Below are 144,179 nucleotides of genomic sequence, written 5' to 3'. Positions count from 1 at the left end.
AGAAACGTGCTTCCTCTTAAGAGAAAACAGTTCGACAGAGATTAGAGAGAGTGTGGAGAACCAAGTCTTATAGTGTTCACTCCCAGTCCCATCAGTGACCTGCTGTGCAATCTTTGCTAACACTTGGGGAAAATTCAGAAATAATACAAATTGCATGTCTGTAACTGGTGTGAGTCAGCTTATTTGCAGCTGGACAAACCTCAGATAATCCCATCAGTTATATGGTACAAATAGGAATTTATGATGATTTAACTGGAGAAGGGTACAGCAGAGGGCCAAGATCTAGCCCCAGTGAAGCTATTAGGAAAAGATTTCAATCTTGAATATTGTGAAAGAGGAATAGATTCTATACTGGTAGAGTAGAGGGGAGAGTATGCTTAAAAAAAAAAAACACCATTAAAAAACAAACAAACAAAAAAAAAACCCTCAACAACCAAACCAAGAACGAATATTGATCATTAAATTAATCTTTGTTTATTAGTGGACTTCTCAGATACTTACGTGTTATGGGCTGCATAGCTTCTTTCATTATGTATAAGGCACCTGTCATTTTTACCTAGTGCTCGCAATTCAACAGTCTGCCTTATTTTTAAGACAGAAATACTGATAAATACAAATGGTCGATTTCCTCTTGGAATAAGTACTGAAAAGCTCGTGTAAAGGAAGACATTGCTTTCTGAAAATTCTCAAAATATTTATCAGAATATAAATCTTCTTAATATGAATGGTTTCAACTCTGTTTTCAGTCATTCAACCATTTCCAGCAGCAAAAACTACCACACTTCACATCAAATTCAGTACTTTGGCTCCCTGGCTGCATAAGAAGTGCCGCTCTCTGAGCATACTAAAAGCCAGAAAAACCTAAATTGTCTGAAATTCATAAAAAACCCAAAAAATAGTTGTTATTTCACTGTTTATTGGGTGGGTTTTTTCCTCTCAAAGTTGAAGAGGGATTCAGAAAGTATTCTGGGCATCACAAGGGAGCGTTATGAGAGTAGAAAGAGTACACTGAAGCAGAAGTGATGCTGTTCCGATAGCTATGGTCCCTCTGTCCCTAGAATATTTTCTCCCACCTTTTCTCACCACCACCCCTCTGCATCTCTTCCAGCCTTCTTGGAAAACGTGTGGCAGGTGAAAGCTCATTGAGTGGGAAGCCGTGTGGGTATGAACTAGCAGGAGGGGAATGGGCACAAAGCACCAGTAGGTTCAGCTGACTGAAGTACAGCAAAGCATGAGGAACCAAGAAGCAGACTGCATCTGTGCACACAGGTGGGCAGGTGATGGCCTGTCTTTCTCCAGGGAAGCTGGCAAAATAAAGGAAATGAACCTGGATGAGCCATGAGCCTCAGTGGCTACAAAGATAATGAGGTTTGAGGAGGTGAAGGCATGAAAGCTTCAAAGTGATAAAGGTTTATTTTTGCCTTCCCTTTTAACTGCTCTGTTCCTGTATACAACTTTGTTGCTCATCCTTCTCCCTTCTGTTGAAGCATAAAATAGGAGACATATCTTTTCTGAGACATAGTGTGGCTACTCAGATTCCAAACCAAATCCATAAGGCAGATGAAGCTCGAATCTTTTTTTTTTCCTTCAACATAGATATCTTTTAACCTACTCTGGTAGTATTTTATTTTTAAAAGTGTAGAAGACTATACGAGGCATCAAAGGATGCTATGCTTTAAATTCACCCCTCAGGTTATTTCACTGCATGGAAAAATATGACCTAGGAAGGAAATGGATTGACCTGTTTGCAAATAGTTGGAATTTAAATGCAGAATTAAGAAGATAAGTGCTAATATTTACAACTAGCCAAAGCACACGAGGTAAACCAATCTGCAATACGTTCCATATCTTCTCTTTTGGCTTTCAGCTTTGCCACCAACTCAAGGTCATGGCTCTTTACAGCCAGACAAGTTTGATGTCTCTGTTTTTGCTAAGATTTTTACTAAGATGTTAAATTTCCATGCAAGGTTAGTGACAATTAAGTGCAAATTTTCAACAAGGTCTACTTCAGGCATTGGTGCCATATCAATTCAGATGTCTGCATGTCCAAAAGGCCCTTTAGAACACCATTGGCTACAAACATATTCCTACAACTCGACAGTGCTAACTAGAACAGTTCTGCAGAATGTTTTTGACACATTCCTACCATAATAGGTATTATAAATATGGCATTTATGCTTCCTGGCATTGTCTTCAAAAATATATCACAATTAGTCCAGAGTTTCTACATTACAAACACCAGAACACTGAATTTTCTTAGCTGCCAAGAACGGAGACTGAGATGGACAACAGCAAAATAGAGAGGAAAAAGATAAAAACTTTGCCCAGGGGTAAAGTAAACCTTTTGTGCAACAGATACCTGTTTTACATGAAATAAAAATTAGCCCTTAGACAAGATTAGAGTGGCCTGGATGTACAAAATTGACACATTGGTCCTTCTAGGGGGAGATTTTAGGAAACAAGTATCTCGAGCACACTGTCCTCTAGTCACTATGCATGTAGGTACCAACTATAAATGTGTCAATAACGAACTAAGAAATTAACTGAGAAACTCCCTCATCTGTTGTTTCTTTCTTTTTCACTGTTGTTTTCTTATATGTTGCAAGATTATAAAGTTGCAAGTCTTTTGCTGTGATGAATTTCATTAAACTGCTAGTTTGAAATAATTTAGCTGTACTATCATCATCTTGCAATTATTCTGTTTAGTCCTTACCATGTTAACTAACCACAGCTGTTGCACTTGGCTCATCAGCGATTCCTTCTGAACTTATGTTCCTCTTTGGAGGAGCTGAACCCTTCCTGGAAGGCAGCGCAGAATTTTCATTTATCATGTTTCTCTCCAAAAAACTGGAGCTGTTGATAAGTATCAGAGAACTTGACTGCTTTCAAACACCACATGTTCTTGCTCTCTGCTCTGAAATTATGTGTTTTTCTGAACCAAAACTTTGTTTCATCAAGGGTAACTTCAATTCAAAAACATGATCTAAGCTGACAAAGATTGCACTGCACAGATAAGTATTCTACACCTTCTCATAACATCTTTCACATCAGCTGAAACACATAAGCTTACTTAAACATTCACCTTCAGTGAGGGAAACAACATAGAATCATAGAATCATAGAATGGTTAGGGTTGGAAGGGACCTTCAAAGGTCATCTAGCCCAACCCCCCTGCAAGGACCAGGGACATCCCTGACTAGATCAGGTTGCTCAGAGCCTCATCCAGCCTGGCCTTGAATGTTTCCAGGGATGGGGCATCCACCACCTCTCTGGGCAACCTGTTCCAGTGTTCTATAACTCGCATCGTAAAAAATTTTTTCCTAATTTCTAATCTAAATCTACCTCCCTCTATTTTAAAACCATTACTCCTTGTCCTATCACAACAGGCCCTACTAAACAGCCTTTCCCCATCTTTCTTGTAGGCCCCCTTGAGGTACTGGAAGACCGCTATCAGGTCTCCCCGGAGCCTCCTCTTCTCCAGGCTGAACAGCCCCAACTCTCTCAGCCCGTCCTCATAAGAGAGATGCTCCAGCCCTTTTATCATCTTCGTGGCCCTCCTCTGGACCTTCTCCAACTGGGCCATGTCCTTCTTGTGTTGGGGGCTCCAGAACTGGACACAGTACTCCAGGTGGGGTCTCAGCTGGGCAGAGTAGAGGGGGAGAATCACCTCCCTCGACCTGCTGGCCACGCTCCTCTTGATGCAGCCCAGGATGCGGTTGGCCTTCTGGGCCGCAAGGGCGCATTGCCTGCTCATGTTGAGCTTCTCATCCACCAGCACTCCCAAGTCCTTCTCCTCAGGGCTGCTCTCAATCCATTCTCCGCCCAGCCTCTATTTGTGCCTGGGATTGCCACGACCCAGGTGCGGGACCTTGCACTTGGCCTGGTTGAACTTCATGAGGTTGGCACGGGCCCACCTCTCCAGCCTGTCAAGGTCCCTCTGGATGGCATCCCTCCCTTCCAGCATGTCGACGGCACCACACAACTTGGTGTCATCAGCGAACTTGCTGAGGGTGCACTGTATCCCACTGTCCATGTCGCCGACAAAGATGTTGAACAGGGCCGGGCCCAACACAGACCCCTGAGGGACGCCACTCGTGACCGGTCTCCACATGGAACTTGAGCCGTTGACCACCACTCTCTGAGTTTGGCCATCCAGCCAACTCCTTATCCACCGAGTGGTCCGTCCATCAAACCCATGTCTCTCTAGTTTAGAGAGAAGGATGTCATGCGGGACAGTGTCAAAAGCTTTGCACAAGTCCAGGGAGATTATGTCAGTTGCTCATCCCTTGTCCACCGATGCCATCACCCTGTCATAGAAGGCCACCAAATTGGTCAGGCACGATCTGCCCTTGCTGAAGCCATGTTGACTGTCACCAACCACCTCCTTGCTCTCCATGTGCCTTAGCATGGTTTCCAGGAGAATCTGCTCCATGACCTTGCCAGGCACAGAGGTGAGGCTGACTGGCCTGTAGTTGCCCAGGTCTTCCTTGTTCCCCTTTTTAAAAACCGGGGTTATGTTCCCTTTCTTCCAGTCATTGGGGACCTCACCAGACCGCCACGACTTCTCAAATACGATAGCCAGTGGCTTGGCAACTTCATCCGCCAGTTCCCTCAGGACCCACGGATGGATCTCATCAGGTCCCATGGACTTGTGCACCTTGAGGTTCCTCAGATTATCCCGAACCTGCTCTTCGAGTACAACGGGCAGTTCTTCATTCTCGCAGTCCCTGCTTGCACCTTCTACAGCTTGGGTGGTGGGACAGGAACTCTTGTTGGTGAAGACTGAGGCAAAAAAGTCATTGAGAACCTCAGCCTTCTCCATGTCCTGGGTAACCAGGACACCAGTTCCCTTCTGGAGAGGGCCTACATTTTCTCTGGACTTTCTTTTGTCCCCTACGTACCTATAAAAGCTCTTCTTGTTGCAACATCTCAAAGCTGAAGAAGTGAAGATAGATAGAAAACATTTGCTGTCCATGGAATACCTGCAGCCTAAAAGGGAGATCAGTGAGACTGTGATAATTCTGAAAAAAAAAATCTGGTATTGAAAGTGTGTTTCTAAACTTTTAGTATTTAGCAAGACTATTTCATTCCCAAGATGACCCTTCCTTTGGATCACACACACTAGTTTCAGCTCAGAAACAGTCGATGCCAAGCTCAAGAAAAGGAATTCTGAAAAAGAATCCTTGAAAGATATGCATCACTTGCACTCTCACTTGTTTGCCTCATTCTTTGGTTGGTCAGATGTAGAAAAGGTGTTCTTCAGACTGAAAAGGAAGAAATAGATTAAAGAACTATTTGCAGTCACCTATATCAGTAGCACACTGGCTTTTTCCTACGCCACCTTAGACTCTTGATATGCTTATAAATTCACATACCCCCACACAAAAGGTAAAGGAAGTACAAGAGAAGTAATTTTTTAATTCAACAGCATGAGCTGAGAGTTAATGAGCCTTACCCTCGCCTGCAGTTAAGTCTATCATTAGCTATCTCCAAGGAAATAGAAGTACTTAGTTTGTTGCCGGTTGCTGGTGTTACTTGCTATCAAGTGGACTGAAGGGAATCAAGTGCTGATGAACTCATCCTAGAATGGCAAAAGAACAAGAATTACATCTTTCTTTCCCTTTAAATAAGATATAAGTCAATGAGAAAAAGAAAACAAAATAACCACATCATCCATTTGAGCAAGGGAGAAGAGCATGAAGTATAAGCTAGTGTTATTCTCACATGTCATGGCAGAAATAATTACTAAAGCATTCTAATATTTTTTTTTCTAATGCCAGAATACAGTGAGAGCACAAGCCTCAGCAATTTACAGTAGGGCATATATTCTTAGATTTCTACTGAATATCCAACTGTCATTCTATTCATAAGGACTAGCAGAAAATGAGATAAAGGTAACACATGCTCATGAAATAGTGTTATGTCACACTAGCATAGTTTCCAAAGGATGGAGGAAATTGCACTTAATAAAGTGTATCTTGGCTTTTATAAGTTATCTGTTAGTTATAATGTTAACATTCAGCCATGGGGAAATACAATTCAGTGAAATTATTATAGGTTACACTGACTCATTCAAGCTGCCATGGGAAAACAGAATATAGATGGGTTTGTTTATAAGGGCTAAAGGTATCACCCACAAAATAAAGAAAGAACCATTTCATTGTGTTCAACACAGGGCTTGATTGCTTCAGCTGGCAGCTGCAGGTGGCATTAGAGAGTTTAGGAACTGAGGTAAACATATGATTCTTCAGCGTGGATTTTTATTAGACTGTAACTAGTGTAAAGGGATGTCAGAGCTTTACTGAAGTTGCAACTGCTATCTGAACACCTGATTAATAAGCCTGTTAAATGATTCTACAGTTTGAAAAAAGCTCTTGGAAAATCCTGTCTCTGATGAAAGATTAAGATAAGGTGATGCCTTGACACCTTCTCAAAATGGTTCTCAAAGCCTCTGACTTTTGAGGATTTCTCAGCAGGTATTTCTTTATGTACCAGATCTCAGGTGTTTACTGCTCCTGGAAAGGGAATTTGCAGTTCTGTGATAAGTAGTCCCAAATTACATTGTTTTATATATCAATTAATTTTAATCAGTAGGTCTCACTTGATACAAAATCTGCAGCTCTGTCTTTTGGCTGTGTACCTGGATAGTGCCTGGAGACCCTCAGGACAGAAACATTTGTTTGAAATTGTTTTCAGTATTGGAAGTGGCTGTAAATAAATGCTGAAACATATTTTTCACTGCTTTTTCCCTTGTGCAAGTGTGAAGGACATCCAGATATAGGCAGTAAGTGAAAGATTCAAAACAAACAGAAAGAGACAGTTTTTACACATAATGTGTACGTTATGAAACTCCTTGACACAGGATAGTGACTGCTAAAAGTGTATACAGGTTTAAGAAGACTCTGACAAGTACATTGAAAAGAAATACACAGGCGGGCGGTGGAGGGTATGGTATTAAACATACAGAAACCATTCCTACCTCAGGAAGTCCCCGTGACACAAACATCAGTTGGGACTTTTCTCAGAGCAGCTGCCATGATGTGATTTCTCTAACCTTATCTTCTTTCCTAGGTATTTGCTTTAGGCCATTGCTCAAGACAAGAGAGTGACCTAATACAGCCTCTCTTCTGCTTTGCTCATGGGTTTGTTTTGTATGCAAGGTATAAAATGGGCTTTAAAACAACAAATACTCTAACAGATGCTTATGTCATGGCCTTGTTCTTCCCCCTCTCCAAGACTTATCAGTTCTGTAGATCAAGCGAGATACCCTTTAAGCGCAACTGCTTTTCTTTCCTTAGAAGGAGCGAAGTGGGAGGTCAAGCCCTGGTTCTGCCTTGGTTGTGTAACTGTCTTTAAATGTTTACCAAGATATGGCTTATCTCTGACTACTCTTCTTGTTTGCTTTTCTTACAGCCCAGTGTTTAAGTAAACAAATAGCCCAACAGTCATCCCAACGGTCATGTCAACATAATGTATTCATTAACTATTTTAGCAGCTCCTCATCCATCACTGTGGATACTAGAGCTTGACTTGGACATAGAAGCCATTGTCTTTAAGAACAAGCATCTGTTTGGTTTAATGTTCATTCAACTGAGTTAGCCTGAAGTAATGATAAGCACAGCTGGGCTTATTTAAATGTGGAATAATATAATCTAAAACACACTACAAATACATAGGTTCAGGTCTTCATTTTTAACAAGTGCAATTAACTACTGAAACAAGCTAAGAAAGGAAGGAAGGGATTGTCTGTTTCCTGCAAACTTTATGACCAGGTAGACAGGTATGGTTTACTCAAACGTTATTCGGTGAGATCCAAGTGTGACTTGTAGGAAAGGGATGAAGGGGGTAAGAAAACCAAAGCTCTGTGTTATACTACAGGTGACATTAGAATGATCCTTTCCAGCCTATGAAAGTCACCCTGCTTTCAAAGCCATTTTCTAGTGGAGCATTCATCCCTTTAGTGAGTCCACATTAAACATGACAATTCAGATCATTCATGAAACTTGTTAAATCTCCCATCAGGTTACATAAGCTGGTAAAACCAAACATGAAATGAGGGAGAAGATATGATTGTATTCCTCTAAATTTCCATTTTGCTTTTACTTATCTCCTTTACAGTTCTTTTTATCTCCTGTTAAATAACTGATCTGATAATAAATTAATCATTTACAAAGTAGTGTCTAGTCTGGCTTTTACATATGACTCCAAAGATTTTTATTTTTCAGCTGCCATAACGCTGTTTTAAAATATTTTCCAGTGACATGACATTTACTTGTCCTGCAGTTCTTAATTCAAACACTTCAGCGTGTTCATGCATTTTCAAGCACCAGCTGTAACTATACTTGATCTCAGAAACAATACATCTTATTATAGATGTATTTTTTATGACAAAATCCCCCTTCATTACCTGCCAAGTTTAATAAAATAACCACAATGCTGGACATAATTCCTCAGGTAATGACAGGAGGTGTCCAACATTTTATATTTTCCTTGCATTGTGGAGTTGTCTGTAGTTGCTGTTGTCAATGCAGTTTTGAAATACTTACAATTAAAAGCCACATTTTCTTATTTTTACTGTAAGTGATTCTGTAGCTGTATCACTGTTCAATACTTGCCTTTAAATTTTTGCGTGAGGAGGCAGATCGTTCTGCCTTGGCAAATACAGATTGCAGATACAACAGAACTGGAACTAACACTGCACTGGACTTGGGGGGCTCAGAGACGCAGCTCCATATCCCAGGGGCTGGTCTCATCCAGGAAACCAGAAGTCAGGGGAAGAGGCAAGTCATGGCAACAAGCAGAAAAAAAAAAATTGAAGAGTAAGAGTTAAAAATCACAGGGGATAAAAGCCCTTTTATCTCTAGATCCTACAGGGAAGTACTATGTCTTTTCTTACCCTCTTTGCTTACCTTTTCCATCCCATGCATGTTTCAAATCCAGCTTACATCCATAAGGTGCATGGAAGATCATACAACTCTTGGCATGATCTTTCTCTTGGAAGATCATGGCAACTCTTTGGCTGGTGGATGAATTAATCTCAAAGGATTGCCTATATACCAGTTTGCAGAATTAATAGTTCAGCTGCAGGAAAAGAGGAGCACTGTGTTTTACCGTTTAGAATAGCAGGAAGCTTGTTACTAAACAGAGAATAAAATATTTTTCTACTCCTACTGTGAACTGCTACTGTCATGGCAGAACCTTTTATAAACTCTGAATTCACCTTCAAATACAGGTGACTACTTCTGGTTGGGTTTTCTTAACTGGATTTTTTTAAGCAAAAACTAAACAAATAACCACCTCCATGCCTCTGTTTCCTGCCTCATAGTAAAGCATTATGTACAGACTGCAAATATTCTCAGATAACTTTCATCTTTAAGTTAGAATGTATATACCATACCTCAAAATTTATAACCTTCTCAAGAAGAAGTAATAGATAACAAAAAATATTTTGTATCCACCAGAATTTCAGAAGTCAAATCTTTGCTGGGTATAGTACATAACTAGAAAAAAAGGTGCTGGAGCATATGCTCCAGATTTACAATAGATGAGATTTACCACATAGCTACTATAGGAGGTCTCTGAACCTAGAGAACTGAGACAGAATTCATTTGGGTTGTTTCACGTTCAGACTTTTTCTACTGTTTAAATGTCAGACAGCAAAACTAGAAAGATCTAGAGTTTTCCTAGTCAATGATAAAGCTTTTTCACTTATCAAAGCCAAGTATCCAAAGGAATCCCAACTGAAAGACTATTTTCTTACATATGTACACCTCATATATTTTTCTAAAACAATGAAAATACAAATATTCCACAGTCTCCATAGCTGAAAATACTTAATTAGAATAGGCTTTGGAGTGTAATCTAATTCAATGGCAGACATTCCAAAATGTTCATATATTTAAAAAGATATTTATATCTACTCTGCAATGTTGTACAGCTAATTAATGTGATTTATTTCTGTATTTTATTTAATCTTAAACATTTTATTTAATATCTTATATATAAATTAATTCATAGCATTGTTATTTATCTTATATATTATACATATCTGTTATTATATATTTAATATATAACATATTTATACTTTATTACATTCATTATTATCAATATACTTAAATTCATATTGTGTATGAAACAAAAGGAATGAAAAATTATTAAGGATAAAAAATACAACAGAATAAATTGCCACGACACATCAGGAAGGAAATAATGTGAAAATTTTTATCAAGCAGTGTGCAGTGTGAGTGGACAAAGGAATCCAGTCTGATGGAGGGTGAGTACACACCTGAGGCCAGACGGTCAGCTGGGGTAAACTAGCAAAGCTACACTGAAGGAATGGACCCACCACAGATTGCACTGCCTCACAGGTCGTGCAAGGTGGACATTAAATTCAATCGGGCCAGCTTAGTGTCAAGCAAATTAAATAAATTACCACAAAGATTCATGAAGGATGAGCAAGAGAAGAGTAAAGGTGAAGAAAGAAATGGAGGTTGGGGGGGAGAAAGAGAGAAAATCACCTAGAAATACAAAGAAGGGTAGAGTAGCATATAACTAAAAAAAAAAAAGAAAAAAGTCATGGAAAGCACAAGGACAGACAGAGGGGAGCAAAACAGAGAGAGTCATACTCTGTGACATGGGGAATGACATCCAGCATCCACTGAACTCAGATGAATTTGGAGCCTGTTCAGCATGTAGCAGGAATATTTAGCATTTTCAAGTGTGATATAAATGTCATGTAATGACTAACTAGAGATAAACCTGGAGAGACTGGGTCAAAGTAATTGAATAATAAAGAAGCAAGTAAAGTATAGTGGGCAACAAGGGAGAAAGAGACAACAGGTTGAAGAGAGAGAAAGAAAATTATAGCTAGAAAAATTATAACTAGAAAACACCAAGGCAGGGTGAGGAGTGTGCATATCATAGAATGGTTAGGGTTGGAAGGGACCTTCAAAGGTCATCTAGCCCAACCCCCCTGCAAGGAGCAGGGACATCCCTGACTAGATCAGGTTGCTCAGAGCCTCATCCAGCCTGGCCTTGAACGTTTCCAGGGATGGGGCATCCACCACCTCTCTGGGCAACCTGTTTCAGTGTTCTACAACCCTCATTGTAAAAATTTTTTTCCTAATATCTAATCTAAATCTACCTCCCTCTATTTTAAAACCATTACTCCTTGTCCTATCACAACAGACCCTACTGAACAGCCTTTCCCCATCTTTCTTGTAGGCCCCCTTGAGGTACTGGAAGACCGCTATCAGGTCTCCCCGGAGCCTCCTCTTCTCCAGGCTGAACAGCCCCAACTCTCTCAGCCTGTCCTCATAAGAGAGGTGCTCCAGCCCTTTTATCATCTTCATGGCCCTCCTCTGGACCTTCTCCAACTGGGCCATGTCCTTCTTGTGTTGGGGGCTCCAGAACTGGACACAGTACTCCAGGTGGGGTCTCAGCAGGGCAGAGTAGAGGGGGTGAATCACCTCCCTCGCCCTGCTGGCCACGCTCCTCTTGATGCAGCCCAGGATGCGGTTGGCCTTCTGGGCCACAAGAGCACATTGCTGCCTCATGTTGAGCTTCTCATCCACCAGCACTCCCAAGTCCTTCTCCTCAGGGCTGGTCTCGATCCATTCTCTGCCCAGCCTCTATTTGTGCCTGGGATTGCCACGACCCAGGTGCGGGACCTTGCACTTGGCCTGGTTGAACTTCATGAGGTTGGCACGGGCCCACCTCTCCAGCCTGTCAAGGTCCCTCTGGATGGCATCCCTCCCTTCCAGCGTGTCGACGGCACCACACAACTTGGTACCATCAGTGAACTTGCTGAGGGTGCACTGTATCCCAGTGTCCATGTCGCCGACAAAGATGTTGAACAGGGCTGGGCCCAACACAGACCCCTGAGGGACGCCACTTGTGACTGGTCTCCACTTGGACATTGAGCCGTTGACCACCACTCTCTGAGTGCGGCCATCCAGCCAACTCCTTATCTACCGAGTGGTCCGTCCATCAAACCCATGCCTCTCTAGTTTAGAGAGAAGGATGTCGTATGGGACAGTGTCAAAAGCTTTGCACACGTCCAGGTAGATGACATCCGTTGCTCGTCTCTTGTCCACCGATGCCGTCACCCCATCATAGAAGGCCACCAAATTGGTCAGGCACGATCTGCCCTTGCTGAAGCCATGTTGGCTGTCACCAACCACCTCCTTGCTCTCCATGTGCCTTAGCATGGTTTCCAGGAGAATCTGCTCCGTGACCTTGCCAGGCACAGAGGTGAGGCTGACTGGCCTGTAGTTGCCCAGGTCTTCCTTGTTCCCCTTTTTAAAAATACGGGTTATGTTCCCTCTCTTCCTGTCATCGGGGACCTCACCAGATCGCCACGACTTCTCAAATACAATGGCCAGTGGCTTGGCAATTTCATCTGCCAGTTCCCTCAGGACCCGCGGATGGATCTCATCAGGTCCCATGGACTTGTGCACCTTCAGGTTGCTCAGATGTTCCCGAACCTGCTCTTTGAGTACAGTGGGCGGTTCTTCATCCTCACAGTCCCTGCTTGTGCCATTGAACCATATAATGATTTGGATTGGAAGAGACCTTAAAGAAAATTTATTTCAAACACTCCTGCCATGGGCAGGGATGCCTTTCACAGCAGGTTGCTCCAAGCCTCATCTAGCCTGGCCTTGAATGTTTCCAGGGATGGGGCATCTACCACCTCTATGGGCAACCTGTTCCAGTGTTTCACCACCCTCACTGGAAAAACTGTCTTCCTTATATCTAGTCTAAATCTACCCTCTTTTACTTTAAAACCATTATGCTTTGTCCTATCACTAGCTGCCCTTGTCAAAAGTACCTCTCCAGCTTTCTTGTAGGCCCCCTTTAGGTACTGGAAGGCCACCGCTATAAGGTCTCCCTGGAGCCTTCTCTTCTCCGGGCTGAACAGCCCCAACTCTCTCAGCCTGTCCTCATAGGAGAGGCGCTCCAGCCCTCTGATCATCTTCATGGCCCTCCTCTGGACTTGCTCCAACAAATCCACATCCTTCTTCCACTGGGGGCTCCAGAGCTGAACACAATGCTCCAGGTGGGGTCTCATGAGAGCAGAGCAGAGGGGCAGAATCACCTCCCTCAACTGCCTGGCCATGCTTCTTTCGATGCAGCCCAGGATGCGGTTGGCTCTCTGGGCTGCAAGGACACATTGCCGGCTCATGTTGAGCTTCTCATCAACCAACACCCCTAAGTCCTTATCACCAGGGCTGCTCTCCATCCATTCTCTGTCCAGCCTGTATTTCTGCTTAGGATTGCGCTGACCCATGTGCAGGACCTTGCACTTGGCCTTGTTGAACCTCATGAGGTTAGCATGGGCCAACCTCTGCAGCCTGTCAGGGTCCCTCTGGGTGGCATCCCTTCTCTCCAGTGTGTCAACCACACCACACAGCTTGGTGTTGTCAGCGAACTTGCTGAGGGTTCACTCTATCTCACTGTCCATGACACTAACAAAGATGTTAAACAGGGCCAGAAACAATACCAACCCCTGAGGAACACCACTTGTTACTGGTCTCCAACTGGACATTGAGCCTTAGACCACAATCCTTTGAGTGCGACCATCCAGCTAATTCCTTATCCACCAAGTGGTCCATCTGTCAAATCCATGTCTCTCCGGTTTAGAGACAAGGATGTTGTGCGGAACAGTTCAAACGCTTTGCACAAGTCCAGGTAGATTACGTCAGTTGCTCTTCCCTTACCCACCAACGCTGTAATGCCATCATAGAAGGCCACGAAATTTGTCAGGTGTTATTTGCCCTTAGTGAAGCCATGCTGGGTGTCTCAAATCATGTCCTTATTTTCCATGTGCTTTAGCATATTTTCTAGGAGGATCTGCTCCATGATCTTGCTGGACACAGAGATGAGACTGACTGGCCTGTAGTTTCTCAAGTCTTCCTTGTTTCCCTCTTTAAAAATGGGTTATGTTTCCCCTTTTCCAGCCAGTGGGAACCTCATTAGACTGCCACAACTTCTATATGAGGGATGATGGTTTAGCAATATCATCCGCCATTTTCCTCAGGACCTGTGGATGCATCTTGTCAGATCCCAAGACTTGTGGAACTTCAGATTCCTTAGATGGTCTTGAATTTTATCTTCTTCTACAATGGACAGTTCTTCATTCTCCCAGTCCCTGCCTTCACCTTCTGCGACGTGGGCCATGTGGCTAAAGCCTTTGCCAGTGAAGACTGAGGCAAAAAAAAAGTCATTGAATGCCTCAGCCTTCTCCATGTCCTGGGTAACTAGGTCTCTCATTTCCTTCTGGAGAAGGCTCACATTCTCCCTAGTCTTCCTTTTATCCCTGATGTACCTAAAGAAGTTTTTCTTGTTGCTTTTGACATCCCTAGCCAGATTTAATTCTACCAGGACTTTAGCTTTCCTAACTTGATCCCTGGCTGCTTGGACAGTTTCTCTATATTCCTCCCAGGCTACCTGTCCTTGCTTCCACCCTCTGTAGGCTTCCTTTTGCTTTTTTAATTGATCCAGTAGCTGCTTGGGTAGCTGCAGGCTGCCTGACATTTTTGCCTGACTTCCTTTTCGTTGGGATGCATCGCTTCTGAGCTTGAAGGAGGTGATCCTTGAATGTTAACCAGCTTTCTTGGGCCTCTCTTCCCTCCAGCGATTTATCCCATGGTACTCTGCCAATCAGATCCCTGAAAGGCCAAAGTGTGCTTTCCTGAAATCCAGGGTAGTGAGTTTGCTGTGCACCCTCCTTGCTGCCCCAAGGACCTTGAACTCCACCGTCTCATGGTCACTGCAGCCAAGGCTGTCCTTGAGCTCCACATTCCCCACCAGCCCCTCGTTGTTGGTGAGAACAAGGTCCAGCATAGCACCTCTCCTCATTGGTTCCTCTATCAGTCGGAGAAGGAGATTAGCATCCATGCATTCCAGGAATCTCCTGAATTGCTTATGTCCTGCTGTGTTGTCCTTCCAACAGATGTTGAAGTGGTTGAAGTCCCCTATGAGGACCAGGTCTTGTGAACATGAGGCTGCTCCTATCTGCTAGTAGAGGGCCTTATCCACTCGGTCTTCCTGGTAGGGTAGCCTGTAGCAGACCCTCACTATAATGTCGCCTGTCCCTGCCCTCCCCTTATTCCTGACTCATAAGCTCTTGGTCAGCTTCTCATCCATCCCCAGACTGCTGGTGGGGAAAAAAAGGACATGTATAAAGATGGGTGGAGGCCTGGAGGAAAGCCCAGTTGTCAGAGCTGCAAAAGTAGAAAACAAGAATGGAAATTTAAAGAAGACTAAGCACAATAAAGTAAAATTAGAGACAGAAGAATGGGATAGATCAGTGAAAATATTTATTTACTTCAGAGATGAAGCTGTGCTGTATAGGTTTGTCGCTCTGAAAATATTTTTTAGGGAAAAGCATTTTTCTGCTGCAGATCCAAGAGGGGAACAGCTTGCCACAGCAAAAGCAGTGGAGCAGCACTGCCTAATTTTCTATTCATCCATATACTTAACAGTGACAACGGCTTTCTGACCACCAGCTCCTTGTCAATCATCTCTCTTCTTGTGAGTCTGACCTACATTTTTTAACCCACTGCAATAAATTCAATCCTGACCAAAGCTCATAGGCATGTGCATCAATATATTGTGGTTAGATTTGTTTGCTCGAAAGGCAGCGTTTCTAATCAGTTGGCCTAAACAGTGCTCTCCATCAAAATGAGCAACTCAACCTTTTGCACCATGACTAGTACCCCTGTCAGCACACGCAACACTGGACCAGTGGAAACTGGGACGAGGCGATCCTCGATTCGTCACAGTTTTCTTCATGGTCAAGAATGCCTTTTTTGAATGATCACACTGTTGGGATAATTAAAACAATATAAAATAAGTGGGATGAATAAATATGTGTTTCTAACAAAAACTGGCACTGAACAAGGAGTATTCTTTTGTGACTGGGTTTCTGCATACAGCAAGGGTGTTTATAGCAGTACGGATGGCATGTGATTCGACCCTGATTTAAGTTTCTGGCTGGATTGTACTCTGTATCAATGGGAAATATAATTTTAATACCAGTCCTGTATTTAATTCCAAAATTGTTGGAGCTGTGTATTTGTTTACAAATTTTGCTCCAAGATAGAATCTCAGTGACAGTAAATAAACAGTGTCATGAAATCACTATTTATTTATCAGTACTAACAAAATTCACTTGGACTGAATTGATTTTCCAAAAGGGTTTTGAAGGTTTTTGTGGGTTGGTTTTATTTTGTTTTCTGTTGGGTTTGGTTTTTTGTTTTTGTTTTTTTGTTTTTTTTCTACAAGCATTTAAACTTTATTACTGTGTTGCTGAAAATGCTGGCTTTGCACTGAATAGTGCTCTCACTTGTAGAATCCTTCCATGTAACAGGCTTTTAGTTAGTAAACACACTTTGAAAGTAAGGGTTCCAAGTACTGATATTTGCTTATAATCTTAGCTTTTGGGGAAATATTTATGGGGTAGGGCATCCCGTGGAAATTTTCTTTACTCCTTCTGAATAATACACCAGTTTAGTAGTTTTACTCTACTATTTTGTTCTGCTATTTTTATAGAGTGATTATTGCACACAGATCCATTATGGGGATATAGAGCAGGAAGAAAGAAAACCTGCTTAAGCTGTGATTACATTACTGGTACAAGAACAACTGGGTATGACTGAGCTGTGAGAGCTGGAAATAAGCTTAAATTAGCAATTTTAACCATCAGAGAACTGAGGTTCTGCTGTAGCTTTGCAACAGATGATAGGGGGCAAAAAGCCAAACTTATTTTAAGGCACAAACTGTCAGAAAAGTTTGACAAACAGAAGAGGTGTTTTGTAGGAGGAGGAGGCATGATTTTACGTGATGAATGAAACAGGGTTTTTTTCCATGCTAGTAGTTTACAATTTAAAGCACAACATGTGAAAAGGGCCAGGACTGTTCTGAGTATGAACTAGGAGGCTCTGTCTTCAAGCCCTTTGATCTTTGATCTCCCCACTCAGATAAGGACTTGGGAATGACCTCAAAATGGGCATTTTAAAAGTACTGGTTCAAAGACTCCTGAAAAGGGGTGGGAAATAGAGAAGTTTCAGGGCAGATGTGAAATATAAGTTAAAAAGCTGGAAAAGCAGCAAAAAGGACTTTATAAAATGGTGCCTTGTTAGTGATAAACCTGCTGTTAATTGTGTCTACTTTGCACTTTGTCTTAGGTGAGGAAGGGAAACAGACTTGTTGAAATTCTTGTAGTAATGAGAAGCAGGGGAAACAATGCTCTGAAGCTGAAGGTCTCTTTCTACATCTCCAAACCCAGAAGATCCAAAAGACTAGGCTTTCTGCAAATTAACTGTGGCACAACACTGAGAGGAGGCTTCTCAGACAAGTTCTGTATTTTTTATTCCAGAAAGAGAAGTAAGCAAATAATAGGATGCTCTCCTACACTTTGATGTAACCAGTCATTAAATGGTGAGCATGAATTTGCAATTTCAGTAAGGCTAAACAATAGCAATGAAAGTTCATGTTTCTTAGGAAAAGAGGAAAGGGAAACACAAAGATGGGAATTTAAGAAAGCACATTTCGGTACCTTGATAGTGCATGTTACATTTTCCCTGGAAATTAACGTAGGAAAAAGAGAAGTTCAAAAGAGCCAACAGTTTCTTAAGCAGTCTGTGCTAAGGATATCAAATATTGCAATGAGGAAGAAGAAAGAAAATGTATCCAGATCTCGCTAGGTAAATTAAAAGCTCTCTAGTATCCTCAAAACACAAGGAAGCATCCAAATAAGGCCAAATTACTACCAGTATTAATTAATACCTTAAGGATATAGGCCCAATTCACAGAATAAAATGTCTCTTGCTCTTGTTTGTTATGTTGAAGGTTATCAGAAGATAGTGTTAGCTGAAACGTGAAGCAGAGACTATTCATTCATCATTCTCTGTTGTGCTGCTTCTGTTATAGGTCTGGAGAAGAGTTTTTCAGAAATCATACCTCCTCATCCTCCTTACATACACCATATCAGATAGACTGCAGAGACTAAAGGAAAAATAATTTATCACATACAAAAACTCCCTGTTTTAAGCAAGGCCATCAAGGTTCATATTCAAATAGAAGTACTACCATTTGGAAAACTGTCTAGTGTTTTCTTAAAGCTACTTGAGCAGACAGTGTGGAGTCACTGCCACTTGAGAAAATTATGCAAATATCTTACCCAAACACTGCTGACCATAAACCATGTACTTGTACAGAGCTCCCTTCGATGAAGCACAGTGGCTACACTTCATCAACAAAAATTCAAGTGTAGGCATATAAACCCCATAAACATTTGGCATGGCTGGGCTAGAAAGGAAAATTCCACCATTTGCATTCATCTGAAATCCAGCTGTCTCCCATGCAGCACAGAGAAGAAGAAGACAGTTGCTAAAATAATACAGACCTACTGGCCTTTTCTGCAGTGCAAGGAATAAGGCAATTCATGTTTCCAAACAGCTAACTAGCTCTTCTCTTTAAATCTATCCTGTGTTCAATATTTCTTTGCAAGCACAGAAATGAAAAGTCTTAATGTACAAACTACAGAAATAAGCACTTGCACTTCTGTTGATCTTTTCACCTGGTGATATTCCAGAACAGCAGCAGCCAGATTGAAAAATTATTACTAAGTATCTAATTGGGCCACTTTCATGAGTAACCTCAGTGAATAAGAGATTTACAATTGGTACCTAGTGAATTATCTGTCAAAGGTTCAACCTAATTTTTAGATTGTCTGAATATAACTCTCAAAAGATAAAACAGAGAAAATATTAGTGCAACTATAAAAGAAAGAAACGTTTTCACAAACTTTTGTAAAGTTAAATTTAGGCTTTTGCATAAATTGCCAATCCATCAGATTGATCACTGTCACACCATCCTCTCTCAGAAATGCCCATTATATGCAATCAATTTAAGGAATTTTACATGTGAAAAGGACCTGTTTCTCAACCTTACCTGTGTATGTTTCTCTCACATGAACATTATATTTAATAATACAGACATCAACTGTGGGCCTGATTTCAGAGGTCCTAACTGCCCACAGTCTTACTGAGTTAGGCAGGAGCTGTAAGTTCTCAGTAGCTTTGAGAATCAGAAGAATAGATACATTCTCATAGGCAGTCACAAAAATATGATTGCGTTACAGATGGAGTATTCACAGAATTAAATGGATCTCTGTCATTCAAGGTCTGGAAAATGGGCATTCTCCTTTGCAGATTACTGCAAGAAACTTTCAGTTATAAGTGATGGAATTGGAGCACAGAGTGTTGAAGAAAAGTACAGTTAGAAATAGGCATGTATTTTCCTCATGGAAAGCTAGGAAATACCAAAAGTATCTGTCATATCAATTATGGCTAATGTCCAAGCGCTATTATTACCAAGAACCTTGCTTCAGAGCATATAAAGCTTGATAAATTCCTTGCTTTCTTAAGCTCAGCAAGGAATTCATTTAAATTAAACCATTTTGGCAGCCAGAGTCATTATGTGCAACACCAAATGTCCTCACACAAAGCACTGTAAATACAATTTGTGGCAGCACTGATACAATAGGCAACATTGAAATAGAAAACTATTTCATGAAAAAATAGAAGTCTGCGTAAGGTTTTGCCCCTCATTGTTTTCTTAGAGGGACACTAATGTCCTCCCAGTTTCCCTGTTCCCATAGCTAAAGCTGGGAATCCATCAGTTCTGGTAAAATTGTTAAAATAAGAAAGCATTCTGTGTATGTTTCTGCCCTTTGTGACACTAGCTATTAACGTAATGCTATTGTAATGTTACAGTATTACTGTGTTAGTGAATATATCTCATTTACATTTGTAAAGCACCTTCCAATCACCAAATACCCAGCACTACAGAAGGCAACATATAGTCCTGACACAGTAACATTAGACAATGTCAGTCTCCTGCTCCAAAATCCAGTTCTATGGTTGAATGTCAACAAGATGCAACATTGCACAAAGTGCCCACAGCCAGCAGGAGCCCGGGGAACTGCAGGTTATAGGGCAAACAGCCCAGATTAGAACCAGTCCTGTACAAACAAACACAAGATGAAGGACTGCAGTGTAGCAGAACAAAACTACTTTTGAGGCAAGGTCCTGTGGTGAGATTAATTATAATACACGCAAAAATATAAAATTTGTTAATACCTAATAAATCGTTAATGGCAGTAAGCAGGGAAATAAATTACTGCTATCTTGAATTAGTGTTTTAAGCTGTGGCTGGAATACAGAGCATCTCATTAAACAGAATCATTATTGAATGAGTCAATGAACCATGTAATTATAATGCTTGTTTCCTTGCATGTTGAACCCCTAACAAAGAGGTGTTCGGATAAGCCCTCAGACACAGTAAGCAAAGTCTCTACCTGTTCGTCAACAGACTACGTCCTGTGGTTGCATCTTCCTCACGACAGTATCGCATACATGGCAGTGTAGCACTCTATCAGGTGTGGATTTATTCTTTATTAAAAAACACAAAAAAAACCCACAAAAAAAACCCCAAGAAAACCAAATAAAACTAAACAAAGCATAAACCCTAAGGTTACCAACCTGCTAATGTAACCTACCATTTCAGGTCCTCGTTCTGAGTCTCCATTGAGATCTTCCCCATCCTTTCTCTCTCGCATAACGCAATGGTGCTGAAGCATGTCAGTAAGAAGTGTTAAGCTAAAGGTGGCAATTCAGAACTAATTCTTGCTAAGGTAAGAGTTTTGCCTCTCTTTTACAGCTCTTCCTCCAGAGAAAGTTATCTTGGTGTTTCTTTTATGCAAGATAATCTTCTGTATGAACCAAAAGACCTTTTACCATTTGGAAAACCAAGGAAAGGTTTCCAGCATTTCCTCAAGACAGTCTGAGAAGAAGAGAGATCTCCAGTCTTTAAATAATAATACCTCCTTCTTTGAAGATGCATGAAAGAAACTTCATGGTTGATCTGATGGGCATCTTTTCTCTATTGCCTCTGCTTTGCAGAGGCTGTCCTTGGGCTGCCTTGAGAATTTCAAATATAAACTTACAACACTGACTCTAAAATCATGATACTCCTTTTTTCTTCCCATGTCTTTAAAAGCAAGATATGAATATGCTATTCTTCATAAATACATATTCAAGTCATCCTCTACACAAATATAAGCACAAGATGTAAATTCTTTCCTGATTCCAGTTCTCCATATGTAGGCCTTCATCAAAGCTTCCCTGGACCCACGACTGATACAGCTGTTGGCAACCCAGCCTATGTAAACACCCAGCTGTCCTCTCATTCCAAATTATACAGAGATGTTAGGGACTCATTAAGCACCTATCTGTGCAACCAGCTTGAGGGATTTCTGACTTTAAGCACTGCCGCTTCTTGTGTTGAGTTTGAAGCTTGGTTTGCTTCTCCTCCCACGTGTCACACAAGGCTGGTGAATTGCACTGAACTTCTTTCAGTTGCTGCTGGACTTCCACCTCCACGTGCTGCTACAGATGCATAATAACTGTCTCCAATGATGCTGCTGGTGTTGCTGTTCTGACAGCACATTTTGGGAATATTTGCACCTTTCCCTTTGCACAAAAGGATCCTGAGAATTTCTTATAACACTCAAGAGTGGGCAGAACTCTTATCCAGCATGATATTCCTATTCCTAAGAATATTAACTAAGCACAGTTAGTGCTTAAATATATTTTTTTTTTAAATATATATACACATAAAAGAGAAATCTGTTACCTTTTTATTTGCTGGAGCTTTCTTGTATCGTGGTCACAATTTGCAACAGAAAAATGAAGTCAGCTATAGCTTTTTGGTTCTCTTTCAAATCCAAAGAATAAAAAAAATTTATGATGCTGTTCTGGAATCAGTCCTGAACATACATTCTTGGACTTGTTTTAAAAGAATTCTTTATTCCAAAAATAACTCCATATTCCAAAATTTTTGATTCAGTATGTGCTGCCTATATTAAAAGCTTAAACAGATTTTAAAAGCTTAAGCTCTGCATATATGCTTTGTTTCAGAAAGGTATTGAGCAGCTTTCATTGTCTCCGTAACAAATAGATTGATTAAAACAAAACTTTTCAAGGCAAAGTCTTAAAATGTGATTCACGGCATAATGACTTTAAAATCAAATTCAGATCCGATGTAAGTAGATGCACCACTACATTTTTTGTAACAATGACTCATACCAGATCTGAATCTGGCTCTTTTGTTAGAAAGTGAAATCTTGATACCTCCATTAATGCAACATTGGCCGATTTTGTTTCCTCTGTAACTTCTAGCAGCTTCTGACTCTGTGTTTTAGAGCTGTAAAATTCAGCGCAATGGAAGGGTGCACAACTTCTTAAGGCACTAGATTTGAACACAGGTCATCTGGCTTCGTCTGGTACAGACTTCCTGTGAGATCTTTGTCTCTGGAGCTATTTCTATTAAAAGTTCTGAAAATCTAAGCAGCGCGTCCTTCTACTTTTACTGACTCTTGCTCTGGGGTGCAATCCAGACTTCTAGTTGGTGTCTAGGCTCATGGCAAGGTGGCTGGGGAGAGCTGCACAGTCCAAAGCATATGCTTTCACAGTACCGTTCTGAACAGCACTCCAACTTAAATATCGGCACGAGGAAGCTGGTTTCACTATGCACTCAAAAAAGATAGAAGTTCCTTCACAGGGTTTACCTCCACTAATTTAAGCTAAATAGTTCAAGTGAGACAGAACAAATAGGTCCTGTGAAGTGGCAATCCAAAAGCCTCTCTCCACCTGCAGAACCACCCAGAGCTGGACCAGAAGAAACGGTCAGTGATGGAGCTTCTCTGGACACTTTCTTCTCTGGTTCACTTGAGCTTCAGAGCCTGGAATTCCTGTCCCTTCACCAAACCTGTGTTATGCACCTAAATAGATTCTTGGCCTGGCCCCATGAATGCTCTACTTTCTGTTGCCTAGGGAAACACAGGCACTACCTGCTTAAACACTTGAAGTTAGGTAACCTTTTTGAAACGAGTCCTAAAGGAGTAATTTTCAGGATAGCAATTGTTTCTCAGCAGCTAAAGCTTTTTTTCCAGTCTAAATGCAGTAGCATTCAGCTTCTGATCTGGATGATCAGCTAACAAGAAGCAACAGATACATTAACATATATTCTCAAGTCCCTACATTCATGATCTTACCAATGTTATCAAATGCATACATACGTGAGGCATGCGTAAAACGTCTCCTTTACTCCCTTCCAGGCTGCTGGTGCAGACCATACCTGCCTTCACAGCAGGATTAAGACAAGGTCTGCAGTCCTACAAAGGATCTAAAAAATTGCACATAATAAAGCACTGAGTTTGAACCATAAAGAATTATTCTCATTGTGTTAATTTGAAATAAATCAACCAAGTTTTCATTATTTTAGCTTTAGAGATGGATTTTATATATATAAATAATATAGTAATATGTGTAATTGTCAACTAGCCATTTTTTGCAGAAGAAATATGGAAGAGATAAATAGGGATATTACATAGAATATATATATGAGATTAATAGATATTTATATATTAAAAGTATATTAATAATTTATTTATGCTACTATGTATTAGTTTACACAATACACTTTTATACAATTATTTATGAATATTTTAAATTGTAGTAAAAATTAATGCTGATGTAAAGCTAAGATGGAAATAGCTAGGACTACAACTCTGCAAATTCCAACAGATTCTTCCCACAACACTAAGCTTATCCACAGCTTAACTATTTAATGGTGCAACATTTTTAACTTCACATTAACTAAAGCACCATGATTGTAACTTAGAAATGAAAACAGAAATAAAAATGCTACTGAAGTACTGTATGAGTGAGTTAACAGTACTGTAAGAACTCTGGCTTCTGGAATTTCCTGAGTTTTGAGTGCCTGACTTTTTGACTTGGTGCTGCACCAAAAATAAAAATTTCTTTTTAAAGACGGGAAAAAAAACCTGTATTTTGTTTGGGATCTTTCTACGTGTTTTTTACTTCCTTAGCACATTTTATAAATTGCCTAAGCACAACCTTACATCTCATTGTCTAACATCAGCTAAACAGAGAGATAAACTTAATGAGGCCTCAGTAAAGAGTCATCTGTCCTACACCTTACTGCAGAGCACAGCGTGCTCCAGTGAACTAGATCCACTACTTTTCACTTACTTTCTGTCTACTGCTCTCTCTAATCCTCGCAAATTAGAGCATGACAATCTGCTCTCTAAACCTTAGTAGCTCCTTGTTCTCATAAAATTAAGACTTAACTTTAGCATGCCTTTAAAAATGTGATATACAAAAGCTGATGCATGGCTATGTGACTCTGGACAAGGTATTTACACTTGCTGTACTTCCCTTTCCATTCACTCTTGCTCCTCTTGATCGTTTAGACATAAGCTTTTCACAGCAAGGTCTCTGTATGTACTTCTGATTAATGCTACTGAAGTACACCAAGGCCTCCTCAAAGTTGGTCCATAGACCTTAGGTGCTATAATCTCCTGAAACTCAAGCCTGACTGACAGCCCAGGTGTCTATCTGATCCTAGCATCTCTGCTGACTTTAGATATACTGAGAGGAAACCCATGCAAGCCTCAAGTAGTGTTGTCTCTTCCTCTGCTTAAAAGAAGGTCCCATGCAGACTGCTGTAGTGCAAGACAAAAGAAAAAAAAAAAAAACCAAAAACAAAACAAAACAAACTTAACAGTGGTCAGGGAACACTATTTGGTCTCATCCGTGACACTATCAGTGTGCACACAGCTTATGTGCTCGTCATGCACCTTACAGCTTCGCAGCTCAACAATATAAACCAAGAAACAGGGCCACACTCAGAAGGGAAGATTTTTTTTTTTTTTTTCCCTTTGGGTTCATTGAAAACACAAAAACTGCTTACTCTCCTTCTTTAAACGGATGTTCAACATTATTAAATGTCTTCTGTCAAGGCTCATGCATATACAGCTCAGACAGAAAACGAAAGAAAACAATCATCGTAACTGTTGTTTCCAGATAGATGCAAAACAATCTGCTGAACACCTTCTAAACTGAGATAGCAGCAGCTTCCCTCCTTGAACAGCATCAGACTCCTTACAGCAATACTGTGTGATCCTCAGATGTGCTTTGTTTTACTGACACAGAAGACATAAACCAGTCCAGAAAGTGGTCTTAGAACTGATGTTTATTGTGCAGGTCCCACACACAAAGATATGATATGAAATACACACATGACATGAGAGCAAATAGTAAATGAAAACCAGAACATTTATTGTGTTTCCAAGCTAAATACTGTCCAGAGGTACCAGAGCAAAGAAAATAAATCAGGCTGAAAAGAAACTTTACAAGCACCACACAAAAGCTATCCTGCACAAAAAGCCATATACAGCATATGTGCTTCTAAATCTCATCCTATTTTAGGAATTTAATCATGGATAAGCCTTTTGCTGCCACCTGTACAGAAATCGACGTCGCACAGAGGACTTCAGAGCAGTGAAAATAAGTAGGCTACCAAATAGTTGAACAAATACACATGAATTAAACTAGGGATCCAAACTTTTCCACAGTAAAAGTTTTATCCATGTTCATTCCTGCATATGACAAGCTTAATTGCTGTTCAGTGACATTCATTTTAATGTGAAATATTATTTCCATTTTGCCCTCTTATATATTCAGTGTAGAAACTACACAAAGGCATAAATGACAGGTATCAAGAGAACCAACCTGTAGTAGACCAAAGCAGTTGTCTCAAGAGCTCTTGAGAGACTGCTAGTTTGATAAGGACGCTCACATCCATGAGACAACAAACATTCTTGTTTGTGAAAACTAGTGTTTTCCTGCACATCTCGGAGGCATGCTGAAGTGTAGCCCTGGAGGACCAGTGACATCTGGTGGCCATTTCAGCCCTTCCCAACAGTACCTGCAGCTCCCAGCAGGCAAGGAGCTCTAGCTGAAGTGAGGAGATCCTTAAGGCTTGGGGGGAAGTTAAACTGCTTCATCAATAATCAGCCTGTATCATAGCACGCAAGACTGCTAGTGTGAACTAAACTGGCACGCCTCAGGGAATATAAGTCTTCTTACCTAGAACTAACACACTGAAAAAAACCAGGAAGGAATAAATAAAATAGAAATTAATTCCAAAAAAAAGCTAAGTCATCTATATTCAATTTTACTGTCACTTGATCAGATTACAGATGGCCTATCAGAAATACATGCCAGGGAAGCATTAAGATACAGGCCCTACCCTGCGTTTATTAACTTAGTGGAATTTGATGGTTACAAGTAAATGCAGATGAACTGCAATATACAAACAACAAACTCAGTTAAAGCTGCCAGCACATTAATAGTATTGTTGGATTAAACTTACTCTAGAGATAATAAAGCTTTTCTAAATAGAGTACATTTAATTCAACAAGTTCTTGACAACAACTGGGTCATGAAATAGAATTATATTAAACTGTCTTTTTGACAAATTAAAAAAAAAAAGCATTTTTCCTAGGTAAGGTGATTCTTATTACTGAAAAGGAGCAATGAGAATTAGGTCTTCTTTTGGTAGACAAGTAGCACAATATTAAATTATAAGCAGAAGTATTCAACAATTTTATCCATTTTGATATCTGCTACATGGTGAGACTGCCAAGACAAAAATTGCCTCGGCTCTCTCCACCAAACTTGAGAGCGGATCTTCTTCATGCCCAAAGCAATAGCACAGAGACCACAGCCACCAGCATTGGATTGAAAATGTACTTAGGTCTGATTGCACTGGTTGTTGATAGACAAACATTTAAAGCTATGTTTTGCTTGTTGCAGTTATCTACAGCTTGTAAACAAAATTCTGAGGCTTTGAGACATTCATCAAGAACACAAAAATCTTACCAAACGGTCATAAGAATTTTCAGCCCTTCCGATTGCTTTCTCACTGCAAAATGATTCAAAGTCTACCTTCAGGTGAATGTGTATTTCTCATTGAAACAGGAGCTCAGCTCAAACCTAATAAAACTCTCAGCATCTGCTGAGTAATAGGAAGTAATCAAAGTGTTTTTCTATACCCGTCCTACAAGTGGGTGGCTTTGCAAAAAAGCTGCAGCACAAATCGCCTGCCTCCAAATTGGCCTATATTTTTCACTTTCCACCAACATGACACCTCTCCGTAAGTAAATAGAATGCTAAATTACTGTTTCACCTTCAATACAGGCTACCTAACCAGACTCCAAGATAGTGAAGTATTTTAAATTACTTTTACAAAATGCATTGTGTGCATACATTTTCTCGTTGGCTGCAGCACATTGCGGGCAAACATTTCACAGAGGTACATCCAATTGCTAAGACAGCCAAGTAGTGTGCAAAAAATAGCTAGTGCTCAGACTGGAAACAAGAAAGGGTACATGGGACACTAACATGGAGACAACTGCATCAAGCCACCCCAAGTGCAAAAGACAGAAGGAACTGATAGAATGAAAGGAGGAAATGTGCACTATGTGAGATAGTTTGGCTTGACTCAGACAGGCCTTGCGGCTGACATGGGTACCTGGCTGGGCTAAAAGCTACTCAAAAGGCTTTCAAAAGACAAGTGCCAGGTTTTCCACTCCCATTTGTTTTTCAGCAGAAGTCTAGTATCTGTTGACTGCTGATGCCTCTGGAGAATTTCACTTGTGAGGCCCACAGATCACTGATGTTCAGGTCTCTTCTTGTACTACTGTATGAACATACAGTGACAAAAGTGGCTCCACAAGATGGCTTTTTGACACATTCCTAAAGGTCCAACTGCAAATCAATAGACACTAATCAGTACAGAGACACTCACTCCCACATACAACAGGCACAGAGCCTATGTTCCACTTAAATCCTACTCCACGTATTTAATGTAAGTGCTATTTTCAGTACTTTAACAGTGCTGGTTTCTGCACAGTAATGCCTTTCACCCACAGTGAAGAGCTGTCACACTGCTGCATACCTATTAAAGCATTATAATTAGGTCAGCTACTGGGTAAAGGAGAAAATAATCATTATAACAAAGCACTTACAGGTCCTCGCCTGAAAAGAAAGTCTCTTCTTTCCTTTGTTGTCCCCCTAAAATTTGTTTTCCACAAATATCTCGGCATTGCCAATCCAATTATACAACAGCAGATGATTACTGTGTGACAATGTAATTCACAGACATAACCTTTCTTCTACTTTTATATTTTACTGGGGATATTTTCCACCAGGGACAGACAGGTTTAAAAATAATTTTGCCTGGTTCTAATCGATAACAGCATGTTGGCAAATCTCTTCCGAAGAGCCATGAAAGCAAGATAAGCCATTCCCGCCAGCGTGCTGACCAGCAGGGTGGTGCCAAGAACTCTGGGTGCCCTCTTCTTGGCCACACGGAAGGCTGTTGGCAGAACGGCCGAGATTAATATATTGTTGACGTGTCCTAGAACTTTGTAAAATGCTTTTCTCTTCAGGACACGCTCATAGTAGGCTTCCAAGTTGGGCCGCTTTCCGTTTCCCCAGTTTCTTCTTGCTAATCCCAGAAACTTCAGGCGATGTAGTGTGACAGCGAGTGATACATCTGCCAGACTGAAGAAATCACCACAGAGCCAAGGCTGATTTTCACCTTCTAACCAGAGATAAAACATAAAGAATTAGGAGCTAACAGAATACAAGCACACATAGAAGTCTCCATTTAGGCTAACACTTAGTTCAGTGCTATTTCAAAATGCTGTCTAATAAACACCAAGAACACTTCAGCTAATATATGGCTTCAATCAATGAACATTTTACTAATCCCTGCCCATTCCTCACACAATGCTGTAAAATCTTAGGCTCAGCAGCCTGGTCTACATTTGTTAAGGAAAAAAAGAGACACATTTCAGGTTCATAAATTAAAATCCACAGTAAACACTTATTTTCCTCAACTACATTTCTCAAATCTGGATTTAATTAAACAGAAGTGGGAAGGAGAAAGGCAATGTAGCTTTTACTGCAAAGCTACCACTTGTCTGAAGAATTTATCACCTTGCCTGTGTCGCTCAGCTCTATGGCATTCACTCAGGAACTGCTAATTTGCAAAAACTTTCAAGTAAAAAGAAACAGACCAGATGACTGACCTGCACCAAACACATGAGGTCAGCGAGAAGACAGAGGCTATCTACCTGTTCTTCCTTTGTGCCTCCTAGACCTCAAACCATGAGAAGTTTGAGAAGTGATGGATATTCACACTGCCCACCACTGGTCAGGAGCACAGATAGAGACCCGAGGTCCCCTCTCTAGTTAAGGGAAAGAGGTGAACCTTCCTGGGACAGCTCAAAGCAGGCACTGCCAGGCAGCATCACATCTCTAACCTCACTGACCTGAAGCACCACCACCTGAAAGGGCTGACCTGTACTGACTACACTGAGAGCTTTAGAAACCCAGGATACGAAATCTGGTAGTTAGCATAGCTGCCAGCATCAGTGCTCTTCTGGAACCTAGATCTCAAACAGGACTATGCCATTCCCTTCTCATCTGCTACCTTTTGCAGTTCTTCCCACACAACAGGCATGCAAAACCACTGGCATGAATGTCCAGCAGCACCTCTGCGGAAACAGAAATCCTGCAATGTCCTTTTCAACTCATTTGCCACCAGAGGAAAGCAAGAGTTTGGCACACTGTTGGTACCAGTCCATTGCGACTGGTTATGCAGGTCTGGAAGAAAGGCCTCTGCAGGGAACAAGTATCTGTATCCTGTGCTGCTGAAAGGATACCTGGGGATTCACTCAGTGCATTAAGTAAGATGATGGAAAGGAAGACCAAAGAAGCTAACTTGTGTGAAAGAAAGATGCCTGCAGTGACAGTAACAGTAAGTGAATGAGGAATTTGAGTAGTAGCAAGAGAAGCAGAAGCTCAGATGTTGACAAGGATCTGGAGAAGCATTGTTCACAAATGCCAAAAATGTGAATACCTCAGATAAAATTCCAAGAGGTAGATAATAGCCACATGTTTTAGGAAATCCTGTGATCCTGGCAGTTTTCATAAGCTCACCAATATTGTATCAGTTGAGTCCTTGGAAAGGCTATTTAGCAGCGGAAGCAAAGGGACTGCTAGAAATGGTGACAGACTTAGTTTGCTGAACAAAATCCTACCATCCTTTTTGAGTGAAAACATTTTCTGTGACTCTTTCGCTGTTGAGTCAGTAGAAAATTTAACCTAGATTTTCAATCTCTGATTCAAATCTGCAGTCTTGATAGCAACTAATAATTATTACAACAGCTATTTATAGAGCCAAATGCAAAAAGCTATTGATCTGAGCAGATGCAGTTGATATTGACTGATGCTTCATGCAGCTCGCAGTGAAGTCAGAGGAAGGATGCCTATTAGCACAACAGGGAGTTGGACCAGAATCTGAATAAGCAGAAGACTAATCCCATTTAAACAAAATTCGACTTTCTTTTGGGTGGATGGTAGGTAACCACCACTGCTTTCCAAGAGGGTGGCAGAGAGGGGTTGCTTAATGATTAGAGCACTTATCCAGATTTCTAATTCTGCATATACCACAAATACCAGCACAGTATTTAAACAAGATTGTAACAAACCTGTGTTAAACATTGTCGTGATCATTATAGTGAACTGAGGCCTACAACTACAATATTAAGAATAACATTCTGTAGTTAAGGTTTTTCTTACTTTGTTGATAAAATACTGCAAAACTCTGTACCTAATCATAATCACTATGCTGAAAATGTGATCAAGCACTCTCCTAAGACAGTGAGAACTCACTGAGAGCAGCAGTAAACTAAACTAGTATTTAAAACAGTATTGATCCCTTCTGTGATGTTAGGTCAGTATATGCTAAAAGTATCAAATTGGATACATTCAAACAGGTCCTATAATGGTGCTGTCAACAAGTTTATTTGGTCTTCCCAAACATAAGCATCAATAGGACTTAGCAAGGCTAATTCCTTACCTGGTGTTTCCTCGTTTCGCCGCTGCAATTCAGTCTCAACCTGATCCAAAACTTTTTCCAGTTCATCCAGTATTTTCTTTAGATATTTTATATTATCATGATCCAGCAGTTTAGACTAAATAGATATACAGGTTAGTGTTTTAATCATTGTACAGAGTTTATACCTTTCTTAGAAAAACTTTTACTTAGCTACTACGGCACTTATTCACAAAATGTGATTATTTTCTCCACGTGGTCAGCTGGATAGCATTTGGATACTGGTGGCAATTCAGGTAACAGAAGAAAAACATCAGAGATGCCAGATATTGAGGTTTGCCTCACCCTGAAGGGTGCTCAACAGCCCAAAACCAGCACTGACGTGTACTTACCTCTGAAGTCAGTGGGACCAGTCCAACACGTCAGCACACACTTGAAGTGTGTAGCTGATCTGGGGAACAGGCTGCTTCATGCCTTGTAGGCTTAAATCACTGCATGACATTACTGGTAATGACAGGTGAAACAAATGTTTACATGGTGACAGAAAAAATCTGACACTAACAAGCTCATAATAAAGGAGGAAGAATATAAAGAGTTTTCTTACTTTAAGGCGCTTCTGTTTTGCTATATAGGCATCCTGAAGGTCTGGATTTTCTTCTGCAAGTTTCTTCAACTCTGATTCTGTGTTACTTATTTGGCCTGATACAAAAAAAACCAAAAGAATGACATTAGATATCCAAATATACCCGTAACACAATCCACAGGAACTGATCAATAGCTTGTGGACAAATACGACACCGAAGAAATGGGAAGTGGTACTTCAATGAAGCATCACCACCAAGTTGAGATTCAAAAACATCATGTTTTGGAAAACTTAACTGCTACCCAAATTGACCGCCTTTTCTCTCTTTAAAATGGGGCTTGAAAATGCCATACTTACAGACCTAGAATACCAAAAGATAGTGAATAATAAGTTATCTTCTAAAAATAAATATTTCTGGTAATAAACTGAGAGCAAAAGAATAATTATAGGGCATGAATCACCTCTCACTAGTACTTTATAATTAAGATTAGTTCAAATTAAGTCTTATAAATTAAACTGATAAAAAATTCTTACTAGAGAATAATGAACTCACTTGTTTTATATGTTCTTTGTTTCAACCTGACATGACTGTGAAAGCCATCTTTCACCATAGTATATGAAGAAACTGAAGGGTGTAATCACACAACTAAAATTTTATATATATGCAATTAATTACTTAATTGAATTTGGTATGCATAAACATAATACAAAACTGGCTGGTGGCTTATTATATCCAGCACTCTGAAAAAGATCAGCTTTTCAAAGCTGAAAAGTAAACCATCTGGGAGAAGTTTGAATAAGCAAAGGAATTGCTTAGGAACACCCACGAGCTATTTTAAAAAATGCCTCAAATCAAGAAAGCAGGCTATGCTTTCAGTATACAAAGATAAGAAAACATCTCAATTTAGACAAGTAGTAATTTTAGTTCTACCAATATGAACAAGTGTGTGTAAACTGACAACATTTTATACCAACTAGAAGCTAGAGGGGAAGAATACATACGGTCAGCAGAACACAAGTCAACATTGTGAAGTGAACAGTAATAAAAGCACCGACTATTGTCATGGGAAAACAGGAAAACTATCAATAATGCCTACCACTAAAGTACAATAGTTCCATAAACAGTAAGTATCCATATTTGGGGAAAAAAAAAAAAAAAACCAAAAAAAAACAAACAAAAAAAAACCAGATAGGATACTGATATAAGAGAATAATTCATGTTACTTCAGCAAAAAAAAAAGAATGCTAAATACTCTTGCAGAAATTACCCATTCTAAATCTCTCCAGATACTTTTTATAAAGGATTTATTTTTAAATAACCACTGATCATTGGACCATCAACACTGACTTCTAAATACTTTGCAATGCTCAAGAAGTTTCCAGCAGACAGAAAGAAAACTAAACTCCTGCAGCTGTAAGGAAAACTTACTGCCTGACTTCACTTCTAACAACATAATGGCCTGGCTAATAAGAGAACTGACTTGCCAAAAATTTTAAGGAGGAGGATAACAGAGTTTGCTGGAAAAAGAACTTCAAACTAACACAGTCTCATCTTTTATGATATTACGCATTTGGTAATAGCATAGTTGTATTACATTTCAAAGTATCTGCAGTATTTGACTTTGTTCTACAGAGCATTCTAAAATATCATATAAAAAAACCCAACATTCTATAAATCACTGACATTGACAAAAAAAAAATCAATTATCTCAGAACATAACTGTAAACAGTGAATCGTCATCCAGCCATGTTCTCCAGATTTGATCCTTGTCCTAGAACTATTTAGTGCTTTCATAATACTTAGAAGGAAACATAAAAGCATCAGTTAAAGTTTCCCATGCCACAAAGACTAGAAGGGACACAAATAAAGAAAAAACATGGCACTAATATCCAGTGGTCTGGACTGGTTGATAAACTCAGCCTAAGCAACCAATCAACGTTTCAACACAGTCCAATGTAAAACATAAACTGAAGCAAAAGATACAGGCCATGTTTCTTGTAAGGTTGCAAGCAGTTCTGACAGGCTAGACTGAGGCTGTGACCGGTAACAAGCTGAACAAGGATTCCCAGTGCAGTTCTGTGGCTGAAAGTAACACTGTAGCCCTTGAACATACATACGCTGAAAAAAAACAAGAATAAAGAATTAAATATTTATATCCCTATCCGATACCAAAGTGAACAGAATCTGCTGTTCACTTCAGGATCCAAACCCAGGAAAAAAAGGAAAAAAGAAAAAAAAAAAAAGAAAGAGCTATGAGAACTGAAAAATTCTTTGCCAAGGATTTTTTTCTGAGTATCACTGAATGTTGTTTAAACTAAGTTTTTCTGCAAACTACTGGATTTGAAACAGGAGTTCATTTCAGGAGTTTCTCTGTTATAAAGAGGACTGGACAACACAATCTACAGTTATGTCCTCTGCCCTTAACATATTTTTTTCATGGCAAAAAATACAAAAATCTATCAGGTAAAATACACATCCCAAGGAAGTCAAAGGACATTTTACCATTGATTCTAACAGACCACCGGTTCATCCTTTATCTTAATTCTATGTTGTTGTGCTATTTGCACCCAGGATTTTGGTTTAAATTGTCCTTTAACAATTTCCATTGGTCTGATGAACCCAAGCTACTTACTTCTTCACACTTTTTTTTCCCTCTCTGCTCCTGGCACCAAGTTAACACTAGCACATTTCTCAGACAAAAAAGAGCTTGATGATTCTCTTATAATATTTTAAGATAAACAAACTCGATTAGATTGAAGCTAATCTGCATTTGCACCACTTTGAGAGGAAAGCAATTGCTTTAATAGGTAAACTTATTACAAGTTTACAAAAGAGTTTTGTAAAAAAAGAGTTTCCTTCAGTGTAGTGGTTTGATGGGAGCAGTAACAGAGTTGTTCCCTATAAATTGCTCTATAAGCATAAACAGCAAGATCAGAAGATAAAATATTCCCAGCTATCATAGCTGCCATTCTCTGTTATGCATGAGCAGCACACTTTCCACCATTAGGAAAATTAATTCCACAGACACCTTAAAAATGACTTCCTCTTTCCCATTTTCAAATCACAACAGACTACAAAATCAACAAAAAGTATATGCATAAATTATCAAGGACTGTAACTAAAATTGGAAATCTGTGCTCAATCTATTCTGCTTAAGGTGTACTGAAGACACAAGATGAATGTAATGCAACATCCTATTAACTGATAAGCATTCAGAGCTGTACCAGTACATACTACGAATTCTGCTGGTAGCGTAAGCTGGAATCATGGAGTCCACTGTTAACTCGGGGTGCAGGATGCAGCCATGTGTGTAGGCATCCATAGGCAAGGAGTCTAAAAGTTCTCTATAGTGTTGCACCCTTGGATAATACATGCTGCCTTCTTCTGGCATTAATCTCGGTACTTCCTCTGCAATACAAAATTAAAAATGAAGTTAAGAAAAGAAGAACCATGTGATTGACCAAAAGCAGTATTTCCAAAGTTACTTCAGTTATGTCCAACTACACAGATGACAGAGCCACAGTTAAGAAAGCTTCACTTGCTCCCCTCTGTAACTCAACGGTGTTATCACAGCTGAGAGAGACATATATACACATATTTCATTTTAAAATGTATGAATAATTCCAGTTCCTATGCAGCAACCCACATGAACACATATTTAAGAGGTCTTCAAATCAGACAACCATGTTGAGTATCTATTTTGTACTTCTAGGAATGGGCGACCATGACATACAACTCTTTGGCCTTCTCGCAATAGGGCACAACTGAAGCTCTAGGAAGTTGCTATGGCTGAAACATTACTACATCTGCAATGCTGTAGTAATTCCTATACACGACTGAGTTTTACCCTGCCCTTGATCTACCTGGGCCTCAACTGATGAAAATGTCAGCATTAAACACATATTATGTGTTCACCCAACAGTGAAGTTCTCTTCATGCCTTACAAATCGCCGCACTAAACCTCTGAAACACAATATGCTGCCTCTCCACTTCTAAAAAAATATAACTCTGCATTTCCTTCAAAAATTGAGGCAGTCTGTTTTCTGGCAATAGAGACACAAAGAATTTCAAAAGCTTGCATGTGACTGATCACTTCCAAGTTTTTTCTTCCTACTTTTTTACCTCTTCACTCCATTTTGGTCCCCAAAATAATTTACACATTCTATTTCCTTCTCCCACCCAAGATTACTCTGGAATTAAGCATCTTTCTTTCCCGCAGAGAAGCAGGACCTGCCCAACAACAGCAGCTATGCAGCTCTCTGTTCAACACATTACTAGATGACCTTTGAAAGTCCCTTCCAACCCAAACTGTTCTATGATTCTATGATTATTTTTCACAGTAGCCTCATCACAGGGCTCGCCCAGCGAAGCGCTGCCATTACTGCCTTCTCTGTCCTCCCTGAAGGGGTAAGGAGGACAGTGATGGGTTTTTACTTACAGCTCCTTGTAAAGGTGCGGGAAGGACTTCAGTTCATTTTAAAGGAAAGCGGTTTTATCCCAAACCAGCAACTATTTGGACATCCCATTTACTTGGGAGGCTATACATGTTTTCTGCTCCTGAACAAACCAACACACAACGATACAGAGCTGACCCCAACACCGCTGCACGCACAGGTACGTGGGGAAAGATTTCACACCGAAACGCCTATGGGATTACCATCTACAAACGTTGCTTCAAGGTAATCGATAATCTGCGTGGCCTCACAAATGATGTTTTCCCCATGGATCAGGACAGGTACTTCTCCAGAGGCATTTAAGCGCATGAACCACGGTTCGTTGTGCTCACTCAGAGGCAGGTTTACGTCGTGCTCTTCGCACTTCAGGGCTTTTTCGGCTATGGCCAAGCGCACCTGCAACGGGACACCCGGGGTTACACCAGGAGCGGCATCCCCCGAGCAACCGGCTCTCCTCTGTGGAGCCCAGCCCGGCCCGGCCCGGCCCGGCCCGGCCCTGCCCTGCCGCGGGTGCGGCCCACCAGCGCTGCCCGCCCTCCCTCCCGCCCGGGCCCCGCCGCGGGCACCCAGGGGCCGCCGGCACCGCGCCCGGCGCTGTCACCCGCCGGCCCCCCGGGAAGAGGCGATCCGCGGCCTGCAGGCCGCCGTCCCGCCGCGCCCCCGCCGCCCCCCTCACCTTCTGCGAGGAGAAGGACTGCGTCCAGTGGTACAGCACCAGCGGCGCCATCCCCGGCCCGCCGCGGCCCCACACGGCGCGGCCCAGCCCGCTGCGCCGGGCGTGGCAGGCGGCCTACGCGGGGAGCGCAGCAGCGGCCGTGCCCGCCCCGCGCCGGCCTGCTCTCGGAAATTAAAAGAAAGGGGGATGCCCGGGGGATGAGGGGGACAGCCCCTTTCGCCCGCAGGCTGGCCCCGCGCCGCTCGGAGGAGGGCCCTTCCGACGGGAATCCGCCTGCAAAAGCGTCTACAGCATCCCCCAGGGAAGCGCAGGAAGATGGATGCGCGGGTAAAAAGGTCACACGGCAGCATTTCCCTCCGTTGTTTTTTTTTTTTTTTTCCTTGAACAAGTACTTCCACTATGAAATTTCAGGGACATTGGCATCACGCTGTTGGGGAAAAAAAAAAAAAATTTAATATTACCAGAAGACATCCTGAACTGGACCCTATGGGTATAAACACTCTATCGCAAAATGCCTTTAAGGCACAGCAAGAAGAAATAAAGGTCTAGAATAATACACACTTCTTTTGCTTCCAGATGTGTTCTTTCAATCTCAGGAGACAAGGTTTCTCAATTATTATTTTTTTTCTAGACAAAATTAGAAAAAAAAATACCAATTTTGCACGGTTTTTTTTTCCTGTGTGAAGCAGGGTCCTCAAAAGCATCTGATAAACATCATCAGAAAATGCTTCCTTTCCATCTCGCACTGGAGATGGTTTAGAAGACGCAACTGCTGATAGTACATGCCTAACTCATTAGAGGCTACCTGCTGCATCAGGGAGATGAGCAAACTGAAAACCATGGTGAGATTACAGAGTCCAGAATATTGTTCTCCTCATCCTGACGACTCGATCCACAATAAACGTGAGCAGGATAACCCACTCCCACATGCAGTTTCTACATACAAGATGAATCCCACCATTAGTGTCCTGGGGACCTGAACACAGTATGTCAAGAGCCACATCGCAATAACAAGTACATTTGATTTTAAGGGAAATTTTGACTAATGTTAAACAAGGGAGTGAATTTAAGTCACTGAAAGAGACAAGGTAATGGACAAATCTTATAAATCAAAAGGGAAGAAACAAAGAGCCAGCCTCCAGCCCCGCACTGTTCACGTGAGTGGGCACAAGGGCAGCCCTGTGCCTTCCCAGACTACTCTCAGCTAGAGTCACAAACAGAAAGAATCTCTTCAGAAGGGCAAGCACAAAGAAAGGCTTCTCACAAATGCCAGCTGATAGTAGTCAGTGTGTTACTGATGGTAAATCCTGCATTTTAGGAAATTCAATTTAATTGTAATTCTTTGAAAATTTGGAGAATATGCTTAGAATTGATAATAAGAATGCAGCCAATGGCATGCGAGAAACACATTATGACTGGACTTATTTCTCTCCAAGATATATGTCTACGGTAAGAATGCTGGAATACCCTTTCGTGCACAAGGGCTTTAACCTATGACTCGCGGATACACCGGTATTCTCACAGACTGCTTGCTGTACAGCTAGAACTTACAATATCTCAAGGCAAAGAACAGAGCATTGGATACCTCAAGACATAATTTTTGAGCTGCAGGCAGCTCTTCTCAGGACTGACCACACGAGGCCTCCCTTTTCCAGAAATTCGATGCAAAGTCCCTTCTCCCTCCAGAGCCCTAAAGAAAAATAAAAGGGGCTGATGCCTTTTTCTTCAGGGCAAGCACCTATCCATCCACCTATGTTTGCTCCCAAGCCCCTCTGCCTTCTCATATAGGAAGAAAAGCAAGCAAAAGGGCCAGGTTATGAAAAAGCTCACAGCATCCTGGAAAACCTTGTTCCACGTGCGTTTACACAAAGCTTCACACAACTGAAATGAATGTTAGTCTCCCTAAAGGTACTTTTTAATCTGTAAATGTCATGAATAGAAAAGCAGTGCAAGGAACAAAGCCACACAGCTGCAAATCTGACCAGCATCTTGGCACGTTGCTGTTGCAAGCAAACTGCTAGCACTGTGTGATAAATCACTTTTCTTACCATATTGATATTCTTGCCCTTCTTTCTTCTTTTTTTTTCTCTTGCCTCTTGGCCTCTCTTGGGCCTTTTTTAGTATCCCATACACATTTACAAAAATATACCTACACCTCTCTACAGTTTTTTTTTAATGCACATATTTTTACATCATGGAAAGAAAATAACATTTGCAGGTATTACTAATAGATAAGCAGTACCAAAATCAACTTAATAAGCTGAAGTAGAAATTTGGTCAAAGATCTGGAAATCAGTATTCTGGTGGTTTTCTTCCTTACTTCACCACTCACTCCACGATACTGTCAGGAAACATCTAGGCCAGATGTGTCACAAAAGTTATTGCTGACAGTAAAAAAATTACAATTTCTTTCTTATCAGATCTTTTTTTCCTTTGCATATTGAAAACCAATTACATTACAGGGGGAAAAAATGTTTTGTTTTTTTCTATGCAGCCAGAGCCATTATAACTGAAAATTAGCTGGATTCTGTGTATGCATCATTAACAGAAGCATTGGTTCAGTTTCAAGTGCTGAACTGGCCTAACTGACAGTGGTGCAGGAGTTAATACTGGTTGGGAAAGTAAGACAGGTTCTATTCTGGACCTTCTGTCATCAATAGTTATTGGCTAAATTCCAGTTGCAGACGCTGCATTACTGGCGATGCCATGAGCCAAAAAAATCCCCACAGCATTGAATTCAGGTACAGAGGTGAGGTTTTAGTATTGACACAAGTCCTGCATTTAATATGAAGACTGATGAATTAGATATGCAACTCTTTAGAAACAGTGAGAGCAAATTTATATCTTGACAGTCACAGTTGAGACTATCTGTGCCCTAATTTAACTGTGTATAAAACCGTGGAGGGACGCCAACTAAGTAATTCTAGATTGCTGATGCATATTCTCAATAAATATAATTACTCAGTTACCATTTTACATCCAACAAAATCCACCTATTAATAGAATTTATTTAGTCACTTTCAAAGTTACTTAACATATCATACTGGGTTTTCTTCAGGGATTTTACCACAAAATTCTGCCAATTTTTTCCTAAATACTGTAGTCAAACCTGTTTCATGCAGAATGAGTTTCATATGGCAATACTTCAGAAATACTGCTTAATAATTATTTTTCCTACATAAAATTATACTTAGTAGTTTTATAATAAGCCAATTTCAAAATAGTAGTGATTGCATACATTTCTACTTCTTGAGATATAACAAAAATATTCCTTGTTCTAATGCTATAAAAACTACAACAGTTTTGATGATTGGAATAAATTTTCCTGATATATCAGACTTTTTAATCAAGCACAGAAATACATATAATATATTTATATAAGGTGCAAAAGTGACAATTTCTTAGCTACAAGCCTTAAAATCTAGTTATTATCATTGCAGCTTTATCTAATCTATCACTCCTCAAGCTTTTATACAAACAGCGCCTTCAAATTATAAAGTCTAGCATAACAGCCCAATTCAAAAAAGCTAAAACATGGTGTTATGTACTTGTCTGTGTTTGTTGTCTCTGTGTACATGCGCAATATGCTGGCTAAGGAACTTGATCATTACTGAGCTATTAGGAACAATTCTGTATCATCACTTCACATGCTCATCTTCCCTCACGTTAACTTAGATGTGTAACTCACATGAGTAAAAATTCTATTAAAAAGTTCTCCTGCGCTCTGTACCTCTGTGCACAACATCCAGGTGTTGATTTTTAGACTGTTTTTAATCTAACAGTGATGACATTTTGTCGAGCAGAGACTGCCATCATGTTACGCGTTTGCACAGCACTGTCTAGCACTTTGAGTTCTGGCTGCCCGTTAAAAAAAATTCACATATTACCACAGCACAAAAAATAAATGTAAAAAATAGTATCTTCCAGCTATTGTCTGTGGTCAAAAACAGAGCGTGAAACTTTCAGCTAGTAAAATAGATTATTCAGATGCTGAAACAAAGTCCACCAAAGTAAAGGGGTACTGACTTCAATGGATCATATATCAGGTCTTAGGCCTGTTCAAATGCTACTACAATCACACTGCAAAATACAAAGATCCAGTAACTGAGATGGCAATCAAGCACAGAAAGCCTTAAAGAAATCTAAGGAGTTAAATACAATTTTGTAAAGTGTCCTTTCAAGTCTCATGCAGTATTTTCTTTGACTGGAAAATCATTTTAAAATAACTTTCCTGAAAAATTACAGAAAACAGATTCTTTCCATCCCTTAAACAAGTCCAAAGTTTAACCATTTTCAAAAATTTCTAAAAATCTTGGTTACACTTTCTATTGAAAACGTTCTGAAAACTTCTATAAGTTAGTTTGTAAATGACTTTAAACTAAACATTTGATCCTTTTCAGACAGCTGCTCACAAAAATAGTTTAAAAGTATTCTAAACAGTTATCGTGTACTTCCAAACATTTTCATTAACAAGTAAAAAAATAGCTGCCCTCAGAAAGAGCCACTACTTTTAACAGCATTAATCATTATGACAACACAGAAACGTAGTTCTCATTTAAATAAGGAAATTTTTATTTCTTCAGCCTTAATTCTTGCTGTTTGCTCATTACCTTTGTGCAAACACTAACAGACAAAATATTTCACTTGGTTTTTTTAAATGTTGAAATTAGCCTATTAACATCTCACTTCATGAGACAGTCAGACATCCACGTTAGATGGAAGTACTAAAGGTGCTTTCAGAAGCTCAGGGCACCCTATCTTCCAGAGCACCCTGCACCAGCACAGCGACAAGGATGAAGGCTGTTCTGCCCCACGCCATCCGTGGGCTCCACTCCACCACATGAAAACCATCAGGGCTGGCTGTGTAACCCAGCTCGTGATTGCTCGTGGACGGGCAGGGGCCATGAGCGTGGGTAGAATATTTTCTCTTACTTTTCTCTTATTTTTCTCTTTCTTTTTTCCCAATCTAAATCACATACATTATGCACCAGTATTGCAGTGTCTTTTCAAACTATAGTACCGTAGAAACAAAAAGGAAACTGTAGTGGTCAATTATGATATATCACTTTACTGTATTTACCAAGTTTTGAAAGCGGGAGAAATTTTCATTAAGTTCCACTTCTCACTACACCTGTGTTAGCCAACGGGAATTTTTATTCCTGATATTTCCCAGTGGAGGGCCCTCTGCGTGCATGACTTCCAGCACCAGCTCTCATTCCTGCACTTCACACAGGCAGAGGCAGAGTTCCCCTTACACAGGTTCCATCCTCTCCAGCCAGGCGTCAGGCTACTATTTCATTAGGCCTTCAGACAGATTTAAACTTCTCCTCCTGTTTTTCTTCAAACTAACAAAAGTGCTACTCCATATATGATTGGTTTTTGAGTTTTTCAGCCCCTTGGCATGTGTTGATGAAAAAGCCCAAAATAATTGCACTGTTAGTTGATACCAATTAGTAAACCCCTAATTTGAGTCCTGATGTAAAGAGATTCCACTTTAATTTGAATTAGTCTTTTAGTCTGTAGATGAGTCTTCTTTGTTAAACATAGTTTAAGTGTTTAAGAATCTAGTAATCAATATTTATAGTTTTGGTGTACGGAATAGCCAGAAACGGCCAGCTCCCTTGCTTTGTAGACAAAGCTATTTTGTGGCACCCAGTATTTCCAGTAAAGTTAATTCCAACGTGAGTAGTGCTAATTTAAGAAACTGAGATTCTTTGACTTGATTGTTACAAACTATCTACACCACTTAAAACCTTAAATTTTCAATGCTTGCAATAAAAGAACAGCAGAATGTAAAACAGCTGGACAAATTCATTATCAAATAGCACATGAACACAATATTCACCTAACTCCTCTTGTAAGCAAGACCCTCGTTTGTGAAAGTATAAATAGGACAAGATATGGTTTTGGGCAGCAATAGATCTGGGCACTGAATCACTGTCTATGTTCTTTTGGCAGTAACTGAAACAGCCTGGCATGATTTTTTCTGAACTGCATAACGTCACTCACAAATAGAGAACAAATACCAGAGCTACTGCTCTGAAAACACACTTCCCTCGTCACATTTAGCTCAATGAGATTTTCTAAAGAAAAACAGATGTAGTATATTAATGCCAGCTGAAGGCAATAATACTTGCTATTTAGCATTTAGTGAGTTAGCTGACAAAAAAAAAAAAAAAGAAGTCTATAGAGAGAAAGGGATGAATTTAAATCCTGTGTGTGTAACTGATACAAATAAAAGTATGAAGTTGTCTCCGTGCCCTGTGCAAGTGCAGGGGAGAAGTGAGGGCAGCAGGCGATGGTATGTGTCTGAAATAACAAACCCTTTCCACTAACACCCTAGCTAATGCACCGGGTGGGGAGGCAAAGCCGGAGGAGAGAAGCTGCAGAAGCTGAAGCGAGCTTTGCAAATTTTACAGAGACACATAAACTGGCGGGGGTGGGGAGGTGGAGGAAGACGCAGTGCCTCCATTTAATTCCTGTCCTATCAGGTCCAGTGGCCAGAACACAAAGGCAGAATTTGACTTGCGCGTTACAGTCCTCAGAGCAAAATACAAGCATTTAAAAAATACAGAAGCTATATTAATAGGAGAGTCAATATGAACAGAGCTTAGGGACAAGGAAGTGAGAAGATCCTTTTGGCCCAGCAGGGATAATCTATCTTTTCAAGGTGAAGAAATTAACAGGTTTTTTTCTTGACCTTGAGTAATGAAAATTTTTCCTCTAACAGGCCACTGCCACAGATCTTCAGGGCTACCTTACTTTATTTTGATATATTGCACCAAGTGAGAAATAACTGGAACTGGAAAAACTTTTTAATCTCAGCCTCTCTCTAGCTTCACTTTATAATACATTTTAATTCCAGATTTGACATTGTGTATGACCCAAGACAGTTGAACAAAGAGCTATTTTTCAGTCCACCTTTCCTCCTCTACAAAAGCTTCACGCTTTAGTGGTTCTAAGTCACTGGAAAACATAATCAAGTCAACATGAAAAGGGAGTCTAACAAGAACACAGTTTGTAACTTGGAGCAGAGTTTTAATGCTGTGATTAAATTTGTATTCCCCCTAAATTGCATTTTGTTTGAACTCCTTGGTTTGTGATCCCATTTCCTCCTGTTTTCTTGATGTCAGCCTCTTCACTGCTGGCAGAAGAGCCCTCCGAAATGCAGCTGCATTTGCAAATGTTTCATCAAAGGCCCTGAACGTCTGGTAACCAGCAGACCTGGTGGCTGCTACGAATGTGATCTGGGTCTATCTCAGGGAAGAACAGCATGACCATATTTACCGCCGGTGCTATTCTGAGGGCTGTATGACGTGCTTCTCCCCTCTGGCTGAGCAATGCTTGCCTGTTCATCTTTCAACACTCACTCCAAGCATGACAGGATGAAATAAAAGAATATTTACTGGTAGCAAGCTTACTTGCATATTGAAGACTTCCATTTTAACAACTTCATCATACACACACACACACATATGCTCATTTCAATAAGCGCGTTAAACATTTTGTAGTCTAGATAGATTAGACACTTAGGTTACATTTTTAAAAAACAAAACCATAAGAAGATAAAGCAAAGTATTACTATACAAAATAATTCAAATTAGTATGGAGGCACAAGCCTATTTGTACCCACAAATTAAATCTTAACTCAGCTTGGTGGCAACACAGTAGCTCCAGCTCTGCACAACACCTCCAAATGTGGACAACAGCCGTGTCTCCAAAAACTGTAAAAATAGGGAAGAAAAAATACTGCATTTCTGGAAGCAATCATGCACACAGGATCACCTCTTCCAAATTCAGGCAAGTAGCTTTTAGGTGTACAAACTGAAACTCACTCAGTAGCCAGCAGAATGAGCGAGGCACTTCCAGAGATTGATGAAATCCAACATAGCACAAGATCTGTACTACACTTCATACTAGAGAGGAGGACAAAAAAACCAACAAAATTTCAGATTAAAATGACATGTACACTTTTCACACTTCATATGTTATCTTTTTGCTGATATTAATATATTTAAAGAAAAAAAATCTAGAAACATGCCACTGATGCCATATGACAGAGAGAAGACCATAATTTTCTTCTTCTATTAAGCCCATACAAATAAATTTTAAGGACTAAAACTGGAGAATCACAAAGTTGCATAGTGCTAAATTCATTCACTTTCTGGATACTGAACTTTTGGGTAAGAAAATCCTGATACCATGAATTTTCAAAAATGGCTGACATTTAAAAAATATTTAATTGGGCTCCATTTTCCAAATATGCTGAGTAACCAGCTGTTACAAATCAAATATTATTAAGAGTTTAACTAGTTAGAGAAAAACTGGCATCTCAAACTTACACAAAACCAAAACCTATCCCTATATTAAAATAAACCTGCAACCCCCCACTTATAACTTTAGCATGCCGTATCACAGAGCTGCAATCCTCCAGCTCTATTACATTTTTTGTTTTCATGGCAGAACCTCATATCTGCAAAAATACCACATGGTTAAACGTGGGTGAATTAAAAAAAAAAAAAAAATTGCTATGTTGTCATATGAAACAAGTGAATTTCAAACTTAATTTTAGTTCTCAAATCAGCTGAAATAAATTTTGTATCAAACGTACTCAAATATCATGCAGGTTAATGATATTGCCAAAATTTAAAATTAATAAACTAACACATGAACTAAGGAGATCTCTACTATGGACTTTATAGCACAACTGGTTTTAGACATACCTGCAAGTGAAAGATTTAATGATAAATGCATGCCTAACTCAATACAGTTGAGTATTCTATAAATCAATTACATTTATTATGCATTCAGACATAATAGAACATCATATAATTGTTTTTCAAACACACTATTATTAGAAAGATATCCATTCCGTGATTAGCGCTCGTATCGTCAGAGAAGGGATATTTTTATATCATGTATGAAACTTAGATTAAACTTCACTGTTGCATGCTGAATACACAGTATAGTTTGGTTAAAACTCAAATAATGGCTACCTTTTCATACAGGACCTATTGCGACAAGATCTTAAACTTTTACATAGAAGGATGTTGTTTACTATGACAACTGAGTTACTAAAGGATGATGCTTTGATAAAGAACATTAGGAAACCTGTTTCAGACTCCACACCTAGCACAAACTGTTTTCTACAAAAAAAAAAAAAAAAAAAAAGTTGCTCTTAAACAAAACTAAGGCTCAAACCTCTCCCAATCATACAGTTTGTCTTTAGAAAAAAAAAAATCAATGCAAATACTAATTTGTCCAATGTCCATCTCGTACTTGCCAGAAGCACAGATATACATAATGTATTCACATGCGGAGCTGCAAATACAAATTCATGTGACTTCACCAAAAGAAGAGCATTGTTTTCTTCAGGTGCAGTACAGTTTCTAAGTGACCCATCCAAAATTCTGCTTTGGTGGTTATGACTTCCAAAGAGCAGAATCTAATCTTTAAGCTGAAATTTCAGTGCACAAAAAGAAAACTATATTGCAGTAATGCAATATTACATTCAGTGTATTTGCTAAGAAAGCCAGTTTTTGAGGTGCCAGTGTACTCCAGGTGGTGAACCGGTTTCTTCATCATACAAAAACATCCTTACATTTTAAAAAGCCAGCAGAATAGAAGCAAAACAAGAATAAATGAAATCTATCCGCTGGGAGTTTTAATTCATTAGTTAGGCTGATTATGATGCACTAACCCTTGCTATATTTTTTCATGTAAAATTAAACATCAAAATATTTTGAGATGCATGTTAGCTGTGGTGACAACAATTGTTTTCCCCCAGGACAAATATTCCTGGATAAGCACAAGAAACTTACCAGTAGGATGCATTTATCAACTCAGGCATAACAAGCATCTGTTTGTCTGTCCCTGTTTTATCAAAAATCAGTTAGAGTAAGCTGTATTATCCTCACCCAAGTTTAAGCAGATTGAGGGAGTGGCTTTTTATTAAAGGTCTTTGCAGCCTGCTTACCCCTGTGGTAGTGTCCTCTAAAGCTCAATTCCTTTATTGAGGACTTTGTTAATAGAAACAAATCTCAAAAGGGACTACACTGTGCATATAAACATCCATACTATATTCATCATCAAAGAGCAAAAAGCTCAGCTTTTGCATCTCTGGTAACATTTGCCTTTTTTTCTCCATAATCATCTGAAAAAAAAAAAAAATTCACCAAGGTTGTACCTATAACTCAAATTTAGAATGACAATGATTTTCAATCCATTTCACAAATGGATTCACTCAGAAGAAAAGAACAGATTTTTAGCTGAAGTTAATCAGCTATCCAAGGTATAAGAAGCACCAACACCAGTTCATTGGTGAAATGCATCAGCTGTTTTGTTCTGCTCCAGCACGGCACAATCAGAACGTGCGCTAATAGCTGTGGCCATCAACATGTCTTTTAAAATTAGAAATATCATATCTAGTTGCTATTTTAACATTAACTTCTTACTGTTAAAGAAAAAGAAAAGGCATTTCAATTTTTATAAGAAAAAAAAAACCAAAGAAATTCAGAAGACAGACCTCATGTTAAGACAGAATTAGGTATGAATGCAGACAGACATACAGCCTCATCCCTACGTGTGATAAAATCTGCCAGATAAAATCCAGGCAGATTGTAAGGAACTGCAAGGTCCAAGGAGTGGCTGGAGAACTGCAGCCCCTATGGAAGTTGGGTTGGGTGCCGTTGGGTGCCCGCTTACCGTTGGGGAAGTGACCCGGCATAAGCCGCAGAGCTCTGGTCTCCTCCACCAGCGTTGTGCTGTAGGAGACGGAAACTGCAGAGCTGGGACTGTCTGGCTGATGAAGAAATTCTCTTCACCAAAAGCTCTGTGAAGGTCTGTAATCACTGGCAATGAAATTGCTAACTAATGAAGGAGGATTTTCAATGAACGGGGGGGCCTAAAGCACAGCAAAAGGCGTAGATGTCTGGGAAGACATAAGTGGCACTCAATAGGGGTATTCAGAAAAATGGCAGCATGGTGAGCAGTAAGCAAGTCTGCTGAACGTTTTGTTTTGTTCCTACAGAATTAAAGCAATGTGGCTGAAAACTATTTAACTCATTAGCTAATTTACATGACAATTACCAGAGGAATTAAGATCTCAAGGTATGGCATTCCTACAATTTAAAATAAAGCAAAGCCACAAAACACACATCCAGGCAGGAGAGAAAGATGCTTTGCACATCACTAAGAAAACATGAAACAATCCCAATTCTTATCTGACATGACAGCTAATACAAATGCTCCAAACAACACAAAGAGCTTCAATCATTCTATCAGGCCATGGACCTCCTCGGGCACCTGGAAAATCTGTAGGACACAACGTCGCAGGACTCGCACACTTTGGGTGCTCCTGTTAGTTCTTCAAAGCACAGAAGAGGGTGGAGATGGGGGACTTCAACAACCGAGGGACACACTGGGAAGGTGCTACAGGGCAATTACCGTACCATGTTCCAGGGAAAACTTTTTTTACCCAGCAGATGAGTGACTACGTCACATCTGGAATATCTTTTCCTTTTAACCAACGTGGTAAACTGACTGAGAATGCAAGACTGCGGGTAAGTTGGGTGAAAGATTACTGGAAAATATTATTTGTAATTCCTAGGAAAAAGAGAATGGAATTAAAAACAAAAGAGGTGAACTGTAGAGCTGCCAGCTTTTCTGGATGCTTTCAATTGCATTATGGTAATGTTTGTATAGATGCTCTGCAAACAGGGCAAACGATTCAGCTTTAAGAGCAAAATAAAAATAAATCTTTTTGCTGGATTATTTTTAAGCTGGATTGGTTCCCTGATCCAAATCACAGCTCACTGAAGAAACAGTTGTGCTGGCAGCATGGAAAGCTAGGGGCATGAGAATATCTCAAGCCAGTGTCAACCAAGACTGTCTTGTAAAAACTACGAACTTAGATTTGCTCCCTACTAGGTTTTATTTTATCATAAACTCCAAAAAGAGTTTATAATAAAAATCTGTTTTCTTAAAGAAATAATGTGAAGGGCATAAACACAAACTACCCCAACGTGAAGGGAAAATAAGATGAGTATCACGAGGCAAACTTGACTAAATTGAGAGCTCCTCAATGATCCTGAAACACTAGAAGGAAGTCTACGCAAGTAGAAAGTAGGTCAAATTACTAAAGGTAGAATATTAGGGAAGAGTGCAAGTATGTAGGGGCAAAATCAGAAAGGCCACATTAGAGAAGGAGACCTGGTTGGGAAGGAACAGAAAAAGAAACGAGACAGCCCCGTAGTAGGGGGGTGAAGGGGAGGGTGGTGCCACCGCTCAGCGAGGAGGGAAGGCTTTCAGATGTTTCAGCCTTCGCTAAAAGAGATGTTATGTATTTTGACTTCAGCAAAGTTGCTGCTCTTGGTTAAAGGTGATCTAGGCAAAGCTGTGGTAAAAGTGTACACATTGTTTACAATTACTAAATAATGGTTATTCATTATTAAGTCCCCACACCTGAAGGATGTATCAGCTGCTAAATCTGTACCAAAACCTTTAACATTCAAGATGTTCATTAATAACTCTGATCTTGGAAGAGTTCAGTTATTGCACGTGCAAATGTACAAACTGTTAGAAACCAGGGAGGAACTGCAATACGGGACTAAAATTCAAAATGAACTTAACCCACAAAAGTGATCTTAAGGGGAAAAAAAAAGTGTGCAATACCTGCTGAGTGAAACTCAACTTCACTAATACAAAGTTGGAAGCAACTAGTTAAACAATATTCTGTGGGAAAGGACTGAGACGAGCAAATCACGCATTGAAGATGAGTTATTTTATATATCATCTTGTTGTGGGGGGAAAGGAATCATCACACTGCTGATTCCTGGCACCAGTGTAAAAGAAGAGTGTCATTTGAGAGTCACACAGAATTATGCTACTATAATATGGCAAATATTAGCAAATAATGTGTTTTGTTTTCAAAACCAGACTTTAACAAATACCTAACACAACTGGAGAAAGTCCAGACAAGAGCAACAGTGACAGTAGAGGTCTAGGAGGAAATAATGAAAGATATAGCTTGCTCGGGCTAAAGAAAAGGACTAAAGCAAGAATGACAAGCTATCTTCAAACACTTAGGAATTTGCTGCAAAGAGGAAAGCAATAAACCATTTCTATCTTCCCTGAGGAAGCAAGACTTGAACTGCAGTTGTTGCAGGATTAAGATCATGATTCAGGAAAAACCTCCTAGGGCTAAATCTGATTGTGTATATCTTTTCCACTTATATAATTTGAGTAGTAATTTAGGGTAATCATTACGATGTTACACTTTTCTTCAAGTCAAGCATTATAAAAGTGAACACATTTGGATTTAATTTTTTTTTTAAGTGGATTAAGGCATAGTGATGCACTCATTTTTGTTCTGCAGACTTATTAAAAAAAAAAAAAACAAACCCACAGCAAAAACACTACATGTTGACAAGGCCCAGAAACAGTATTTCGTATTTTTTCCATAATTTCATAGGATGCATGTGCTATCACATGTCATCATTATAAGATAACCTAATATCTTTATGCATTAAAAAAAATCATTCCAATACACTGTATCTTACTTTTATGGAGAGTTCTGTTGCTGTTAGAATAACTTCAGAAACAAAGAAGATCACCATAAACACTACATTTATTTAAAAAAAAAAAAACAACCTGCATTTTTATTTAAAAATCTAATTTAGTTGCTTAGAACAATGCTGAAAATAGAAGTCTGAGTACAGAACATACTCATCTTGTTTTCAAGTTAGAAAAGGATCTGTATTTTTGTTTTTATAAGCTTTATCAGCATTTTTGCAAAGAAAATAATAACTGTATTCACTGAGTAAGCATAATATCTCTGGAATTAAATACACTCTTTTACTAGGCAGGTCCCAGCTTCAAGTGCAAGGTAGAACTGACACATACTGATGGAGCTAGGAGAGTAGTTTCATAACACAATGTTTCTGAAATATTATAGCAAATGTTTTGGAAAAAAAAAAATCCTGTAGAATTATCATTCCAATATGCATTGTAACTTATGTGAATTTACAGTATAGTCAGAAAAAGTGGTAAGTTTCTAGTAAGGTCCTAGAAGTCAGACAACGTAATTTCTGTTAAAGTTATACAGAACTACATTTATGGATGTTAATTTAGACTCTAGACATAAAAATAGGCATAAATGTTGTGGCTGTTCATATCAAACCAGGAAAGACCCAGTTATCTCTGAAATTTCTACACTGCAGCTTTTGTACTACCTTCACTCTTCTATTTCTGCCTCCCACACAGCAGTCCCATGTGTGAACTCATCCATGCGTGCAGCTCATGGAGCTCATCAGTTAAGCATCCTGCCTCTGTTCTGCAAAGCACTTGAGAACATTCTTTGGAGCTTTGCTTTATTTGAGCCCAGATATCTTGCAGATGTTTAATTTAAAGCTCATGTGTAGTCCCACTGAAGTAAATGGGATTACTAAAGTACTTAAAGTAATTCCCTGCTGAATCAGGCTTTTAAGGGTAAGAATAAATGTGCCTAATTTTTATTCATGCATCAGATATCTATAGACTAATAGTTTAAACTCAGCAGTTTTGTATCTAGTTAATATTAAATCTCTGGAGTGTAATATCTTTACCTGCTGCATCTACCATCCCTGCACCAAGGACCTTTTTAAATATAGCCCTGCAAGACAGTTTTTGCATACATCAGGCACTTAGGCTTTGCATACACAGTGTCATCAGACCTAGTGCTGTGATAACTACACAGCAACACAACTACACAGGGTAAACTTTCTCTATTTCGCCAACATACAACAAAAATTGCACTATTTTGTAAATGATAAATAAACTGCACCTGGACCTTGTATTTTCTGAATGTTACTGTGCTGGTTTTGTCTGGGATAGAGTTAATTTTCTTTATAGTAGCTTGTAGGGTGCTATGTTTTGTATTTGTGCTGGAAACAGTATTGATATTGCAGAGATGTTTTAGTTACTGCTGAGCAGTGCTTACACAGAGCAAGTTTCTTAGTTTTCTGCTTCTCACGCCACCCCACCAGCAAGGAGGCTGGGGTTACACAAGAAGTTGTGAGGGCACACAGCTGGGACAGCTGACCCCAAATGACTAAAAGGATATTCCATACCATATGACATCATGCTCAGGAATAAAAGCTAGGTGAAGAGGAAAGAAGGGGGGGATGATCGGAGTGATCGCATTTTGTCTTCCCAAGTAACCATTACATGTGATAGAGCGTGCTTTCCTGGAGATGGCCGAACACCTGACTGCTGATGGGAAGTAGTGAATGAATTCCTTATTTTGTTTTGCTTGCGTGCACAGCTTTTGCTTTACCTATTAAACTGTCTTTATCTCAACCCACAAGTCTTCTCACTTTTACCCTTCTGATTCTCTCCCCTATCCCACAGGGGAGGAGTGAACAAGCAGCTGTGTGGTGCTTAGTTGCCAGCTGGGGTTAAATCACGACAGTTACATGTATCAAAGACTTCAGAAAAGAACTGTTGTAAAGCAGAAAAAAAAATAGTGGAAGCAATTCCCTGTTGTGTACAAAATAAATGTAAACTCATTCATCTACCTGTAACTGCTTACTTCCTGCATAAGATAGAGTTGTGGAACTATTCTCAACTTGATACTGGGTAGAAGTGTCCAAGGAAAGAAAATCTGTGGATCTAAGGTATTTAACATATACATGCTACACATTGCATAAGATCATTACCTCCACCCTGGCCAGAAGCAAACACAAAGTGGCATGAACTGAGGATGAGACTCATTAATGCAACATTTGCCAGGAAAAAAGAAAAAAAAAAAAATCTACAACCTCATCAACAATGAGACACTCATGACTTCTTACATCATCAAGGCCTGGCTGAGTGATGCTAAGAGTTCCCTGCAAATCACTTCTATCCTCACATCTATCTAAATTTATCCCCTGTTGAAAACATAAGAGAAGACTGCCAGTGATTAATTCTTCTTGTCATTAGGCGTCAACTTCATTTAAATTGATTACTTCATTTAAATGAATACACCTGGAAATATAAACCACATGCAAAATTACCATTCATTTTAGCATCATTTGCAGGTCATTAAAAAAAGACTCACAAACAGACTTGTGATAAGAGAAGAAAATGTATGTGATTCCTTCTTAAAATTTTCATCGTTCAACCCCTAGCCCATCAAACCTTGTTTGTTCATCAGAACAAATATTAAACCTACAAAATTTAAATCAAGGGAGTAAAGCAAAGGACTAACAGGCAGATACTTATTTCATTAATGCAATGGTACATCTTCAAGGACTTGAGGCGGCCCCAATTAGTTCTAGGTTTGGGATATGATAACAGACATCAGACTGACAGCTTTAGGGATAAACAATTTATCTCTAAAAAAAACAGTACAGTAACATATATAGATCAGTAGTGCAATTACCCAGGTCATTATAATGGCAAATTCAGTTACTCAATAGTACAATTATTCACGTGGAAATGACAGCAAAACCAGTAATTCACCAATACTGAGCCAAACCTAATACCTGGGCACGCAAGGACTTGCACAACCATGGTTGTCTTCCTTATATCTAGTTTAAATCTACCCTGGATTCAGCCTGGAGAAGAGAAGGCTCTGGAGAGACCTTACAGTGGCCTTTCAGTACCTGAAGGGGGCTTAGAGGAAAAACAGGGAGAAACTCTTTAGCAGGGCCTGTTGTGATAAGACAAGGGGTAATGGATTTAAAACACAAAGAAGCAAACTCAGATTAGATATAAGGAAGAAATTTTTTACAGTGAGGGTGGTGGAACACTGGAACAGGTTGCCCAGAGAGGTGGTGGATGCCTCATCCCTGGAAACATTCAAGGCCAGGCTGGACGGGGCTCTGAGCAACGTGATCTGGTTGGTGATGTCCCTGCTCCTTGCACGGATGTTGGACTAGATGACCTTTAAAAACCCCTTCCAACGCAAACCATTCTGTGATTCTATGATTTGCCCTTATATCTGATTATCAAATATTGGGCAAAGGAGTACTTGGCTGGATTTAGAGCTATTCAGTCACCCAGCGGCCACGGGGCTGAAGACATAATGAGAGCTTCCTTACGAAGCTCCCAGCAGCGCTGTCCTTGGCAGGCCTTGATGCCGTTCACACTCCTCATGCCCTGTGTTTCTCAACGCCTGGTACTGGTGATTTGCCCCTCTGGGACGGTGGGTTCTGTCTGTGGTTCGGAACAGGGGCAAAGCACAACCCACCCGTGCTCTGCAACAACTTCAGCTTACAGCTTGTCTTAGAGCTTAGAGAAGGCAAAAAGTAAAATTAAGACTCGCAGGTACCACTGGAAAGCGCTCTCTCTTTTCGCCTACTTGTTGCAGGTGCTGGCAGGTGCTGCAGCCCGTCCGGGAACCCAAGGGCCGGGCATCGCCGAGGCAGGGCCGCGCAGCCGGAGCACGGAGCCGCCAGCCCCACCGGGCCTGCCCGGCGTCCCCGAGCACGGGTGGGCGCCTTTCCCCGGGAGGGGAGGGCCCCACACCGAGACTTCTCCCCGGAGGACACCCGCCTGCTCCCAGTCGCTCCCGGGGGCCTGGCCCACCCAGCCGCGGGAGCGCACGCAGCCCCCACCCCAGCCCGCGGGGCGCGCACCTGCCCGGCCGTGGCGGCGGCGGCGACCCGGGCCGGGGGCGGTCCCGGGCGGGGGGCGGAGGGGCGGGCAGGGAGGAGCGGGGGGCGGGCGCCGCTTGCTGCCGCCGCCGCGGGGCTGCGGCTAGGCTGGGCGCGGGCGGGCGGCCGGCCGGCGGAGCGCTCGCAGTCGCGGGGAGCGCCGGGGCGGGCGGGAAGGGAAGGGCAGGGCAGGGCAGGCAGGGAAGGAAGGGAAAGGGAAAGGGAAAGCGGGCGGGAGGCGGCGGCGGCGCCGCGCTCGCCCCGCTGCCCTGGATGACGGGCGGCCGGTTCGACTTCGACGATGGCGGCACGTACTGCGGCGGCTGGGAGGACGGGAAAGCCCACGGGCACGGCATCTGCACCGGGCCCAAGGGGCAGGGCGAGTACGCCGGCTCCTGGTCTCACGGCTTCGAGGTGGCGGGCGGCTACACCTGGCCCAGCGGCAACACCTACCTGGGCTACTGGGCGCAGGGCAAGCGCCACGGGCTGGGCGTGGAGACGAAGGGCAGGTGGATGTACCGCGGCGAGTGGTCCCACGGCTTCAAGGGGCGCTACGGGGTACGGCAGAGCCTCAGCACGCCGGCCCGCTACGAGGGCACCTGGAGCAACGGGCTGCAGGACGGATACGGCGTCGAGACCTACGGGGACGGAGGTGGGCGCCGGCGGGGGGCGCCCCACGCGCGGCGGCGCCGGGGTTGGGGGCGGGGGGCGCGCCTGCGTGGGCGCGCGCGGCGGGGACGGGGCCCTTCCCCACCCTCTCCTCGTGCCCGACCGCCGCCCTCACCCCGGTCCCGGGCGCGGGGGGGCCTCGTCGCCTCCATCCCCTGCTCGCCCAGGCCTGCGCCGTGCCCGGCGGCGAGCGCGTTCCTCAGCCTCGCAGGCCCCGCTGGCGGCCGGGGAGCGCCACAGGTGCCGGGCGGCCGCCCCGCCCCGCCCCGTGAGGAGCGTGCCGGCCCCGGCCGAGGCTGAAGCGGGCGCGGCGGGACGTGGGCCGGGCTCGTCGGTTTCTCCCGGCCGACTGGTAGAAATCCGCATTACTGCTGCCCGCGGACAGCTTTCCTTTTTCTCTGCTGAGGCGGCTGCCGGGCTCCCCGCCCGCGATAACGATAACCGGGGCCGGCAGCGCCCACCTCGGAGAGAAAGCCAGGCAGGCGAGCTCACTGGCTCGCTCCCTCCCTTTGCACCGGTTTCCTGGTAAAACAGCAAGAACTTACCCAAGCGAGCCCTTATGCCTCCTTACTTTGGTGTCAGAGGTAGCCTGGTACGCTCAATATGCTCGTCTTGTAAACAGGACGTTAAAGGTAATGTAGTGGGTACACAACCTGCGTAAAATCAATGAAACTTGGGCCCACCCTCGTGTCATAACTCGTATTTTATTGAGATACGGTGTAGTTTTAAACACACGGCTCCAAGTACAAGCTGTGTTGTGAAATTACACAGGCCTGCCTCTCGCACCCTTCACCACGAGAAAGCAAACGTTTTGAGGGCTGAGTTCCCGGTACGCGTGCGGAGAGGATGGGGCGCTCTGCCCTCCCGTTAAAGTTGGGAGCGGTTGGGAAGTCAGGGTTCGGTAAGGTCGCTTGGGATTGGAGCTTACCTGAGCGGTCAGTTAACAGTTATCCTGCCTCTGTCTTTTCATGTACTGGACAAAGAAAAAGTACACCTGGTATTTTTGAATTCACCCTTTGTTGCTGTAATCTCATTGGCATCAGCGGAAGTGCCACCTGCAACTTCGGCAGAGTTGCTCTTCAACTTGATTTGTTCCATTGTAACAAGAAAAACTGGTCTCAGTTTTGAGACGGGAGAGTTCTTGGAGTTTTTTTTGTAGAAATGCTGCTCACTCTAGCTTTGAGCAACGTGCTTAGGTAACGTGCAAGAAGTAGAATTTACCTAAATCAGAGGTAATGCTCACATGATGCAACTGAAGGACTAACCCAGGTATCAGATCTTTGAATTGATGCTGTTTCTGGTTCCTTCCTTCACAGAGTTTTCATAAGAGGTCAGTCTTTTCAGGATCGTGTCAGAGAATAGGTATTTTTGTATTAAGCAGAAGAGGAGACATTTATAGTTAAGGTCCTTTTTTTTTTTTTTCCCAAAAGACAAAATGCAGCAAGTTGGGTAAGATTCATTTCCTTCAGAAAATGAAATATATTGTGGTTTTTATACCTTGAACTATTTTAATCCTCTTTTTATACATACTTGTAGCTGTCTGAAAATTGTTTCCTGGTGTGGAAAGTTCTGATGCTCAAAGTCAGCCAAGATATGTGTTTGGAGATTTAAAAAAATTAAAAAAAAAAACAAACCCAAAAAATGAAGCGGAGCAAGAACAAGATTAGAATTTTAGTTTCACTTTCACTCACCACACAACGGACTTTACAATTTTTATTATATTTGTTTTGGCTAGTAGATTAGAAGCTGAAGAACAGCTGGACTTGCAGTGGCCTTTTTTTTTTTTTCTTTTTTTTTTTTTAATTTTCAGAAAAGTAAATTGCTGTTCCACGTAACTTTCAAGGAGTGATTTTCTCAAACTAAAGTTCCTTTTATCTTCTTCTTTAGGTTTCTTGTGTAATTTTAAAAATCTCAATGTAATATTGATAATTGGAGGTAAATTCTCTAAAATTTTAGACTACTGTCCTGGTTCTGGCCAGGATAGAGTTAATATTTACCTGAGCTGGGTGGAGAACTGAAGCTGGTAGCCCCTATGGCTGGGATAGTTAACTAATTAGCTAACAGCTGGGGTTAATTTACCCAAATTAGCCAAAGGGCTATTCCATCCCATCTGACATCATGCTCAGTATATAAGTGAGGAGGGTGCTGAAGGGAGGCTCTCCTAGTTGGAAGAGACTGGATGTGGAGATCTGTTGTGAGCTATTATACTGTATTTGTGTTCCATCACTCTATTGTTTTCTTGTCATTACTGTTAAATTTACTTTTTGTTTAATCTCAACCCGCGTGTTTGGTTTTTTTTTTGTTTGTCAAATCTCCTCCTATTCTCTCAGAGAGTGGGGGGAGTGAGAGAGAGACTGCGTAGTCTGGTCCCCGTTGGGGCTGAACTACGACAACTACCAAGGAAATCCTTTGTCCGAAACAGCATATGAAGCGTGCAGTTTACACTGTGAGATTGTTAGTCCTATTAATTGAAATCTGTTACCATGGCCCCAGTCTTTTACGTGTGAAGTCCCATTGATTTTAATGAAAGTACTCATGAATGAAGCAAAACAGCACATCATAGATGTTTGCAGATGTGTTTTTGTTTTCGTGCTCTAGGAACAATAGCCGTATTTGTACACTAGAAGAATGTCTGAAATGCTTTTACAAGGAAACTGGATTTACATATGTGTCTTTAACATACTGTGAAATATTTGAAGGAAAGCTTTTCCTTTATGATGACCTGAGAATACCAGCATAGGCGAATAACTGTTTACACTGTGCCAACTGCCAGTTTATTTTCAAACTTGCTAAGATCCAGGCCTCTTTGCTACTATTTTTTTTTTTCTTTCCCCAGTATGCTGTGTTGAAATGCATTTGTGGTATTAGGAGATGTATTTGAGGAAAGGAAAAGGAGTATAAGCATTGACAGTGTTCCTCAGTGCTTCTGCACACAACACTTTGTGCAACATGAGTAATATATGTCATGCTGTGTTTAAATGCTTAAAATTGTCACTCAGTCAAATCTCCAAGGAAAACACTGTGAATTATAAACCATGATCCCTATTCATTGCATTGCTTAAGCTGGGCCTTCAAGTGGCCTGTCAGGCTATTCCCTACAGCAATCTGAACTTTTGTGCCTCCTTTAAACTCCCTAGATTTTGTTGAATCTGTGTGAATCGGTGAGCCTACCGGAGCATTTTTTTAATAGAGGGACTAATTTGAAACTCCACTATGTGTAAATTAATTAGCAGTTTATGGCCCTGCCAGCAATGGCAATAACAAGCATCTTGCTGTAAGGTTGTACGTTGTCATTCCAGAGAGGTCAGTGGCAAAGGCATCTTAAGCTAAGGTCGTCCATAGTACATATGTTTGTTGGTTTCTAGGTAGTCGTCTTTCTAGATGTATGCTTGTCTAACATTTGAGTGTGAAAAGCATACAAAAATCTTGATGTTAACAACGAATTTGTAACATCTTCTGTGGTTTAAGTAAAGGATGAGTGTAAATGGAGTAGTTAAATAGGTCCTTGGCCTCTCATTTTTTTCACACAGCGTAGTTTTAAATTTTAGCCACAAGTAGGCAATGACATTTACAGCTGTAAGATATACTGTGGGTTTTTTTTGAGAGGGGTTGCACAATGTAACTCTAAGGAGGTTATGAAATTATACCTTACAGCAACTTGCCAACAACAACAAAAGGAGAAAAGTATACTTTCTAATAGTTCTCAGGCTCGAAATATAAACACTTTTTCAAGGGAACCGATTAAACACGAGATTGGTCAGTAGAAGTCATGGCTGAAAGTTATGAGGTACAAAGGATACCAAGGCTAGCTTTTGGAAAATTAATGCTGAACAATGTTATTATTTTGTGGTCAAATACAGCTTTAAATTAACTTGGTAATTACAGTGTTAATTAAAATTTTAACAGTTGACCCTTACAGGAACTGCTTTGGTGAGTCAACTGCAGCATAAGGTGAAGCAGGATAAGGTGTGTTTGTTGATATATTGTTCATGTTTGTATCTAGAGATAGGTAAAATTGCATATATTTGTTTCTTTATATGTGGGAAAAGCTTTTTTTGTCATGTCTTATGTCATATGCTGTAGTACTTTACTATATTGCAATATTAACATACCTCATCTTGCTCATTTAAAGTTTTCTAAAATTTCTTTTGTTGAAGAAGATGATACAGTTAGAGTTTGATATCATCAGTCACATTACTGTACAAGTCTCTTGTATTTTTATTCTGGACACTGCCCTCTGTATACCATTAAAATATTTTTAATCTAAAATGTAACTTGAAAAATCAAGGAAAATTAGTCAGTTTTTTCTAGCACTGGTGGCAGAAGCCTTTCCCTTAATGGATTTGTAATGGCAGAAGAGATAGTTGTTACCTGCAAGACTGCACAAAATTCCAACTAAGTATCTTTGGTACTTTCTAAGGACCAATTCCATATGAATCTTCCATTTCCTCATTGATTATTTTCTCTTTAGAAGAAGCTGGTATTGATTTTATTTCCCTAGTAGAAAGAAAAATCAGACAAATAAATAGCAGCACATCAGTTGTCCTTGTTTTAATGCCCTTATGGGCAACAGCGACCACTTCAACTTCTTTCTACAGAGTAGTGAAAAATACAAGTCCTAAATGAATTAATTATTTTTGAGCTTTCCATGTACTAATTAAAACTAAATATTAGTAAGAAAAATGACTACTTTTTATACTTTTATGAAATTTTATGCTGAAATAAGTTGATTCTGCTTCAAGTCTGCCATTCAAATAGCAAAATGGAGAGCCATAATTATGATTTGCTGCTCTAATGTAATATTGTGGTATAATCAAAATTAGAATTGGATTTATTATTTTAAAATGAAATTAACTGGTGCAGAATGTTAGAGAGATTGTTGTGTGTAGCGGTAAGTATATGTAGCCCGATTCTTAGCTCCAGCATAGCATTTTGATACTAGGGGGATCCCAGATATAATTATGGACAAAATGCAGTCATTTATGCTCATAAAATACTGGTCTGTTTCTGGGAAATGCCTGTTTAATAAAGGAAAAAAAAATACAATGTGGCTGTATTTTTGCAGTATTTACAGAATATGTCATACCAGCACTTTGTGCTCATGTTTCTATTTGTTCTTCTCCATATGCTGGGTTTTTTAAAATAATCATGTTTCTAGATTCAGCACCCTTACAACCAGTGCAGCAGTAGGTATCCAGGATACAGAGAATGGAAAGAAACTAAGGAAGTTGTTTGTTTGTGTCAGCAGCCATCTGTTAAAACAAAAACCTTCCACTTGGTAGAATTTTTTACCAACACAAAATAGTTATGTTGTGGAGCCTATCTAGTATTATATAATAAAGCACACTTAATAAATTTAATTGCATGTAAACGTTGAAATATAACTTAGCAGAAGAGGTAATACAGCAAAGCAATAATTGATAGATAATTGACATGTACATGACCAAAATAGTGTGTTTATACAAAGGAGATGGAATCTCAAAGCAAATGAAGCTTTGAACTACATGTAAAACTGAAGGTATTTCACAAATATTTTAACAAAAATTTAGTCAGTCACTGGATTTGACATTTGATATTTAGTTCTCTGAAGAATAGTTTTTAATAGGTGCTCCAATTAAAGCAGATCAAAATCAGAGAAAGATATTGTAAAGATTGCTTATTCAACCCTCTGTAAGAATATTCAGACTCAAAATAGCTTTTAAAAAAAAAAACAGCACTAGGTGGGTGAGAGACTTCATTTTGAGGAGCTTAAAGCAGTTTAACGGGAATTAGAGTGAAATGATCTTAGGAAGCAAATTATCTTGTATTTGCCGGTTGTGGGGTTCCTGGCACTTTCCTGTGGAACATCTGGTGCAAATGGCTTTCAGAGACCAGGCACTGGAGTGTGTATCTTGTCAAAATGAAAATGCCTTTCGAGAATACAAGAAAAAAAATGTCTGCTGTAGTAATGTGATAATGCTAGTTTTTGGCTCAGATGCAGCTTTTCATGGATATCCATGACTTCTCATATCAAATACCAGGTTGCTCTTCCTTATATTGCTGTTTAAAAAAAATTACAAAAGTAGTTATAATTGCAGCAATGACATGCGTTTATGATAGAGTGGTGTGCAATGTTCTGTTTATTACTGCCTTGTCTTTCTTACATACTGCTGAACAAATGAAAGGCAAAAAAAAAGTACTAAAGGATTCATGTTTCTGATCTTTCTGTCACAACACAATGCAGAATGCAGTGCCATGTTTATGATACTGGGGATACTAAAAAGTGTACATACAGAGAGTTTATAAAGAGCGAGATATACCGAGGTTCTGTTCTTCCATTCAAGTACATGCAAAAACTTTAAAATATTTAATTTTACAATAGAGGTTTGTAACAGTGAATCCAAAGGCCCATCTTGAAGACAAGATAATTTAGTGGATTGTCAAATCTCCTGACAAGGAGAGGTCTGTAGTCCCCTTAAACCCAGAATAACAGGACATTTACTACTCCTACTTGCTCTTTCTGTGAACAGCTGGAGACAAGAGCCATCAGTGTCCTGCTCCCTCCCTGCCCTCCATCCCTGTATCCCTCCCCAGCTGACCGCGTGTAATGTGGCTCTGCTTCTGCTGACCACCTCCATATCTGACTACCTTAAAAAAATGCTGAGGGAGTCCTGCTTTAGAAATTTCTCTTGAAATTTTTTTCCCTGGAGAGATCCATTCAAAAATGTTTATGATTATAGCTGGTGTGTCTTAGTTGCCAAAATAAATTACTTCAGCTGGGAAACTGAGAGATTTGTGAAGCAGAAAAATAATTTATAAGCAAAACAATTAATGAAGTAGTTTATCTGCTGTGTCATGTGCTGTGATTTTTCTGCATTTCTTCTTACCAAAACCAGAGCTGAGAACATAGTATTGCCTGTAGCATACTGGATGTGGAGTGCTGTCTTCTACAGTTTCCTAAATTTAATTTCTCCTTGTTACTTTAAAAGGTACATACCAGGGGCAATGGACAGGAGGGATGCGACATGGATATGGTGTACGTCAGAGTGTACCCTATGGCATGGCAACTGTGATCCGTTCACCCCTCCGAACATCTCTAGCTTCACTTCGAAGTGAGCAGAGCAACGGCACTGTTCTGCATGACGTCACTTCAGACAGTCCAGCTGGAACAAGAGGAGGTTTTGTGCTCAATTTTCACAGTGATCCAGAAGCCATGGGCATAAAGAAAAAAGGAGGCTTATTCAGAAGAGGATCCCTTCTTGGTAGTATAAAACTTAGAAAATCTGAATCGAGGTCGTCAATATCGAGCAAACGGAGCTCTGTCAGGAGTGATGCTGCTATGAGCAGAATTAGTTCTAGCGATGCCAACTCTACAATTAGTTTTGGAGACGGTGACTGTGATTATTCCCCTATGGAAGATCATGTTGATGCCACCACCACAGAAACCTATATGGGTGAATGGAAGAATGACAAGCGCAGTGGTTTTGGTATTAGTGAGCGTTCAAATGGTATGAAATATGAAGGAGAATGGCTAAATAACAGGAGGCATGGATATGGATGTACCATGTTTCCAGATGGCACCAAAGAAGAGGGAAAATACAAAAATAATGTTTTGGTCCGTGGAATAAGAAAGCAACTTATACCAATACGAAACACAAAAACTAGAGAAAAGGTGGATAGAGCAATAGAGGGTGCACAGCGAGCAGCTGCCATGGCAAGAACCAAAGTGGAAATTGCAACTTCAAGGTATGTCATCAGAAAATATATTTGTTCATGACTAAATTTTCAGAAACAAAAATGTGTTACAATATGTGAGCTCTTACTGTTAACAAAAGACTCAAAAGTGCAAGGGTGTAAATGTTGTCTTTAGCGAATAATTGCTAAACTGAAACCTTTCAGTTTCACATGTGTAACTCCATTGACTTTAGTGGTATTACACATACAAAACTTTGAACTTCAACTCATTTGAGTAAAGGTGTTTGTATAGGTTCCATAATATCCTGTGAAAGTAAATTTCCATTCTCATTCCTTTCTGCTTTCACTCAAGAGCTGCTGTGTTATGCCTTTAAAGCTCTTTGGAAAATGAAACTAGTGAGGAAACATAGAATGATTTGGGGGGTGAGGTGAAGATTGAGTATCTCCCCATAAACGTGGTCCAGTTATGCTTATTGTGTTGATTTTTGGGGTAGCATCTGAGACTCACTGAAGTTGCCCATTTGACATTGAACATCTTAAGATGCATCTGTTTATCTGAGCAAATGTGGTATGAACAGAATAATGGTTGAGGTTCTTGTGCTTAGAGGCCATTGATTCAATTGCCAGGGCAGTATCTGCCAAAAGAGTTCTGTATGAAGACTATCTCATTTTGGATCATGCTTCCCCTACAGTCTGAATTCATCTGGATCTTATGACCACCTCTTCAAATTGTGGTGGTCGTCGTCTTCCCACCCCCTTGCCAAGTGTTTGAGATGGGAGAAGTGTACGAGTGTTAGCAGTGGGAAAAAAATGTCATTTTCATTTTGAACTCCTAATGAACAACCAAGCAAAGTTGTCTGAAATTGAATTGTTACAGATTAAATCAGTATAGACAATTTTAATAGGTTTTACTATGAAGTCTGAGAGCTCTTTGGAAAGCTGTTTAATTTTTAATGCCTTCCAATAAGTTTCTGTGGCAGTTTCACTGTTGTTGCTTTTAGTTTGTTTCCTCAGGCAGGCTTTTCTTGAAATATGCTGTGGACCAAAAAAAGAGCCTAGAAATGTGCATGAAAGAAAATCTTTGTGCTATTTTAGAAAGAGGATGTCACATTACACTTAGAGCTGAACAACTGATTCCTGATTTAGTGTGGTCAGTAGTGTGTGCTCAGTGACTGTCCTTTTTCTGACAGTCATAAAGAATACTGAAAAGACTGAAACCTGCCTAAGTGGGAGAGCTTGAATACATGGATAACTCATAGCAAAAAGTAGTTGAAACACAAACACGAAGAATTTAGCCTACTGTTAATTAACCTTTCTAAGCACTGGTCACCTAAATAACTAGAGGGTAACATATAGTCAATTACTTCTATAAATACATGTGAGACATTATATGACAGCATACCATATTAGCAAAGCAGATCAGTTATAGCTAACTTCAAGAAATTACTGGATCCCATTCATGTTCTGTCAATACATAATAAGTCCTAGTTCTGAAAAAATTGAGGTGATGTGATCTATGGATAGAGGTAGTCACCACTTTGGGTTTGTATAAAGCTGTTAAAAAGCTGTAGTCTGAGATCATTAGATTACAAGGCACAGTGTAAGATGCCTTTAAGATGAGATGTGTCTGTGAAGTGCTTTGTTTGCTGTTCCTTCCCTTCAGTTTTAGGTGAAGGACAGAGTTCAAATTGCTTATTTTGGAACAGTCCATGAAAACAATGCTTATTTCTTGAAAATATGTTTTTGAAAGTACAACAACAGAAGACATCAATTGTAGTGCAGCTGTGACCAAGGGCTATTCCTATGGTTTTTCAGCTGTGAACCTCTCCGAAACAGCCCCACGACTACCAATATGGATAGCAAGATTGCAGATTCAGGTTTCGTCTATTTTAGTAGCCTTTGCAGTAACTGTACTGGCACTGAGTCAAAGGCAAAGAGACTTGACACCTAGTCAGGCGACATCAGGCATAAAGATTACATTAAGTTCACTTGTGAGTGCATGTTGGACTCGCCTAGTAAGGATGACACGACCCTTCCCATCTCTCACGTTTCCAGAATTGCCTCCCAACCAGTGGGAGCAAGGCCATGGCATTATGTGAACTAAGGGACTGTCATACTGGCAGAGTCAGTAGTGCTAACTAAGAGCCAGATCATCTGGATGAGATTCTAGAAGAGCATTGAGGAAGAAACTTCCACTCCAAATAGCTGCTAAATTCTAGGCTGACCAGATTGGTATGGTTTCAGGATGAAAGAACTTGCTTCTGTCACACTGAAACTTGAGGACTAGTATTGGTTTGTGACTGCTTTTTACCAAACTGGTATATCAGTGCTATATTAATCCTTCAGACAGTAGCATTCCTCCAATGTCTTAGATGAATGTGAGGATGGTGGTTTTGTCTGTTTCCTAACGACCACTACTATACAGAATAGTCCAGGAGTGGTGCCTTTTTTCATTCCTCTAATATGTCATACAAAGGTGTTTTTGCCCATGTGGCATAACCTCACCACACACTGATCTGTAAAACCTTCTGTGTGTCAGACCTGGCAGATGTCACCAGCAATATGTGCTTATTGTAGATTTCTGTTCCATTAGTGGAAGAGCTCTCTAGGTAGACCTTTTCTCACTGAAAAAAAAAAAACATTGAATGCCCAGCTTTCTATTCCAAAGAGATGGAGACCCCAATTCTCAGCCAGATACCTTTCTTTTCAACACAGCTTTGAGTTGTATGCTTTTCTTCCTGTATTGTTTATTCTGAAACTGTTTGCTCAGCCAAAAGAAACCAGACCGTACTTCTCTTCGTGGCTGCCTGCTGGCCGTGACAGGTTTGACTGGTGGTTTGACCTGTGACAGATGTCCACGCAGTCATCAACAAGACCAACCACTGTTTTGTTTTATATTCCTGATGTCTTTTTGTCTAAAAGTCCTCCTTAATAATCTGTGTAGTCTTCCTTTATGTGAAATAGCAGTTTGATGTGCAAAGAAAAATCTAAAAGTTGGGTTAAATATTGATTCTCTGAGCCTGGATTTACATTGGCTCTCCTGACTCCGCTTTTGGGTTTTTGAGGCATTTGATTGAGGTGTTTTAGGTATAATAACAGTATTTCTCAAAAGATATCAAATTGCAAAAATCATGTGATGTATAGAAAGCCACCGTATCAGGTAAATAGTTTCCAGCCTCTGCTACATAGATCTGCATCCAAAACGGATTATAAATTAGCAATGAAGAAAAATGCTTTTAGAATGATAGTACAGCTTAACAGTCTTGATCGTGTATTATAGTTTTACTAGCTAGATTTAAGGCAAAATATTAAGATGTAAATGTAAAAATCCCAGAATTTGAGGAATTTCAGAAGTATGTTCAGTATTTTTCCCTTTTAAAATATTAAAAGACTTTGTAAAAAAAAATCATTATTACAGGCAGTAATTAGGTCAAATTCATATTTAACCCATTTGTTCTAAAAGCATTCAGGTTTACTCTATGTGCTTTTTTTTGGATCTTGGTGTCTGAGAAGAAAAGCTGCCTTCCAGAAATTTTTAATAAATTCTTTTCTACGTTATTTTAAGCACATGTGAAATGCTTCGAATGCTGGAAGATGTACATTTGGAAGAGCCCTTTGGAAGATGTTAAAACACCCCAAATATTCAAACTTTTCAGAGTTTGAACATAAGCTTACTTTCTAATACTTAGTATCACTGGATGTTTTTAAATGTATCAGTCCTGAAAGTAAATATGTAGTACTGGAAACAGGAGGAATGATGTTTATTTACACATACCACTTCATGTACCAGATTCTTTCTAGAAAACTCAGTATTATGGGTTCAGAACTGAGGTCTCGGAGCCAGGCCTTTTTTTTTATTCTCCCTTCAGATTCTTTTTCTAGCTAATGCTCAACTAGAAATTATCCTTTAAATGTTAAGTCTCTGAGGAAAAAGAACTTTACAGGGACACAGAGGGACAAGACAAAAATACAGCAAGAGTAAGAAATATTAATCAGAAGCCAGTGTATGGAGGAAAAAGGGAGAAAGAAATCAAAAGAAAAAAAGTTTCCTTGTTGATATTTTCCTTATACTCTGTTGATCTTGCAGATCATAAATCAAGCAGATTAAAGAACTGTATCTTCTTTTTTATTCTCTTTTTCCACAGAAGCTAAATGTTTTTAAATGCTCCAAAGTTGTGAGTGAGTTTTAAGTAAGATGTACTGTCATAATACACTGTGAGAACTTTTGACCACCTTAAAAGCAATATTGTAATGGGTTTCTTTACATGATACCTGAGGTTTGGTGAAGGATAATGGTGCCTTTGTGTTAGGCACTGCACAAACAAATCACCCTGTCTAGAGACCTTGCAGTCTGGGAAAATGGCAGTGGCCAACAAACAGAAAGAAACTGGCAAAAGACTGTGAAAGGACCTGAGATCAAGATAACGGTAAAATTAATATCTTGCAACTAATAACAGAGCAGTTCCTCCTTGTTAATTAGCTGTCTGTGCTCAGACAGCGGAGACCAGCAAGCCTCTACTCAGGAAGACCTTTTAAGGTAGCTCAAATTTTTTTTTTTTAACATGTTTGTGTCCAAGTCCACAGACGCTATGGCTTAGTTTCAGTCTTTATTTTTTTTAACAGAAACTACCGAAACTCTGGTTCTGATCCCGTGTCATGAGCAGCCTGCTTTGTTCTGCGCGGCTGTGGAGGGGCCGCAGGAGAAAGGTGCGGGAGGATTGACTTGGTAGGGGAGACCCAGAAGAATGATTTTTATTTTGTTAGGGAGCGAGCCTGCTGCCACAGTCTGGACTTTCTTGGGTCCCTGCTCTCCCTCGCTGTCACAGTGGCCTCCTGCAGCCAGTAGCTGGCTTGTGTAATGTTCCACGCTGAGGATGATTTAGAGAGCTCTGATCGACCCTAAGCCCTGGCCTGGGCCTGGGCACTTAGCGTTGGCTTCAAGTCAGTGGGCAGCACCTGCTTCTCAATGGTGCGGCTCAGTTGTCCACCCCAGAGCCCCAGTGTTCACAGTACAGCGATTATATAAGAAACCAGTGCTTATATTTTTCATCACCTTAATTTAGAATAAGTTTTGGTATGCGGTGCTGCATGCGGTGGCTTTCTGTGAAGTGTGTGGAACTGTCAGGAAGGAGCACTGAATGGCTTAGTAGCCAGTTCCTTTGCTGCGTTCGTTGCCTTGTGTGACCAATGTTCTCAGCTTGACCGGAACAAACTGTGATTTCTAGGGAGAGCTGGAATTATATGCATGTGGGAGTACAGTTTGTGTCCACACTAGATGGCAGCTGCCAATCATTCCAAACGGCACTGAATAATGTGCACCACACACAGCTTTCCGTGATGGATTGAGCTAACTCTACCAATCTCACTTTACTCAAGAAACTGAACTGGACACTTGCAAGACTAGTGCCTCGCACGTCTTTGAGATGCTTTACTTATTATAGCTGAAATATGAACATTGTGTTTAGAAATAGGATCCAACAAATACCAAAGGTATTTATATAAGACTGCTTGCTTTAGTACAGAGCTGCCTTGGGTTCAGAACAAAATCAGTTTTAATCATTTTACTACATAGTCTATTTGAAGATAACAAATAAAATGCTGTGGTAAAACTCAAGTCTTGAGCTACTATGGATCGTAATTTTAATGTTAATTCTGCATTCTTTGGAGGAAGCCATATGTTCCTTGAATCCTGTGGGAGTTATCCCACTAACTCCAGTGGGGCACATTTGCACTCAGATTTCACAAACAACTTGTTGGTAAAAGAATATAGTCTTGGACTCTTCCTCTGTTATTTGCTGGGGAATGAATAATACATCTGTTTGAAATATACAAATTGTATAAACACTGCTACACAGATTTCATTTCTTTTTTTGGTATTTAGTGCAGTAAGATTACGTGGCTGAAAATACGCAAAATTACTCCTATATGATCCCTCAGGTGGAAATTTAAGAAAGCCTCACGTATTTAACTTTTTGATCAAATTACCATATCCAAATATACCTACCTACAGCCGTAAGTCTGAATATGGCTATATTTAAAGAAAACACCGGTAGTTCTGGAGTATAGTCAATCTTACTCTGTGTTTCTATTACACATAGAATTGTTACCCTGGAGTTGCTTTTCGAACTTTTTTAAAATCAGGAGATTGCTAATACAAGATTAACAATGTTCTCTGCTTTCAAAACATAAATGAACCAACACTGCACCACTGCTTTTAAAATAACCATCTAAGAAAGCCTTTTTAAAATATACAAGCCTTTTTGAAATGTTTCAAGGATTTTTTTTTCCCTGTTTCTAGAATACTTAATTTAGGAGATGAAATAATCTTTATGGTGTCAGCCCAGCAGATGTATGTGAAAACACTAATGCCTTTTTTTGATGATACTGCAATACACTAGCAAAAGACTTTTTTTTTTTTTTTTTTTTTTTAGCCAAAGAAGATGAGCTGTTATGCGGATTCGTGCCTTAGTTTTTACACAGCATCTCAGTTTTTATCTCTATTACAACAATTGTTCAAAAGCTAAGCCGCAAACAGCAGCTGTCTCTACTGACATTCAGGAGAGTTTCTGTGACACAGAGAATATCTCCATTTAACAAAGAAAATCTGGATTCTTTGTACTGGTTAGTCACATATGAACCGTAGTGTAAAGCCATTAGACTTACATTATTGATTGCTATAAAAATATTCTCAAAACCAAAAAGATTTTCTGTTTCTCCTGTATTTAGTATAACTACATACATGTGGCTAGCAGTACTAGCTAGAGCTTGAGTAATTTACTTGATATTTTGCTCAAAGACTAAATCAAACCTTCCCAGCTTCTTTCTTCAAAGAAATAAAACACGCTGTCATCTAACTGTAGCATTGTTAATCACTGTTCTACGGAGTAGGATGTTTTTCAGTGAACAACTACAGCAGAAAAATAGTCATTTACATGATATAGTTAATGCCCCCTACATTGATCTAATTATATATTTCCCAAGTAGTAATTGATTAATTTTCTGAAAACTGGTGTAGTTCAGTGACTAATTCTGTTTGTTTGAATACTAATTAATCAGTGATACATATTATGACTTCTGTTCATTTTTCTGGCAATTAATACATTTTTCTATTTTCTACATTACTAATAGACATTGGTACATACTTTCGTACACTGACTCGCTTTCTTTTGTCTACTTCACTATGATTTTCCTCCTTTATTACTGCTCAATTTGTATTTTGTTATGTTTTCTGCTGTTTCATTCTTCTGTCATTCTCTGCTATCGTTGTCTGGAAAGGCGGAGGCGCAGTCTCTGTCACTAGTGTCCAGGACTAAATTTCTCTTATGAGCTTGTCTCCCTTCAAGCCCGTGTAAATGTTTAACACCTGAAACAACCTATTGATTATTCTTGTTGTCCTCTTTAGATATTTTCCCAGTTCTGCTATATAGATGTAGTCTCCCAAGAGCTCATTACTAAAGTAATCTCAAAGGCACTTACTTTATGAAGTTAAGGTTGTTCTGCCTTGCACATCACTCTTGCACTTGAGTTGAACTTCATTTGTCATTTAAGAGCGATCAGTGAGTTTTGTGCAGCCCTTCTTTGCAGTTGTCCCTCAGACTTCTGTAACGCTGACATTCACAAGTTCTGCCACTTAGCTGTTCACACCTTTTCCCCAACGTCGTGGGTTCTCAGCTCTGAGCCCTCAGGCCATCCTGTGGTGAACATTCTTAGTTGGGAAAGACAGTCATTTAATCTATCCCATTATATTCTGTTTCTGAACTAGTTTTTTTATTCATTTAAGCATTTATTTTCTTTTTTCAAATTTTAATTTCCTCCACTTAGTTTCCAAAGAATTTCTGCTGAAGAATGCTACACTTTGTTCCTACTACATTAAAAGCAGCGACTGAGAGGAAAAGATGGTGTTACTGTTTTGTATTTGAAAGCCAGAAATGTCCTTATTAGTATCTGGTTAATATGAAATCAGTTAAATGTGAGTTCTCAGCTCTTTTGTTCTAGAAGCTTAAGAAGAAAGGCATATATTTCTCTTTTTCCCGTAACCACTCTGAATCTTGTAGGCTGCTGTTGAGTCTTGTTTAGTTACCTTACTGCTAAAAGGCAGCAGCTCCACTTTGTGTTTGCCTTAGCATTTTGCTGCTGCTTTTACTTTGCCTTCTGTTTTGGGGGTGAGTCATTTCAAAGATCTTTCTTTCTCTGAATTTTTAGACCACTCCATATATAAATGTGTCAGATTATGTCAGTGTTACAGCTACGCAAAAGGACTTAAAATCCAAATGTGGAAACAAGCTAGACTCAAAGATTTTCACTGTTGAGGTGGTCTTTTTGGTAGATGCATCATAGCCCTGATATGCTGCTAAGGTTTCATACCTGTTCATGGTTAGAAACTTGACTTCCATAGGGAAAAGAAATAACACCAAGAAATCTTAGTTATGACTAAGCTGAAGTGACTTTGTAGGAACTGGCTCTGTGTGTGTATTTAGCCCAAGTTCACTTTTTAAGCGCTGTCACTTACAGGAATTTGTGATGGCAATTGTATAAGCATGTTAGGAATATCCTGAAGACAAAGAACGTATTGCTAAGCAGTAAGATACAAAATGTGTTTCAAGAATAATAAGGGAACCAAAAGTTAGGAGTGTGAGTCAACAGATGCCAGTTGTCAGAATGCTTTGTGCAGATGCAGTAGCGAGCCACCTTATGCACTTAGGTGTCTTTTTCTTATGTCTACTGTCTGAAGTCCTGCTTTTACCTTAACATATCTTGAGCAAGGTCTTAATTTCCGTTTTACTAAAAATCCAGAAATTACGTGCATACTGGAATGTTCGTAAATGTATTACCACTCATAGCATTGTTTTGTGCTTCGGAGAACAGTATGTTTCTGGAAACTACAGATTAGCAAGAAAGGTGGGGAATGGCTTTATCAGTTCTGTAAATATCAACAGAATAGGTAAGCTAGTGACCTTTTCTGATACTCAGAAATGTTTGATTTGTACAGATCTCTTGAAGTAATAGTTGATAGTTTCTGGTGAAGAGGCTTTCCTTTTTTTCTCATGGTGGCTAGATTCCTTGTGCAAAACTCCTTCACGTTCGGAGGTCTAATGTTGCCGGGCATTCAGAGTTTCTTAATGGTGCAATATACAATTAGGAATATTGATCATTTTGTATTCTCAATTCGTAATGAATTATCAGAAAAAAATATCATACTGGATGTTTTACAATCCCAGGCAATGATTGTTAGGGTATGCCATATCAGTGAAGAGTCTCTTTTTTTTTTTTTTCTAATGCGGAGTTTATGCCTGTTTCAGAAATAGGTTTTGTTTAAAGACTGAAATGGGACAAATAAAAGTGAGTGTATATTTCATATGATCAAAATTTAGATAATCTGCAAACAATCTAGTGAGATTACTTGCTTATAACTGAGCTCTATAAAACACAGAATTTGCTGTAGTACTACTTGTTATGAAGAAAAGACACTGAGCATTTTCATGTCAAAGTCTGTATCTGTTATGCACAAATGCAATGTATTTCTCACAGAAAAACTGCTTAGTGAAGCTCCTGGGATAAACCTTTGTTAGCAGAAGGAATAGAAAAGTGGAGAGCATTTAGCCCTTAGCTTTTTCTGGGTCTGTGGACTATGAGTGCAGGGAGCAATTAGTCAGAATTATGGTTCTGAATAAGTTCACTAAGGAGTTTGTACTAAATTTGGTTGATGTTTTCTTCAAATTTTAGTGATCAGAATATTCCCTAAATGGTTTTTAACAGTTCACTTGTAAGTTCAGACTTTGAGAGGTAATGGCTATTTGATTTGAATTAATCTGCTCCTTGCACTTACAATGCTTAAAAAGCTCTACAAGAAGTCTTGAGGTCTGTATAACAGTTAAGTTGTGAGTCAGCTGCTGACAGATATAGTCCCTGCATAACACAATGAATTTTGGCTGTGGACCTTAGTGGTGAGTGGACACTGTGAAAAAGTTTGTCTCTTTCAAGAAGCTTGGAATACAGCACAGATAGGTAAGCTATCAAAAATCTCTGACACTTTGTTGTACACCTATTTTTTTTGCTGTTGCTAGCAAGGATAAAGCCAGACTGGAATCCTTTAAATTTTGGGTCAGTACAAAAAAAGGTCCTCAGAAATGTGGAATTGCTGATACATGAAAATGCATGTTTGAGTGGCTGTGTAACCTAGCACTGCTTAATCCATTCAAGAAAATAGTTCTGGTTTTGCATAAAAATTCACTTTGCAGAATTTTTGTTACTATTTCCTCTTGGATTATCTGCTTTTATATGCTCACTCTTAAACGTAAAACCACTTGATATGATCTGTTTGACTCTGAAACCATTTATTGTCTTTTGGTTAGTAAAGCTAACCTGCATCTTTGAGATGTTCTGATCTTTTCTTCTGTTCTTTGACACTGAATTGTCTCATTTTGCAAGTAGAAGTTTCGAGAGAGATGGAAATTGAACTTGCTTAGGGTGCGAGCCAGCTGAGGAAACAAGCATTTTGTACGCAACTTTGACACTTCCATCTATTAATAAATTAAACTTTAAAGTAGATTAAATAAGATCTTTTAACAGTGAAGTCCATTGTATTTAGTTTCAGATTACACTAAGGAGTGTTTTAACCCAAGTTATTTTTTCAAGAAAATTTACTGTTTAGAAAAATATTTTTGGTGTACTTTGTCCCTCCTATTCCTGTGCTTTCAGTTTAAATATGTTTCGCTCCTTTCAAGATGAAGTAGAATATAAGGGAAAATGAATAGCAAGATTCTGTTAATATCCCCAACAGTAAGCATTGTAAACTCACCTGTTCTTAGTTTTCATAGTCATATTTTTCTGTGAAAAAATTTAAGTATGGTATCAATAATTTATTACTTAACATAATAAGCATTTAACATTAATGCAGCAACAGTGTAGTAAAAAGGAGCTGAGAGAAAAACATCAAGTCTTGAATTTCAGAGCTGTTATAAAATTATATTCTTGTATCTTTATGGTTGTTTTAGTGTCTGTTCTCCAAAAAGTACTGGGGTTTTATTTCAGAAAATGTAGAAGTTACTTCGGGATTCCCATGTAGCATAAACTTCACATGCCATTCAGAAATTGCCTATACACTTAATTTTCTATTTGCTTTATGATCTTGAGCTGTCATCAGCTTGTTTTGCATTATAAGATTGCTGTTTGAAGCATTTTTTAAAAAGTTTTCCTTCTTTGTTTTAGCTCTTCTGTTCAATTATTTATGTGTAAGTGTCACCCATTCCCAATCACTGATAAGCCTTGCTTAGGAATGGATACTGTAAAGAATAGTTTCAGATACTTTTTTATTTTCTAGAAAATGTAAATTCTTTGTCAATGTCCCCATGTTTTGACCCTGTTATTGCTATCAGCGTAATGCATTTTCTTCTCTTGGAAAGAAATGCATTAGATGGATTAGCAAAGCACTATAAATATCTTTGCTTAACCACCAAATTATATAACCATCCGATTTCTGTTGGCTGCTGGTCTCATGCTGTCGTTTTAGAAATCTACATTTTACAGCACATCAGGTGAAAAAAGTTTTTGCTTTACATCAGATCTTTGTTCAGAGTTTCAAAGATACCTGTTTTAATATAATTTTTCATTCAAAAGGTTGAAAGTAGGATTCACTGAAAGCTTCTGATCACTATTGTCACTTCAAAATTGGAAAATGCTGCTGCATTTGTATGATATATGCCTCTTTTTTTGGTCACTCTGGGGCAGTATATCTGATGTTTTCTTTGGGGTTGTGGTTTGTTTTGACAGGGGGATTTTTTTTAATGAATAGTAATTTAGATCAGATCCACTGCTGAGGGCCATGGTACTCTGAAATAAGAAGAATCATTTTTCTAGAAAGCTCTTTATGTATGCAAGAGGAGATTTGGTCACAATGACCAGCTGTAGAGCTAAGTGTCGTCTTTTTTCTACACGATCTGTATCATTTGAAATAAACTATTTTCTAGTGTTAATCTATTCCAGAGACCTCTGTAAGAACAGAACAAGAGGAAAACTGTTAATCTTCCATTAGATTAATTAAATCTTTGTCATTTCAAGATTTTTCTGTAAATTTATCTTAATATCTAAAGTGATTTATCTCTCAGTATGCTATTCCAGCACTTAACTGTATAAATAGGACTAGTAGTAAGTTGATGCTATAAATCAAATTCTCTTTTCATTGATGAATGAAGAAAAAAGAGGCTCAGTTTAAACGTATAGATAGCTGACTGAAATGCTCATCAAGAATGTTTGATGAAGTAACTTTGTAGACTGATGGCTTTGATTTTATTTCTTTATGACAAAAAACTCATGTTGTATTGCAGTGGAACTGTTGCCTGTGGTTGGGTTGCCTGCGATAGGGCTGCAAGAGTTTGTTCTTTGTGAATGTGACAAGACAAGTCCACTTGTATCCTAAGGTCAACCAAGTGTCACCTTAGTCTGCAGTTACATCCTTTCCTGCTGTTTGTTTTTCTATTGTGTAGCTGTAATGAAAAAGAAAAAACTGAATGCATGAAAAAAGGAAATGATGCCATCAGAGCAATCCCTTCGCATGTAAGGGGAAAGACTCTACATATAATCAGCTGGCTAAAGGGCATGAGAACATCCTGAAAGGTAATTGGGCACCTTTTGTTGAAATACTCTGATCTATCCCATTAACTTGTTCAGTGTTGCTCAGAAACAATGCCTGTAGACAGAGGCACAATACTAGGGCTTTTTCCCTTTAGTCAGTGCCAAAAAATGCGGTTATCATAGTATACAGCATCATCTTAAAGCTAGTGGTGTTTATGTACTGCTTCTGGAGGAATATGTACACAAAGGGTTCAGACTTCCCTCAGCAAGTTTTTTTGTGCTTTTGCCTGTGGTGTTCTTTACAAGTGAGTGGGAGAAGCCTGTGCCTTTTCAGACCCTTTTCAGAGTTCATCTCTGCAGTCATGTGTCTTGTAGAATACAAGTAGAGAGCTAGAGTTGCTATTTGTTTCTGATTGAACAACTTACTATTGCTCTTCGATTTGTTCTCACTCCATTCTGTCTGGAATATTTGTCTCCACGTGTTCGATCTCATCTTTTAAGTTGTAGAGACTCTGGGGCCTGTATACTATCTACGTTTTAAGTGACTGAAATGGTGGAACCTCATCTGCTTCTCATGGTGCTCGCGTTAGCAAAATATATGCACTACTAATAACAGGAGCAATGAAAATATGGTTTCCTGTGGAGTTTTTTTTTAGAACTCTGTTGTTTTGTTTAAATCCAAGAATATAATCTTCAAAAGCAATGTACTGGTAAGAATACACAAGGGATTTTTTTTTCCCTCTCTCTCTTTTCTGTGACTTACCAGGAAAAAAATCACAGACTTCTGGTCTTCAAGTCTCTGGTTTCTTCTCAAAAGGAAATAACTAGTCTCTGCCCGGGGATGTTGGAGTGTATGCAATTGCTGCTAGTCACTAGAGAGAATGGTATCAAGGCATTATGGCTGTTCCTTCTGCCTGTCTGCTGCTGAAATATGGCTTAATATTTATGTCAAATAAAATAGTCACTCATTTTTATAATTAAAAAAAAATAGGTAAGAATGTTATGTTGAACCTAGTGAATTCAGTGAGTTCAAGCATGACTGTTTTAAAGTGGAAGACTTATGTTCTTCAATAGCAAGGGCAAGGAAAGATTGGTATGGTTCAGATTCTGGTATTTCTATGTGAACGCAGGAGAATTTCAAAGGTAAGGATACTTGTCATGCACAGGATTGTACTAATAGTATTAATATGAGAAAATTATTTTCTTATTGCTCTAAAAATTAAAATCAGAATGGAGATAAATTTATGGAATTTTAATATGAAAATACTCAAATACTTCCGTATTATAATTTGAAATAACCTGCCCTTTCATGACCCTGAAGGACACCTTAAAGTATACTTTATCAATCCTAGAGGTCAATTATGCAAAAAATTACAATGAGACTATGGTAGTAATGTTTTGCTGCTTTTTATTGTACCTTTAATTCTGAAGCAATCTTTGCTGTTCCTTGGCTAATTCTGATGTGAAGAGAAGCTGGAAAGTAGCATACAGCTTGCTGCTCAGCAGATGAAGGGGAAAAAAATGGTCAAGAGATTTTTAAAAATTCACCTTAGTATTAAAATACTTCCTATCATGTTACTCTCTTTGGGAGCAGACAAAACATCACTTTCTAAAGTTTTAATCAAAGAACAGATAGGTGGTTTATAGTCTATTTACCCTGTAGCTTTGGAGGATGAAAGTGTGAGCTGAATGTGGCAGGTTTTTAATTTATTAGTCACATAATCCACTGAAATATTAAATGTTGACCGTGCTGACATCAACAGCAAAATTCCCACTGGTTCCAGCGTTCTTTGCGAGTTGTGTGTTTTGTGGGAGTCACAGGCAGTTAAAAAGCCAAACCCAAGATACTAGAAATTCCCAACTGGACCAGAAGGGATGATCAAGTAGAGACAGTCCAGTTACCACTGAAGGAAATCTTTGGGTTCTCAGTATGCTGTCTTAGGTGTCCGCTCTTCATCATTCCCAGAAAAACTAAAACTCTGGGCTTATTTTATGAATTGGAAAGGAACTAATAGGACTGTCTGAGATTTAGTCCTTTCCCTTTGCAAACAATGAAGCTTCTGTAATGAATCCGTATGTCACATTCTGTTGGCTGTTGCTCATGCTGAATGCTGTGCCATTCTACACACTGTCCCAAAAAGCCCTGAGATTTGAGTATGATACAGCTCAATATCAGTACGGGTGACAATTTATTCTAGAAACATAGGTCAGCTCGTTTGCTGAGGATATCCATATTTCTGGAAATAGGGGTTGGGGGGATTGCTTTGAAAGCCCAAACTGAGGATATGGTTTTGTGTTTTATTGCTCTACTAGATAATCTGGTTTCTGGATTTGCCTATATGTGAGAAAAATTATTAACAGATTACATGGGTTTGTAATGGAAATAGCTGATTATACAGGTTGCTGCCTCTTAGCAGCTGCATTTGTATTACAGAGATCCTCAGTGCACTAGTTAACCAGATAAAAGCACCTTATCAAGCATGATTAGTATTCCTCAGCTTCGCTTGTTTGGCGCATGTTTCTGGAAGGTGTCTAGATGGTGATGCCAAACTTCCCTGGCTAGATGCATGTAGCACTTACCTAGTGGCAGGGAGTGCTAGGTGGCTTGTTGCATGTGCAATACGACAGAGGCTTCCAGGACAAAGAGAGTGCTTGAAGTCATTCAGACAGCTGGCTCCCAGCTGTGCTTTTTCCCAAAGGATCTTTAGGAGCGGGCATGGAATGTGCTGTGAAATTCTGGTAGTGGCAGCCAGACAGCCTTGTGATAGAGGCGACAGCTCTGGGAAAGAGGGATCACTGGGAGCAGGCTGCTATTACTTCCAGAATAATTCAGTCAGTAATCTGCCTGTGTGCTGCTCTTCCCTGGGCATTCATCCAGCCAAAAGCCAGTCCTGGGTTTGGTGAATTGGCCTAGTGAGCTGCATATCCTCTTAGGCCACAGGCTGAATGTTAGTCCAGTGGGTCTGGTGCAGAGGAGAACTTGGTTATTTGAGTTTACTTTCCAAGCATACCACAAACTTCAGTGTGACCTTTCAGCAAATTAGTTATGGTGAGGCACCATGTTAGAGATATGTAACCTGGCTATGAGTACTCTGTTAGGTTTGTATGACAGCAGCGGTATGCGGTGAGCGTACAAGCTCAGCTGCTTCTGTCTGAGGCTATCACCCTGTCGCACTTCCACTGTATTATGAAAAACCAGCCTTACTTCTCATGGATCTTACCAGTCGAGCTCACCAGCTCAGATCTATGACTGTGCTGCTACAAGTACACAGCTTCCAGCTCTGGAGCTTCAGTATTTAATTGTATTCGTATTATATTTCATTATATTCTTCAGTCAAGCTTTGGTACAGACTTTCCACATGTACAAAGGAAAGTACTGCCTAATCTGGCCTGCTCTAAGGATAAAGTCTGATGAATGCTGGTGTACATCAGCAGCAGTGAAGGCCATATAGCCTCTACTGAAAAAAGTAGGATATGAACCGAGTGCTTTAGCTAACATGATTAATGGCATTGTGCAATACAGAGTGCATTTTAATAGCATATATTATCGTAGTTCCAAAGTAAGCTAAATATGTGACATTCAGTGGATCTCCTGTATTCACGAGCTGACCTTTTGGCAGTGGCTGTGAAATAATATACAGCAGAATCTTGTTAATTCATGCTAATGACTTAGGCGACCCATCACGGATTACTTGATTTTACAGCTTAGCAAGTAAGTGAAACACGATGACAAAACTTAAGAGATGCACACTTTAACAGTATGTTCTCTGCTAATTTATCTTGATAGTAGCAGTTTAGTTGTAAATGTATTTACAATATATGAGTTAATGGACAGTAGTATAATTAATGAAAGCAGTGATGATTGCCTGAAATTATTTAATAATAGGCTGATGTATTGAAGTGTCATTTCAGGAAAACAGGATGAATCTACTAGTTATGAGTGTGAGACCAGTGAAGTGGTTCTGAAGGTAATAGATGTTGTTTTTTAGTATTAGTAAAAATATTCTCTTCTCATATGTGTCCTATGACAGAATAAATGTAGCTAAAGGTACTTGGGAAGAGAGTTATCCTGACTAGCATAGTAGTAGCATGCAGATATATACATAGGTAAAAAGCGTATGAAAAGTTTTATCTTCAGGTTGAATTGCTTCTAGAGAGCTAAACTGTTAACTTATTCTTAAAATAGTAATTCCAGAACTACAGGCTCGTTTAACATCTTCTCGTATGTTCCAGTAAATTCCTTAGTCTTCAAAATAGGGAATAAATATCTCTATTATGAAAAAATCTGCTGTTTTTTAATGACCATTTTTTTCTGGTCTATACTGTGTTTCCATGTTAAGTACTATTAAGAGTGCAGTTTCGTTACTGGCAGTGTAATTTATATTTTCTGTGTGCATTAGAAAATGACACTGAGCCATTTAATATTTGTTATGCTTTTCGTAAAAGAAGGAGCTGAAGCCTCTCTGTATTGGAAACATCATACACACTTGTTACTGTGCACTGGTGTGTCAGCAAAGAAGTCTGACTAAATAAGGCAATGCATGAGTAGAGCTTATCAGCGTTTGACAGGAATATAGTCCACTAACAGCTGATACAGTAGCCCATCTTTTCTGTGCTATCATCGGCTCTCTATGCTGCACAGAAATGTATGTTTATTGTCTGCTTGGTTGCTGATTGTGTGCAGAACTTGGCCCTCCACCTTTTCTTCTCAGTCACTTTATGCCAGAAGTCATACAAGTGAGCTGAAACCCTTAAAAAGCCAAATGTATTTATGTAAAAATGTATGTGAAGTCATCAGCTTTCAAAGTTCAGGGGAGAAGTTTACTGTCCCTTCTGTTTCTTGTCCCACCAGATACTCTAAAGTAAGTGAATATTGTTTGATAATAAAAATAAAAAATAGGAAACTTTGTGCATATGAGTGCCCTTATGGTACTGCTGTGCACTAAAAAATTCTTGTAAAAAGTATCCATAACATTATGAAAGCAAGTCCTGACCGATTTTGCTTTCCTCGTTCTGAGAGACTGATACTACTCAAATGAGTGGCTAAGCTTCCAGTGACCTTTCTGGGAATAGTCTTACACCTTGCATGTTTGTAGGTGCTTTTTAAAAAAATACAGAGTAAAATACTCTTAAGGTTGTTTCAGTATCAATTTGCCCATTAAACTGAGTTTGATTGTCAGATTTTGCCCCTGTGTTGTGCAAGACTTTGGGATTTGAAGATTTATGAATAAAGTTATTACACCAATGAATAACCTTTAAGATCTCATGGCACCTGGCCTGCTACAAAATGTTGCAAAACAGTAAGCTGATGACTGGCAAATATTTCTGGATACTGGGAATTAATGTAAATGTCTGTGCATGTATGGCCTTTTTTAAGGGTTTTCTGAAAAATATCTGACATTAAATTCTTATCATTCCTTCTTATGAAGACCAATCAATGATTTGGGAATCCCTCCTGTTCTTGCAAGTTCTTGCAAGGCCAAGGATGTTGAATTATTGCCAAAAGTTTCTGTAACCCAAAGTGATAAATATCTTTTACAAAAGCAAAAAACACCCTTCACTTCTCTATAGCACGCTTTTCTTTTCTTGTTCCTTCTGACTGTCTTTCTCTCCTATCTTCTCAAGTCAGGGAGGGAGGGAGGAAGGGATAGATGGATGATGTACCTTTTTTCTTTTTTCTTTTTTTTTTTTTTAATTAATCCTTTTACATCTATCTTGAGCTCAGGTGTGCACCCCAAATTGTTTTTTTACACATGCAGAAGTAGTCTTGATAAATTTACAGTTATTCTGATTTTACTGTAAATGCAAATGAGACGTTATAAACTTCTCCATATAAAATCAGATCCAGTGTTGTTCTGCCTTTTCACTATTTCACTTTTCACTACATTGTATGTACTTTCTGCCAACCAATACTCTACTTTGGCAGGTCAGTATCTGTCGTAGTTCAGCCCTGATCAGGACCAGACTACACAGTCTCTCTCTCACTCCCCCCACCTTCCGAGAGAACAGGGAGAGAAAATATAAGGAAAAACGGCTCGAGGTTTGAGATAAGGACAGGGAGAAATCCTTAAAGTTACCATCACGGGCAAAACAGACTCGACTTGGGGAAAACTATTCATTTATTACTACAAACAGCAGGAGAATGAGACAGAGAACAAGATAACCTCCATCCACCCCTCCCTCTTCCCAAGCTTAACATTATCTCTACTACCTTCCCCTCCTGAGTGGCACAGGGGGGAAGAGGGAATGGGGGTTGCGGTCAGTTCATCATACGTTGTTTCACGCCGCTTCTTCATGGTCGGGGGAAGAACTCCTCACATTCCTCCCCTGCTCCGTCGTGGGGTCCCTCCCACGGGCCACAGTCCTTCGCGGAACTGCTCCAGCGTGGGTCATCTCTTCCATGGGTGCAGTCCCTCTAGAACAGCTGTCCCAGCGGGCCCTCCACGGGCCACAGCTGCCTTCAGGCATCCACATCCCCCAGTACGGGGTCCTTCACGGGCTCCAAGTGGATCTCTGCTCCTCCGTGGACCTCCATGGGCTGCAGGGGGACAACCTGCTCCACCACGGTTGTCACCACAGGCTGCAGGGGAATCTTGGCCAGGAGCTGCATTACTCCTCCCCCTCCTTCTGAACTGACCTTGGCGTCTGCAGCCGTTCCTCACAACAGGCTGGCAGATGTCTCTCAGGATCTTTTTTTACATCTTATTCACTTCTCATCTCCTTTCCACTTCTTGCAGCCGGGCTGGACCGAGTCGGGCCCAATCGGCTGCCTGGCAAGAGGCCAGAGGGTGAGGCCTGCAAGGCCCATGAGGCCTGCGCCTCCCCCTCTGCGCCTCTGCCCCCGCTCAGCTTCTTCACATCTTCTCTCTTTTTTTTTCTGTTTTCCCCTTCTTAAATATGTTATTGCAGAGGCGTTATCACGGGACATTCTGCTACCAATCGGCTCGGCCTTGGCCAGCAGTGGGTCTGCCCTAGGCCTGGCCAAGTCCCCTGAACAAAGGGGAGCGACTTTTAGCAGTTTCCTACAGAAGCTGCCACCTTAGGCCCCCCCTCACTAAACAAAACCACAACAGTATCTTGCTTATTTATTCTTCCATGTCCCATCATTGCTGTCTTCCTGTTCTAACAACAGCACCATCAGTGTTCACCCCCTACTTGTCCTCTTCTGTACACGAAGCTAACTGAAGAATGGAAAGTGCTTGGCATCCTTCCAAGAGGATTCAGAAAGTTCAAAGATGTTATATGGGAACCTCACATTTTGTAAAAGTTGTTCATTTATACTGCATGCAAAATGATACTGACAAAGAATCAAACTCCTACAGCAGTTCACAGAAGGGTCTGCTGATAATTTTGGATCAGTCATAGTCGTAGGAAAGCCAAACAGATAAATCTTAAGAAAAAAAAAACAAACCACAGTGAGGCTTTTTGTTTTGGGGTTGTTTTTTTTCTTTTTCTTCCTGTTATCTCTTCCCTAAGCGTGGAATGAAGAGTCAAGTTTCTTTCCTTCAAAAATGACTTCTCTATCAGAACAAAGAAAGGACTTGCATCTCTGTGTGTGAAGAATGCGTACCTGTGTACACTCTAGCTGGGTATTTGCTGGAGGTGTTAGTTTCTTGTGCACCACTTAGTGTCACAAAAGAATAAAATACACCAATTCCTGATCGGGAGTGATGCACGCAATCGTATTGGCCCTGCAAGCACTGTTTGCTTTTTCCAAGGTTGGTTGTATTTGAGACGCCTTTTCATCATACCCAAAGCAGCGCTTAAAAAAACAAACCCTGCAATTTTAGTTAAGAGATCCATCTTCTTCAATTCAGTAGCCCGGCTTAAATGCCCTAATGTGAATTCACAATTCAGTAGCATTGTTGTATGCAGTATATGTAACAGAGATGTCTTTCTGTCCTCTGAATCCATCTCTGAGAATGGTACTGAAAGAAGCAGCAGTTGGTTGGGATGCTTGCCCAGCACGTGTGAAGGGTTCGCAGGAGGTGCGCAGTGGAGTGGGCTGTTTACCGTGTGTGTAATAGCTCTTGCACATGGCTTTGTATCTAACTCCCTCAAAATAAAGGGCACTTTTAGAGAGCAAATAAGACACTTTCAGGCTGCCTTTTTGACACTTTTCTGCTGTGCCCAAAATACTCTTTAGTCATTCAGGGATGCTTTAGTTAGAGGAATTTTATTAAAGAATTTAATCTTTTTAATTTCTGAAAATATTCTAATTGTTGTAACCATATTAATTATGCAGACTTGTAATTTCACATTTTCTGATTGTTTGAAATATATTGTAGTCTTTATATGTATTTTATCATGTTTTCACACTGCACAAATTTACTGGTTCTGTAATGAAGGCTGTCTCACTTTTTAAAAAAAAAAAAAGTTTGAAGCAGTTCGGGGCTCTGCAAAACATGCCTTGTAGCAGGCTGAATATCTGTTGATACATCATAGCAACAGTTTGGCAAGCTATATCATTATATATTAGTTACATATTATAATGGAAGAATTATAATAATCAAGAGTACTGGAACTTTAAAAAATAACCTATTCAATAGCTGTCTTCTCAGTTGCTAAATGAGACATGATTAGCTTTTGTAGAAGCTTGGTTAATCCTATCTATACTAAAGTTTAAGAAAAGAATTATCTTGGGTTAGAGGCTGTACCTAGTCACAAATTTTGATTCTGTGTCAATTTTCAATGCATTTTGTGGCAGATGTGTTTGACATACATCAAGGACTGACAGAGAAAGAGCTTAACTGTAGTGTGTTTTAGAGATGCATTCACTCTAGTTTTGCATTGAACAGTAGCTAAAAAAATAAATGCTTTTGAGAAGGAAGTTTAGTCATCCAAGATGATCTACCTGACCCCACCCACAGTATTATATTTTATTTTTATTAATCACTTCAGAATTAAATATAAATATTTTGACTAAGAAGCCAAACAAGTGTATTTGAAAATATCCAAGAATTACTTAATCTTTAAACAAACTCCAACTTTCAGTCCCTCTGCTGGGAAGATTAGAATTTGAAAGTTATTGGCAGAGTATGATGCCCATAATAATAAGAAGAAAAAATGTCAGCTGTTAATCATGGCAAGACATTTTTATGCTTAGATGAAACACCTAACTTTGCGATGATGAGGCTGTATTTTCAGCATCTCATTAAAGTTTATTCTGTACTGTTACACAGTTCATGCTTCAAATGACTTCTAAATTCCAACTTCTCTCAGATGATTTTAACATTACTGTTCAGTAGCTATTATTTATGTTTGGGATCATATTATATGTTAATGAAGTCCCGCATGTGTGGTAGTCCAGCCATTCAGAATTCGCTTCATCAGGTTCCAGTTTTTACTGCTTGTCATGCAACTCCCGAAGCAGAGTCTGTGACGTGCAGATATGACTTCATCTTCTTAAAATGAAGCAATTTGAAAGGTTTCATACTGAAATCTATTAAAAAATAGATTCCTACTTCCAAAACAATAGTTCATATTCCTTTATCTTTTTGCATAGGACAAATAAAAGAAATTTGATAGAGAAAATATCTCTTTCAATACATTTTATGACCTACTCAGGCACATTATTGTCTCTAATGAAACTTTTACGCTTTTGATGGATGCAGTTTGCAGGTTGTAAACACAAATTCTGCTTTCGGGAACCAAAGCATTTATTGAAGGTACCCAAGTGCTACTTTGTGTAACTAAGCCCGAGACCTGGAAGTGGAATATTCTGCTGCATATATTGCAAGCTATGTCTTCTTGTAAATGAGAGGGACAGGTCCTGAGCACATAGCCTGTGTAATAAAGGGGCCAGGGACTGTTTTCTTTGTGCAAATCTGTACTTTTTGAACATGAAATTACTCCAGAGGTATGATGATTTGTCCTCATTTTCTCATATAAGCTGGCTTAATTTGAAATATTTCCTCTATTTCTGGTGATGCTGAATTTACCAGAAGAAATCCTGTTGCTTTTGTGATAAAAAGCATAAACAATAATTGGCTTCCTTGGAGTAGTTTATGTTGTGGTATTTTCCGTAAGGACTATGAGGGAAGATTAAGAAACTTGGGTAGTTCTTTTAAATGTATGCAATAGAAGTATTCTCTATGAATAACTTCTCTTCCTAAGAGAAAGAGCAATATTCTTCTCTCCTTTGCAATTAGAAGCATGTGAGATTTGTTAGGGTTGTCTATAGTGTGCTAATACAGAGGGATACTTTTTCTCTCCTACGCTCAAGTTACAATATACTAAGCAAATATTTATTAACAGACCTTTGAGAGGCAGTGCAGTGTCAGCACTGCACTCGACACATCCTGAGTAACTAGGAAACTTAGTTGCTTCCTGCCCCTCTCACAAATACCACCTTAGTTGCCTCGTTGTGTACGAACACAGCACATTCCCTCTTTGCTTCCATCCCAACAAATAAGCCTCAATTAAAGATACTGATGTTTCTGCTGAGTAAGAGCATTAGATTCATAATCTGCTCCTCAGCTCTGATTCTTTCACTGTGTCTCTGAGCAATTTTTTTAGCGCTTAAACAGCTGCAGCACCATCTAGTAATTAGTGGCTCTGTTAGTTGCTCTTGGCTTTGCTAACAGTACGACAGATTATTTGTAGGGATTTTTGCTGCTCCTTCATGGCATTTCACATCAATGCAGCAGTTTACAATTGTTTCCTCTTTGTGTTTAATCCAGTGCCTTTCTAGAAGGTAATGTTTTTGAGGGTGACATTTCCTTTATGGACCCTTATTTCCTCACCTGTCTGTTGTTGTCCTTTCCAGCTTTGGTGGATGGTGGCTGGCTATTTTGCAAGTTCTCTCTGTGAGGCCTTAAATAACCAAGGGAACTGGGGAGACAGTTATGCTATGCTAAATTTGTTAATTTGGCAAGATACGTTGCATTGTCATTCTGTGTTTCTGTCACTATTTCTGTTAGCTTATTTGTAGACCCTGGTAAGGTTGGTACTGAGATGTGCACCTGTTCCTCTAAATCTTTTTCCTCTTTTGCGTCTTGTCCTTTCATGAAAATGCAGGGTGAGAAGGGGTGAGGGAAAGAAGATCTGCCACAGGAATTTCTCTTTCGGGGTTGTATTTCACTTTCAAGTTTTTACCTTTGTCGCTGTAAGATCATGTGCCGAAGTCTTGGCGATGCAAAAGCTAGAAGTTGTTAAGAATATACTCGGGAGTGGGGGTGACCATTCAGCTCATCTGCAGCTGGCTCTTCAGTGTCCTTGAACAAGAGGGCTTGGGAGTAGGCTGGATGGATTGTCTTGCTGACCGCAGCCCACTCCTTTACTCCCAAGGGTTCTCAAACACAGCTGAGAGTGGGTAGGGATTTACTGGATGGCAATAATGCAGACGGGAAACATCAAACTGGAAGAGCATGTGCGTCACACACCGACTACCTCTGTGTATCCAGCGGAGCAGTGGAGTGCGGGGCCACTGCTGCCACGTGCCTTGGTGACACGGTCCCTGCCCTGCCACGGCGGGGCACTTACATACCGATACCCTGTGGCAGAGACAGTCACCTAGCCGTAGCAGGAGAACAGGAAAAGCATTTTTCTCCACCTTTCCATTTTCCGTCTTCTCTAGATGGGCAGCATGTCCGTGCCAGGCAGGAAGGAACCCTGTCTGCATACACAGATGAGGCCCCGCCATGTCCTTCAGCCTGAAAAGAAAAACGGGCTTCAAGCATGGCTAATGTGGCTTTGTTTATTGTGGAAGATCTCAGCTGCTATGCTTCGGACATATCTGTATCTATGGTGTTCTGGGTATCTGAGAGCCATGATAATGGCTTATTTGCATGCAGTTTTCGTGTGACAGCGTGGGCACAGTTGATCCCTTTCCCCCTGGGGCACCTTCATGCTACTGAACTCATGAGTTCTTTATGTTGTCTCTTTTCTGTAGTGTTTTTTTGTAGTGTTTTGTTTAGCTTTTGAAGGTGATTAAACCCCTTGTATATGAAAATCCTCTTTCTGTTTCTGTCATAGTACTGCTAGCTAGCTTTTTTCTTCTTCTTAAGGCACTTTGATCAGCAGGACTAGTCTGGCACCTCGTTCTTGTCAGGAGATTGCATTAAGAGCTCCTTTACCATTTTTGCTGTACTTGAGTGCATCTTTCCTGACTCTCTTGAGCTGTCTCCAGAGCAATTAACCAGCTCTACACAGATTTGCATTCTCTTGTAACTGAATTACGAGTTGTACTCCCTGTGTATCACATGTAAAGTTATAAGACTTTTTTAGTGGTTTTGGGTCATTTTTAGGTACAAATATAATGGATAACCTTCTGTCCAAAGCTCTGCTGTTCTCCACGTTTCCTCCAAAATCCCTCTGGCAATTTACCTGAATCCATTCATTTTATTGTGGCACCATATTTTAAGCACAGTGTTGGGAATGTTTGTTCCACTGCTCTTAGTTTAGTCACGTATCCCAGATACAGTATGTGGTGTGGTAAAAATTTGCTGGGGAAAAAAAAAGCTTAAGTGAGCTCATGTAGTTGTTAGTACCCCACAGTATTGTTTTGTGTAGATCCTGCATATTTCTGTTGCAGCACTGAGGGTTCGTTTTTGGTTTTTTAACTTGTATGTTTGCTTTTCCACCAAATTATGTACACTAATATGAACACAAGTCACATTCCCCTCTTTTTGGCTTTTTCTCTGGACCAACTATTTTTGTAATCCTGGCAGGAACAGCCCACCTTCAACCGAAAAGGTGGTTTCTGATCTCCACAAAAGATCTCTTCAGTTTGGTGGTGTAAGTGGTTCTCCTGGTATGTAGGTAGTAGATTCAAACTGGGAGCAGGACCTCACAATTCAGATTTCACACTTCCTGGTTCAGTGTCCTAATTGCCAACAAAGGCACAAAGCGTGTGTGGTACTGCAAATTTTGCCTTTGGCAGTGTTTTTTGAATACTGACCGTAAGTCACTCATCTGTATTTAAATGCATGAATTTAGAGATTAAATTCTTGAAAATTTTTAGGACTTGAAACTAATTATCACAAAGTCACTTAAGTCCAGATGAGAGAATGTATTTTGAATATGTCTCTGAGCATTTCCTTTAGGCAAGTTTAAGCTTCCTGCTATTTAACGTGCTGCTCAGTGCCTAATCTGTATATCAGATTCGCCTCCATTCACTGGGAGAGGATCTAAGCATCATTTTTAAGCATTAGGATTTTTACTCCTCATATCTAAACACAGCATTGTTGGGCTTTATAGTGCTTTGTTCCTCATTCCCATGTCATGAAAAAATGTGAGCAGTTTAAATTTTCCTATTTTACTAAGGCACTTTGAGGATAAAGTGTGCATGCTGCAGAGATGGGGTGAAAGCACCCAGGTAGAATAATGAGTGGGTGGATGACCTCAATGCCTGCCTCAAAGGCTGAGTACCCTAAACAGTTAGCGAAGACTCCAGTGTCATTCAGTTTAAATCAGTGGCTACTGAACAGTTTCTTTGTTCACCCTTTATGTGCTCTTTTCATCTTAATATATCTGAACAGTGTGGACAATACTGAAGATGATTGAAGGGAACTTCCACGGTGATGCGAGTTACAGATACTGAGATGTTTTTGTATGCGGGGTGGGGGGCAAAGCAGACACAGGAAAAACAGTTAAAGTGTATTTTAATTATGAACATCCTTTCTGTGACACAGGACAAATAAGAAGATTAGGAAAGCCCACTTAAATAATATTTTTAAATTAGCAAGAGCAGTAGTAGATAATGTTGTGTTGCTACATGTGTAATCTTCTATTTCTTTTAACCAAAATACTTATTTTAAAATAAGTTGATAATATAATTTAGCTTTTCTTTTAATACATTAATTAAGTTGCTGAAAACAAGCAATTTATATTTTGATTCATTACCACTTCAGTAGGATATTTTATTTCTCAGTGAGACAAGCTTTTGCATGATAGCTTAAGCTACTAAGGAGGATTTTTAAATTAAATCATCATTATTTTCTTTTACTGGTACTGGATTTATCGTCATTGCCAATAGGACTAATGTACGTGCCAAATGTGATGCTATAGTACTAATACAATTTTTTCACTGCGTATCTTGCTGAAATAACAAAATACATAGCTGAACTTGAGAATTTCGAACTAATACTATTTACATGTGCAAGAAGGAAAAGATGATGCATCCCTTCCCCCTTCATTGTTAAGTCGTAAATTGTTGCTATGGTGATCGTTCTTTCCATCTCATCAGCTATAACCTGGTTTTCCACATCAACTGAATAGCTGCAAGCAAAGCATGATCTTTATTAATTTTTTTATATCAGTTAATATTGTTTTGCTACACAGTTATTGTCTTGGGACTTAACGTCAGCATCAAGAGGCAGTGAATGTAAGCAAGATAGTTCTAATTTTGTAGTACATAAATCTGTGCACTCATTAAAACAATCCTCATGTAACTGCCAAGAACTTTAAGTGGATTTCTTAAAGGAAGCTTATTTTTGATGTGTACAGTTGATTGGTTTTTTTTTCATTATTTGAAAGACTACAAGCTCGTATAGTAAATATGTGAAAAACTTGGCAAATCTCTAAATAAGATCTCAGTTAAGCGATTTGTTGTTTGTTAGCTAAGGTGATGAAAACAGGATGGTTGTAGTAAAATTTCACAGGACAGCTTTAGTTTCTTCTACTGTAAATCAGTGTGCATAGTTCAAATGCGTAGAGACACCTGGGCTGTGGTGAGAGTAAGCCACGTGACCTGTTGTAGAGTCACCAGAGGGCAAAACAGATGAATATGGTCTGAATGTGGTCCTGTACGTACACACAGCAGACTTGTGTCAGGACAAAGGGCAGAAGGAGCATATAGGCCATCAAAGTATTGCCCTGTAGCCAGAGATAGCCTCTCTCAGAACCACCACGAGGTTTGTCAGGAAATGGGCCAGATGTTATGGCAAGCCTTGCAACCGTAGGTGGGACACGGAGGTATCACATGATAAACATGAATTTTTAAATAACCTCTTGGAACTTAAATTGATGCATTTAAAAGTCAGTATTTATCTAAACTCACTTATGTATTATTCATTACAATCAGTCTTTCCCTTTCATGTAAGATTTGAAGCACTTAAAAATGTAACCGTCTTGTGTCCTGCATTGCTAGACAAGCGTATGAGCAACTTGGTGTTTCTGGTTTTACTCATGTTCCAGTATATTTAAACTTTATTAATCAATAAAGAAGTAAGGTCATATCTGTCTTAAAGTTTTCTACTTATTACCTGTTTTACAGTTCATAAGAGGATCTCCACAATGTAGAAGTGTTCTCAAAGACTGTACTCAAGTCTATCATTTCATTTAACAGCATCATAATTGTCATATATGAAAATGTAAATAATTATCTTGGTTTTTTTGTTAGTAGTTTTTTTGGGTTCTGTATATGAAACAGTATTTTTCATGTCTTGAAATATTGTACTGCCATAGGCAGACTTCCCATTAGATGTTCCTGACCTATATTTGCAGTGAGGGATGTTTTGCTAAATGATGTCAAAGATCATCTCTCAGTAGAGCAGCCTCTTAAATGATATGGTGAGAATTATAATACAAACATAAGTGCATTACCTATGGAGGCAAACTAGGAGTTGGACTGATATTTCAAGTAAGAAGGCTATAATTGCACAATTTAAGTTTAGAGGAAGGTATATTGAATTACTGAATTGCTGAGATCTTTTGGAAGTTCTTACTGCATGACTAACAAAAGATTAATCCTTTTGGTCAAAATACAGTTCACTAAGTAGCCTGAGAGAAAGCACTTCATGAAAGTGTGCCATATTTCCTTCCAGCTGCAGAGGATGAGAAGTAAGTTACTGAGAAAGCATATTGTAATGTCACCCGAGCCAAAACAGCCATTACAGTGTTCCTGCAGTATCTGTTTGCTTTGCGTAAATTTATCAGGTATGGTATTTTAGTTTGTGAATCTGCTCATCTTAGTTTCATGAGCTATCTCGTTGTTTAATTTCCCATCACTAAATCTGTATGATGGTACAAACTGAGCACCTGCAAAAGAATACACCAAGCCGTACTGAGGCATGAAGTCCTTGCACGTATTTCACAATCACACAAACAGACCACAAAAAGACTTTGTTGTCATGTACTGATCCTTTTTTTGTTGGGGGAGGGATACAAACAATTCCAGCATTTGGAGCAAAAATTGTTTGTGAAAGAGAAGCAGCTGCTTCATGTTTTATTGTTGCATATTCCCGAGTCTAGCCTTTCCTACGTAACAAGAAATAATTCCTCACTGAGCAGGAGCAGAGTGACCCAAGGCTCAGTAGCCCTCAGTGCCCAAAAGACAGTTTAATAGTATTTCTGTCAAGCTCTTTACTTACTCAACCTTCTCACTTCCTTACTTCTTTCCTGAAGCCTGTAGTTTCAAGTATGTTTTTTTTAGCCTGCAGTACCAGGCTGCAAACATGAGACAAGGACTGATCCGAATGCAGGAATGACTGACTGAGAGCGGGGGAAGAGAAGATGATTCCTTTCGGCTGTGCTCTTCCTCAGATTTAAACATACATGAAACTATAGCCTTGCTTTGCCTGGATTTTTTTGTCCTACACAGTCTCTTAAAGGGATCTAGTGTGTTCCTTTGTTATATGAATGTAATCGGGAATTTGATGACCTGGAAAATTTTTTTTCAGGCAAAATGCCAGCCAGAGAAGAGAATCCTCTGAAGAGTAGGACCGTGCACATAGGATCTAGTATTTCTTTCTGTATTATTTCCCTTTATAGTAATTGTTTTGTTTTGGTTTTTTTAATGCTTCAGTTGCTATTGTTTCTAAAACCATGAACACATTGGCATAGTACAAGAATGGTTCAATAAAAGACAACATAAAATCAAAACAAAACCACATTTGCCACATAAAAGGCCATAAGATAACTGTTCATCATTCCGCTTTAATGTGTGAAAGTGTGCATGGGTTACCCTGTTTAATCTTACTAAGTTCTACTTGTTTTCTGTAGCCAGTATTCTGTTTATTTTATCAGCCTTTAATTCAAATAGCTAGTTCTAAATTCTGCATGTAGTGCTAAGTAGACTTTGAGGCTATGGTAATGTAAAAAATGATAACTCTAACCAATTGTTTAGTTGTGTTGAAACAGATTAGAAAACACAGCTACAATGATAAACAAGCTCCCCATTTGAATTTGTTATTTGTGCAAAAAGTACAAATTAAAAAAAAAACTTGACAATTTTGATCATCTTAACGTGCTGGTAAGGAGACAGTGTTCTCTCATTGCCGCTCATATAAGGAAAGACAAAGAAGCTGTTCGTGCCTGCCAGAGAGATATCAATTGCTGTAGATTGAAACGTTTAACCTGGAAATGATAAATAGTGATTTTAAAACAAACAAACAAACAAACCAACCCACAAAACCAAACAACAACAAAAAAAACCACCCCCCCCCAAAAAAAAAACCTCTTTCCCTCTGGATTCCTCTGGATCTGGTCAAGAATTGCAATTCTGTCTTCTGTCCCAGCTGTCAAGGATGCAGCATTTTCTCTGAGTGAACGTAGTTCTATCCTGAATTCAGGAACTATTCTTAATGCTTTTCTTGCCTTTATAATTCACAAGGAAAAATACAAACACAGCCCATATCAAAGATCATACAGGTACCAAGGAATTTTCTAAGGCTGTCTTGTTTCTTTTCTAGATTTATTGGTAAGACTTACCTGAGGATACATTTTTTCCTATTTGTAATTTTTATTTTCTTCACCTTGACTCAGTTTCTCTACAGATAATTTCAAATACTTTCATTTCTTCTGTCTTACCACTGTGTACCAGCTAGCTACTTTCACAGCATAATTGCTGCTAAGGATATTATATTTCCTTACTAACCTGTCTGGCTTCTTGCCTTTTAACATTTCTATTCTCTGACATAAGCTTGCTGCTCTTAAGAGGCAATGCCATTGTTCAGGGAACTTGCTTAAACAACATGTACTTTGGTCCTCTTAAGCACTCTGAAAAAATGTCATCTGAAGGATAACAGAGAAAAACTGTCAGGCCTTTCATAAATACTTTCATCTGAGATTAGTGACACTGCTTCTGTGTCCCACAGCCTTTCATCCCAGCAAACTGTGAGAGAAACATGATTTTCTCCATCCAAAAGCAATATAATAAGGGAAAGAAAAATAAGTGTTTTAATTAAAAAAAAAAAAATCTGATTTGTAGTAAGTAAATTAACAGACAACACCAATGTAGAGATTGTTCTCCTTAGCTAATTACATTTTAACTTTGTAAAATTTTCTATGTATATAAGGTTTGGGATTAACTATTCAAAATTCTCTCACGCACTTTCAGGATAACAGTGCCATTTCCTAGTGTGGTTTCAAAGTGGATTGGTTCTTGCTAAATCGGGAAATGTACTTGATGCAGAAGGCAGTTGGCTTCATGGATTTACTACAAACTAACTATATTTTACATGTAAAAAAAAAATCTTATTCTGTAATCTTTTTCACGTGTAGGAAAAGAGACCACTGAAAGGAATAGAGAGATAGCATTAGTACTCTAGTTACCACAAAGCACATTGGACTGTAGAAGGGTTTAGAGATAATATGTTGATTTACTTGAAAGTACATTAAGAGAAAGTAGGTATAACCTGCAGAGAGATCTTTAGATTAATTTTAATTAATTTTAATTGTGACATTGCCAATACTAAGAGAAAAGTAGTGAAGTTTGCATTGATTATTAGACATAATGCCATATTAATTGTCTCAAATTGTCTCAGAGAGGCGGTGGATGCCCCATCCCTGGAAACATTCAAGGCCAGGTTGGACAGGGCTCTGAGCAACCCGATCTGGTTGGAGATGTCCCTGCTCCTTGGAGGGGGCTTGTACTAGATGACCTTTGAAGGTCACTTCCAACCCTAACCATTCTAAATAATGAACCCTTTTTCTTTAGTTTATTTCAAGGACAGATGGATACCGAACATCTCTTTTTAAATTTTTATTTTTTAAGTAAGAGTATTTAAGTTTCTGAATGCCAAACTTCATACTGTCAGAGTTTTAAAGGCTTGTGTTAGATGTAATTCATATGCTTTAACGCAGAGATACTGTAGGAGGAAAAGCAATTAGCTGGAGGTGGACTCTTCTTTGCTTAATTATCTCATCACCAACATGGCTAAATTCAGCTCTGACATACACTGGCAAAAATCTCATTCACACAGAAGCAATATTCAGTTGCAGCACTGCAGTACCTCATGCTCCAGTCTCACCAGATGGCATTTCTTCTTCAGATATGTGTCACTCTAGGTGTGTATATGGCGCAGGCAGGTTAGACTAGGGGCCTGCTTTGTTTTTAATAGTAGCATACCTTCTGGACCTACATCTAGCTTAGCCCTTTCGCTTTTCCATCTAGTGTAATAAGGACAGTATGGAAAGGGCTTCCTTACTGCCCTCTCACTGTCAGTGAGAGAATGTGGTGGATATTTAAAATACTTGTTCTCAGCTCAAACATTTCCGAAACCTTACAGAATGTCCAGAGTTCTGTCTCCGCCCTGATCTAGTATTCTCTAGTTCAGATACCCCTGTCCAGAGATTGCTAAACTGAGCAGGCAAGAATCTGCATGCTTTAAATTTAGTCCACCTTGCACCTAACATACTCTTCCCTGCACAAGGTAAAAAAAAGTCAATAATTCTTTTGCTAGGGAAACTGCATGTTCAGGTATTCCATATGCCTCCCCTTATCTGCTGAAATGCACAGTATGTGAGGTTCATGACTGAAGCACTGTCTTCTGCAGCAGCTCATGGCCTCATCAAACCTTGACATAAACTTCAGCATTCCTGTTGTAAGTAATTAGCGTCCATTAAGTATACCCCTGAGCTGACTAATGCCCGGCTGCCATAGCAAAATGTGACAGAGTAATAAGGAGTTAGCAACATGCTGATGCTTTTACACCCCAGTGAGAGAAAAATTTCAGAATGACAACACCACTGATGCTCCCAGCATGGACATCAGTAGCCGTAGTTACTCCAGTATGGGTCTCAATATTGATCTCAGTTACAGATCATGAGACAGAGCAACTTAATCTGGTTTATCACTGGCTTTGAGATAGTAGTTAGCCCAAATACAAATTGCAGTACTAAGTGCACTTTACATCTATACAGTGTTCCTGGAAGAGCTTTGGTTCTCTGGTCTCTCCCCTCTCTCAACAGGGGGCCGTTGCGCTGTGCTCAGTGTTCTACCTAATATCTTATGGGAGTGTCTTGTGAGTGATACCGAGAGCTTCAATTCAGCTGTCCCCCAGTCAACTGCTATCTCACTTTTTTCGGGGACTGTCTTTTAGATATTGGTCTGCACCGATGAGAGACAAGAGTCTTCTTCCTGTCATGAACTGAGGCTTTACCATTGAGGAATGCATATGTGGGAGAACTAGGTAGGGTGGCACATTGTTAATGCGTCTGGAGACTCAAAAGGCTGAGGCACAAGTGGATGGTTAACATCTGGGAAGTCACGTTGTGTCAGCTTCTTATTCGTGTGGGATCATCTTCCACATTAATGAGTGACTGTTAAATTCAATGAGAACATTGCAGTGGACACCAGCCAATGACAGATGTGACTAATTTACAGAGAGAGGCAAGAAGAAGAGTTTAAATATTTTTACAGTGACTCCATTTGTGCCTCTTAAGTGGTATTAGTTGTACAGAGGGATTCTGTCAAGCAAAATCACACCTAAAGACAAAGACCTGAAACAACTTGACCTTACTGTGAGGAAACTGTACCTCAGCTTTGCTACAGCTGTTTGGCTGACTGCGAGGTCTTACTGGCAAGGAATCATCTTTTCATATAGGGTGGATTATTCTCATGGCAACAAAGAGCTCAATTTTAATAAAACAAGAAGGTCAACTGTTAGCCAAGTAGCTTTTCAGGAAGACATGGGTGTGTTGGATATCCTGACTATTTATGGCCTGGAGTGTGTAGCTGTGTAGCTTCAGGTGCTCTGGAGGAAGTGGGACCTTTTTTAAAGCTCATGGTTCTTCAGTATGTAGATTTTGTGCTGTATACTTGCCAAAACAACTGGGACCTCTTACCCTGGGCAGTGGAGGACTCACACATCTGCTCTCTAACACAGACTGTACAATTACCAAAATAATTGTCCTGGCATTGCAGAGTCTTATGCCAAATGCTTCTGAGGTGCTGCTGTGGGAGCCAGCCTTCCTTTTTCTTTTATAATATTCTTGCTTCTGAGACAACCCAATAGATTTAACAAGAAAGCAGAGACCTCTTTAGCCCGTGCTCAAAAATGCAGCCCTTCAGACTCTATCTTGTCATATTCTCTCAAGACTAATTGTTAGAACCTCATTTGTCTGAGTCCTTAAATATATTTTTTCCTGATGAGCCATTCACTTTCAATGTTCCATGCCAGCTTTTAATTCCTTTCCTTATCCAAAGATTTTTTTCCTCAGTGGAGCCTTTTTCAAACAAAATTGACCTTCTTGTTTCATATAAGATCTATAGATGAGGTTTATTAGCACTGGAAACTCTGTATATTTTCTCAAGATTTTTCTCAGGAAAAGCCGTTTCTTTCCTGTCCTAAAAAAAAATTCAAAGTTGTCCCCATGCTGTCTCACTTACAGGCTGGTAACACTTGGCTTTATCATATAATCTTTAAAGTACGAGACTGATTAATTATTTGTGGTATTTCTGTGGAGATAATGCATGATGTACCTGAAATTATCAGTAAAGGATGCTGCATCGTGAACTTTTCCATTATGCTTTCATTTTTTATAAAATATATGGATATTATATTATAAAAGATAAGGAACTCCACTTCTGTTTTTACCTAAATAGCTAGGTGATGAGAGGGAGCTGCAGTGTAGTGATTCATGTTGTCACTTGTATGCTTTTTGTCCAGATACTGTGGCATTGAACAGCCCTGCAGTTTCAATTGATATTCAAACCCATTAAACATGAGAGAAGGGTATCATTCTTCTCCCCAGTGATGGTTCTTTTAACAAACTTAGAGAGGTTGAATTTCTGCACATATGAACTCTGACTAAAGTACGTGAAGATCCTAAGAACTCCTAAAAGCTTTCTTTGTAGTTCTGCTCGTTCTGTGGAATTCCACCTTGATTGTCTGGTAGAAATCTAATTTCCATGTTGACCCTTCAAAGTGAGGTCATTTTGTATCCTATTTTCTCAGCAACAGTTTGAATACTCAAAACAATACCTCTGCTACTAGAGAGGTTAGCCGTTCAAGAAAAAGAGTAAATTGCAAGACTTTAGAACTGGACTCATTTGCACAAGGGTTAGAAAAAGAAATTGCTAAAAGCACATTTCAAGTTTTTTTGAAGGAGCCCCACAGAATTCCTTGCAAACTAACCCATTACAATACTTTAGCAAGTCTTTTCAGCACTGTGCTTTGTAGCGAAAGTTTTTTCTTTATCTCAGCAGGCCTTTCACTGCACATCTGTCTCACAGTGAGTGAAAATGTTATTTATTTAATAGGATTGCAGAGTAAGTCTCTACTTGTTATCAAGTGACTTCTCTTTTCAAATGAGAGATCATGTTCCATATACATCTTCTTGCTACCAGAGGATGCTCATGCCACAGCAGTGAGACTGCTATGTGGAACAGACCCTTGCATTTTACTAAATGTTGTCAGCTAAGCATAATGTGAGGTCAAATGCCATGTTCGGTAGACCTACACTTGATCAGTAAATGTAGATGAAATTCTGACTATCGTTTGTTGGAGGAGAAATTTTTATTATTGTTATTATTTTCCTAATTATGTAAAATGGGATAATCTTTGAATTACCTTGCACTGATTGTCTTGGATTATCATTATTATTCTTCAAGAAAGCATGTGTTTACTTTCCCTGCTCTTCTAGTGGCTCTTCAAGAATGTCCTCCGTTCCTCCTTTAAGGCCCCAGCAACATAGGCTTCAGCAGAAGAGCTGAGGCAAGGCTGTTGCTGACCTCCATGTTTCTCCATGGGATTCATAAAATAAGGTACTTATTGAGATGAAGGTGGATCTGTATGGACTTTGAGAAAGTCCATGGACTTTGGTGCACAACGTGACAAGATAAGTTGTTGTTGGAGTTGTTTAGCCCAGAGAAGATAAGGCTCTGGGGAGACCTTGTAGCAGCTTCCGGTACTTAAAGGGGGCATACAGGAAAGATGGGGAGGGACTCTTTGTTAGGAAGAAATTCTTTACTGTGAGGGTGGTGAGATGCTGGAACACATTGCCCAGAGAAGTTGTGGATGCCCCCTCTCTGGATGTGTTCAAGGCTGAGTTGAATGGGGCTTTGATCCACCTGATTTGGTGAAAGGTGGCCCTGCCTGTGGCAGGGGGGTTGGAACTAGATGACCTTTAAGGTTTCTTCCAACCCAAACCATTCTGTGATTCGGAGATAATTCATCCAGCCCACAGGCTTGTTCCAGGACACCGCCTTTCCCGGGATTTATCAGCCCTTTCTCTGCCATGATGCATGCCCTTGACATGGTGAAGCTCCTTTAATGTCCTCAAGAAAAATAGCAGGTGAAAATACTTTGCTGTCACTCGCTGGTGTTCAGACCTATGCAGTTACTACTGGCTGCCAGCTACATGAATTGCTGTAAGAGCAGCAGTTACTCCTGAAGTGTTGTTTATTGAAAACATCAAGAGTGCAGAACTTAGTCAAGTTTGTATGTAGTAATGCCCAACGCTTCTGGAAAAACCCTTCTGTGCGTGTGCAGCACCGTCATTCAGGGCACTCAGACCAGATTCAGTGCTTCTGGCAAACTATGGTAGTTCTGCTTTGCAAAAGGGAGAGGATCCAGCCTGTGGCCTTTCTTCAGTGCTCGTGAAAGCTCAGAGAGCTGCAATTTTGGAAGGTAGCTTATTTAAGGTGATTTACAGGGAGGCTAATTTTTGAAGGCTCAGGAATTGCCTAACAGGGTACCAGATCTCAAGACTGGGCCTTAGTAGGAACAGCTTTGTGATGGGAGGGGGAGGGCATAGTATTGCCTCATAGAAGATTCTTGTCTTACCAGCTGCTCCAGTGTTGGTTGTGTCAGTAAAACTCACCAACCTTTAGATAGATCTGGAAAGTCTGCTAAATCAGTGTTAGGGTAAAGAGAGAAGAGCAAGACATTAGGATTGATTATTTTGGGACTTAATTCCTCCTTTGTGGCACGCTGTAGTATTTACACTAAAATTATTCTACTAGTGAATCAGAGAAGTGAATACTTACGTTCTAGAAGAGGCTAGGGGAGAATGTCAGAGCTCCAGACAAGGACTGTAGTAAGGAAAATAAAGGAGCAAATAGACCATGACTAGCTCTGTTCAGAGGGTCTCAGAACAGTAGACTTCATGAGTCTGCAATAAGTGGTTACTCTCACAAGTGATTACTGCTAAATATGTAAGAATACAACAATGAATTCTCAGCCTTACCGTGCAGATCTGCATGACTTCAGCTGAACAAAGCCGTCAAGGACCGCTCTAAGCAGGAATAAATAGGCTGCTGTGAGCGCTCAGCAGTCTCTGGATGCCACAAAAGCCTTTTGGGCATCTAGGCAAGATCATCAGCCCTATAGGAACCAGCAGAGAGCAATGTTCCTGTTTTTTCAAATTTTCTGGTAGCTGACAGGACATGCTGGTTGTTTATTGAAATTGTATGTTACTGGAAGCATTATAGGTAGCTACAGAGTGTAAATATATACATATATGTTTATGGGGGGGTGTATATGAGAGATTATTTTAAAGCTGTTAACAGCATTCGTCATAAACCCAGATTTTGCATTTCCTTCACACTGGAGACAACAAAACCTGTGAAATAGCTGTCACCTGCTCTGTGTCTGAAATGATCTGATGTTATTTTCAATCTGCGGCGCTCTTCAGTTAAGAGGAATTACATGTTTACAGATGGAAGGATCATCAAAGCCTTTCCTTTGCTTGTTTATACTGCTCAGTCTCTTGATGTTTAGTGTATAATACGAGCACCTTCATTCATATCTGCCAGCCTGGACAAAAGTCAAATCATACAACCATCCCTACATTTGAGCACTTGTCTGTCATGGAGAGCTTAGACCTTTTGCTAATTAAGCTGTTCAGATAAAACCTATCAATGTTTTCTGTTATTCAAGTATTTCTGTGATTTTTTTTTTTTAACAGTTATCTTTAAACATGCCAGAGAATTTGTAACAACTGAAAATGGAAGAACTAATCCGAGGATGGTTTGCTAGGCATCTTCTATCAATACTATTTTTCTAGACATCTGGCACCTGATCAGGGAACAGACATGAACTATGCAAAGAAAGATAAGCACAATTTAGTTTTGGCTGTCAGACTAATAAGGACACAAAGATTAAATTTAAGCATATGCAGTTGATGCCTTTAAAAGGATGAAAATACTGCAGTTTTGTTTCCCCACTGGATTGTAATGCCCAAAGATATCAAAAAGACTGTTAAAAAAGATAGCATTGCCAGGAATTATTTGAATTCATTGAGTTCAATATTTTTTATTTAAAGAGCTTAATTACATCACATTCTTATCTTAGTTATAAATGCATAAATTGTACTATTATATGTCATAAAGAGTTCTTTTGTTTGCCATTTTCTAGATATTTTTTTCAAGCCTCCTCAAAACTATTTTAGATTAAAACTTTGTTCTATGGTCAATATAGCCTCTCTGTTGTCATTTGTACAAAGATTTCAATTCCATACTGTTATTATTACTATGAGAAAATGGCAGAAATAAATGTGTGTGCTACAGCTTCTGGAAGAGGGAAAGACAAATAAGCACCAAGCCGCTAAGCCTGCATTTGTGACTTTTATTTAGTATATTTGCCCCCTCCAGCATAGTAATGAAGTCTTTGGATTCAGATATTAGAACTATAATCTAATAAGTTACAGACTGCCAAAATCACTTAGGAAAACCATGAAGCATACTCCTAGAAGTATTTATGATTGAGAAGTTTACATTTTTTGAAGCCAGCAAAGCCCTCAGAATTTTAAATAATTTTTCACATTTTTCCTGTAATGTAATTTTAATGCAACCAGTATGTTGTGAGTTATATATATTATGATATGAAGAGAGATCAAATACTGTTTTTATATTACATGTTTTGCTCTACAAATACTTTTATATTCTTTGCTAAAATATCTGTAACACTGTAGACATTTTTTTTCTCTAAAATGTAAAAAGACCAGTCTGTTTTGATACAAAAACAATTCCTAGTCTCCTCCTATGAGCTATTCTTAATTTTCATCTAGCTGTATCGCTGGGATGATGATTTGCTGTTGCTTTCTTACACACAGAGTCCAGAATAGCGGCCAGATACTGTTGTACATGATAGTCTTCATACCTACTATTTTATTTAATTTGTCCCAAGTAGAGAACAGTTTTAAAAAAAAAAGTGTGGCAGGGAGAAGTGCAGTGCACTAAACGTACCTTAGAAATTCTCTAAGCAAATTATCACAATGGTCTTTGTGTTCCCATTCCCTTGAGCAGGCTTGCCTTTTCTGTGCAGAATCCTTATTACATGGGGTTCTTTTTCCTTGAAGCTCTTATTTTATAATGAAGGGAAGAGAAACATATTTATCTCCTCTTTTTTTTTTTTTCACTTAACTATGTCATCAAGAGCAGCTGAAGCTCAAGTGTACATCTATTTTTTTATGCTTCCAGCTAGATTCAGAAGCTCTCTTCAGTCAACCAATCTAATTGGCTTGGGAGATCAGAAACAACAAATTGTTTGCAGATACTCCCTTACCCCTTTCCAAAAAACCTACTGTCTGCAGGAATTAACATTATGGGGCCAGGGAACTGGAAAAAAATATTGCTCACTAAGGAGACTTGGTAATAAAATAGGATAGGACGTAATCTCTCCTATAAAGTAGGATAGACAAATGCACATAAAGTTTTATACTTTCCTCTAGACATACTTGGCACTTAGTGACATGAAAAGATACTGGCAGTGAATGAATCGCCATTGGCAAAACTGGGGAAAAAACCCTATGAGCATAGTATACAGAAGTGTATTTTGCCCTAAGTCTTCAGTTTCCCCACAGGAAAATCTTGCTTTCAGCTTGAAATGATGCTGCTTATCCTGCTGAAATTGAAGGCTGTGCCACCTTCAAGATTTCTGTGTCAGTGCTAGGGTCAAGTACAATCAATATGAAAGGAAAACTTCATTCATTCAAGCTCCTGACAGAATAATAGATAAACTTGAATATATCACATGAAGTGCCAGGTCCATTATCCAGGGGCAGATTATCTGGCGTGCACATAAATAACACCAGGCTAGTGGGACACATAAGGTTAGGGAGAATACCATGTGAATGCAACTCCTCTAGTGATGCTTAACAGCAATTTAACACCACTTTTAAAATTCAGACGTCTGCATGTGAGTCTTTTTCCAAACAGCTGAGCAGGAGTGATGGCCTGAAAGACAGCTAGGGAAATCAGACTGGTTTATCTCAATTGTTAAAAGTGAATTTTGAGAAATAACTTCTTTTTTGGGCTGCTATCCTTCATTCACTTAAAACCTTTCTGAACTGCTGAGTACATGTGTGACCAGTGTAAGTTGCAAAAACATGTAGCTTGGCACCCCTGAGTTGCTGAGCGATTCTGGTTTTATTAATGTGGACCATAGACACCTAAAGGAGAAGGCAAACAGATTTTGAATCTGTTGGATTTTTTAATCTTGGTGTAAGAAGGTGATTGATTCCTCCCCAAACACAGGTTGGTGTTTGCCGTGAGACTATTAGTATATTCGTAGGTGCAGCAAAGCATGTTCATGCTGACCACTGCAGGAGTCTAACATCCCCACAGTTCAGAGGACCAAACTGTAAATGGTTCAAGTTTCTTATTTTGAATGGAGTAAGAGGGGTGCCTCCAACGAGATGATCAGAGCACTTCTGTCAGATGTCTGAAATACCTCATGTAAACAGTCCCTAAATCATCTAATCTCACTTCCTGTAAACAAAGGGTTGTGTAATTTTTTTTTCTCAGAAAATGGATTTAAAAGAATTTTTAACACACTGCCTAATACAATTTTAAAGACTTAGAAAGATCCCTCTTTTTCTCTGTAAAATATACCCAAAATGTTTTGAGGTTGACTATACCCAAATGCAACTTCTAATTGTTGGACTGGTTATGTCTTTATCTGAAACACTTGTCTTCCCCATTTTATCTTCCTCATTTTCTGCTGTCATGTATCTGTGGTCCTGGCATTTCTTTTTCCTTCTTGAGGCACAGATGAGCAGGACATTGTGCCATTAGTGGTTTTCTGCATTCAGGATTACATAGTACAGCAAGAACAAATTCTTGTTTGTACTTGATTTTCGTCTCTACAGGTGTAGGGACCACATTAGCTCTTCTCATTGCCACAGTGTGTGGGACTAGCCAGCCTGATCTCATACTCCTTCTGTGCTGCTTTCCATGACAGTCTCCCATACTGGCTAGATTTTTTGTTTCCCAGTGTTCTGTTTCAGTACAGTTAAATGTAATGGATTTGGGAGTTGTTATCATTGAACTTTAGGTTACAGTAAAATGTCTTCTTGGGGTTTTTTGGAATCCAGAAGTTGTGCAACCTGCCAGCTCAACCGTAGTACATTTTAGCTTGTATTGAGACATTCTAAAAGTAAAATATTCAACAACTCTCGAGCAAAATCCAATTCCTGAGGTAAAATGCACATATCAGCCCTTTTCTTTGAAGTCTTCTGCATTAAGCTTTGAAATGTGTCAGAGAGTTAGCTTTTAATCCATTTTGATGTGCCTTATTAATTCCATGTAATTTATGCTGTTGTTTAATTTCGTTGCTGTAGGGTACAAAATCAGAAACCTTGAAAACAATCCAAGTATGTTAAATCAAGGCAATCTAGATAAGGTATGGGACCCATAATCTTTACATGTGTATGATGTGTTTGGCAAAATTTACTATTTGTTAAAGCATACTGTCTGGCACTGTATACTATTAGCCTGTAAATCTTTATGGATGTAGACCCAGTTTATTTATGCTATTATTTATGCCCAAGACTGACATCTAACTAGCCAGTCATTACTCCCAGGTTATTTTTTCAATTTGCCAATTGTAAGGAATTTGCTCTGTTTTTTCAGAGTTGTTAACTAAATATTAGCATTTTTTTCATTTTTTCTAATATGAGTTAGGACTGGGGAAAAATGAGAAACGGAGTTAAGCTGGGAAGGAGGAGTTTTCAGAAACAAAATGTTAATACCAAAGTAGTCCAGTTCCTGAGTGAAGTCACTTCATGAAGAAGGAGCGACTGGTTGAAACTAAGATCTAGCAAAACACAAAGGAGATTGATCAAGCAAAGCGCTTTGAAGAGTTAAGTTCGGACTCCTTGACTGAGGGCGTGTATGTCATTTGGTCAGTTCAATCTGTAGTTTAGGAGCACTTTTCTCGCTGACCTGAAGCTCTCGTATTGCAGCATCTGTAAGTCAGTCTCTCTCTGTTTCTCTCTGAGAGTCTCTTTTCTTGCTGGTATTCAGTGACCTACCCTCACTTCTGAGGTGTATTACAGCAATGAGTTGCTGAGAGTGATGAAGCCAAGAGTTCTTAGGTAACTCTATGTAGTTGTGCACGTATGAATTTTTAATCCTACCGTAGCAGAATATTGTTTTTCACCCAGTATTACCACTGAAAGAAGCTGAGGAAGGTAACTGGCACACTTGGTAATTGCCAGTGTCTCACTAGCAGTGTTAAAAGTGCATAGATGCTGGATAATTATCTAGCATTCATTACTGATATGTAATGTCAGAAGAATATGGAAATAAAACAGGGACAAGGAGAAAATTAAACTACCAAAGAATCATTTCTTTAAGTTTTCCTCTCCAGCTCCTCTTTTCCTGGAAATGCTGTTGCTCTGTAACAATTTTATCAGAGCTTGGTTTTGCAGGATTGAGCCTCCAATAGGTAGAAAGAAATGTAAAAATGTTGGAAATGTAAAAAATACCTGGAAAAAAAAACAACAGAGTATTCTTTCCTTTCTGGAAAAATCACTGAATTTTAGAATTTAGGAAGATGAGATTATTTTTTAGAGAATTCCAGTTAAGAAGGATTATATGGGTAGTAACCCACAACTCAGACAAACGTGATAGCTGTCATTAATTAAATATATTTCTGAGAACTTCATGTAGGTTTAGACTTTCCAAGTTTTTTTTATTGACCATATGGAAATCTGTTAATAAGTAACATTGTTAAGATAATTAATTTAAGATAGTTTGATAGGAACATAATTGTGTTTCATATAATTGGCAAGTAGAAAGCAGAGAAAATAATTTGTATAATTTTAGGAAATAGAAAGCAAGTTCGTGGAGAGCCTTATGCTGGAATCACTGTGTTTAATAAAAGTTGAAAAATTAAGCAAACATATATTGCTCACATTTTTAATTCACTCTGAATGAGGCAGCATTACAAGTGCATTGAAGGATACCATGGAAATACAAAATAATCTGGAGGGTAATGGGCAGTTCTAAATGGGGTTTAGGTTTAGATAAACATTACATAATGCATCCCAGACACATGGCATTATATATAAGCATTGTTGCTGTAGAATGATAGATAATGTTGTTTAAGCTCTTCAGCTCTCAGTACTCCTCCTTCAAGTCAGTTTTCAGACGTAAGTAGATAGAAATCTGATTGTAGTATTGCTGGAAGAGGAGACTGCTTATAAGAAGCCCCTGACTCTGTGCTTATAATCTCTTTAGTGTAGCTGAGATGATATATTTGTTTACCTACCCAACCAAACACAGAGAAGAAGGGTATCGGTAGTGATATCGGTTGTCCCACAGTTTAGAAAGCTTAGTCTTCTTTCAAAATTAAACCCTAATATGAGTCCAAATAAAATTTCTAACAATACCAAAGTTATTCAGTTAACCACTGGTCCTCCAGCCCTCAGTCACTGACAACAGAGACTGGTAGGTACAGGGACAGCACATGCTCTCACCTGGTACCAACACTCTGCATCAGCTATAGCTGTGGGTTCCTTTTTAATCTAAGCTTGATTCCTGCCACAGATATACCTTAATTTTGTCCCTAGCAAAGCCTGCTAAGTCTTTTTCTTGGCTAGGGGAGAGGAAATGAGACATTTTCTAGACTAGAGAGTTTTTTCTCTCAAAAGTTCTCATAAAGATTTCTTGTCATGGCAAAAGATTTAGAACTCTGGGGGAAAAAAAAAAGCAATTCTCAAGTAGATGATGATCATTCAAATGTGGGTCATTTTGACTTAATGTAACATAGACTTAAATTTCCATGAAAAATTACTGATAATAAACAAAACTTCAAGACTTTGCAGTGACAAAATTACTCCAGGAACAAAAGGTAAAGAAGACTTTCCCGTGTAAAGTATAAATGAAAATGGATTCTGTTTCAATGGGGCTACCCTGCTTTGATAGCTCTCCCTTATAAATGTTGTCATTCAAAACTAATATATTTCTCCATAGTCTCTGGTAATAACACTGATAGTGTGGGAGTCAGTGCAAGGCAGAACAGAACAAGTACAAGCTACATGTAGCACCAAGCAACAGTAACTGTAAGGAGGGAATTTGGAAAACATACAGACATATCAAGTGTGGAAGACAGAATTTTTGAATGGAAATTAAATAGCAACAGAAAAATTACTTGAGTCTGACACTTCTAAGTAAGTGTGCAGGAAGTGAAAGAAATGTCTGAATGTACCGTTGCAAATTGAGATAATAAAGTACACATTGCTGAAGTTAGCCACTAAATCATCCAAATGCCAAGGTGATAGTAAATAATGTGAATAATGAAGAACCTGTGTTCACAGGAAAAGCACAGTGCCTCTGTCCTGTACAGAAGCACCAGCTCAGCTGGTTTCTCCTGTTCTTTTTACATTGGACGTATGCTGGTGGTGATGCTCGCTGAAGAGGGCATCAGGGAAGTGTCTCAGCGCGGCCACGTGCACCCAGTTCTGCTTGGCTGGTCGAAGGCCGGCTCAGGAACCTGAACGCTGTTCTGGTGCCTTACCCTCCTGCGCCTGCTTAGTTCCACTTGCTGGGTCGTTTCTCAGCGACAGTACAGCACTGAGGCTCTGCTCCAGCGTGTCGCTGAGACATGCCTTGGCAGCGTTCGTGTCTGAACAGTCGCTCCTGTCCTGGTCTGCTGGAACTCCTGACTGTGAGTACAAAAGGGGCAGAATAGCAGGAAGTGCGAGTTGAAAAAATGAAAAACGTGTGAGATACAGCAGCCAAGGAAAGCAGTGCTCGTTTACCTTCTGTTCCACTAGCTTCTTCCTGCTGTGACTTGCTTTGCCCAGCTTCATGTGAGAAAGTTGCACTAGCTTGTTACTCGTATCACCATTTAATTCTTTAATTAATCGCCACTGTATGTTTGGACACGATGTGTGATTTGCTTCTTGGATATAGTAATACAGAAAATTCACAGACATCAATAAATAACTGTACTATCCTGGCAGTATGTTTTCCTGATGCTGGTCATTTAGTATATTAGCTTTTAGAATGTCTATTGTAGCAGTGGCAATAGTATTAGACTATTTTTATATGGGAATAGTCTGGTTGTTCTATCATCACAAAAGAATAATCAGTGTCTAGTTTATCTATGTGCAGACTACATTATTGTCTCACAAAACAATGTCCCAGTGCTAGGATTGCTTCATTAAGTTTATGCTACATAGACATAATTATGCAGGAGCTAAGAATAACTCATCTAATTGAAAATAACGATTATAGAGAAAGAACGGGTTTGATTACTGTTACTAGGCAAGCACATACCGTACAACCATTCATGAACTGCCTGGAACACATATGGGATTATACGGTGTATTTGTTTTGATTAACAGTTCTTTCCCCCATCCTGAGTACAAGTCAAAGGTGTCACTGCTTATTTGCTCACCATCTTTTTTTCTCAGACACCTAGAGGGACCTGCGAGAAGGCAGCATGAGCTGATACTTATCCAGTAAATTGTGACAAGCTGAGCTTTGAAATAACATTCAACATTCATCCCCACACACATTTTAGGGAGGATGTAACTTAAATAAATCTTCTCCAGGCACCACAGATGAAACTGTCTATGTAGTTTTTTTATGTCTGTGTTTATACTAGTACCCGATGGGATTAAACATCCTCTTAGAAATGCAAAGTCTGCCGTACTGTTAATCTCCTGGTGCTTATTCTGGTTAGTGCTAACATTTAGCTCTTGCTTCATCTAAAACCCATAGAACTCTTCTTTATTCCTTGAAAATAAAACTGAATTTTTACAGCGAAGTTGTTGAAAGTTTTCATTTATTCAGTTGCTGTTGGTTAGAATCACCTGGCACATGGGATAAAAGTTGCTGCTGCTGTTGTCCTCTTAACTAAATTTTTGCTTATTTCAGTGTCAATTTTCTACTAGAATGTTATGAGAAAATTCCTGAAATAATGACATTTAATATATCTGGTGTAGAAATATTATTAGTATCTCTAGAAGCTCACAAAACTCTGCTGGTTTGCCATGTTTAGCTTCCCCTCCATTTTAATGAACCATTTTGTAGCTCTAGGCTGTGTGCTAATGCTGTAGAGGCACAGAGAGATCACTGCCATCAGGAATTTTTAAACAGATGAGTGTTTAAAAAATAAAGTGGGGAGGGAAGATGGAACAAACAGTGGTGCAATCCTGCAGTAACACAACTACCGATTTGCATGGTCTGGAATTAGAGGCACTTGATCAAGCTGTTCTTGAGGCTGTTTAAAAAATAGCAGAAGGAAAAAAGTGGAAGCAGAGGGCAGATTACTTTATAAAAGTATTCCAAACTGTTGTCTTGACTTCAGAAAGGTTGCCTTTTTAGATTGTTTTGGATTTGAAATCCAGTTAGTTACAAGAATTTAAAATTGTTAAATCCCCATTTATACAAATGCCTGTTGAAGCATCAAACACCTTTTCCATTGTTTTCCTCTCCAACATAGTCTGATTGTGGAAGACATTTCTTAATTTTTTGGGTTAGAATACCTCAGTTTTGCTCTTCAAAAATTTTACATGGCACCCAGGACTGATACTAACTTTTAAATACTGTAAAGATAATAAATTGCATTCCACAATCCCCCTGAACACTGTGTATCCTACTCTCACAGACCCCTCTTTAGAAATCAGTGTGGTCACCCAGTCTGACCTTTTGTACACTGCTGTACACATTCTGGTAACGTGTATTAAAACCATAATCCCAGGCTTCGGTCAGATACTGTTTTGTTCTATTCAGAAATTTTAATTATAAACTTGGGTTGTAACTTGTGTACCTACAAGTAAATGTCATACAAGGATGAGGAGGGCTGCAGGACTGAGAGGAATAATTTGTTGATTCAGAAATACTTTGACTGATTTGCAGTTACTTGCAGCAAGTGGGCGTAAGAGTGCACTGTACAGTACAGTGTATGGTAGCTGAGGACAGTAGTGCTTTGCTCTCACATTATTGATGTAACTCATAAAAGATTCCTCTGCATATAAACTGTTTTCTGCTCTGTACAGAACTGCACATGCAAGAGCTAAAGCTGATGCTGCGGATCAGGCTGCTCAGGCTGCTCGCCAGGAATGTGATATTGCAAGAGCAGTTGCCAGAGAACTTTCACCAAATTTCTACCAACCAGGTAATTACAGATTGGGGTTTTTGTGGCTGGTTGTTGGGGTTTTTTTACTGCAGTGAAAATGTTCTGTGTTAAGTTTAAAAGCTGATTTTGTTTTGAATTTTATCATTTATACAGAAACACTAGTTGTGTGTAAGTCATGAGAGTGTACATTGCTCAAGGAGATTTTATTTTCGTTTTTTAATCTTTCGATTACTCGCTTTGTATGAAAACAGTTGAGTGTCAAAAAGTCAGTATCAAGCATACAAATTTGCCTCCAATTAGTAGGTTCTTCAGGACAGTGTCAAAGACAGACTTCAGAGAACATAAATCAACAAAATTTGGGTTATTTCTATAGTGTGTTTATTAGGAGAAAGATCCTTCCTTTTTTTACTGTCCAAGGGAATTCTTGACAGTCCCGGTTAGCTAAGGCCTGAATTCTGGAGAATGCTTTACCATCACACAAAAATAACATGTGAGGGAATCTTCCTCTGTTATGCCTGTGGTGCTCTGTGGAACATTGGTCCCATACTCACGGTATCATAGAATTAAGTCTCTGTCACCTCTGTCAGCATTGCAACCCGTTTTCACCTGTCACGTGGTTTGGAAAGTTGTTGCAGAAAGAAGCAAAGTAGTTTTTGCTTTGTTTTTCTGCTGTCTTTCCATAAGGTTAATATTTTTGTGTACTGCTCTTTAGATAAAGATTGGACAGATAAAATGGAACTCCACTTGCCAATTTAATGTCTTTTCATATGTTTGTCCTTTCTTTGACCTGTCAAATGAGTTGAGTCATATCTTGTTATGACTTTTCAAGGACTTGTCTGCACTTGTATGCTAATACAGATTATAGCTCTGAGATTCATTTTCACTTACCATCATCTTCTGCACATCCTTGTTTCAGACACAAACCCATTTATTCTTAAATGTACCCATATGGTGAATGCAGACCAATATCATGACCCACAAAATTGAAGAACAACAACATTTGTCAATATTTTCTAACAATCCACCTATTTCCTTCAATTTTTAGTATAACTGACCACTATATATAACTTGTTACTAAATTGATACTGTCAGCTGGGGTTTTTTTCTTTATTCCTAAGTATTCAGTTGTCAAGAGCAATCTGTATGCTTTGGGGTTGGGAGAGTTGGGATGCTCTTTTTTATTTGTTTAGTGTGTAAAGTCAAGGGCTGGTCACCTCATGCAGGTTAGAATCTCCGTTCTCCTTACCAGTCTTGCAAACTTCCTTTGTGTCCATCCTGAATATAAATTCATCTTTCTTGTACATGGCTGTCCAGAACTGTAGGCAAAGCTCAACAGAACTATTTCCAGTAGTAAGACTTTACTAGCTTTAAAATGGTATCACTGCTGGAAATGACCTCAATACAACCTCTCCTGTGGGCTTCTATTAGTGGCCCTTACTCCTATGATACTCAAGTCTTTTTCTTTTTTCATTATTTCATTCTTCTGTCAACTGATAAATTCTCAGTTTATAGCAGCAGTTCATCTTATCAGTCGTAATTTAAGAAGTCATAAGCTTGGCCATGCAAAGAACTAATAACCCTGTCAAAGGAAAGCTTGATAGAAACTAGAAGAAAGAGGGAGTTAAAGCATTTGGAATGAAAGTACTTCAAAGCTGCCAAACCTTTGAAATAAAGAAATGGCTAGAGTACTCAAGAGAAAATGCAAACATCTGATGGTGTAAAATTTAACACCAAAAAATCCCCCAAATCAAGAATTTGTTAGGTGACTTTTTTTACTTCCTGCCACAGGATATGAAGTGGCATTGCTGACAAATTGGTTGAGGTTTGGAAAGAGAAGGTGTGGGATTATTATTTTCTTCTCTTTTAAAACTTTTATTCCAATTACGGAAGGGAAGAGTTTGTATCCCTTCCCCAAATGCAGCTATATATATGTACAGTGATTTAACAAAACATTTCTCAAACTTTACTTACTCTATTCTTTGTGTGAAATGTTTATCAGTTAGCTAGCTACCTATCAAAAGATAAATACCTCTTTTGGAGTCTAAATTTTCAATTCCCTTATTATTTTCAAGATGGCCAAATATAGCATATTTGTACACATTTGAAAAAAACATTGCTATTCCCATTGCTTAAGTAACTTTAAGATGCCAAGATCTTAACTAAATTTCAGTTGTCCCAAATAAGCTACAGCAAAACACCATATTCGTACATCATCATTATCCTTTCAGATACTATCATGTCAAAGATACTTTCCATCCTCAGTGTTCACCATGCCCTTTTCAGATACATTATTTCTGAATGGTACCAGTTAACCCTGAGACTCACCTGTACACATACGTGCTTATTTAAGTATTTCCCAAGTGTCACGCTATGAGTTACTGGACAATGGTACCATTAGATTTTGTTATTTATGGTAATAAAATAAATCAATATTTTTAGTTATTTACATTCACTCGCACAAACAGCAGTAAATACCCGCTTTTCAAATAGCATTTTTTGTATGTTCAAATTAAAACAAGGTAACCATTATTGCTTCCTAATAGCAACTGGTTTTCTTCTGTTGCTTGAGCTTTTTATTTTTACAGTGTCTTTATAAGTTTATGTTAGTGCTACTAAAAGGTAATGAGAAGTATTGTGTCTCAGTCTCTGAAACTACAGGTAAGAGAAAGCTTTCCATTGTGCTAAATTGTCTTGAAAATAAGTTATTGTGGGAAAGTGTAATTTTTCTTTCATTGCTTGAACTGCTTAGTACAGTAGGAAAGCATGCTGTCAGCAATGAATAAATGTATGTAGTGTATCAACCAGTCTCTTGAAAGAAAGAGAGACCAAAAAAAAGTGAAATACAAATACCTCTCTGTAAACACCAGTTAAGCATTTTTTTTCTGTCCTAATGAGTGATGTCTGGATTACCTGCAGCCTAAGTCCATTTAAATATTTGAAAATCTTTTGATAAAGTTCTTAAATTTCAGATTCTTAAAAACCAATCTTCTGGGCCATATACCCTAGTATTACACACAATTTGTAATTACCGTGAATATTCATCACTCATTGTACCATGACACTTCTTACTTCCCAATTACTTTTTCTCACGTTTCAATTTTATGTTCCTCAAGACATTCATCAGAAGCTGCCAAGAGTTTCTAGCTTTGTAATGTAGTTTAAAAGGATATTGAAAGGAGAACAAAGTGGTGGGAAGCAAAGTAGCGTCCAGCGAGTAAGAAGAGTAATGTCATTCTGAGTCATGAATATTGAGGTACCGTAGAAATCTTGAGATTCAGCTTTCCCAGTAATTGATTACTTTAATACTTGCATATAAGGAAAGCAAGTATGATTGGAAAGGTCATTGCCATGGTGGAAGGAGTTAGAAGGTTCCAGGGAACTGTTTTCCTTAAGTTTGTTCACACTAGTCTCAGGCAAGACCCGGCTTCTACTTTTGCTGTAGCAAATTTGGCTAGTGATTAATAGCTATGAGGATAGCATATCTTTGCAGAGCCCTACCCACAAGGCTGTAAGATTTGTAGATTTAAAAAATGTTGCAGTCTTTATAGAGGCCATGCTTTACAGGCTTTTTTATCACCAAATAAAACTAATTTTGAGAAATCCCAGCTCTGACCTGTTTGTTTCCTCAGGCATCACTAAACTTGTTGATGTGTCAAAAGAGAGCGTACCAGGACAGGAAACAAATGAAACCTGAGTCATATCCTCATTCAGAGGAGTCATCCAGGGACAGTTTGAGATTATCTTTGCTTAGAGAAAAACAATAAACACTGGTTTGTGTCTCTTGTTAAAACCTAGAGAAGGGCAAATGACTAATGGGAGTGCTATATCAAAGGTGTAACATGAAGGAAAGGCTTTTGACACCCAGTAAAAGGGGGAAATATTGTCCTAGTCTTGCACAAGGTTAATGGATGCTTTGACTTACCCTTTCATTCTAAAATCCACAGGCCATCTCTAGAATATAGTCTTGTAAACATGCTATCAGGAGATAAGCTAAAGTATGAACTTGCACAGACTAGACAGCTAAGCCAGAATTGTCTGTATGCATATATATCCTGCAGCAAATGGATACTGCTCTTTCATTCAGTTTGAGTGAATAACATTTGATTAAATAAAAGAGAGGTAAAACTACTTTGCTGCAGGGTAAGAGCAGTCTGGGCACTTTACCATGGAGCAATTAAGGTCTGGAAATTCAGATCTCAGTTGTTTTATGGCAGATTATTTGTCAAGCTAACCAGCTGCCAGACAAACATACATGGCTCACCAGAGCAGTTCATCCAGCCTTTGACCTCCTAAACAAGGCATGAGAGAAATCAAGGAGCAGTTTATCAATTAATGCTCTCTAAAGAGTTGGACGTAATTTCTTTGGGTGAAATATATGAGCAGAGAACAAAGATTTTCTAATGAAAACAATAAGAATTTGTCAGGTTTTACTGGTATTTTTTCCTGTAATGTTTGGTTGCTGTTATAGCATCAGTATTAACATGCTGAACATCAGTAGTTTCAGAAATAAGCATTTTAAGCTTGTGAAAAGGCAACCTCTAATGGCCTCTAATGCTTTAAAGAGCAACTGTGGTTTACACTCTTTTGACCAGCGGTGGATGCCTTTAGCCTCGGAAGAAAGTACATGCTCCCATTTTCCTCCTCTCAGCCATCTCCACCTCTTCGAGTTCACAAAATGCAAGCTCCATATGGACAGGAAAGAGAGATTTCTGCCTGATGCTAATTAACTGGAATGTGCCAGCTAAGTGCACGTGGACCAGGCCAGATATTTTTATTTTAAAAACCAATTACAATGAGCATCTTGCCTGATTAGACTTACCATCCATGCCATCAGCTTGTGCCTTAAAGCTTACGGAAGCACACTGGTTATTCTTAGTCATGCAAGAGCCTGTTCCTTTTCTGAAATTATTCAACATACAACTTCATAATCCCCACAGAAGTGTTGTCAGGATTCTTGCTATGGCATCTTTTCTCTACAATTTATTGCTTCCATCCTCTTTCTACACAACTCTGGAAAAGCCAGAGCCTATAGAAGTATCCTAAGGCACTTCTGTTGTATCTAGTAATCAAGGAAAGAAGGTGCGTTAAAAGAAAAGATATCAGTTTCAAGCTTTATTTTTGTTCTCACCTTTCTTTTTATAGCTCTTATCATACCAGTCTCCACAACTTGACTTCCAGATTTATCACCAGTCTTGCCAAGCCCAAGGAGCAGATGCCTCCACTCTTCCCCATCCTTCCTCTTGCCCAGTGTGAGGCCCATCCAGCTTGCTGGAAGTCTGCACCCATCCTGCCCCACTGACATACATGCATCCACGAACTCCGCAACATTTCTGCATGCATCGGGGACAAGAGAGTGTGCTTGGGAGAAAGCAAAGGAATGAGAGGTTGCAAAGGAGTAGCCTTAATTCTTCAGGATACTTTCTCAATTTCTCCAGGATACTTTTGAGTCACATAATCAAATTATTTGCTTAGAAAATAAGTGCATAATTAGTTTTGAGCAAATTAACTTTTAAAACTAATAACAGAGAACCAGTTTCCTGTAGAGAAGTAAAGCTGTTACAATCACTGTAATTTTCACAGGCTTCCATTAAGTACTGAGCTAGTTAATTTGCATCTAGATACAACTTGTGGTTGCCTAGTAAAGGCTACGGGATCTGACTGTGAAGCTAGCTAGATAGTCAGGCAACTAGCCTAGACTAGCTTCCGTGCTGTCTCGGCTATGTTGCTATCTTGAAGTAACTTCTTGAATTCTAGCCTAGAATACCTATCTGAGCTGCCACTGTGGGAGTGTTAATTACAGGTGAGAGAAAGAGGACAGTGCTACCTTAGAGCTTTAATTGCCTCTTTTCTCTTGTTCAAAATTATTCATTTGCTCCCGAAAGAACCATACCTTCCAGGACACAGAACCTGCCCACTGTTGGCCTGCCTCAGTAAGTTTCTATATTGGTCTGTCACAGTGTCCATCAGCCAAGGACAAGATGAAGTAGGGTCTATCACGTGGGACTATTATCACAGTGTCAACATTTCCATTATAAATCCTATTTATAACTGCGTCATAAATAATTGTTCCACGTCAAAATTCGACTAACAAGGCCTGTACTGGGAGAACTTTCCTTACAGTGCTAATTTTCACTAGAGTATGCTGATTTATTTTAAAAGGATTTTATTATACTAGTGAAGGCTTAAATTGTGTTGACAAAGGTTAGGTTTCTCATGTTATTTTTTTTTACATGTGGCATGGGTTACATTAGCACATCTCTGCAGCTGTGCTGGTAACAGTGCCTTGTACTGCTTGACCATAAGCAGTAAACATTTGCTGTGGGCTTTTCTGCTGTTGTTTTTATAGGAAATGGGAAACAAGAGATGTATTCCAGAGGAAAGGGTAGAACATTCGAGAAAAATAATCTTTGCAGCTGCATTCTATGTTTGTCAAGGCCAGAGAAATAGATGCGTAATATACACGGCATTTTGTTCCAAAAAAGTCTGCAAAACTTAAGACTTACTTAGAAGCAGAGAGAGTGTAGAGATAGATCTAAAAAATGAAGATGTTATTCACACTGTAGACCTGAGTAATGTAGAGTACCGTAGTATTATTCAGCGTGATATAGAGAATCATGCTAAGAATTTTGAACAGATGAAGATTTCTACCTATTAGTCTTGTAACAATTATTCACTCAGATCATAATCTGAACAGGAGTAAAACCTGGAACTGAAACATGGCCAGCATGGAATTGGTAGTTGAATTTTTTCACGTGGTGAGATTAAACAGGATGAAGATTGTAAAAAGAAAAGGTAGAGGGACTAGGAACAAGGAAGTTCTTGGTTAGAAAGTTGAAGGAAATTTGTAATCATTGCATCTGAGTCTTCACTAATGACTAGCCAAATGTCATGAGTGTTACATTGCATAGTTGCATAATATGGCGAACACCATATTATTTACATCCACAGGTAATAATGAAGTGGTATGTTGCAAACAGGAGGTGGAACAGAGGAAACCTGTCACAAGTGATAGGATGGGAAGAAACAGCCTCAAGTTGCACCAGGAGAGCTTTAGATTGGATATTAGGAAAAATTTCTTCACTGAAAGGGTTGTCAAGCATTGGAACAGGCTGCCCAGGGAAGTGGTTGAGTCACCATCCCTGGAGGTATTTAAAAGATGTGTAGATGTGGTGCTTAGGGAGATGGTTTAGTGGTGAACTTGGCAGTGTTAGGTTTGCAGTTGAACTTGGTGATCTTAGTCTTTTCCAACCTAAATGATTTTATGATTCTGTGAAAAACAAAGTTCTCAGTAACATTCCACATATAGCTGAAAGCAAGTGCTACCATTTACAGCAGTGGTCATTCGCCAAATATAAGCTAGTTTGCAGAATTGTCAGACCTCATATTTAAACTGAAGACAATGACTTGCTCCTCAAAAGTGCTATGAGAAGTCCATACGAGCTGACAGACTTAGCCAGTTGGAGATGAGGCATGAACCTGCTCCTGTTGAGGTCAGTTGCCAAACTCCCATGGAGCAAGATGATAGCCACGCACTTGAAATGTGATACAGGCTGCATATACAGAAGCAGCACGTCATGGAGAAGAAGGGTAATGATCCCTTCTCTGCACGATCGCAGTGACACTGAACCTGAAATATTGTGTAGAACTCTGGGCATTGTCATATCAGAAAGATGTGGACATGCTGGGAGAAATGTAAAGAAGTGTGGATTCTGCTGGGCGAAGGCAGCTATTATGCCACATTAACAGTCTTTTTATATATATAAAATTTGTCTTTTCAGAGACTATGCAGTTGTGATGAGAACAGAATTACAGCCTTTCACTTTTGCCCATCTGCTGTAATACATATAAAGGGACTTAAAGAACACTACTGCTGTGGTTAACATTTTCTGAATTTTCCAGTGGTTTTTTTTCAAGTTTTCAGAAAAATGTTCCCATGATCAGAGGTTCATGTACCATTCTTAATAACAGCGCTAAAACATAAACTGATGGTAGGCTTCAGTCTCTCTCATGGCCCAGTGCAGCTCAGCTGAAGTAAAGTAGGCTCTAGATTTTCTGTGGAAAAGCTAAAAACTTACCTTCTCAGTTATCTCATATTAAGCAGCCTGCAGGCTCAGAAGGATTCAAGTAGATTATAGTTCTTGTATGATTTAGCCAGGAGCATTCACGTTAAATACAGTGTGTGTATATTATCTAGCCTAGAAAAATGAAACCTGTCCTATATGAAGAAGCCATATGCAACACCGTATAGTCTTGTCAAATGTTTTTTGAAGTTCTGTCAATATTCCTCAAAGGAGAGTTAGGGTAAGCAAAGCAAGCCGTAATTAAGGTTGCTGGTCCTGAGCGATCACTATGTCCATAAGCTGATGTCCCAGTGAGATGTTAGAAAGCACTGTGCAGCACTCATAGTGCTGTCTATCAGACAGGATAAATCTGTTACATTTTTCTGATGGTACTGAAACCAAAAGCGTAAGGACGTGCACACTGTAATCTACTACAGTGATGAATTTTGTGCCTTGTTTTGCAAATGTCACAGCTACTTCAGTCACCTACTAAAGCAGTCAACGAAACGGAGCAGAGGTTGGATTTACAATCAGAATTAATATGTTGTTCTTACTTAGTGCTGACTGCAGGCAATTTTTGAGGTTCACTAGTGTGTTCTTTCCTGCCTTCTTTCAGTGTGTATATATCTACTCTATAATGATGCATTTGGAAGTCTTTTGAGGAAGAAAATCTTACTTTTAGGGATTCTTTTATCCTTAATTATTTTTAAATTGTATATTGGAGGACACAAAAATGCAAAATACAAAAATACTATTTATGTGTTATATTCAGGTATGTTGATGATAGGATGACTGAAATTAGTTTCAGGTTTGGAGGAACTGATAGGATGGGAGAGAAGAGACAGTCTGTGTTTCATACAGATACGAGTTGCATCAACATTTCTGTTTTGTCATCCTGCTGCTAGTCTCATGAGTTTGTGATGTTGTATACGATTTGGATCATTTTGTGGAAGTCCATTTCATTTTTTGTTATGATTGCTGTTGCTAGCAAATTAAGTCTGTGTGCTTGAGTAAACATTTTAATATTTTCAAGAAGCATTGTGAGATAACATAGTGCAATATACTTTTCAACAAATGCCCGTGTGAAATCAGAGAGACTAGCTGTAAAGTAGTCAGTTCACAGGCCACACCAATAGTTCTCTTGTGCTGTGTAAACATCAGAGCAGAGCAAACATAGAGGCATAAGAACTAAGCCTTGGGTTTGGCCAAAGTGTATGTGTGGCTAGTAAATAAGTAACTCAGCACTCTTGATCTTTGTCTAGTCCGTGACAGGAAGTGTTTGATGTGGATTTTGAGAAGGCCCTGTTGTTTTCATTTATGTCAAAACCAGGAAAATAAAGTGCTTTTGCATCTTTTCAAGATTGTAGGTGCGTATTCTAGCAAAACTACTTGGAAGTTGTTCATTATAGTACACAAAACTGCTTCCTGAGCAGGAATAAAGAAAGTTTAGAGGGCAAGCTTGATACAGAAGAATTCATATATTTGGTGTTCTTCTGCACGAGACACTTAATAAGCGATTTCTAACAGTGATTACCTATTGTAGGTGCTTATCTTTACTTATCAAGAAGGGAAGGCTGCATTAAAACCTTGTATTCAGTGATGGATAACTTTTAAAGTTAGTCCTAGGTGGAAGATTTGTGTATTCTAACTTTTGCATTGCTGAATGATGATGTTGCTTTGTGAGGTTGTGGCAATAGTATAATACCATATTATGTGCTATCTTTGTGTTATATTTTTAGGTCATATTGGTAGTACGTGGTTTGAGGGACAGCAGGCTGCCAGATCAAATCACAACAGTTCCATAAAATAAGTGTATGTAGACATCATTCTCCATGACGTTCATGGATCTAGTGAGTGAGTAACTACTGGCACGTGCAGTAGGAGAATAAGGGCTACTAGGAGTAGTGCTTAAGGAAGCAGCAATGCTAACAACAGACTGAGAAACCCTAGAAGTCTAAGCTGGAGAAAATTTCAGCAAAGAGAAGATATTTTCAAGGGGAGAGGAGGAGGAAATAAGGAATTGGGAGTAAGAATGAGTTAAGAAAGATTACAAAGTATCCCAAAAGGTAAACACTATATTTTAAAGTATTTTTTGATTATGCAAAACATGCACTCTTCTCCCTCTTGTTTACCTAGTAGTTTGCTTTCCTAGGCAGTCATGGTACTTCCATGCTAGTGGTAGTAAGTCCAGGGGAAGAATGGCTGGAAAGCTGTGCAGCAGAAAGGGACCTCGGGGTGCTGGTAGACAGCCCGCTGAACATGAGCCAGCAGTGTGCTCAGGTGGCCAAGAAGGCCAACGGCATTCTGGCTTGCATCAGGAACAGTGTGGCCAGCAGGAGTAGGGAAGTGATTGTGCCCCTGTACTCGGCACTGGTGAGGCCACACCTCGAATACTGTGTGCAGTTTTGGGCTCCTCAGTACAAGAAGGACGCTGAGTTACTGGAGCGTGTCCAGAGAAGGGCAACGAGGCTGGTGAGGGGTCTGGAGCACAAGTCTTATGAGGAGTGGCTGAGGGAACTGGCGTTGTTTAGTCTGGAGAAGAGGAGGCTGAGGGGAGACCTCATTGCTCTCTACAACTACCTGAAAGGAGGTTGTAGGGAGGCGGGTGTTGGTCTCTTCTCCCAAATAACTTGTGATAGGACAAGAGGAAATGGCCTCAAGTTGCGGCAGGGGAGGTTTAGATCGGATATCAGGAAACACTTCTTTACTGAAAGAGTGGTCAGGCACTGGAACAGGCTGCCCAAGGAAGTGGTGGAGTCACCATCCCTGGAGGTGTTCAAAGACTGTGTAGACATGGCACTCCAGGACAGTAGGCATGGTGGTGTTGGGTTGACAGCTGAACTTGATGATCTTGGAGGTTTCTTCCAACCTTAAGATTCTATGGCTCTATGGGAAGAAGAAAAAAAAAAAAAAAGAAAAAAAAAAAGAAAGTATTGTAAGGCAGCCAAATGGAATTTAAAAATTATTCAAGGCAAGATTTTTTGATTTGCACCTTGCTAGGGAAGCTGCTTACTAGCATGTAAAGTGTTGATTATACATCACCAAAATGGAGTTGCCATCAGAGGCTAAAAGTTAAAGCAGGCATCCAGGTTTGGGTTTCTTTTCCATCTTACCAGACAGTGTCAACAGTCCCTTCCATTTCAGTTCTTCTTTCTCTTTTGTGACATGAATTATTTTTAAACTTTAGGAAATGCATGATTTTTTTTTTCTGTTAATCATTCTCAAGTACAGTTAAGGAGAGCCATTATTCCAGCTGGCATAACCAACTTTAGATGCAGCCAAAACAGGGCAACAGGGCCTACGTATGTCATTTTGAATTAAGAAATTATTAAATAACCTGTATATGCATCACTCACTAGGAGTAGGACATTTCTTTTTAGGGAAATCTTGCCTCCAACTTGGCAATAAGCCAGGTGCCCTTTCACTGTCTGGGGACCAGAAATCTTACTTACCTTGCTGCCCATTGACCCAACCATGAGGCAGCTGCACCATTCCGTGTCCTGTTGCTGGGGCACTATATCCGTCAGAAGGATACTGCAGACATCTGGGATGATGACCTCTTAAACTGCCATATCTAAGTCAGACAGAAATGATCTCACAGAGCCTATACCTCTTTAAACACCTTGTGTTATATCCATCGATTTCTCTACGGCTATAATCCTCACCCCGTAATTTCCAGCTCCATTCCATCCCAGTTCAGTCTGCCAAGATGGCAGACAGGGCTGCCAAACATTACTAAAACCATAATCATATCTCTGCTCCACTGAGCTCATCAACACATTTTACACATGACATTGCAGAGCCCTCCATTCATTTAGGCTGAATTCAAGCCAGCAGCCTAGCAGTTAAAAGCTTTTTTTTTCTGTTATCAGTATAACCTTCAGAAAAATAAGACTAAGACCAAGGAAGTAATAATGACATTAATTATAGTTCTTCTCCCCTACACATCTCCACAATGAAGCAATAACAAAAAACTCTGTCTTTCTAAAATTTGCTGAATATAGTTATTTGCAGTTTCATAATGACTCATCAAATCACTTCTTTTAGCAGACTGATAAACGATTATTTTTATTTCCTTCACCTACAGTTACCATCCTGAATGCTGAGGAATTACTATAAAATCAATGTCCTATCCTGAAAAATCCTAACATAGGAGCATTTTGGATGCTTGCAGGAAAAAAAAAAAAAAAAGATCCTGTATTAATTGATCCTCTAATGGGTCACCAGGCTTTCTGAGCTTTATTAATATTCATCAGAGTAGCAAATAAATCGTATTATGAAAGCATGGATATTGTTGCCAACAGTGATACTTCAGAAAACCATTGATCACGTCAGAAGATAACAAACCATGTGGTTTTCACGGGCTTATTTCTCACACAGTATGTAGCAACCTGTAGTACTAACACCAAACTGTATTTTCCTTTTTTAGTACAGCGCATTTAAACAAAAAAGACTTCAGCTTTTACTTCAACAATATCGTGCCCTGGGTTTGTACTAGGATATAATGTGCAGTAAGAAACTTACTCGTCATTTACTATTTCCTCCTCCCAGTCTTTGAATTCTGACTCAGTACACAGTTCTCAGCCTCTCCGAGAAGATATGTGACAAACTATAAGGTCTCCCTGGAGCCTTTTCTTCTCCAGGCTGAACAGCCCCAACTCTCTCAGCCTGTCCTCATAGGAGAGGCGCTCCAGCCCTCTGATCATCTTCATGGCCCTCCTCTGGACTTGCTCCAACAGATCCACATCTTTCTTCCAGTGGGGGCTCCAGAGCTGAACACAGTACTCCAGGTGGGGTCTCATGAGAGCAGAGCAGAGGGGCAGAATCACCTCCCTCAATTGGCTGGCCATGCTTCTTTTGATGCAGCCCAGGATGTGGTTGACTTTCTGGGCTGCAAGCACACATTGCAAGTTCATGTTGAGCTTCTCATCCACTATCACTCCCAAGTCCTTCTCCTCAGGGCTGCTCTCGATCCATTCTCCGCCCAGCCTGTGTTTGTGCTTGGGATTGCCACGACCCATGTGCAGGACCTTGCACTTGGCCTTGTTGAACTTCATGAGGTTGGCATATATAGCACTGTTATATTTGTTAACTCTTTATGTAGCACCAAGGATCGTTAGGTTGCATCACATGTATACTCTAGTTTAAAAAGCAGAAATAAGCTCATGGTTACCTAAGAATTACTTCTAATATACATTGACGTTGAGTCACATCATTTCAGCATCAGCAGTACTTTAAATATTATATTCTGTAAATATTATATTCTAGAGCCTGCACTAGTGACATTGCAATCTTTTTTTTTCTTTCAGGAGACTAATAAAATTGTAATATGAAATGCTTGTTTTTCCAGAATTGTAAGAATGGTAAGGCTGTGAGGACAAAAGAGTGGAAGAAGCATCATGAAGAAATTATAAGATGTTTGTAAAATTATTTATAAAGTTAGAGTTTTTTTTCTTAAGGAGAAGCTATTTCTTTTTATTTTCTTTTTTTTTTTACTGTAAAATTGCACAGAATAAGAGACTAAATGCTGTTTCCATATATTAACAAGATGATTTTGCCATGTTTTTCATTTTCCTCTGAAACACAATAGAGAGGACATCTGAAAAACAAAATTGGTCTCTATAGTAAAGAACACATCAAACTCTAGATTTTAAATATAGTTTTGCGAGTTATGATGACCTAATTAAGCATAGTCTTATTGGTTATGTCGGCGAATTCCCAAATTAGCGTTTTTGCGCAGGCTGTATAATTGCAGCACCTTTCATCCAAATCACTGTTAATTGATTTTAAAACTGTGGCTGGGCCTTCACAAATTGGAGGGGGAGAAGAGGAAGGAGGATCCTCACCTCTTGTGCAGCAGCCAGCCAGTTTACAACTGGGAGTACCAATCCACCATGGGGACCGGAGACACTCAAGTGACAAGGCTGCTGAAGTCCTAGAGCCTGTGTTTACCTATAGGGTCTTACAGGAGCCTTCTTTAGTCACATAGGAGTCCAGGGCTGCAGGAATAGGCATCCTCTGTCATTGTACGGTGAGAGGGTCTCATCTGTATTGCATAGTATCTCAAGCTTAGCTCAGGTAAACCTGCTCTCCCGAAACTTTTTCGCTGCTCCCAAAGTGTGGAGTTTCTAGTGGAGTCCAGGTGGAGTTTCTCACAACATTTCCTCTGAGAAGGAACGCGTCTGGTACTGTGAAAATGTTTCTTGTGGAAATTGTTTGCTGATGTCGACAGAATTCCGTCTCTTAAACAATTTTGATTCAGGAAAAAGCTTTTAAACCTGAGTGTTATCCACTGCATAATTCCTTATTACATGTGGACCAAGTAAGATGTTATAACATGTCCAAGGTCGTACAGGAGTACATGGAAAGTTGCAAAAGAGTAGGATGCAGTGGATTAACTCGTAAAATAAAACAGTGCTATACAGAACTAAAATGTACTAGAATATAGTATATTTTAGTTTACATAGTACTGTTTTTAATTCAATGTTCTAGTATATTTTAATTCTGTACATTACTAACTACTCTCTTACTTTATAGTATTAGAAAACTACAGAAGTGTTCTTGTATTACTTGAAAATGCGTTGTCCTGCAGTCCTGCCACAGAACATCAGAAATTTTTATTTGGTTTATGTGTTACTATGGAAATCCTTTTAGCCAGTTAAAATAAGTATTAACATAATAATTTTGAGAATATAGAAATCTTTATACTAAAATGAGGCAAAAACTCCTCAAATTGTGAAAATGAGATTTATGGCAGGTTACTCAGTTTTGCGTATTGACTGTGGAATTCAGAATTGCTCCTTGAGGATCACCAGCCCTACTCCAAGGAATACTAGTGCCTTTGGCACTTCCTGAGCTCATCCTCATGCAGTCCCACCCTTTTCCTGTGTCCTCATCTTTTCTCTTTCGCAAAGAGGCCAAAATACATGAAACTGGCTGGATTGAATAGTCAGGAGTATAACCTGAAGCTTCTATATATAAGTATATATCTACTCCTTTTTCCTCACTATCCTAGGTGCATTCTCAAGCTTCAGATTTCACTCTGAGCTGATAAGGCACAAGATCTCTTTTTAGCCTTCTTGGGAAACATTGGCTGCATTTGCACTGTCTGCAAGATGACATTGTCAGACACTGTTTGAGCCACAATCCTGAATCAGCCCCTTGCTGCCAATATGTATACCTCACTGGGCCACGGGGGAAAGCATGCGGCTATCACCTCTCTAAAAATGCTGTGGCAGAACCAGGGCACCCTTCTCTTCTCATTTACATGGCTGGCCATGCTGTCACATCACTTACTGGAGCCCTTCCAGGAAGAAGGACATGTCACACAACAACTCCACAAGAAATTCTAGATTTGGAACAGCTATGAGTGTGTCTGCAACCAAACCAAAGCTTCCCTCACCCCACAGCCATCAATGAAATGGTCTTCAAGCAGACCGGCAGACTGAATGAGACTGTGCATACATTGCACACATCCACACAGTCCTTTGTCTTTCAGAGGCTATTCCCCCGAATACTGGGTAACTCACACTTTAATGGTGCCGTCCAGTTGCTAGCATGGCAACAGCTGTGAGAGCCAAAACTGCCCTATGTCTGACCTTCAGCCATCAAAGGTGCGTCAGTTTTCAGCTGGCAGTAGCAGGACCAGCATGTCACCACGAGAAAACACACAGGTTCATCCACAAAGAAATTTTTTCTTTACTTGGTTAGAAAGCATTTATTGGTTCTGCTTTCCAGACCAGGTTCTCCTGGCACTCAGACATATCATATCTAGGAATATATCTACTGGTTGCTTGAACTGCAAAATGAAGAACAGAACTCCATGTTTATTTCCTAGACAGATAATCCCATTTTGCCTTCTTCCTACTCTCAAATCCTATTTTCTTCCTCATTAAGATCAGGCAGCTGAGAAATCTTGTAGGATCAGATATTAGTGACTCCCTTTCCAAATTCCTTTGGCCCTGCTTCCTTCAGACTTCTCTATGCACTTATGGTGAAGAAAAAGGACTGTGTCTGTAGTGTTGGATAATGCGTTTAATGAAGGGGGCAAGGTAAGTCCTCACAGCTATTTTTAGTCCTCAGAAGAGAGCAGGAACTGTGTTCTTGCTGGTTAGAGTCGGTGGTTCAGACAGGTGCATAAGCTGATTGTACTGAATACAGTGAACAGACGTAAAAAAAGTCCTTGGACAATCTCCAAAAGTAACTTCAGCACAGAGCCAAGAATTCGAGTGTTGGAAAGACCTGCCTGGCAAGGCTGGAGGCAAGAGATGTATCTCTAATAGCTGTATGTGATGTACCGAGAAGTGGGAGAGAGATCTGCTGTGTTATGTTAAGGCAATTGCTGAATGTCTGGTCAGACACTCTCAGACTTCACCTGGATGCAGATGGCTACAGCCTTCTCTGGTGGGATTCAGTCACATAGCATCAAACACTGCCAAATATCCAGTTAAAATATGGCATTGTTAGCCTATGGACAGTTAATTTCTTTGGAGAGCTTCACTTAAAGATGAGATTTTTTGTTTTTGTTTAAGTTTTTTGTTTTTCACTCTGCCAGTCTCTTGTGAAGACATGAGAAGCCAAGATCTGGCTTCCTTCTTGTTTCAGAAATTCCAATACAGTTTGGAGGTCTCTGGAAGCTTGAGAGTCCCTCTGGCCAGCCTTGGCAGGCTTTTAGTTGATTGTAGGAAACAGCGGAGAGGGATGGCAATTCTGAGGCCGTTATATTTCTTAAGAAAGTGCCTCCAGTCTGTCAAGTGCTGTCAGATACTAGGAAAAGTCATATCTTTACGTATTTTGGGCAGTGGAGAGGTGTCACAGGATGTGAATTTACTGGATATGTCAGGAGCAAAGCAGATGCCATTTGAGCAGCACTGTAAGGCTGAAGAGACAGTATTCCAGTTGGGATGCTGTCTTCACAGAAGTCATAAGGAGCAAGCTAAGGTGAGTGTAGATGTGTTCATAACAAGTAATTATTGCAATTTGACAGCTCCATGGCTTATGCTTAAAGGTTAGGCAGAGCTCTTTTAGCTGTCCTTTTCTCTTTGTACCCCTAATTATATCCTCTGTGAAAACAGAAGAAAATCAAAGTTTATGCATGTTAAAAACATCAGCATTATCTTATGTATCTCAGCAAAGACGGAAGGAAATACCCTACGTGATGGACAATTGTGTAAATGGTGATTGTACCTGTAACTTTATATATGGCAACTTTTAATTTGTGTTGTTCTGCCTTTCCCTTTTACCAGGAAGATCATAAAAAGCTGTAAGAACCAAGCCTGTAGTCCTCTCCCTCTGTGCAAGCTTAACTCCTCAAAGCTTCCTCCTCAAACATCATTTGTGAACAAATCCCTACATGTCTATGTCCAGCCTTCTCTCTCAACAGCTCCCTATTTTCACCCCTGGATTTCAGAGATGCCAAAAACATTGCAATTCTACAACTCAAAGGAGATTGCATGCTGAGCAGTTCTCCTTCTCAGCAATGCCTACTTCCCAAATGACTCAGTAACTTCCAAAAACTTCATGCTGCTCTTTCTTCCTTCCTTCCTCTCATCTCAGCGCTGTGTAGTGATGCATATACTTCTGGCATCTGTAAAAACACTTTATCTGCCTAACACAGGTAGAGCCTCCTAGAAATTCAAATGCAGAAAATGTGTGCAGACATTCTTCTCTGAGCACTGAATTTCTCTGTGACGTAAAACACAAGTAAGCCTCACTTACAGAAGATAAAAAAAAAATCAAAGGAAAGTAGTTGTGCTAGCAAAGACAGAAGTGGAGAAACAGTTGCAATGTATTTGGCAGAAGCCATTATTGAACATACAGAAAAATTGTAGCAGTTCTTTGTTAACAGAGCTCCCCAGCCTCTGACTTCTTACAGGACATGATCCTGGAATCTGGAATGTGGCCTCTCAGAAGAAAAATAGAAAACGCTGCCCGCAATACAGACAGATTTACAGCAATTTTGTTTGTTCAACAGAGCATTTGCTCAAGTCTTAGCATTGAACTGTTCAATCAGACAGCCAAAACCTGGAGCAAAGCATCTCATCCAGCTTGTCTTTACGTAAATAGCTGCACAGAAATGCACCTTGATAAGTGAGTCCTAGTGGTGAATGTGACCTAGTGGTGAGTGCTCATGGGTGTTTAGCTAGGATTTGGAGGGAGGATATGCTTCATACTGGCTGCTCTGTAAGTATTTCTCTAGTGAATGCGAGAGAATTTGTCTTCCTGCCTTCTAATCAGAACTGTGTTACCCACTAGAGTGGTTAACCTAGGTCCTCATATGGTAAGTGGTTGGATTAGGAAGACAAAGGCGGTGTGTGAGAGTTCAAGGCACATATATATGTATGTAAGAGAAGCTAACATGCACATAAAGGAAAAAAAGTTCTTCAAGCCCTATTTCCTGTGGGTTATAAGGACAGAAGAGATATGTTATTCTGATGGTTACTTACTTCCATGTCAAACAGATACTATGATCATGGGGGTAGAAGTTAAATAGATTAGGATAATGAAGCAAAACATACCTCAAAACATACCTCTTGGAAAAAAAAAAGAATGATAGATATGTAAGGTAAGTCAGTCTTTAGTCCCTCAGACTTCATTCAGAGACAGTTTATGTCCTGTGACCATTTGCAAAGCTGAAGACATGAAGTGACTGACCCAAATTAATAAATAGTCCCAACAATTACCAAAAAGTACAGTAACTTCAACTACTGAACAATTTAGAGTAAATCACTATGGATGTCAGTGAATTTTTGGTAATACTTGCCTTGGCATTTTAGCAAGACAGCAATAGTTTTACTGTGAAGTCTTATTTTTGTTTTAATAATAATATTCCTATTACATTATTTTTCAGGCCCTGATTATATAAAACAAAAATTTCAAGAAGGAATGGAGGTGAAAGAAAAATCTGAAGAAAAAGTTCAGGAAAACCCACCTACCCCAAAAGAGTCACCTCACTTTTATCGAAAAGGTACTACGCCCCCTCGAACCCCAGAAGCAAGTCCAAGGCATAGTCCTTCTCTTTCTTGTGAGCCTTCTCCTTCAAAACAACTGAAAAGGCAAAGCTCCACTTCTGGGGCAAGACTCAGTCAAGACAAAAAGCTTTTAGTCCCCGAGAATATAACACCCACAGTTAACAAGCCTTTATACTCAAAAGCACCGGTGAGGGAGGAAGTAGCTGTGAAATACCAGCCAAAGTTTTCAGCCCATCACAATCCCATCAGCACAGAGAATGGGGAGCTGCATGGTCACTACCATGGTTATTATGTAAAAATGAATCCACCAGTGCTTCCACAGGAGTTTGAGGAAGAAGATGAATTTGTTGACCCATCACCGACAACACTTGCACCGTTGCCACCCTCACAGAAGCCAAGTCCTGCTAGATCTGGGGGTAAGCCAGATGCCAAAGAAAACAAACCTGACACGAAAATTAAGAAACCAGAATTTACTGCACCAAAGAACCCAGCTAATAATCAGTCACACTCATCAGTGGAAAAAGAAGTAGAAAACAGCTCGGTGAGTACTACAAGAAACCTTTTCACTTTCACTACCCTTTTGCCTCCTAGTGCTGAGCTTTGCAACCTAAAGACAGGCAAAGCTCACTTCTGTTAAATCTTCAGATACAGTCTACTAGGTAGAACCCACTACACCAGACAGGAGTGTTGAACAAATATTCCAGTCCTTGATACTACCCTTTTTGGAAACTGGAAGGGTTAGTCAATAGCCAGATGCTGACAGACTATTGAAACGTAAATCCCTATTGCACCCATCAACACAAAAGTGCATTAATGTGTGTATTAGTGTGTGTTTGTGTGTAGATATATATGTGTGTTTTGTGTGTGTGTGGTTAAATATTTGCAGATATACATGTGTGTATATATATATCTCCCCCCCCCCCCCCCCGCCCTGCAAAACAATATTTGTTGTCCTTCGGTGGATAATTGGGCAATACTGGGAGTTACACTCATTCTCCTCCCCAAAAGGTCTACTTTTGACTACCATTGGACACAGGATGCTGGCCTCTGGTCTGACCCAGTCCAGACAATCTCCCATTTTCATTTTCTTCTCTGTGTTGATTGTAGGCTCTAAAACCAGGCAATTCTGCATCAAAATATGAACTGTTTTAAGATGCTTGCATCTAACAATGCTGGCATTTTACGGTGACATGAAAAATTTGACTTTCTTTTTCATTAGGAAATGGAGGAGGAGCTTTAAAAGTATACATTCAGATCAGTGTGAATATGAATCTCATTATTATTTAGAAATAATGGAACTATCAATAGTTACGCAGAAAAAGAAAGATTACTAATAGCATTTCTATTCCATGTTAGAAGAAAAAGCCAGGTTATCGAATTCAGAATCTCTGATGATGATAAAATTATTTCTGGGCCAAGAGAAACTCAGGAAGATGTTAGCTGTAGATCCTAAATTTAACCTTTAGTGAATGAGGTCTAGATAATTGTCATAATGTTTCTTTTTTAATAAGCATTGTTTCTTTGAATCATTTTTTGTACTCCAGTAGAAAAAAAAAAAGTGTGTCATTATTTAGATGGGATAAACAGAATGACCTATTTCATGAGATCTGGATAGCCTAGCACCGATCTCAGGCAAAACAGTTGAATAATTTACACTAGACTTCATTAATAAAGAATCTAAAAATAAAAAGGTGTTGGAATTTCAGCCAACATACATTGTAAAGCATTTTGTCAAACAAGCTTGACATCTTCAGGTGTGACAGAGGAATCATATCCTCAATCAAGAAGGTCATTTAGTTTGCTTTTACACAGTTAATTATTCTGACAAGGAAGCAAAGGCTAAATGTCACATTAAAGTAATTTTTTAAAAACTGACTGATGGTTCTCAAAAAGTAATTGGAAAAAACATCTGTAATTTGGTATTATTCTGGTGAGGTCATTCTCGGATTAATTCTGCTGCTCTATTTTATTAACATTCTTACTAATGACATGAAAGAGGACATGAAATTATAAAGTTTACAGAAGACACAGAGACCAAGAAACTGATAAATCATGAAGACAGCAGATCACCAATACAAACTGATCCAGATCACCTGCTAAGAAAGATGCAAGTATCCATGTGCAGGACAGCAAAATGTGAGATCATATATTGAAGGACAGTTAATAGAGCCTGGCCATGCAGGATCAGAACTGGAAAAGGTTGGTGGATCAGGAGCAAGAGAGGCAACTGGGCATGAGCTCCCAGTCTGCTGCTGTTGTCCAGAGATGTTAATATAATCTTTAGATTTATCAACAGGAAAGATTAAGCAAGAGTACATGGGAGTCTGTTTTATCTGCTTTTGGCACTGATGCAACCACTTCTGGAATCAAATACAGTGTCCAAAAATCAGGGATTTAAAACGAAAAAAAACTTATGGGAAAGTCCCACGAAGAGCTACAAGAGTGATTAAAACATGTCTTACAATGAAGGATTCAAGGCAAAAAAATCTGACACATTAAATCACTTTCTGTAGCTACACTTGGATAAAATAGTTTCCCAAGCTAACAGGCAAATGTGTAAGAAATCCAACAGCTGGATATATTTAGATAAAAGTCTTGTTTTAAGTTGCTTTTATTGATATTAGTTAAATGTAACATCAGTTTTCAGATGCTGACTTTTTGGAGCCATCACTGAATAGTTTGATAATGAGCATTTTGCCAGGATGATATCCTCTTGTTCAGCAGGGAGCTTATATTCTGTTTTGTGCGGATCAAAGTAGATGTTCACAGTGGGTTTGTAATCTGCAAATCTGTATTACAGCTGATATCAGCCCTTTAACCTTTCAAATCTCACAGATACAGCTTCTATGTAGGGTAACACAAAGCTGTCAGGCTTGTAAATGTTGAGTGAGCATGCACAGAATTTTAGCCTGAATTGGAATTTTTTGTTCAACTCTGGTGAAAATAAGTGGCTAGAAATAGTCTTTATTTTTCCTACATTCCATCCAAATCAAATAACGGCTTGGAGCTCAGCGAGTCCTCACCTTAAGAAACCAAGTAGGGCACCTAAAAAGCAGTTTATTGACCTTCTAGAATAATCAGGAGAAGATCTGTGAACCCATAGCCTGTTATCAGGAAAGGTAGAAAAGTGATGAGATATTGTACACTAGCTACTGTTTGTTTACTGATGTTACAGGTTATCTGGGAACTGTCCCTCTGCTTCATTCGGAGCACCCCAATTGCATTATTCTTATTATTAGCATTTCAGTCAGGAAGGAAAGTAGAGTTTAGGAACTAATTTTTAAGATAAGAGCGTTTTAAGATATATGTAGATGTATGTGTTTTTTTCAAATATGTCTTCTATTTCTGTCTATTAATTTGCCCTTATAGAATAAATTTCCTACATGCTTCTTTGAAATGCTGAAATGAGTAAAACTCCTAAAACAAATAAAGCAGAAAGGAGTAGCCTACTGGCCTAGCAGACTGAGGGAGAGACTTAGTACAGAATGACTTTTAACACTGCCTGGAAACTTCTTTTTTTAATTTTTAATATCACCTTTCAACTTCAGAAAACCAGTAGCCTGTTCTGCAGTGTTCCTGGACTGAGCTCAGTCATGTGTTGAAGTTACACAGAGTAACTATGAGTTACTCTAAGAGTGCAGTTTCTGAGGAGAAGCTAGATTAGGGTACTTCTCTTTATCCCAAACACTTTGAATGTTGCGAGATTTCCAAATTCTAGGGCTGCACTGGGGAATTATTTTGTGTTAGTCAGTAATTGCAACTGCTTTATAGTCATTCTGACAAATGGTTTTGTTGTGAATTGAAATTATATCTGCCTTAAATCCTCCATAAAAGTTTAAAAATGTATTTATTAAGGAATATAAAGAGAAAAAAAAACTCTCACTCTCATGAAAAGAGAATGAGAAAACATGTTTTTGGAATGCAAAGATGAATCTATAACATTTCTTGAGCACTTGCATTAGATTGTCCAAAAGTGCTGTATAGATTTGTGCTGTGTTTTTTCCAAGTTTCCAGTCAAAATGCATTAAGAACAGAGATATAGAATGTGAGATTTTTCAGTTCTTCCTTCTGTATACCTAAATCAAAGCCATTTCTCACATCTGAATGAAACATAAACTTTAATTTAGATTAGGAACTTTAACCAACTTTATTTACAGAAAAGTCCGCAGCAGCTGTTTGAGCAATCAAACTAATGTTTCGTGTTTTCTGTGAATCTGTTACATCCTTAAGAATGTCATTGAATGTCATCTGTGCAGTAAGTTATTTATAGGAACAGTATTGATTCTCTAGATATCCCCATTTCTGGCATTACACTTGAAAAATATCAACACATATTTCTTATACCGCACCTATAAATGTGTTTATGTATTTATATTCAAAAATCAATGTTTAAAATAATTTCAGAGCTCATAATAAAGAGCCATAGAATTCTGTCATAGTTTTGTCAAGATGAAAACATTAATAAAGCACGACGACCAAGTCACCGCTCATCAGCTCCTCCAAAATAACTGTGTTTGCAGGCATTTACCCTAATAAATGAGGGGGAGATCATCCTTTTTTTCACAGAGAATTAGGCACCTTCAAATTACCTTGTATTTACCACAGTGTGAAGTGTGCACAGAGACACTTGACCAGAAACCAGTAATCAGGTGTTTCTGATTGCTCATTAGCAGCCTCTAGCCCCCATATCAGCTTGCATGCTGCTATCCCACCTTGAATGTAAGCTAATTTGAGATTCTCTTGGATTTGGGTAAAAAGTAGGATTGAACTGCAAAAAAATACAATTTTAGTGTACCTTGATGAATACACATTTGATTTGCCTGGTCTGTGTCCATGTGTTGCCCCAGGTCAGGTGCAGCCCAAGCACAAGTTTTCCACTATATTGTCACTTTTTTTGTTTTGTAGGTAAAGATTTTTAAGCCACATAGAGTGTTTAGCCTGGTTTTGACAAGTATCTAGTGTTTTGCAGAATGTTACCCAGTGTGCTTCTACTCTCATCTCTTTGTTCACTTAACATCCAGTTAGTAAGGGATATAACGACCATGATGCTAGAAAAATAGATTGGTATTTGCCTGATCCTAAAAAAACCCTCCGAGCAAGAACTTTATGCTAAAATTAATGGACATTCCTAATGCAGTAGGATTACAAGACTGGTCTTAATACTTCCTGGCACTACATTTTAGGAAAATAACCCTCCCCAAATGAAAACTAATCGTATGGTTATATTTTTAACTGGGTACGTGGCTGACTTACTAGAAGCTGGAAGGGCAGTTTTTAAGCAGGACTGGAGTTTTTTCTACTACAGCTTCTTTAGTGCACCTGTTCTAGTCACTCTTGGACTGTTCAGACTAATTTTGGCTTTTGCTATTTTAAGCCTTTGCAGGACACTAGAGTCTTATTTATGGTATTTGTCTTAAAGCATTAAATGCTCGTTTCATAGGTGTCTACAAAACAGGTAGTAGCTTATGGCATAATGACGACGTTGTCCACAAATACTGTTTGATCATTTTTTAGTATATCAGGAAACTCTGCTTTGGGCGGGAGGTTGTAGTCATCAGAAGAGTAAACAAAGTGCATGTAGCAGGCTAAAGGAGATGAGATTTACTTCTTGTATAAAGCATAGACTCATTAGATTATTATCATAAACAGATAACACATTTTTCTTTGATCTTCATATAAAATCAGCAACCCAGTTCTTAAGGTGTCACTTTCTTCTGTCTTTGTAGATGAGATCTCTTGATTCAGACCATAGCCCCTAGTTTTTTAGCTTAGTTTATCTAATGTTGCTGTGGTGAGATTTTTCTATCTAACCTGTGTAACAGATGAGAAGTCCCCTTACCCTCCGCCAAGCTTAATTCTGTAAGACTGTGCACTAATGATACCAAGTTGCTGTTTGAGCTGCAGTCCCAACTTGCCATTCGGCCAAAAGCTGTCTTGTGGCTATCAGGATTCTGTTTCAGGATATATTTCAGGTAATGAATGAGTTCCTGGCTCCTGTGAAGTCCCCATAGGTCCAAATTCTTCTTCAATAGCACTAAATCAACTAGATTTCCATGAATGTTATTTTCAAATATGCAAAGCATTAGGCAGCCAAATCCCAGTGAATTTTAATGGTCTTAGGCAGTGATCTCCTTGACGGTTCCTTGCAGTTCCTAGTGCAATGTAACTGTAAAATCTCTAGGTGGGATCTGAAACAATAAAGGAGCTATTGATCTGATTTTAGTCACACAGGGAGTCTCTATTAGAATCATGGAATGACAGAATGATTTGGGTTGTAACAGCCATTTAAAGGTCATCTAGTCCATCCCCCTTGCCATAGGTAGGGATGTCTTTCACTAGATCAGATTACTCAAAGCCCCATCCAAGCTGACTTTGAACACTTACAATGATGAGGCATCCACAACTTATTAGGGGAACCTGTTCCGTTGTTTCACCACTGGAGAGAAAGATGCTAAATCCAAATATTAGTGGAAGTGAATAGTGTAATTGCACTTCCTTTGAGAGATATGTAACATTAGCATGAATGTCCTATTCTTGTGTGTCATGAGATTCTGAGATTTTTTTTCAAAAAAACGAAGTCAGTAAATGGAAGGTTCACTCTAAGGGTGTTGACACTGATATTCCAAGGCAGGAAAACTGAGAGATTCTCAAAGTAGCTGTTGTTTCAAGTAAAACATATTTTATTGCTCAAAGTCTCCCAGTATGGCTTTCATGCATAATCTCACAATTGCCAAATGCATTTGGTGGGAATCCTGGTGGGAACTTGGATTTCTTTCACAGTAGAAAAGCATGGAAGTACCCAAGCTAGCACAGTTGTGACCGCACCAGAAAGAGAAAGAAGAATTAAGCTTGAGTTACACACTACTACAGCGAGGCTGCTTACAGTGCTGTGATCAGAAATGTAACCATACCTGGAGTCACGCTCTCCTTTTATGCCTCTTCTCTGTCACCAAGTGTCTCATATTCTTTGGCACATAGTGACTCACTTCCAGTAAGAGGGAAGGAACATGGTTCCACTTCTGTTCTGTGACCTGGTGGTTAAAACATACCACTGATTAAATAGGAACTTGGTATTCAAAATCCCTTTGACTAAGGTGACCTTAAACCTAGTCTTCAATTTCCTAGTGAATATTTCAGACACTCTGCCATTATGCAAAATGTGAATGTTGCTGCCAGTCCCACTACTCCTATGGCAACATTTAACTAGCATCTTGCTAGCCTCAGTCATTGTTTGAACTTGAACACCTAGATCCTCTGCGTGTGAACAGATGCCTGTGAATAGATGCAAAGGGAACTTTATGGCCGTTACGGATAGAGGAGGTGCTGACTGGGTTTAGGCTCCCCAGAGATTTAAGGAGTACTTGACATAACACATTTTGTGACTTACTCAAGAACTTTGCAGTCCACATCTGGCCTGCCATCCTAACTACTGTATAAATGCGTGTTCTGGTAGAAAGTGTTCAGTGGGAGCGTTTCAGGATGAAAGCATGTGATATAATAATGACACAAGTACTATTCAATAGCTTCCCAGTTACAGTGCTGCACCAAATTAATAATAGCAAGTTCTTACGTTCCAGAAATTATATAGCTAATGTTAGCATTGTCATGAAGCATAATGAACTTATGCAAGGCACACCTCATGTGGAAAGTGAAAAAAATTATGTTATTTAGAGTGAAATATATAGATTCTTATGCAAGCCAATGATCCTTACATAGCTCAGAATACAGTTTTCTGCAGAGGTTTTTTGGTGGTCTTTTTTGTGATTTGGGAAAGTATTGTCAGAGTGAAGTGTTTTTCTGTTTCTACTTACAGTAAAAGTGCAGCCTTAAAATATAAGCATACAAAAATCTTTGTGAAAATATATTGTAGTAAATCAAATATGTTAAGAGGAGAACAGAAGAATTGAGAATTTCCGTCTGTTCAGGACATTATTTCAAATTGCTCATTAGAAAGCATCCATATTTTTAAAAAATTATCCAAAATTGCTTAAAAGGATTAAAACCTTTGTTCTCTGGCTTCATAGAAAGACTAAAATTATGTAATGATAAAGTTTTCTAACCAAGTTCAACTCTAGCTAGGAAGAGGAGTATTTTGGCATTTCATTTCTTCGCTATATAGGTCTGTAAGATAAGTGTCAGACAGGCTGAGAGAGTTGGGGCTATTCAGCCTGGAGAAGAGGAGGCTCCGGGGAGACCTGATAGCGGTCTTCCAGTACCTCAAGAGGGCCTACAAGAAAGATGGGGAGAGGCTGTTTAGTAGGGCCTGTTGTGATAGGACGAGGGGCAATGGTTTTAAAATAGAGGGAGGTAGATTTAGATTGGATATTAGGAAAAATTTTTTTACGATGCGAGTTGTAGAACACTGGAACAGTTTGCCCAGAGAGGTGGTGGAGGCCCCATCCCTGGAAACGTTCAAGGCCAGGCTGGATGAGGCTCTGAGCAACCTGATCTAGTTGGGGATGTCCCTGCTCCTTGCAGGGGGGTTGGACTAGATGACCTTTGAAGGTCCCTTCCAACTCTAACCATTCTATGATTCTATGAAATAAAAACAAGTTTAATTTTGCAGGTGTAAAATTGTTTTTTAATCTATAATGGAAACATTGCTAGATATGCTAATGCAATGGTAAGTAACTTTTTTTTTTTCCTTTGGTTATCAAAAAAGAGTATTCTTTACATAAGACACATTGTCGTGTCTGTTTTGAAAGGACTTGGAATTAGAGAAGGAACCTAATGTAAGAATGAAGAGCAGCACTCCAGCTTTCCTTAAGTAGTTCAGCTTCTTTGCTTTGCTTTAACTTGGTGGGTTTGTTTTCATTGGTTATGCAGTCATATTTGTCAGATGGTTTAATCTCAGTCTGAGTAAGAACAGTGTAATAATGTACTCTCACCTGTGTTTATCCAGCTCATTTTCGCACAGATGATATTCAGCTCACCTGAATAAGACAGGTAATGGCTATATTTCAGGAGCAGAGCCTGTATATTTAATAATTAGGTAATATTTCAGAGCAAGGTCAAAACAGGTAGAAACTATAAAGTCAGGTCACGTTCATTGCTGTGCACTGTGTGGAAGGTTGCATCCATTCTGATATCTTTATTTTTTTTTCAGGGCCCTAACTCAGTCATGATCGCCCTGGTAATGCTGTTGAATATTGGTTTAGCCATTCTTTTTGTCCATTTTCTAACTTGACTGGAATTAGGAAAGGTAAGAAAGGTCTTGTTCTTGTATAAAATCACTATATCCACCCCACCTCAAATGATAAAGATTTAATTTATTTGCATACTTTTAATGTTCCCTACTTTAATTTTAGCTATGCCTGAATGTGATTCAACATAGTTATTTAATAATGTAACTGTTTTGACCCTTCAGTGAAGTCATGACAACTAGTGGTGTTAGCCCACAGTTCTCTGCAGTTGTGTCATCAGCCTTTTAAATGGCACCTGTCATACTCAGACACAGGGAAGGAGGCTTGGAATTAGGATGGGACGCAAGAGAGATGAAACTTGGAAAATTCAGCCAGGGGCCCAGCTCAGTTTCTCTGCTGATGGCTCGTGGCTTTGGGGTCCTCTGAAAGCTGAAGCAAGCAGCCATGTTGGAAAACAAACAAAATAATCTGCTGAAGCAGCCCCGCCAGTGAAGTGCGTTGGCTTCTCCATCTGTTCCAGCAGAGTGTGACTAAACTGGAAATGTACGGAGCTGCACTTTTTGTTGATGGAAGCTAACAGCTGCCTTACTATTTTACCGTCTGATGTTTTTAGTGGGGAGATGGGAAAACGACTGCCAGAGGAATGTGGTCAGAGGATTCTGTTGCTGTGGAAGTGATTCCAGCGTTCACTCCTATCTCATTAGAAGAAATAGTTAGCAGCATCAGTCACCAGTCTTATTCCATTACCTGCTGCTTTTAACATCTCCTGCAGTCTTCTGGGAGATCGAATTTCATTTGCCTGTGCATGATTCTGTTCATTCGTTGTTTATGAAATTTGATGTATAGCCATAACGTAGTGTCTACTCCAACCTGGAGAAAGCTTCCAGTTCTGCCTAGCAGCAGAAGCAGAAAACGAAATCTCTTTTTCTAATCTGAAGATAAAACGCTTAAATTCATTTTCCTAAACCTGAAGAGCTATTTTGCTTGAAGGTTTAGTAAGTAAAAATTTTAAGATATTGGTATCTTCCTAAAAGTGCTCAAATGCTTATTCCATTAGCAAGAAAAACTTTTCATAATAAAAAAAATAAGAATCTTAAGTTGATATCGGCACATTCCAAACAGGAGGTGGGATATCACAATTAGGCAAGACAGATGAGATACAGGTTTGCATGTTGACTTTTATTCTTTTTTCTTTTTTTTTTTTTTTTTTTTTATTCTAGTGCTGTGGTAATTGATGATTTGAATAATTATGTTTCAACACTGAGGTATTTTGTCAGCGGTTAAAATAAAGTCTTGTCTGAGTGCACATTAATGCCAATGGCAGTTAAGCTAGCTAATGCTCATAATAAATTATCATAATTTTAAAATACTAGATTTGTGTTGAATACATTCAGGTAGAGCATTTAGAAATGTTAAGTGATTCTTTATCGATTTGATGCCTTCAGTGTCTTTAAAGTCTGTTTATAATTTTACCTCAGCATTAAAAAAGCCTCAAAATTTTTCATTTGGAAAGTTTGTCTTAAGTAGTTTCACAGCCCTTTGTTCAAATGATGTGATCATGTTTCTTTTTATGTGCCATTATACTGTAATTATTGTACCCTATATTAATCAAAAGCATGCTTATTTACTGAAAATCTGTGGTGTGATCATTTGGGAAGTAAATATTTTCATTTAAAGCTACAAAAAGCAAAGGGCTTGTATTATGGTTTATTTTATCTCTATTAGAAAATCTTTCATACGATATAGTTTTTGAACCTGTTTGTAAACTTTCTAAGTGTTTGCATGGTTTAATGGGCGGCGTTCTTAGAAAGTGCATTAGCTATCTTTTGATGCAGCGTATTAAAGTAACGTAGGTGTGGACTGAATATTGTGCAGCGAAGCAACTCCGAGCAGGGCAGTAACACCATGGTGTTTTTTACAGAAGTATGTTGAGAATCCTGTGTTTTGACCAGTGTGGATAAAGAAGAAAGCAGAAAGAGAGCAAATGAAAATAAAACTTGTATATTTATTTTTTAAAAAAAAAAGTTTAAATTGTGTTTTAAATTTAGGAAAGTAATTTTTAAATAAGAACAAAATTTTTAAAAGTTACTGTGTAAGCCTTGACATAATGGACAAAATGTTCCATCCAACAGTGAAATCACCCCCTGTCTCCTTAAATGGAGAGGTAATTTTGTAACTGACGTATTTAATTCCTATTAAATGTTTATTTAAATTACTTTATGCTCTGGAAATAATGGGTAACAAAGCTTATGAAAATGTTTATAAATTTAAGTAAGCATGTTAGTACCATTTATAAATATGTATGATTTATAAGCTTTTTTAAAACAAAGCTCAAACAAATTGTTGGTATTTTTCTAAAATGTGCACAGCTGTATTTTACATGAAAGGCTATTTATAATTGGTTGTTATACTGTACACTACATTTTGGACAGCACAGTGAAGCCTGCCAATGTACTTAATAATGTCATTTTGTCTATTTGAAGTTTCTTGCTGTCAAAGAATGAACTCTTTATCTATGAGTTTATTTATAATTCTTGACCCAAAATGTACAATGTACAGTTTTCACAACTGTATTTGCTCTAATAAAAAATAAATTGGTTATTAATAGAGTTTCAGACTAGTTTTTCCTGTTTATTAATAACTTTGTTCACCAACTGGAAACAAGTTTTCTAACAAATTCAATAAACAAGGAGCAATGCAGGAAAATGGGTGAAGTCCTGGCCCGTTTGAAATCATTGTGAGTTACTGTTTTCAATAAAATTATTCTGGGAAATAATTTAAAGTTAAAAAAAAAAGCTAAGTTTCCTTATGTGTCTTCTTTTATCTTCTGATACAGGATTTTTGTATCTTTATAAATTTAGTAAATTATATTCCACTACAGAGATGATGTAATCAGTTTTGGTTTAATCAGTGAGTGACTGGTCCATTAACAGCTGTTCCTGTAAGTGAATCAACAACTTTTTTAGACTTCCCTCCTTCTCAAGGTCTTTATAGGATCAAAATTAACATTAAGTTTGTGAGCCAATATTCCACACAGAGAAAATTCACCCATTACCACTGTCATAAAGCCACCGCATTTGCTGAGCAAGTAAATCAGCTGAGAATTTTTGTTTTCTATGATTCCAGTTCAGATTACTAGCCAACTGTACTGAAATCCTAATGTTTAATTGAAAAGAAGAGCAACTGATCTTAGTAGTTCCAGTTTAATGGAAACGTATTTTTAGGAAGTAATTGTTACCATCTTATTCTTTAAAATAATTCTTCCAACATGAAGCTTAACTTTAAGAATTTTGTATGCAATAACCCACTCCCTAAATAAATTTTTGGCTCTTCAGGTAGAGGAAAATACATTCTCAAGAAAATAAAGAGAAATAACACTAATACCAGAAAATTTTAAAGTCAAGTTCATTGATACAGCTCTTCTCTGACATATTGTGATCCACATTGTATAACACATTCAATAATTAAAGTAAATTTGACATGAAATATTTCTTAAGTTCTATGAATGTGATCTAAATCTTGACAACCAGAAGCAATGGATTTGCTTAGAAATAAAAGAAAAAATAAAAAATTTTTATAATCAGCTGAGAAATATGGCAGCTTTCCTGCCCATCAGTGTTCATAATTCTCAAAAATCAACATGTACGTACAAATGCAACATTTTTTCTATGGTGTCTGAGAGTGCATGAACATTTCTCCTCTGAGATGCTTTTACCAGTGGTTTATATCAGTTGTAAACTTACAAATGAGTTTATGTGGGAATGCATCTGCTATGCCTAAGGGGAAAAAAAAAAACAAACATGGACACACAATGCAACTTAATGCTCCAAGATTTGTTCCAGCATGGAAAATTTTACCTCACTTCAGTATAAGGAAATTTTTTCCCAGGCAGAGTAGTTTCTCTGGGCACAGTTGTGTGTTTGCCCATGGATGCCAGTAGGCAGTGAGCCCCCACCTTTGAATTTGAGATCTGGTTTCTTGGGCAACTCCATTTATCTAACTGAACAATATATATAATGTACACAAAAAATAGCAAAGGAATGATGTTGAGGTACCAAAGGCGGAAGAAAAAAAAAAAAAATCTGTTTTCATTGCTTTTTATTGTATTTAATCTTTTCTTTACTTAGTATGTATGTAGTCGTTACTTTACCTTTCCATCAGAAACGCAGTAAGGAATACAAAGAGTACAGAATCTTTTTCATTTGCGTTCAAAAAGGAAGGATTCAGTTTGGAAGCAGAAATTTCGTGACACATGACTGCCACTTGCCTTTCAGATACAGACACATGTTAAAAAAATCGTTAATACAACAGAGTGCTGACGTTAAAAGGAGTAAATGCCTCTTTACGAGTGGTTGGTTAAAAGTCTTGAAATAGTTACATAACTTTTAGTGACACACTACGTATCTAATAAAAGCTCTATTAAGGTACAGTTACACAGGATTAAAAGATTCTGACAGTAATGTGGATGCAATGATAAAAGCCTGCAGAAATTCGTTACACATTGAGCTACAGTAACATTCTTAGTTGTTATTAATAAAACATGGTTGTGAATTATATCTAAATGGTTTTACTCATAGCTCATTTGAACCATTTTGTCAGGGGAGACATTTCTACATACTGTTCTATGGAAATGTGATTCAGTAAACAAAGCAAATGAAGAGAAGGGAGATTAAATAAGCCTTTCAAATGAAGTAGTCTTCTCATTCTCTCATTTAATATTCACAGAAACAGGAAAACTTAGAAATAATGTTAAGTCTGAGCAAGAAGCTGTGTATGGCAACATGCTGTAGCTGAGCCATCTACAGTATCCTTCTCATTTTTTTGTTATGCTGGATGCAGAAACTGCAAAATAAGAGACATTACACCTCCTACCATTGAACGAGGTAAATATAATTTCTATGCACAGTATCTTTAAGAAAAACTGTCTATGATGTCAATGGCTTTTAGACTAGGAGGAAAAAGCAAAAACTTCATTTATATAAACAATTTATGTTGTGACCATTGCTGTAACAGCTGAACAAATCTCTCACCTCCGTAAAACCAATAGCAAAAATTCTAGTAACAGAATTTCTTGAGGGAAAAAAAAAAAAACAACAACAAACCACCAGGGAACAGACAGCTTTTTAAAAATCTGATCATCTAAATTTCGTCATGTCAGTATGTGTTTGTTTCAGCTAGTGTTTTTCACAATCACTTGGGACTGGTTATCTAAGAGATTTTAGGTGCAAACTGGAAGTATATTGAGTGCCATTTCTCCAAGTGGAAGGTTTTGAATTTTTTTTCAGTGATAGAACTCACTGTATCCAACATCAGGACAGTGATTTAAACACAGTATGTAGGAATTGGAAATAAAGTGTCTGAAAACTGTAGACTGAGATTTCTGATGGCTCTTCATAATTCATAGAAACCAACGTAAAGCTGTCATCAAGGCAAAAATCTGGTATCGACTGGGTTATGAACTCCGCTGCAAAAGTCTACGGTAAGATTGTGAAAAAGACTGACCATACAGCTGAAGCTGAATCTCAGCTCAGAAGACGAAGGAGAATTTTGATTTACTGGGACAGTGTGGTATGATAATTTCTAGACTCAATAAACAAACGTGTGTTGTTAGAATGAAACACATTCAGCGTTGGAAATTTGGATTTTCTCATTTGCCTGAGCTTTCATTTGTCTTCCTCCATGTCTTATACTGATTAATCAGACAGCTCTATGGAAATTGAGGCACATAAAGGGCTAGGTTTCACTTTTAATAAATAGCTTCAGAGTTAATTACGAAAAAAGCAATAAATAAGAAAGGTGAATTCTAGGCTTTAAGCTGTAGGTTTTGAACTCTGCTATTTTTTTGATGCTGATTTATCTGAGTTAGAAGAAAATACAGAATATAGAGAGTATAATTCCAACTGTTCTCTTTCACAATAATAATGTGTATGGTAATCCATTACAGTAGCTGAAGTCTTTTGAATCCTTTGAATCTGAGAGAGGAGACATGTCTTTCTTGTATTTCCAAATTGTGGTTCACTGAATAGCAGCTTGGCAGAAACACTGTATTAGACCACAAAAGACAGATCTTAACCATGACTTTTGAGAATGCTGCCTCTGAAGTTCTTACTCTACACTTAATGACCTAAGTTTAAAAGTTTTCCAGCTCCTGAACACCTCACAGTTATGATTCAAAGACATTTGAGGGGATTGGAAGGGAGAAGCAGGAGGAAATTGGGTGTTACACTGAAAATTGCAGCCTGTGAAAATATTGAATCTGGCCTGCAAATATGCCAAAGGTTGAAATCATTTAGGTCTGGATTTTGGATCAGCCATTGGAGCTACAGGCTCTAATTTGGGGATTTAAGTCAGAATCCAAATCCGTGTCTGATTCCAAGGGCACACAGCTGAAATGCTCAAACAAGGAGTGCTTGTAAGGAAGGGGGTGGGGGGGCAGGG

At 39.2% G+C, this 144,179-nt stretch overlaps 2 protein-coding genes and 1 long non-coding RNA gene across 7 annotated transcripts; 1 reads left to right on the top strand and 2 right to left on the bottom strand.

Moving 5' to 3' along the window:
- Positions 1-25,106: 25,106 nt before the first annotated feature.
- GDAP1 (ganglioside induced differentiation associated protein 1) lies at positions 25,107-36,685 on the bottom strand. Its single transcript, XM_086742417.1, has 6 exons — positions 36,557-36,685; positions 36,084-36,276; positions 34,661-34,834; positions 31,447-31,541; positions 30,867-30,981; positions 25,107-28,541 (listed from the first exon to the last, which is right to left on the bottom strand). Exons 1-6 carry the CDS (start codon positions 36,605-36,607, stop codon positions 28,159-28,161), a joined length of 1,011 nt encoding a protein of 336 aa, XP_086598543.1. The 5' UTR covers positions 36,608-36,685; the 3' UTR covers positions 25,107-28,158.
- Positions 36,686-52,642: 15,957 nt separating this feature from the next.
- Positions 52,643-54,768, bottom strand: LOC147601824 (uncharacterized). Its single transcript, XR_015257714.1, has 2 exons — positions 54,628-54,768; positions 52,643-53,809 (listed from the first exon to the last, which is right to left on the bottom strand). It is a non-coding gene; the product is annotated as an uncharacterized LOC147601824 (long non-coding RNA).
- On the top strand, positions 54,402-140,350 carry JPH1 (junctophilin 1). Of its 5 annotated transcripts, none has more exons than XM_086740941.1 (6): positions 54,402-54,826; positions 61,812-62,568; positions 109,489-109,607; positions 128,478-129,139; positions 137,705-137,800; positions 139,663-140,350. In XM_086740941.1, the coding sequence occupies exons 1-5, from the start codon at positions 54,448-54,450 to the stop codon at positions 137,783-137,785; spliced, it is 1,998 nt and encodes a 665-aa protein (XP_086597067.1). In that variant the 5' UTR covers positions 54,402-54,447; the 3' UTR covers positions 137,786-137,800; positions 139,663-140,350. The 5 variants fall into 5 exon arrangements, with proteins under 5 accessions (XP_086597067.1, XP_086597068.1, XP_086597066.1 ...); XM_086740942.1 differs by having other exon boundaries at positions 138,962-140,350; XM_086740940.1 differs by having other exon boundaries at positions 138,355-140,350.
- Positions 140,351-144,179: the final 3,829 nt, after the last annotated feature.

The sequence above is a fragment of the Chlamydotis macqueenii genome, chromosome 2 (genome assembly GCF_036417535.1).
Source record: "Chlamydotis macqueenii isolate bChlMac1 chromosome 2, bChlMac1.mat, whole genome shotgun sequence".
Taxonomy (NCBI): domain Eukaryota; kingdom Metazoa; phylum Chordata; class Aves; order Otidiformes; family Otididae; genus Chlamydotis; species Chlamydotis macqueenii.
Note: the sequence above shows the minus strand (reverse complement) of the source record. Positions and strands in the feature narration are given on the sequence as shown.

What these genes read in the sequence shown, in the direction of transcription:
- GDAP1 (XM_086742417.1), bottom strand. Translation starts at nt 36,607, where the DNA reads ATGGCGCCGCTGGTGCTGTACCACTGGACGCAGTCCTTCTCCTCGCAG. An exon ending in AGTCCTTCTCCTCGCAGAAG is followed by an intron (nt 36,277 to 36,556) that starts GTGAGGGGGGCG and finishes GTCCCGTTGCAG; the next exon opens with GTGCGCTTGGCCATAGCCGA. An exon ending in TGAAGCAACGTTTGTAGATG is followed by an intron (nt 34,835 to 36,083) that starts GTAATCCCATAG and finishes TTTGTATTGCAG; the next exon opens with AGGAAGTACCGAGATTAATG.
- JPH1 (XM_086740941.1), top strand. Translation starts at nt 54,448, where the DNA reads ATGACGGGCGGCCGGTTCGACTTCGACGATGGCGGCACGTACTGCGGC. An exon ending in CGAGACCTACGGGGACGGAG is followed by an intron (nt 54,827 to 61,811) that starts GTGGGCGCCGGC and finishes TTACTTTAAAAG; the next exon opens with GTACATACCAGGGGCAATGG. An exon ending in ACCAAATTTCTACCAACCAG is followed by an intron (nt 109,608 to 128,477) that starts GTAATTACAGAT and finishes ATTATTTTTCAG; the next exon opens with GCCCTGATTATATAAAACAA.